The sequence below is a fragment of the Coturnix japonica genome, chromosome 2 (assembly GCF_001577835.2).
Source record: "Coturnix japonica isolate 7356 chromosome 2, Coturnix japonica 2.1, whole genome shotgun sequence".
NCBI classification, from domain to species: Eukaryota; Metazoa; Chordata; class Aves; order Galliformes; family Phasianidae; genus Coturnix; species Coturnix japonica.
The window spans coordinates 46,792,130-46,936,308 of record NC_029517.1 but is presented as its reverse complement, the minus strand read 5'-3'; the positions used below and the strand labels follow the sequence as shown (position 1 = coordinate 46,936,308).

Below are 144,179 nucleotides of genomic sequence, written 5' to 3'. Positions count from 1 at the left end.
TGTGCAAACACATAACAGTATTTGCAAATCTATTTGGAGAGCCAAATGATATGTCTGACAGGTTTGAGTCAGGTTTGACATAACGCTCATCTTCCCTAAACTGAAAGAAATTACGGATGTTCTCAACTGCACTGCTTTGAAGGAGAAAGTCACAATACCTGACAAATTTGCTTCTCTTTCAGGCAAAGAGAAATAGGACTTTTTGTTATTGGTGTTATGCAGAGAAGAGTTCAGCCTCACAAAAAAAAAAAAAAAAAAAGAATTGCCATCATATATTCAACTAACAAATCTGATCATGTCTCTTCAGTGGATTTTCATAATTTCTAGTGTAAAAAAAAAAAAAAAAAAATACATTGCCCCAGCACTGCAACTACTGAGAAGCCAATGGAAATTGACTACTCGTATCTTGAGAGAAAAAAAATAAATCAATATTAAGTCTGTTCCCATTCAAAAGAAAAAAAGGAGCAAGAACTGCTTAATTCTAGCAGAGATAAAAGAAAATGGCAGCAGTGGCTTTGCTTCTCCAGAAGATGCCTCAATCACTAGGAAACTGCATCAGAGGAAGAGGCCATGTATACATTCTTCTCTTATATCCATTTAATGCTATATCCAGGCAAGGATCAACTAATATTGAACCGTACTGTATGCTCACCTTAAAAATACAACATGTAATTAATATAGGAGACCTGACTTTCATCAGTGAGAGAGTTCATTATCATTTTTAACTACAGCTTTCCAGCTGTAAAAAGAAGTAACATAATAATGCCTTAAATCTATCAAGCAGAAAAGTATGGGTGTGAAGATGGTTTTAAAGAGCCTCCTACTACGTCTAAGAAACAGACATTTTTAAGAAGCAAGTGAAAACTGAAATCTTCACATCTAAAGGAAAAGCAACGTCAGAAAAAGACATGTATTGAATGTATCTTGATGCTAAGAAAAGCCACTTAATCTCCTGTACCTGTGGAATCACTTGAAGAATTGCTGTACATACACTTAAAAAAAATACTTGGAACAAAATGGGGAAATATCTCAAGAAAAAAGTAACAACCACAAAAAATCGAAGGCATCATTGAACAAAACAGTTAGAACTGTACGCTTCAGGTGAGGGACAGTTTTGTAGAAAGAAACCAACAGTTGTGTCATACAATAAGCTGAAGTAATTCTCATAGAAAAGGCAAGTCCAATGCTGAATTTTTAAAATTAAAAACAACAACAACAAAACTACAGTTTTGTTCACATTTTGAGAAACATTTTTAATCCCTTTTTTTCTTAAAAACAATCAAAAAAAAAAAAACAAAAAAAAACCCAAAACCAAACAACGAAAACAAACCCCAGACCACTGCTAATGGGATAGTACAAGAAAGTGCTGCCACCTTCAGTAAAAATTCCCTGCAGCATGCAGGGCATACCCGCTTTGGACCTAGACTTTATGAATCTCAACCAGCACAGTAGGGTCAAACTGTATTCTGAGAAACCCGCTAACCTCATCTGTTCACTCTCAGCCATGGACTAGCCTCCAGCTAATTAGATGCCAGTGTGAGAGTGGACCAGTGCCAGAATATGACTTGTATAATAGCTTGTCACTAAGAAAACCTGGATAGATCTCTTTTTCTGCTGCTCCTCCTACATTCCTATTGGAAGTGGAAGAACAAAGCCAGGGTGGCAATACAGGGTGGCAACCTGTCCATGACAGGAGGGCTGGAACTAGATGATGTTAAAATCCCTTCCAACCTAAGCCATTCTATGATAACAAATGAATCACCAACAGGAACTTGAAGATGGATTTCAGTGGGTCAGCACTGATTGGGACTGCTCCTTAGAATACAAGTCTAAGCTTTTAAGATAGGCTACCATAAAATAATAATCATCATCATCATAATCATGACAACCTGCATGTCTGTTAAGAATTTCCCCCCTTGCTTAGTTCATTGTTTCGTCCATAAAGAGAAGTCATCATCACTGCTTACCGAAAATGCAAAAATACAGTGCCTTAAAAGGGACATTCTCTTGATATGCTTTGTTATCATGCTATTTCCATAAAGGACACTATTGCTTAAACACATTTTCTTGCAGCACTCTATGGCTCAAATAACATTTACTAAAAATCTTTCTTTCCTTTTGGCTGTGTAAGCCGGGCTGGCTGTCATGTTCCCATTCCCATCTCAGTCCAATAAGATGCAAATACACAAGGCAGCTTCAAACCACCCATGAAAGGAAACAAACCTGTGGCAGTGAGGGCAATGATCAGGTCCACAGGAACATGGAAGAGTCAGGGGCAGGTATTTGATACCTGACCCATAAGAAGAGGCCCAGAAGAGATCCGCAGGGATACCTGAGGAGCAGCAGAGTGGGGGCCTAGCACAGTCCAAGACCAGGCACCTCACAGACAGATGCACCACGTTGCCTTTCTGAGTTTGTCCCCCAAACACTGATCTTCAGACATAGAAGTCATGCCTCTCAATATGATTAACTACAGAATAACTTATTCTGATATATGGAAAACTACTGTCTGTGTTACAGAAGACTCTTGCTACAGTCAGAAAACTGCAGTGTCTTGGTTCACACAGGTAATGCTTCACTGCCTGAGCTCTTCCATGGGCTGCTGTTCTGGCATGCAACACCTCTACCTCCTTTCTCTGATCTTGCTGTTTCTTCTTCTGTTTGTTCTATTGTTTTTTGTGCGTCTCCTCCCCTGCCTGTCTCCTTTTCCACTCCTTCTCATGTGCTTTCCAAGAGTATGCAGCATTAGCTGTTGTGCTCAGCAGCAACATACACAGGGTTTCCTGCGGAGGGAGAAGCCAGTTGTGTCTGGCACAAGGCAGACGCTGACACCTTCACACAGAGGCCACCCTTGCAGCCTTTACACTGCCTCTACCAACATCTTGACACCTACAGCCAACATAATGAAACACATTTACACTACTGCAAATAAATCAACCATGGGATCAACCATCCTTGGAAAATTTCTTCAAAGACAGTCCAGGTCAGAGCAGCAAACAGAACAGGGCACACTCCAAAGAACACTTGCAACATAATTTTTCAGGGATTCTATGTAAACATTCCAAACACATCTGTACAATTTTAGCTACTGTTGTCCCTATACATATATGACAGCCTAGAACATAAAAGACACTTACAAAAGGGAGAGTCAATAACTTTCCATTCTCCTTGGTGTTGTGCTGAGTTTGGTCTGAACCAAGTACAATTGTCATAGTATTATGCCGGATATTGTACTTAACCTAACCTCTCTAAAGCAATCTAATTGAGAATGCTAGATAGGTTAAAGACATAGGTGGTTGTTAAGCATAATAGAACCTTCGACTGAGATGCAAACTAGCAGAAATGAGCCATGAAGTGTCCTCCTTTTAAAGTTCTCTCCGAAGACAGTTGAACAAAAAAAAAAAAAAAAAAAAAAAAAAGAAAAAATGATAATCAGAAAATAACTAAGTAAAAGATGAGATCTGATACTGAGCAGACATGCCATTGTGGATTGTGCTGTGCTGAGTGATGAGGGGACTGTCTGCAGACTGAAACCAGGTTGTGAACCAGGAATTTGGTCTGTCAGGTCCATAAACAGCCTTTAGTCACACCCCATCCTGAGAAAGCTGAGAACAGCAATTAAAATTGATGGCATTTTCTGAGTGTTTGGTTTGCATGTTTTCTAAAAAAAAAACAAACAAGAATAGTGCATCATTTGTTCTCCTGGGGTTCCAGTCCTGAGGAAAATCAGATACTCGAATCTGTCAGCAGTGGTTCTTCACTCTCTAGACTGACATAGAATGAGTAAATCGAGTAAACACTGAACAGGTATCTAAACTGAATTTTTAGTTTCACTAGGCTTGTTGAGATACAACATTAAAATATGATTTTAGCAAAAGCAGATTAGTCCAGCCACTAGAGAAGGAACACTGAATGATTGCTTTGGCTCTAAGCAAATTTAATCTTTTTTCCCCATCACTTGCTCTATTTTATTTTAGCAGTAGGCAAAGACTTCATATCTGGCCATAGTTTTTCTATGCTATAGCTTTCTAAGCTATGTTTTGATAACATGCAATTAAAGTATCTTTAACTTAAAGTGCATGATTTATGTACATACATGCCAGAAAACTACCTAGAGAATTTGTTCAATTAAATAAGTATCAATAAAAAAGGTTTGTAAAAGGGTCCAAGTAACAGAGATTTACTCCGTTCCATTAACATAATACTTTGCTTTTCCTCCTCCAATGACAGATGCCAGACAATTTATTTTCCCCGAGAACAAGAATCTTAATTTAATTTTATGTTTAAATGGTCATTAATTCAAGATTTTTTCTGCTCACATAAGAGAAGTTTTACTATAATAAAAGGACCCTGCAAAAACCGAGGAACAGAATATACAGCTATGTAGATATATTAAAACAGATGACCGAAAATTGACTAGCACAGCTTTTTTTCCTGCTTTGTCTAAACATTTTTCTTCAGTCTATTTGTCTCCCTGCACAAGTCAATGATTTTATCTGGTTTTAAATTACTGCATCCTAAAAATATGCTGTGAAACTTCTGAATGCTCATTTCCTCCTAAAGCCATTTTGATTCTCAAGCAATGGAGATAGGGTACTTAAAGATGTATATACTACCACCTATATACGTTGCTTATAAACTAATAGCAAGTTAGTGATTTTCTCATTTATTATAACTTAACAGGAAAAGCAACAACACATTTATTAAGCCTATATGCTTGCACAGCTGATTTCAGCATTCAGCAGTGTCTCTAAGCACCATGTCCAGCATCTCCCAAATAAAACCATCTCAATCGTTTGTTTTGTTCTGGAAAGTCACTCCAGAATTTTCTAATTCTCCTGTAAAGAAAATGAAAAACTGCTCCAAGGTTAAGCGTTCAGATATTTAAGGGCGACAGATCACATATCTCCATTCTCATCACGCAACCAAAAGCCACAGTACATGCACTGCACAGTTAGCCTGTACCTGTGCAGAAGATCAGAAATTCTTCAGAAGTGCAGCATATGAACTACAGGTTATACTTCTAAAAAAATGGTACCTTTGAAAAGTCTGGTAGCCAGGAACAAAGCACGTGCATTGTCCCGGCAGAAAGGAACAATCCGTGAACAACTGGCTCACCACACGTACTGCAAGGCAATTATTTGGCAAGTGACAGCCATGTTATTTTGCAGATGTGTGTTTACCTTGTAGTGTTTTCTGCTTTCACTTCACTGCTATTATTATTATTATTATTATTATTATTATTATTATTATTATTATTATTATTATTATTATTATTTCTTTTAAGCATGTGGCTGCTCCTATGTTTTAAGGCTAAGGAAGCTAACTTTGCTAAGACACTTGGGTATGGCTGTGGCTCATTCCTAGTTGAAGGGAAAAGGCTATGTGCAACAGAAGCAGATGGACATTCTGGAAGTTGCCCGTCATTGCTTTTCTAAACCTGATTTTTCAGAGGTAACAAATGAGCATGTATCATAGCTGTACTCTACCTGTTTCCCTTGTACTTACTTATCCCAAGTGCAAGAAGCATGAAATAGGGAGACACATGGGAAAAAAAACAGCTCAAAACCATGGAGAAAATAGTAGACTTGTCTTCATTTCCAGCAGTCTAGGATAGGGATAGGAAAGAAGGTAGATGGCTTTGTGCACAACAGAATGAGAATATTTAAACAGAGGAAAAAAAAAAAAAAAAAAGGACTTAACTCCACATTATAGGAGGAGGATTAAGGAGAGAGGAGGTGGTCAAGTCTCTGTCTTCTGAAAGAACAAATGGGATAGTTCAGCTTAACTCTCCACGAAGAAGAGACAACTACCTGTCATTTTTATGGCCAGACATGACAAATGATCAAGCGGAGGGTGTATACAAGCTCTATTAAAGATGTCTCCTTTTCATAAAACTCCCAGACAGATTAGTTCTTTCATCACAGATGAGTGTGAACTGTGAAATCCCCAAGTCTTTACAGCTAGCTGTTGGAACATCTGTCTTACTCTTGCAAACACTTATTTAAACTCTAGGGTAAGCTTTGCAGAATCTTTCCTTCTCTCTCTCAGGTGAAGGAAATGAATTTTCCTTATTTACTGGAAAAGGACTGATACTTTCCTGTGTTCTCTTACATTGATAATTAATCAGTATCCAGTCCCTATTTGAAGAAAAAAATAGTCAAGGTCAAACTACAACTCTAAGGATGTGCTTTAAAACAAATATCTATAAACTACATAGTTGATTGGTTTCTGTCTTTACCTAACAATATTTAGCTCAAAATCAGGAGTTTTGACTGCAGTATTTAAAATTTCAAATGTTTTTCTAAAGGAGAAACTCACTTTGGAAAGTTCTCTCTAAAGGCCACAAGACGTATTTCTACTGCCAACCCCCATATAGCCTTCAATTTATACAAGAGGGTTTGTTTGTTAATTTCACAGGGCAAAGCGAATATGGGAATCTTGAAATAGAGGGGCAAAAGATAAGTATTAAAAAGGTGCTTGGCTAATGGATCTGAGGAGCTTCTGAGGTATTTTCTTATACCGTTGAAAGAAAATTGAAATTAAATTTTCATGCCTGTCTACCAACTGCAATAAATGTAAGACAACTAATGGGATTTGGGAGTTAATTTTATTTGTTTCAGAAAAAGAAGTTGCAAGCCCAACGCCCATTGGTCTATCTGCCTCAATATATACCCTCCTAACCTCATTTTCTTTGTATACTTTCAACTCAGTCATCAGTAGTATTTCCACACCTTTTTGAACAGCAAATTCCAGCAGTGTGATGAAAGAAGAAATCAAATTATTGCTATTTTTTTCCATATAAGTATAATGATGCCTAGAGAACGAGTTTCAGAGAACACCACTACCATCCTCTAGACTTCTGTAGGTCCTGTAGTCATCAACTGCCTTGCTGGAGTGTAGGCAGGGAGCCATCCTCAAGTGTGCTTGCAGGGAAAATAGCCACTGTATATATGACAGATGCACAGACTGAAGTTCTTTTTTAACTGCTCCAAACACCATCTATTCATGGTAGTAAAGAAAGCGAATAGCATACATGAATTTGCAAGAGAAGAAAAAAAGTTAAGAGAGTGAGGGAATTATCCTTTACATTAAGAAGTGGGTAGACTATGAAGAACTGCCTCTGAGACATTAACAGGTTGAAAGCTTGAGAGTTAAAATTAGCGACAAGACTGATAAAGGGCAGCTGCTGGTTGGGACTTACTACAGGTCACCTGATCAAAGGGAACCTGTTGATGAGGCCTTCCTACTCCAGCTGCAAGAGGTGTCACACTCACAGGCTCTTATCCTGATGAGAGATCTCAACCGCCCAGATATTGGCTGCAAAAACAACACAGGAAGCTGCAAAAAATGCAGGAGACTCCTGGAGTCTATTGACAATAACTTTCTGGTCTGGTTATTGGAACAGACCCACCAGAGGCGAAGCATTTAGACCTGGTGCTTGGCAGTGCAGAGGAGATAGTTTAAGAGATTAAGAGCAGCAGCAGCCTGTGGAAAAAAGGAAGCATCACTCTTATGTTCAAAGAATGAGTGAAAGGAAGACTCAGGGAACTACAAGCCAGTGAGCATCACATCTGTGCCTAGGAAGATCATGGAGTCAGTCCTCCTGGAAGAGATGTTAAGCCATACGGATGAGGAGGTGATACAAGACAGCCATCACGGTTCACCAAGTGTAGATAATGCCTAACTGAGCTAGTGGCCTTCTATGACGGAGTGTCAGCATGGACTTGTGCAAGGCCTTTGACATGGTCCCACACCACATCCCTATCCCTACAATGGAGAGATATTGATTTGAAGGCTGGTCTATTAGGCGTATAAAGAACTGGTTGGATAGTTATAGTCAGTGTTGTTGTCAGTGTCTCTATGTCTAGAGGCTGGTCATGAGTGGCGTCCTCCAGTAGTCTGTCTTGGGACCAGTGTTATCAGTAATTTTTATTAACGATTTAGACAGTGGAATTGAGTGTATCCTCAGCAGAACTGCTGAGGACACCAGACTGAGTGGTGCAGTAAATGCAATTGAAGGAAGGAAGACCATCCAAAGAGACCTGGACAAGCTCAAAAAGTGGGCACAGAAGAAATTAATGAGGTTTAATAAGACCAAGTGCAAGGTGTTGCACTTGGGTCAAAACAATCTTAGGTACAAGTACAGACTGGAAGAAGAACTCATTGGGAGTAGTCCTGCAGAGAAGGAATTAGGGTCTTGATGAACAAAAAGCTGGGCATGAGCCAGCAGTGTGCTTTTGCAACCCGAAAGGTCAGCAGTGTCCTGGGCTGCATCAAAAGGTCAAAAGAGGGGTAGCCAGCAGACCAAGGGAGGTGACTGTGCCCATCAGCTCTACTCTTGTGAAGCCCCACCTGGAGTAATGTGCCTGTTCAGACCTGGGGCCCTGAGAGCATTAAGGATGTGGAACTGTTGGAGTGGGCTGAGAGGAGGACCACAAAGATGATCAAAGGGCTGAAGCATCTCTCCTTTGAAGAAAGGCTGGAGAGTTTGGAGGGTTGGACTCTGTTCTCTAGGTGTCCCTTTCAACCTCTACGATTCTGTAATTCTCTGAGTTGGACTTATTGAGCTTGGAGAAGAAAACACTCTGGGGAGACAAAATTGCAGTCTTCCAGTACTTGGAGGGTGCTTAAAAGCAGGAGGAAGACTGACTTTTTACACAGTCTGATAGTGATGAGTCGGAATGGCTTTAAACTAAAAGAGGGGAGATTTAGCTTAGATCTTAGAATTTATTTATTTATTTATTTATTTATTTATTTATTTATTTCTAGGGGGGTGGTGAGGCACTGAGCACAGGATGTCCAAAGAAACTATGGATGTCCTATCTCTAGAGGCATTCAAGGCCAGTTAGGATGCCAGCCTGGGCAGCTTGATCTTAGTGAGAGGCAATCCTGTCCACATCAGGGGTTTGGGACTAGATGATCTTTAAGATTCCCTCCAACCAAAGGCATTCTGTGATTTAGTGACTCCTATGCAGGAAGACATTTGCAACAATGGGTTTCACTTTTTGTGAAGAAGACTGCATCCCTAAGTTCAGAGCAACTTCAGAAACAACCAGAAGCCAAGAGGTACATGACAGCTGCATGCTGAAGGCCCAGAGTATTTCCTTCCATTCACTGCTTTGGAAGAAAGATCCATCTCATGCTCTAAAGACAAGCCATAACAATCTAAAACACTGCATACTGAACAGATATACCACCTTACTTCAGGGCAAACACATTCAAAGAAGAAAAGAGGGTTACAGATGTTTGCTTACTAAAACTTTTTCTTCATTTAGCTACAATATAGTCAACCTGCTAATTGATATTCCTAACAGAGTGTCAAACAAACACATTGGATAAAAAATTCAGTTAGTATTTTTGTCACATTTGAGGCTTCCTGGCATTAGTTACTGTCTGTATATCCTGGGGCACCAACAGATGTAAGGTCTGATAAAAGCTGTTTCCTTGATTCCATGTCAAAGAATAATGATGCAGGCTTTATTCTACACTGCATTCACAAATAGCAGATCATAAAGAAACTACACACAACCAACCCTAGCCTCCTTGCCCAATAAAGCCTGAAAGTTCAAAGCCTGAAAAGGTTTTTAAGCTCCTCCACCCACCTCCCTTCTCTCACAGACTGCATAGACCTGGAAGAGCAGTTGCAAGGATGTTTGCCCTCAATGGCAGGTGGCTTTTTTTTGTTTGTTTGTTTTGACAAAGATACTGGAAGAATCCATCAGTTTCTTCGCTTCTCAAGGAGATAGTAGCAGCGTGGGAAGGAATTAGTCTAAGATAGACAGTTGCATACCACTCTGAAGTTAGTTAGCACACACATACTCTTGAAACACTGAAGATGATGGTGGTTTTTTGTTTGTTTGTTTTTAGTTTGGGCTTTTTTGTTTGTTTTTTGTAAATGTGACTGAAACAGCTAATATTACAAAAAGCCAAATAAAAAGTAAATAAAAGCACAGCAAAAATTGACTAGTTGCCACACCGTTAGAATCACAACCAAAGCCACTCCAGCTTGATAGCTGATTTCCTCAGGACTACCTTAAGATGCTAAGCAGTCAAGATAGGCATCCAGCAATGTTTATGCCTGTCAGTGATACAATTTAGGAATGCAGATTTCCTCATTGCAGATAAAATTTGGAAGGTTCTCTGAGAGTCACAATTTGGACACATAGGATGATTCTTCACATATGTGACCCAGATTGTGTTATTCTGCAGCCACTATTGACCTGTTAAAGCACAAAATACTTCAGTTTCTAACCAAGTTATACTTTTAGCCCTCTAGGGCCAACAAAACAAAAGAATGAAAAGCAAATATAATGTATCACAACTTGATGTCTAAGCCTTACACAGAACTCATCTGATATACTTTTCAATCTTCTGCTTTCAAATTCTCTCTGCTTTCCCAGCTCCCAGGGACTCCTCTTTTATTGTATGCTGTGAACATAACTGTGCTGAGCCATTTTATTATAATAAGCTCATTTTGTAACCAACCACAACAGCAACAACTGTTCATTCCAGAGCCGGCACAGAAATGCTACACCCAGGAGGCATGCTGAGCGCTGACACTTAGCTACCTAAATCAAAAGCAATAATAAGACAAAGTGTCTGCTGGAAAGATGACAAAAATCTGTCTCCCGTGATTCTGAAAGGCCCAGGACTGCAACAAACCTTACTGCCCATGACTGTAACAATAAATGAGACAGGTCTTTGCTCAAAACGTGCATGGGAACTGTTTATGACAAAGGCATCTGTGAACCTTTCATGCACTCCACACAATATCCTTTTTGCACGCCATAATTTCAGATTAAGGTACAACATAAAAAATAAGTTTTTTTCAAAATGAGAGGACAGAATGAGCCACAAAACGTGACAGAACAAAAGTAAGCAGAAAATAAAATTACTGAAAAAGAACGTGAAGAGCGCCTTGTAAGAAATCAAAATTAGCAAGGAATAGTTTCTTAACTACACCAAATGTTGGAAGTCACTAATAACTCTGGTAGGACTACTCAATGACTATGCTGTAAAACAGGAATGATGAGGCCACAGCCAAGAAGCTCCATTCACTGTCAGCGCAACAGAAGGTATTGGAGAGATTCCCACACCTTACATTTTCATTGCAACAAACTGATCTAGCTCCTCAGACCTATGCAAAGCAAATACACAAGCTATTAGACTAAACAGACAAATAAAAGTTTTGCCTCAAGAAGAATGTCCCAGGTGGCTGACACCCCCACTACCACAGAATCGTACACAGGCTACAAAACGCTCATTCTGGCCTGATAGACCCCTGTTTCCTAACCCTAGCAAATACACCTAGAAAAATTAATCAAATAAGTCTCTAGTCAGAGGAAAGTCATTTAGTCATATTCAGAATACATAATGATGAATACTATTTACAGAATGTGCAGTTCTTGTTAGTGTTTGGATTGTGAAAATTCCAACTTTTCCACTCCATTTTCAGAGCTGAAGAAACAGTTTCACTGACAAAGGGGTTAACCATTCTGAAACTAGACCACCACAGAGATTTCTGTATATCTTACTGAACCTTGTATAGGCTGATCCAGGATTGATACTGACAGCAGAGAACACAACATTAAAGCTATACAGCACTGTTAAGGAATACACCCGGTGGATCACTCAGTGTCAGTGCTACTAGACTTTACATGCTGTAACACAACTCTCCATGCCCTCCATCTTTACATTCAGGCAGACCAGTACCACACCATTTTGTCAGCAGTAAGGTAACAGATGGTGATCTGGAAATGGAGGTCATTAATAAAATCAAGTTTGCTTGATGCTTGAGCCTAGCTATCTCCTCAGAAGATCTGTGGCTATTTATCCTTTTCCACAAGCAAGAAAACTGAGGGAATACAAGCCAGCTCTACTCTCCTAACCCTAGAATTTCCTGAAACAGAAAAGCTTTGTGATGAATAAATTCTTCGATTTGCCTTCACACAACATCACTCAATGAAAGACCCTAAGAAATGTCATTAGAACAAGATAATAATATTAGACAGTTTAAGCTGTATGCAAATAATTTCTTTTTGTTCTAATATTTTATAGTAATATGTTTGTAAGTGTAACAGATTAATCATTTCACATCTTTGACAATAACAGTTTTCTCAATGTTTGTTTTCTGTTACCAACTTCAGCCTCTCTTTCCAGATTCTAGAATTTCTCAGATTACTAATTTTAACTCCAAAGCCCCATTTGCTCACATTTCATACTAGGGAAATAAGTACAGAAATGAACCTATATATTTCTTCTAAGCATCCAGGAAATTTATCTATGCCCTAATTACTCCACAAATGACATCTAGAGTCATCATTCAATGCAACTGGAATTAAAGCACTGAACAACAAATCTCTATTTCCCAATTAACTATCAAAATAATTATGTCTTTATTTTAATGAAAAGTTCTGAACATGGAATTCATGGCTTTTCCAAGACCACAGAGAAAAAGTGGCAGGGACAGAAATAAAATCCATCTTTCAGATTCCTGTTCCAGTATTATAAAAAGAAGAAACTTCTGGAAAACAAAACAAAACAAAAAACACCACAACTTACCTTTTAGAGAGCTTATTTTGACAAGGAATTTGGAAGGAATGAATAAACTTTTCTGACAAAACTCCTTCACAAAAACATTTTATTGTCGACAACATTTAAATGAACTAGAATTTTCTGAACAAATCTTTCAGCATAAAAGCAGCAGTGCATAATTGACTGTGAAGCTCCGACTTATGGAAATACTCATGGAGCATCTATTTCTCAGATGAAATTCTAAGAGCTTCAACCCAGTCAAATAAAGACCCTTCAAGACAAGTGCTACCATTGCCACCTAGTAGCTTATATATACATTATGATTATAAATGTATTTCATGCTGCAATTAAACCCTCTGGAGTTATGTGCTAAATATTTATTCAGACAGGCTCTACTCAACGTTTCATAACTAAGACTGCTCTTCGGTTAAGAAAATAAGATACCTAGGTCAAGAAAGAAAATACATTCTTTTCATATTCCTCTCTCTTCTTTTTTTTTTTAGTCATTTGGAGCTCATACCAAGTCCCTTCTCATAGCAGCCCAGGATTATCTGGACAGCCTGTGATCAGTTTCCCTCCTGAAGTGTTCCCAGCTCATTCACCTTGCCTGACCTAGTGGGTCCCACAGCATACCACATTTTGTTGTTGTTGTTTTAGCCAATTCACCCAAAGGCCAAAAGTCCACTCACCTGTCTGTCAGTCTCAGAGCAAGATCTACCTGTTGGGTCTTTTCTGACAGAGAAAAAAACAAAACAAAACAAAACAAACAAAAAAACCAAACAAACAACATTTCCAGCCAGATCTCAACAACTGAGAACCAATGGTTCAAGGGAAATTATGTTATAAACTGATTTATCAATACACATTAAATATCTTCCAAAAGATTCCTCTTACTGATAGCCACTGAAATAAATATTTCAGTTTAATCAGATCCTAAAGGTATGAAGGTAGCTATTAGATTTGTTTGACTTTCATATGGTTTGATTTGCCAAAAATAAACTAAAAATGGGGGAGGAGGGCATGTGCAAATATCCAATTATTTATATTCTATACTCCTGCAGCAGATCATCAGGTAATTTCTCCCTCCTATAGCGGATGATGAGAAGACAAATACATTCCCTTTCAGAGCTGCAAATTTCTGTAGCTCTCTCAACAGCAACAACTATCTTGACAGTTGCAGAGAAACAAGAAAAAAACAGAATGCAGTTTTACAACACAGTTAAATTGGACCCATTTATTTCAAAATGGAACTTAGCCCCAGGACACAAGAGCAATCCAGAAGTATCTCAGAGAGCAGGATAACATAACAGATAATCTCCAAGGCAAGAGAATTTTGCACAGCTCCCAGAGATCTCTACAAGGCATGACTGCTTTCCACGGTGTCCTTCCAACGATATGGAAATCATCTAAACAGAACACAAAGATGGGAATAACAGCAAATGCCTAAGTATCATATCAAGATGTTAGTGTCCAGGTCTTTTTGCCGCATGCCTCAGATCCATTTAAAAGGATCTTAACTTGAAAAGTCATTCACTTGATTCACCTCCAAAATAACCCCTACAACTCTCCTAGGTTAGTTTCCTACTTCCCTTCCAACATGACAGGCATTTTTGCAGTCATGACAGAGCTGTATATATTAGTTAAGCACAAATGTTTATAGCAAGAAGCAAGTCATCCCTTTGCTTGCATAATGAGCTATGAAAAAATGTTGGGAAGCAACAGTATTGCCAAAATATAGGTCTATTTGTGCTGTAGCTGCATTTGTTATTTCAGAGTATAAAAATCACATCAGCAAGTTTCAAAAAGCAGAAGCAGCCTTGCAGTAGGCACAAGGTAGAACTTTCCCTGCTTGTGTGCAGGTATGCTTTCAAGGAAAAGAGATTTGCTGGCAGAAAAATGGATAACAAAAAGTACAAAATCTATTTTCTTCCCAGCAGCATGCAAAGTCTAACAGAATCGGGGACAATGAACAGACTCCTGAGAACATCACAGGGCACCTTATCAGATCATGAAGCCTGCAATGGAAGCAATAGAAACTTAGGCCAACTATACTTTCTGAAGCTATGAGCAACACAGCCCACAGTCCTGACTTCCATACCACAGGTATCTGAATGGCTGTAGAAGAATAAGTAGTTCCAAAACTCTGCTGGGCACAGATCTCAGCTCCACAATCAGATATCCTTTCTCTTATTCCAAAACAAAACCAGTACCTGAAAACTTTAGGTATTTTTATGTGGCTGGGGATAGTGTTGAAAAAGATAAAGAGCTGGTCAAATATCCATATAGGAGATCAATATTATGCCTCATACAAACAACACCATTACAACTACAGAAGTTCTCCTCAGAGGCTTGCACAGCTGTGATTGGGGGCATAATATCGGAACAAGGGGTCTCATTCTTTTCTTTCCAAGGAGATTTTTGTAGGCAAAAAAGGTGACCAATTATGCTTTCTGGTTCAACATCTCTGTTAGGTTAGCACATTACCCACAGCAGAAGGAACACGGAATGCCTACAGAACTGCAAGTATTTTTAACCCTCTTTCAAAAAGCCATTACAATCTCTTCTACTATTCTCTGAAACACAGTTAATATAGCAATAAGAAAACTATCATAAAACCATAGGATAAAATACCTTAGCCTTAAGGGTTGAATTACATTTTCAGCATTTTTATTTAGAAAGAAAAACAACACTGAGTCAAACCAAAGTTACACTACGGTTTCTATAATGAGATTTCCTTAGCTCTCAAAGCAAAGGTCACCACGCTGATATTTCATGAAAGCCTGCAGCATTTAAGGCATTCTGAATATTGTAAAAATACATCTGCATTTGCACAAAAGTCTCCTCCAGAACTTCTAATGACACTGTCAGCACGAGGTGGTCAGTCAACATTTCCAAGATCTGTGCAAAGGTCAAAGCAAATAAAATATGTTGGAGAGTTGAGCCCAAGGGCACTCTCTGAAATGTAGTTTCAATCCATCAATATGTACTTTTTCTGTACTATTACCCATATAATCACCAATCCTTTTTCACCATAAACCTGTTGTTCAGAATTGTTCAAAAATGTCACTCTACTGGCCATGGATGTCAGTTACTCAAGAGTGATTTATCAAAGCATTTGGCTGAACAGGTCATCATCCAAATGGCACATAATAAAACAGAGAGCACTTGACAATACTGCTGTTACAATAGGTATGTGAATACCGGTGTTGCCAAATATGAAAGTTACCAGGCATTTCCATAACAAAATCCCATTTTCAGTTACTTGTGTCTTTGTCCAGCTGTTCAAGATGAAACTTCCATGCTAGAATTCTGCATCAGTTCTGCACCGATTTTTATTTTAACAGTAATTTTTAGCCAGAACAGCTTACCTGATGCAAGAACAGGCTAACATACAGTATGTTTTCTATCTGTTAAGAAGAATGATGAGAACATGGGCTGTGAGAAGCTAACACTCATGTTTCTGAGAAACCTTCATGAGCTTCAGTGAAGATAACTTGCGCTTATCATTTTGAAACACACACCTAGATTAGGTCAAGGGTACAGCTTTAGACGAACTGTTAGTAGTACTGTTTGTTTGTTGTTATAAGCACATAATCTGTGTTTACCAGTTAAAACAGAACCTCATGGAATCCTCCAGATTGCTGAGGTATCAAACAGGAGAAAGAATGAAAGAGATCTTTTAACAATCCACCACTAAAACAGAAGCACCATTTAGACTGACTAGTGTAGCAATTCTGGACATATTACCAATCCCAGAACATTTTTTACATACACTGGCAATCAGGAACAATCGAAGTACAAAGTTCATTACTTTACCTTTCAGAAAATAATAGGTGAATACCTCCAGAAAGCAAAGACTACACCCTAACAAACCTACAACAGCACAGGAAGTAACTAACAATCTCCAGGAGCCTGGAAGTTTTTTTTTAATCACGTGTCAGCTAGAAGTGTTAAAAGTCTACTAAAAGCACTATTCAGGCACACGTGCATTCATCTCCCAATTGCATCAACATCAACTCAGCCATTCCTCATGCAACCACACATGATGGTGATAGTGAAGACCTCAGCCACCATTGAAAATAAACAAACAAGAGGATGAGATGCAAAAAGGAGCCAACCTCATTCCACTAGAAAAACCTATAACCTAGATATTTAAAAATATTTACTTAAGCCATCTTAATGTGATGAATAGCCTCAAACAGTTTGCACACCAACAAATCAAGAGAAGCCAGTGAACTGTGGCAGCTATGAATGACTCATGCCCGAAGACAGAATTAAACACAAGCTCTGGCACTGTACAGTGTTCACACTGTCATTCACATGCTTAGAGAGCTGGTTACTTTGAGCAGAGAAGGCTTTTTATAAACAAACACTGGCACAAAGATTCACAACCAAGGAAACACACACTCCAAATACACAATAAGAACATAATTTGTTACACTTATGGAATGCAGAATAAATATGCAGCATCTTAAATAGCATGTTAAATATTGGCAGCTGGGAGGGTGCTCAAACTGGGAAGATGGTGAGTTAAACACCAAAATAAAGGCAAAGACTCCAAAAATCAAAGCAACAATCAAAAAAATCATCAGAATGCCTCTGCAGATACCAGCTCCTGAAGCTGTTTTTAAATAAGGAATTTGGACAAAAATCTTCTATCTTCCATTCCCTCTATGAAAACACCAGTGAGGTCACATTTTGGATCAACTGATTATATGTGCTTTTTCATGTCTAATAAGATCACAGTTAATTTACAGCAAAATAGCTGAGAGAAATTTCTATACCAGCAGTGAACATGCTTTAGGGTTTCCTTCTCCAGAAAAATAGAAACAACAACAAAAATAAATCTTCAGCATCTTTTTTTTTTTTCCCTGAAACCATTTTGAGTCATATTCTCTGGAGAGCAACATGCATGTCTTACACAGGCAGAGCTTTCTGTTGCTGACTTGGTTAACAGCCAGTGTCTCTCAGAGGCTGCTGAGCTGCTGCTCAAGCTGGTTTTTTTTTCACTCTCCAGAAACATGGAGAAATGTGCACTGAAGACAATACTCCACAAGAACCCACTACCTAACTGCACATCTAACTCTCATTAAAACTCCAAGGCCATGACTGTGGCAACACAAGTCAGCAAACACAAACACATAGTTATTTAAATACCAAGTACTACAATTCACACAAGTCTTCATCTACACAGACTATATATATATATATATATAATATATATTATATATAATATATATATATAATATATATTATATATATAATCTATATATATATTACATATATATATATATATACACACTAAGCTTTGCTCTACTTGTGATGTATTACTAATAGTCATGAGGGTAACCTACTGATAGGCATATACCAGAGAAGCACAGTTAGACAGGTATCCCAAGTCTCAGACATTTATCATAATTACATTCCAGCAACTTAACATAACTCAAAATGGATGTTGAAGTATGTGGGTATGCATCAAAAAAATAGTTACTCCCCACCCCCCTACCTCCTCCTTCCCATATAACACAAAGGATTTTTCATAGCTATGAAGACAGGAGAACTGTGTTAGCACCAAATGTGTTTTCTCTAAAACTGAATGGGGTTTCATAACCATCATCACTAAGTAAAAATATTAATTACAACAGGCCTGAGGCCCCCAGCACAGGAAGGACGTGGAGCTCTTGGAGCAGGTCCAGAGGAGGGCCACTAAGCTGATCAGAAGGCTGGAGCACCTCTCCTGTGAGGAAAGGTTGAGGAAACTGGGATTGTTTAGGTTGGAGAAGGGAAGGCTCCAGGGAGACCTCATTGTGGCCTTCCAATAATTGAAGGGAGCAAATAAACAGAAGGGGAAATAGCTGTTCACAAGGGTGGACAGTGATAGGACAAGGGGGAATGGCTTAAAACTAAGACAGGGGGGTTTAAGTTACTTATTAAGAGGAAGTTTTTCACACAGGGTGATGATGCACTGGAGCAGGTTGCCCAAGGGAGGTTGTGGACCCCCTGTCCCTGAAGGCATTCAGGGCCAGGCTGGATGTGGCTCTGGGCAGAGAGTGTGAGTCCACATTTCTTATAATAAGGGTCCCAGAGCTGAACATACTACCGCACAGAGGGTTCCCATAAAGACTGAGTAGAGCATGACAATGACCTCCCCTGCCCTGCTGATCACACTTATATTGATGCAGCCCAGGATACATCTGACTTATTTGAGTTGTAAGTGGATGTTGCTGGCTTCATGTCAAGTGTTTCATCCACTTGCAATTAAGTCCTCCATAGGGCTGCTCTCAACCCATTTATTCCTAGTCTGTACCTGTACACAGGTGCAGGACTTTGTACTTGGCCTTCTTAAACTTCAAGTTCACACAGGCCCATCTCTCAACCTTTCCCAGATCCCTTTGGATGGCATCTCTTCCCTCTGAAAGGACTACACCATTCAGCTTGGTGTCCCATGCAAACTTGAGGGGGCACTCAATCCCACTGTCCACAAGAAGATATTAAAAAGCACTGGTCCCAGTATGGACCCCTTGAGAAATACTCCTAATTACTGATCTCCTACCTTGATTTGAACAATTGACTGCTACTCTTTAAGTGCTGTAATTCTATTAATTCCTTGTCCACCAAACAATCCATCCATTAAGCTGAACTACTTCAACTAACTTCCAACTGGAGATTTGGAAAAAAAAAAAAAAAAAAAAAAAAAAAAAAAAGAGTGATATTATATAGCAGTGTTTTTCTTCAGAGTACAGTCTCCATTTAGAGACTATTTACATGCTTAAGAGGATATTTTAGGCTGCCGCTGGCATGAATGAACAGTCTTACCTACACTTTTAGCCAAGCATTATTTTGGGACTGCAGACTTATGTTTTTAGTACTAAAGACCTGATATTAATTCATACTAAGAAACCAGCCACCTCATTATAAAGTATTCTTCCCAGTACATAAAGTTTTCACAAGCATCTGGAAGGATAAGCTTATTTTCCCCATTTAATGCATTTCTCACAGCACAGATTTTCAACCTAGTTTGAAAAAGATAAACAACACTTACACACTGCCCCATGCAACCAGGAAATAAATAACTCTTTTCCTATTATACTTTAATATGGAACTAAAGAGTAAACAATGACCCTGGGAAAAATAAAAATACAAATCTATTTGTAAAAAGACAGCATCTCCCATTAACCGCTCTATTAGTATCACATGCCCCAGGGTATCTTTCGCTATGAATTATTATTATTTTTTTTCCAAATTCTTCCTGTAAAAGAAAAATGTTGTCCTGTGAGGATGACAGAAGTCTTGAAATAAAAACATCTTTATTAAATCCACAGCAGAGGCAAAGTAATTCTCTATCAATTTAGACATGCTGAAGGACATGGTTTAGTGGGGAAATATAGGTGATAGGTGGACAGTTGGACTGGCTGATCTTGGAGGTCTTTTCCAATGTTGGTGATTCTATAGTTCTATGAAAATGAAATGCTGATTAAGAAAACTGTCAGCAACCTGATCACGTGACAGAACAGATTATCCACAAGAGAGCAGAAAATCTTGCATTCTTTCTCAAGCTTTCTCAAATAGCCTTCCACTGAAAATATTTATCACAATTCCATTAAAGGTAACAGTCCTGTATTAACTGAACATTAAGGCAGGACTACAGTATTCCAGAGCTGCAAAAAACTAAGGCTAATTCTATAAACTCTGTTTCTTTGAACGTGTCCATTACAAGGCAGAACAACCATGTGACGCTGTAGTAAAACACATCTTTGGTTCTATAGAAATACAGAACAGCTTCCCCCAGATCTAGCCTCATGTTGCAGCCAGCAATCCCAAGTATCTGTCGACTCCTGTCATTCTGCCATGCCTCAGTAATGCCAGCAATGGAGTTCAGCTCATCTTGCTTTCTAGATTCTCAAACAGATGTGCAGACAATGGCAATCATTTTCTCTTAGCTTCTAGTCTGACACACTCACTTTACCTTTTGTGCTCTGACATTTTACCTCCATAATCTCCATCTGTTCCTCCCCAAGCTCAGCTATCCATGCCTGTCCTCTTTCTTACCAGGCTGAGAAGCATCTTTGTTTTATTAATGCTTACGTCTGACATAAATGCTCCTCAACACCTGTCTGCCTTTCTCAGCTCCTAAATTAAACAACTCTTGACTAACAGTCTGTTTCCTCTGCCAGAATTTGCACCTCGGCTGAGTAAGAATGTGTCCGAATTTGACAGGTAAAAGAAAGATGCAGCACCCTGAAGCTTTGTCATTTAAAACAAATGCAGATATATTTTAAAATTACAGGTATTCAAACACATTATTATTTCATCTGCTGCTCATTTCTTCAGCCCCAAATAGTACTTTTAATTAATGAAAAAGAAAGATACTTTAGAGGTCAGCATAAAACAGGTATAGTGATTTTTACAGCTGAGTTCGTAATGCAAAGAGTAATTGCCAATTAAAGCTGAAGGGCTTAGAAAAGTATCAGTCCTAAAGAGAATAAAATTTTGATCAAACAAGTTTAGATAAGACGTACTATGCTGGCATTATATCATCTCTTTGTTGATTAACTTTCTGCCTTTGGAAGTGTCCCATTACAGACTCCAGCTCTACAGAGTCCTTTTTCCCATGCTACTCTATTTTGTAGCAGTGCATACTAAAACATCAAGAACATCAGGCTGTAAAGGGCTATCGTAACATACATTATCATAAGTTGTATAGCTATGATAGGATAGCTTTCTAAGACACAAGAAAAATGACCAAGTTTTCTTTGATGAAGAAGCCAGTAATGCAGGGAGCAATAATGTTTCCACATGTAGTTATGGCAAATAATAGCAGTGAAAAACAGGGCAAAGAGTTCGGTTCTGTACATACAAGACACTTCCCAATACATCACTAAACATGATATCAAAGCATAAAAAAATTATACTGAAGCACTAGGCAAAGAGGCAGCAAACACTGTCCTCACATACCCTGTTAGCAGAACGTGTTATTGTACTGGTCAAAGACTGGGACTTGCCTGTTTAGTGAGTAAAATAAATAAATAACCAGTGAACTGTGTGTGACAAAATATTTTTACAACTGACAAATGGATTGGAAAAGGGGGACTGTTCACTCATCCCACAGAAGACTAAGGGACAAGCAAAATCAAATGGTTCTGAAGCCATTCCCATCAAAAGAAAGCATTATGAAGAAGCTACAGAAATCACAATCACTGCAGACAGCAAGTCAGACATTTCATAGAAATGTATGAGAACTCTGACTAGTATCATATAAAGAAAGACAGGCAAGATCTTTACAAGAATATGAAAAGCCCTACGCAGTAAAGACAAATGATCTGCAACCACTTACATTATATTCATAACACACAATCACAGAATGACTTAAGTTGGTAGGGATAGTAAAAGGCCTACCCAGTCCCAGCCCATCACTGTGGGCAGGGCTGCCCCAAACCAGCTCAGCTGCCCAGGACCCCATCCAACCTGGCCTTGAGTGCCCCCAGGAATGGGGCATCCTCAGCTTCTCTAGGCAGCTGTGCCAGCACCTCACTGCCCTCTGAGTAAAGAACTCCCTCCTAAAATCCAATCTAAATCTCTCCTCTTTTAGCTTGAGGCAGTTTCTCCCTTGTACTGTTACTAACTACCCAGGATGCTGCCCAGGATGGAAAAAAACACTGCTGCTTTTTCCATGAGTACTCAGCACCCTCAAATACTCAATGACAAAACTCAGGCGTCTCCTGGAAAATCATCCTGGTGTAAATAAGTACTTCTCTCTTGCCTGTACACCATGCCTGCGTGTTTGATATCAGCAGTAAAGGAAATATATAACTGCATAGTGTCACCTTTGACTGCAGAATGCTAGTTGCTAATATCAAGCAAAAGGTCTGAGGGATAATTAGAAGTTGCAACATTTTTATCATCCCTTTTCAAAAATTGCCAGAACATTAATATCCATTTATTTTCACTATCCTTCGAATTTTGCAACCCTAAGCCCTTGACAGTGCAGCCTATAACGTGTCCATACGCCTCTGTTAAATGCAGAAGATCCTGGATCAAAGGCTTTCAAATGTGCTTAACGTGCCGTGAGATGTGGGAAAAAGATGACACAGATGCCATAACTTGCCTCTCCCCTAACAAACTCCCAATGCATTAATCCACTATGGCCAAGCTATAACAGCGGAAGTAAATGAGTGAGGTTTCCAGAGTAAGACAGAAGCTTTTCTCATAGAAGAACAGTACAAGATATGAGAGAAGGTGATAGAGCATCCTTCCCAAACTGCAGCAGATACTGGAGCAAGCAAAAAAAACCAACAAAAAACAAGTAACTACAAAGTATATATAATCGAGTATCTCTAGCTGTCAGGGCAGGTGAGACAGTGCAAGATGAGACAGCAACAAATAGACTGGGTACACCAATCTTTTAGACAAAAAGGTCTAATAAAAGAAAGCACTCGTTTTTTTCTGCTGTGGGATTGCCACAAGAACCACTGCGTGACCAGGTATTTGCTTCTAACAACAACCTCTTTTGTAGAAAATCCTAGAACTGAAGGTACATTAACTTCTGTTATTAAACTAATCAGCAACTCCAGAATCATTTTGACCTCTTAAGCACAAGGGGCTTCTGCACATTTAAACAGATCCATGGACAAAGATAAATACCTTTTAGTCTACAATCAGTACACTCAGGAGGGTCAGCCAGACATTTTGAATTGTGGACCTACAGTGCCCCAGAACACCAGCCAGGAAATACTGGTGGGTACAAAATAAAATACTTTAAAAGGCAGCCATAAATATCTCCCTGTACCAATCCTGCGATTCTCAACTGAATAAATTCACTGAATGCTAGGTATTATTATAAATGACCTGTGTAGATGATGCTGTTGTGTTAATTACGGTATACTAGAAGCACAGACATCTGCATTAATAGCAACTCAGAGAGTTGCTAAGGCACCAGAGACCACAAAAACTAATCAGTTCACTGCTTTATCAAAGGCAATTAGCTCTGCTGAGAGGCAAGGATATTAGCTCAGAGCAATGCTGTGCTAACAACATCATATTGCTTCCAAGACCTGATGCATTATCTGCAGAGAATTCTGATGAGCTGTGTGAATATATAAACTTACCCAGGAAGCACCTGAGTACAGGCACTGCACAGTACCACAGTGTTTAGACAGATCTCTAAGGATATTCATCCTTATGACTGTAACTCCCTTCAAAGCAACCACCCACCACCTGTGCAAAGACACCAACGAGCAGAAGAATGGAGTTGGCAGTAGACAAAGAAATGGTAAGGAGCTACCAACAGTCTCCATGGGAATAATGTTTTGTTCCATATTACTTCTCCCTTAATGTCCTTACATGCATATATACACACATATGCCATCCAACGCTCAGACTGATAAATATTTAAACCCAATTTATAGATATTGGCTGCCTATCTTTGAAAGTGCTCTCAGATTTTCTCTGCACTCCATCGATTAAGAGAAAGACATGAATGTACAACTTTCTCCTCCTTTCTCCTACTAGTCAGTAGAATCATAGAATTACCAAGTTTGTAAAAGACCTCCAAGATCATCCAGCAAAACCATTCACCTATCACCAGTATTTCCCACTAACCATATCCCTCAGTAAAACTTCTAAATGCTCCTTGAACATCTCCAGGTATGGTGACTCCACCACCTCCCTGAGCAGCTCATTCCAGCACCTGACCACTCTCTCAGAGAAGCGTTTACTAATGTACAGCCTGAGTATGTGGTGCAACTTGAAGCCATTCCCTCTAGTCCTATTGCTAGTTACATGGGAGAACAACCTGAGTCAACCTCACCACAACCTCCCTCCAGGTTGCTGTAGAGAGCCATAAAAACTCCTCTGAGCCTCCTCTTCTCCAGACTGAACAATCTCGATCCCTCAGCAGCTTCTCATAAGGCCTGTGCTCCAGACCTGTCACAGCTTTGTTGACTTTCTCTGGACTCACTCCAGGGCCTCAGTGTCCAGTGAAGGACCCAAAACTGAACACAGTACTTGAGGTGCAGCTTCACCAGTGCTGAGTACAGGGGGATGAGCACTTCTTTACTCCTGCTGTCAGCACTGTTTCTAATTCCTGTTTAGCATTCAGAGACCTCAACTAGCTAGCTCTATTTCTTCTAACTATGTTTGCTAGACTGTATTAATGATGAGGCCTTTTATTGATTTACTGTAGCTTTAAATAAATAAATAAAACAGAATGAATGTACTGCCCATGAATCTTTGCCCAGAGCAGTAGAAGTTAGAATTCAGAACAAATCTAGAAAAACATTTTTTAAGAGATGGAAAGACAAATGGACAGGAAAGTGTAAAAACAAATCTTAAAGTCTACATCCTCGCTTATTCTTATTTCAAAAACAAACAAATAACTCCACATATTTACTCCAGAATAACAAGTTACAGATAATAAATTATTTCCTATAAAGTTTTTGTTTTGTTTTTTAAATTAAACTAGAAAAAGCATTTCCTTCTGTCCTCATTCTGCATTCTCCAAAGGCTGGAGGGCCAGGTGGCACTGCCTATCAGGTCAGTGGAAGGGAGCTGTAAGCATTTCTCAGCCTTTAGTAAGACATGCATGATTTGATGCCATAACTTGCTCACAAAACAGCTTTCTGAATACAGTATTAATTACCTTTTTACAACTTCAGATTTCAGTGAGAATCTCAACTTCACTTAAAATCACTGCGGTAGTGGCATGACCCACATCCCCAGGGTAGCAATTCCTTCCCAACTTTCTGAACCTCATACTCCTGCTGAACAAGCTTAGGAGAACTCGAGATAAGCCATAGAGCTGCCCTAGAGGCTTGTGAATGGCACAGATGAGGTAGAACAACAGGAACACCTGTGACTTGACTTACCAAAGTTACTAAGCTATTCTTTAATCAGCACACATACAGCAGCAGTCTGGCTTTTGATCACATCTAGCAATCAGGCAGAGACTGTTACATCCAAATCCATATTGCTCCTGGGACACTGCAGGAACACTCCAGATTGGAACTGTATTATCTGCACACGCACCAGATCAGCACTCAGATTGCATCTTGTGATGCGTATGCAGATAGGCATGTGCGTGACTCCAACCAACACCTTCTCAATGGTGCTAAGTTTAGCTTGCTCAAAATTACTACTTCTATATTCACACATTCGCAAGAGAAGTTTTTATTGCCTCCTCCTTAAAGCAATCAAAGATTACTGGCCTTCATGCTGGTAAAATAAAGGCACAAAAACATGACCCAGCTATGTCTCAGTGTTCAAAATTAAAAGGCAAGTAGGAAGAACTTGATATTGTTAAAGTCTTCTGAGTTTTAACCCAGTGTGTTGTAACTCAGTTTTTCAGATGCTGTGTTAACTGAGATTTCCGGTTTAATTACAATCAACTCTATCATTTCCAGAGACAGCAATATTCTTCATGCCAGCCTCAAAAAGACAGCTTGCATCACAGATAAACTGCTTTAGAATACACTGACAATCATATCACACCGATGATAATGCACAGCATACTTAAGGCAAGGAGTATTTTCTACCTGACCAAATACCACAAGAAAGTTGTTAAAGAAGGCAAGAGGAGTCTGCTAGCATGTTCACAGTTCCTTCAACACTGGTACAACTTCAACCATTAAACAGTTTCTTACATCCATTTCTGCACATAAATAAGATTCAAGTAAGCAGCTCTTCTGGTCTGTCCTCACACCTTCCTCTCATTTTTCTGTGACCCTCCATCTTCCCCCGTCAAATGATAAAAATCAACCAGAGAAGGTTTTTTAGGTGGGCTAAATATCAAGCAGAACATGAGGAGAAAAACTGTATGATAAGCAGTCTTACTGTCTGCCAACTTCCCACCTTATGGAGGAAAGTGTAGAAATTCATCTGAGTAATATATTTAACAGACGCTTTCACTAGCAAAAACAAAGGAATCAGCTTTTTAGTTTGTTGATGAGTTTTGTTTCCACTTTATTTTTTCCAGCTTTCAACCTTTCCCAATAGGAAACTCTACCAAACAGGGACAAGTTATGTATCAAAATTGGCAAGCATTATAACAACCAGCTTTGTGTACATCTGACTACTTAACGATGCCTATTTGCCAGTGGGCAGACAGGAAGAAGCAGAGGATAAATGATTGCTTATCTGCTGCTTATCACTCTTCCTTATCCTTCTCTGTGTGTGTTGAGGACTGCTCAGCAACTGCCCCAAACATAATGCTACTGTGGTTCCGTGAATCTCACAAATGAGGATGCACAGACAGTGTTGCATAGCAGCAGTGTCTTGCTCTCTACACTCCCACAGGCGATGAATACATCAATCCTCTAACCTACTTTGCTTTTGCTGGTCTGGCAGCTTGTCAGCTGGTGTGCTCCCAGTAGGCATTATAACAGCACAGGACTTGTTGAATAGCCAGAGAAAAATAGTCTGGGAACTCACCCAAGCCTCCTATCCCCTTGCCTCGGGGAAGACCAGCTAGATATAAACCACTCGCGACAGATTTGTCTCACCTGTTCTCATCAGTCTCCAATAAAAGACTCATGGCTTCCCTAGGCAACTAATCTAGCATCGGGCTATCTTTCTCAGTATTTTTTTTTTTTCACCTAAACCTAGAGAAACATCTCATGCCACAGTGAGATCCCTTTGTTTCTCTCTCTGTCCACCACAGACATAGAAGGAAAGAAAAGGCTATCTTCTTTTCACATACCAGTCTTCTCCACTCTAAACTGAGCAAAACCTCTCAAGTATTCTTTGCTGGTTATACTCTGGACTCTCCACATTTTTCTTTGGGCTCAGAGACCCAAACAGGTCATCACACTATACAGAAGTCTTACTAATGCTGATCTGTGAGATTATTATTCATGCAATTATGATGAGAGGTAGTAGCCTTAAGTTGCACCAGAGGAAGTTCAGGATGGATACTAGAAACCATTTATTCTCAGAAAGAGCAATGAGGCACTGGAAAAGGCTGCCCAGGGAAGGGATGGAATCACCATCTCTTGGAGGAGTTCAAAAACTGAGTGGATGTGGCACTGAAGGACATGGTTAGTGAGTATGTAAGGGTGGCTTGGCAGTTGAACATGGTGATCTTAGAGGTCTTTTCAAACCTTAATGAGTCTATGATTCATAATGTGCATCGTATCCCTCCTATTCACATGCTCAGAGACTGCAGTACCAGAGTTTAAAGCTACAAAAGAAAAAAGAAAAAAAGAAAAAAAGAAAAAAAAAAAAAAAAGAAGAAGAAGAAAGAGCATTTTCTTTTGATTTGAGTAGGCTTGGGATAACTTAGAATCACTAAATATGTCCTTGTTCCTCAGCAGCTACAAATACTGCCATCACACTGAGCATCTCAATCCAGCATTCCAGCCTGATCCCTCCCCACACTGATAGATGCGTTTCTGATGCCTCAGTTGATACTTTTAAAAATGGACAACACAGCTTTGCTGTGTAAGCTCAGTGCCAAGTCTCACGCTATTACCAGCTCTTCTCAAGATGGTCAAAATCTCAAATATTTGGGCATGAGCAGCTCCTGGATTCCAAGGCTCCCCCAGAACACATGCCACATTGAGGACAACCCAGTGAAATGGCAAGGGGACAACAAAACTCCTTAAGGACAAAGAAGAGAGCAGCAGCAGAGGAAGACTATTGTTTATTTTTAGTGCACATATTATCAGGATTATTTGCTAGGGTAATTACAGTTATGTATTGTCGGCAATAGCAGGCAGAAGCCATCAGTTTAATTGGCATCTACACGTTGTCTGAGTATTTACTGAATGGGATGCACAACATTTGCCTGCTAGGCAATATTTTTGCCCCCAGTAGTCTTAAGGGTGACTACAATTTTTAACACCTGCATACCGAAAGAGCTATTGTATGCACATGTATATGGAGTTACTTAGCTACTTAAAGAAAAAAGTGAAAGGCTGAATAAAAAATAGGAGATGGCAAAAACAAACAAACAAACAAAAAAACTCTCTTATATTAAAGATTACCTAACATTTTCCTTCTTCGTTAGGATCCCCTGAGTCCTTCTCTGCAGGCCTTGCTCTCAATGAATTCTTCCCCCAGTTTGTACTCGTATCTGGGATTGCCTCGACCCAAGTGCATCCCCATTCAAGTGGGTGGGGTCAGGTTCCTTCAGCAGTACCCACTGACACAGCAGTACCCAAGAGGCAACAGGCACAGACTGGAATGCAGAAAGTTCCATATAAAAATGAGAAAAAAACTTCTTTGAGAGTGATAGAGCCCTGGAACAAGCTGCCCAGAGAGGTGGTGGAGTCTCCTTCTCTGGAGATCTTCAAGACCTGCCTCGACCCTTTCCTGCTTAACCTACTGTGGGGAACTTGCTTTAGTAGGGGGACAGACTCAGTCTACAGAGGTTCCTTTCAACCAGTATAATCCTGTGACCGTGTGTCTGCACAGAATTATATAGATACTTCTATATTTATGCATATGTGAATGTACACACACAGGCAGATACATACATACAACATACACACAATTAAAATTTAAGTGAGCAACAGTCAGAAATAAAAGATAAGGGGTAGAAACCAACTCTGTTAGAGTTTGTAACGTCATAACATAACAAATATCAGGCCATAACTAAAGCTGATAACCAAAGCTGATAACCAAAGTGTTAATGGTAGTAAACCATTAAAAGATGCGCTTAAACTCATCGTACCAAATGGTCCAACTCCAACATAAAATCCCAAGCAAAGGGCATCGCATCAGCTTTAGCAAAACTTCCTGATTTCTGCCTGCTTGCACTGGGAATAGCTGAAGAGCGGAGTCCCCAACTGGAGGAGCCGAGCAGGAAGCACAGACTGCAGACCGCTGCTTCCTGCAGCAAGAGGGCTTAAAGAACTTGCACAGAAACAGCTCATAGTTCTTCCAGCAGCTGCTGCTGCTTATACAGCAATTAAAGAAGACTTTTTAGGGATAAAAATAGGGAAAGAACATTCTCAGGCAATGAAAGAAACACACTGCAGCAACAACACCATTTTGTTCAGCCAGAACAACCCAAAGCAGGTTAACATAAACAGTACAGTTCTGATTTTCAGATATAGGATTTGAAAGTGAACCTTCTAAATTTCAGCTAGTCTCAATTTGCTTGTACAGCAACAGCACTCGGGGGCCATTATTTGGCTTTGAGGGGAGACAAACCGTCATTATTTAAGATATGAGACAAAGCTTCACTGCACTGTAGGTACCTAAAAGCACTAAATGTGGCCAAACTGAGATATAACAGGACTAAATTGGATACAGATTTAAATTTTACATTTTTATGTTGAATCCTGCCCAACTCTAGGTAAACATTTTACAGTATGAACTCTTAAAAGAGGTTTTCAGAACCTTCCTGAAGTAAAAGATTAAGCTGCATCCTAAGTCTTAGTATTTTATTGCTTAGATCCTCATTAAACCATGTCAAGAAAAGACTTGCATTTGATTTTAACTGCAGCATGATGAACAAGCTTCTAGAAACTCAGTCATTCAAAGGCTAATTGTGATACCTTATTTGACTCAACAAAAGATGTCTCAAAGCACTCAAAAAAACTAAGCTGCCTAGGTAGGGCTTCCTACAACTTTCATGTAACAGAAAAGTAATTCATTGGATATACTTTGTACACACACTCTTCTAGCTCTTTAGGCAGTTGAAACAGTGAATACTAAAAATGGAGAAAAGGAACGGTAAATACTAATACACATCTTGCGCACCAATTTTGTCCTTTGAACTTCACCACTGACCTCTACAGAAGTGACAGTGTTCTGCTTTTAAGATAACTGTGTAAATGAAGAAAAACTGGGAAGAAGGGGGGGCAAAAAAGACTAAACTCTAACAAAGGTCAAGCTTAGTTTTAATTAGATTTCAGAAGATGCTTCTCTGTAACTGAAAAGAACTGTGCCTTAAATGTTAGTTAAAGTGGGCCTTTTAAGGTCAGTTCTCCACCTCTAGAATTAATCCTAATTTCCATCCTGTGAAAAATCATCAGGAAGAAAGTCATTTCCAAACACTTGAGTATATTTATTACTCTAATTTCCACACTAATTATGTAGATTAAGGACTAGAATAAAGCAATTTGGTACATATTCCAAGATGAGTGTTGTTATTTGCAACCTACTTCAACTGGAAGATTTATACTGGCATCTTGCCTGCAAAGTGCAGCAAACTTGCACATACAACAACAAAAAAGCAGGAAGTGGTTGCTGCCACCTTTCTAGCACAAAGGCACAGCTTATAGAAAGCACCCACCTCAGTGCACACACTCTAAAATCCAAGTCTTCCTGCAAACTTATGGCCCAGGCTTGGCCTGCCAAACGTGTGATCGTCCACTTCATCCAATGCAGCAAACAAGCAGGCAGTTTCTGACTGCTGCAAGAGGTGGGACTTGGTTGGCTGGCAAGGGATTACACATTTCACTATAATTGAAGCAGCAAAGATCTCAGAACCATCATTATTATCGCAGATGGAGAGGAAATGAAGTGATTTAGTTTATGCCTGTGGGAAAACAATAATTAATCAGCTCAATACAGGGAAGAAAAAAAAAAAAGAAAAAAAAAAAGAGGATCAAATTCAGTTTAGGTGAGATTTACTACTTAGGGTAATTACTCTTTCAAGAGCTTAAACTCTTTCAAGAGCTTAACTTCTGTACAGTGAAGCATTCAAAGGAACCTAATGGAGAATTGAGAAAGAGAAGTTCACATTTCTCCTCTAAAACTACTCAAGATGACATGAGGTCAGTGACATGCAAAAATAAAGCAAACAGTGAAATATCTTGTACATCAACAGCTTCTAACTTAGAGTCTATGAGTCTTGCCAGTGATGGACTAAGTGTAATATCCTCGCAAGTCAGCGAATAGCTAAGTAATTCATGTTAGCATAAGCAGTTGCCTCTGTGTCACTGACAACATTACACAATTGCAAGGAGGCAGGATGGACACCTTGAATACACATTGTGATTGGGGGATTTAGGCTTAAACAAATTGAGGAAATGGAATGTCACTTCAAAGCTAAACCTCAGAGGAAGCATTCCTAGGAAAAAAATATTTCTACCATACATCATGGCAGTACAGACAAGGAAAAAGCTACCAAAGGACTATAATCTGTTTGTTCCTGAATGTATTTGGAGAGAAAAAATTATTGCTCATTTAACAGACAATTCACTTTGAGAACGATCATTTGAGAAGACGTTAATCAGATCTCTTTCTAGTCACGTGCAGCTATCTAACACTTAATTCTCAATTAACACATTCTAAAAGCCAAGAGGTTCAATAGCAGCTGCACAGTTTTAAATTTGCAAGCCTCCCCCTCCTTCACTTTACAGTGTTTCAAAGTTCTGCCAGTGTCCAGTACACAAAAACACAGTGACCATCAGCAGCAACTCTCTATAAGTGATTGAAAAACAGACTGGCAGAGATTTTGAAGTCAGAAAGGGACCACTGACATCCTCTGGTCTTACCTTGTACACCTTCACATGATTAAAACCAAGATGGCTGAAGGCATTAAGTAATCCCTAATTTGAAGATATGATTGTGGAGGAATTCCATATTTCACTATAATTAAAGAAGCAGATATCTGGAGAAATTATTGCATCACAAATAAAAGCCATTCTAAACGGAAAATAAAACAACAGATGGTGAGCAAGACATTAAGAAAGCCACCTCCTTAAACCAATGGATTTCACTGGAGATTATCAAAATAAGCGGAGTGGAAAGCATGTCAAAAACTGAGGGAAACATAATAACAAATCCAGAGTAAAGACTGAAAGCAGGAACCCTGCTTCAATACAGCCTCAGCTGTGCGTGAATGCAATCTCTTGTGCATGAAATATCCCATAGCGAATTGACTAAAACAGAAGCTGACTGTAAATCCTTTCCCACCATAATCTGAAGTGTTTTAAAACTAGAGAAGAAAAAGGAAGAAGAGATCAGCTGAGAAAGCAAAATCCATTCTGATCCCCATTCAGTCACAAACACTACACACATACTGCGGATTTCCCATGCAGCCTACCTGATGGTTATTTGCTGCTACCTAGAAACAAACCTCAATTTACATGGTATCTACTTGGCTGGCCATAGACCTCCATCTACAAGCCAACCAGTTTGGGTCCCACTATTAGTGCTAACAGCTTCTGACAATATAGTTGAAATGGTGAAAATGAAAACACACAAAAACAGGCACAAAGTTAAATCCAACTAAAACCATGTCAGTAATAGACCCTGAGTATTTCATATAGTCTGTAACTATCACTCACTTGCTGAAGTACAACTTGCAAACTCCGTGTCCCTTCACTGCACTTCACACGTCAGAGGATCTTGCCCATCCTCAGCCCTGCACACAGCTTACCCTGGGTGGCAACTGCTGAACTGCTAAGCCAAGTCTGATGGGAATTTTTAATGTCAAAAAAATACCTTTTTCTTATATAACCTTCACTCATAGAAAAACGTGGAAAGAAGTCCATGCTTAAAAAGTAGTCTCAACCCTTCCCACACACCCAAAAGTCACAAAGATAAATGAATAATCCAATGGATCAGCATCCTCACTTTGTCCTTAAAGCAAACCTCTGACTGAATGTTAGCAGGAGAATGGGGTGTTGTTTGGCAGTGCACAAGTGTTGTGACATTGTACTTCAAGGACTGCTTTGTATTAGCAAGCTGAAATTCATTTCCTACTCTGCCTATATGATGTCCAGTTTTGTAACCCAAGCTTTATTAATGGAACAGGTTGGCTTTGGTCCCTGCTGCCAAAAGCAGGAGGATTTCAATGCAACATATTTTTCATTCCTGGCATTTCAGGGAGGTTAGAAGCAGACTTTTAATGTTCATCAAGGAGTGATGAATGGCATTACTCAGAGGCAGCACTGTGATATAAATTAGCCCAATCTACGATCTAGAAGCCAGGTTGTTTCAAATTAGAAATTGTGACTGTTCATATCACAGCTGTGAATGTCTTACAAGCAGGGAACTATATTCCTTTCAGCTATTTCTGATTCCATCCTTACCAGGAGGTAATGGTGAACTTCCTTAGCAACAAGTAACTGCACCTGGGGAGTAATTCAGCTCTTCCTGAGGCAGAAAGAGGGATTCACTCTATCTCACCCAGGCAACTAAAAGGCACATACATGTGAGCTATTTCCAAGTGTCTTTTTACAGCAAAAGGAGAAAAATAATAATAATAATAATAAAGAAAAAAGAAAACAACAACAAAAGCCCACACCATAAAACCTCTAAGAAGAATCACTGAATCATGTTACTTTCAAGGTAACATCAGTGATGACACTACCCAAAGACAAATAGCCTTAAAAGATTTCTTCTTGTAAATGCTGCCACTTCAGAGCATCACAGAGGTTTCCAAGGCACTTTTTCCAACTTTGCTCTAAAGATTCCACTATGATGACAGAAGCCACTCGCTCAAAGCAAGTTCTACTTAATTTATCACACTGTAAATTATTTTAGTCAGACCTTATATATACATGTATGCGTATGAAGTACATCAGAGTCCCACAGGCCAGGAGAATGAGGAAAAATAAGTATTTTTATCTGAAAACACTTAAGCAATTACTGGTACTTTTATATAGAAGTTTGACCAATTAAGGAAACTGCCATTTCATTCCTGTCACTGGACTGCATACTCTTATTCACTGGAGCACAAGTCCAATGATATTCTTGTTTCAAAGGTAAAAACTTATGCCAGTAGAGGCTTAGGTTAGATATTAGGACCATTTTCTTCTCTGAAAGAATGATAATGCATTGGAACAGGCTGCCCAGGGAGGTGGTGGATTTACCATCCCTGAAGGTGTTCAAGAAAAGGGTAGATGTGTCACTGAGGGACATGGTCTAGAGTAGTCACAGGCATGGGTTGATGGTTGGACTAGATGAACTTAGTGGTTTTTCCAACCTAAATGATTCTGTGCATTGCAAGGAAACAAAAACAAAAACCCCACCTAGTTTACTTGTACTTTGCTTTAACAATAATTTGTTTAAAAAAATTTCAAAAAGTTTCAAAACATTTCAAAACCAGTAACAGATGCAAAGAATGTGCTACATCATTACTGTGTATAATTCCTTCGAAGTATTTATTGTCCATTGTTCCTCCATAGCATATTCACTGTTCATATCACTAGATTTCCTTTAACAGCACAATCTCCTTCCTGAGCCAACCTTTAACTTAGAGTGAACAAATAAATCAAAGATGAACTATCTTGGATTTCAGAGAAGCAAAGCCAGATACTTCATGTTACCAGAGAACTTGGAGAACAAAACATTTTTAATTCCGCCACAATCTTTTAATGAGGCTAAGCAGGCTCCAGACAACTTCTGCTACATTTTCTCCACTTAAAGTATTTTATCTTTCATCTGTACCATTCCCATTCTTCAGCTAAAGAAGTCAGGAATCAAACTTTCATGATGTTTTTCAAGTATTTTTAAGATACACTGCCTGTTAGCTTCTGTACTCCGGCAACTATGTGAGAATTACTTCTCACTTTATGGAGAGAGGGCTGAAAAACATGAATTTAAATTTTGTGAATATATATATATAAAATAATAATCACAAACCTACATTAGTTGGCTATAGATTTTTGCAAGCTTGAAGTGAGAAAAATAAAATGAATTATCTAAAATTCATGCCAGATAGATGTGCAAAGTCCCCAGAGCAACCAGCTCTCCATTCCATTCTGATCTTCAAAAAAGTTGTCCCAGGACTGGGAACTGAATCTTTCCAATTGGGAAAGTTTGAAGTCCCAGTCAAGAGACCAACAGGAGAAGCAGTCTATAAACATGGTGTGTTTTAGAGGCAACACCTTGAAAAAAAAAACGATTATAGCTCTGTTCTTTGCCCATCACTCACAGACCATTTAAGAAGTTGCAGTTTAAGCTTTTATACCACCCACTGGCATAGTTCTACAACACAATGAGTATACACAACAGTTTTGCTTACAGGCTCCTCAACCAATTTGTAATTGCTACTTCAAACAGCGTGCAGCCGGACAGCGCAACTATTATAGCTGTATCTTTGATAGGTGAGAAAGATATCTTGTAGAATCAATCAGGCATAATGTTGTGGAACCGTCACACTAAGCATAATGTTGTTGTGAAGCTGTCACGCTAGAAACAAATGCTTCCCAGTTATAAGAATCAGTTAGAACAGACTGGTGAAGAATGTTTATCTCACAGATTCCCCACTCCTTGTCTATTTTTGCTTCACCACTAGGTGCAATAAGACTTCAAGAAAACAAAACCACCCATACCAGCCACAGCCCCTAACAACTGAATATTCACTATACTGATGCAGCATAGCTTTTGTTCTGATAGTGCTGTGTTTAAATAGCTAAACACAGAAGTGTGAAAAGGGCTTTGCCCTCCCAAATCTTCCTTTCTGTAATAGTGACCAGCAAGCGCTGCCTATACAAATAGTTCTCATAGTCACTACCTGTTCAGCCTGGAGAAGAGAAGGCTCAAGGGAGACACCTGAGAGTGGCCTCTCAGTATCTAAAGAGGGGCTGTAAGAAAGAAGGGTCCAGACCCTTTAGCTCAGTCTGTTGTGACAGGACAAATGGTTTCAAACTAAAGGAAGAGTGATTTCATTTGGGCATAAGGAAGAAGTTTTTTACGATAAGAGTCTCTCCTGTTGGAGAGGTTGATAAGCAGGGATTATTGCAGAAAAAGAGTCTCATTAGGTTCTAGCATACCAAAGTAATTGCATAATAAAAATCCAAGCTACGTCCATTCAAGTATTCATCTTTGGTCCGATAAAACTTATTTAGAGATTATGGTTTTTAAAACTAGTTTCCTCCTGTATTCTGCATATCTCTTGATGCTGCAGCAAAGTTGACAGAATACTTAACAGCTCCAGAAGCCCTAAAACTTTACAGCATTTAAGCAGCAGGTTTACATTGGAAATGTCTATTTGTTGTAACAATTCTGACAATAACTGCAAAGAGCTACATTGTTGAAATAGCTTCTGAAACTGGCCAACTGATTCCCCAATACACAACATCAATATCCTTTCATAAATCCGAACAGTTGGGGGATGAGGTATGAGGAAATGCAATTCAATCTCCTACCACCATTTTATTAAACAGCTTCAAAAATGAACAGTGGAACATGGCAAACAAAAACAATTAACCAGTCCACTGCTTCTGAAAAATTTAGTGTTAGAAGTAGAGACACTGCTCTCAGCGCTTCCCAGCTTTTTCCTCAATAGAAGTACTAGAATAAAGTAAGGATGGGGAGGTAAAGCATTCCCCACGCTACTGCACAAAACAAAAACAGATTTCTGGGAATTATGCTGCATATTTGAGTGCAGATGTCAGAGGTACCAAACCACTAGACAAAGTTTAGCACGGCCACTAAAGGAGAGAGCGGGAACAGAAGCATATCTTTGAAGGAGATGAATCACACAATGGAAGCTGTCTTTTATTACCATTTGCTATAAGAGATGTAACCGATGACTCCAACTTATGTGTTTAACTTTGAAAATCATCTTTCTCCAGATGAACAGACAAATGAACAGACAAAGGGGTGGCATGTCTTTTTTCTCACAGTATTCATGCTTTGTTCTGCTTCTCAGTTACACTTCAAATAATTTTGGGTGGGATCCATCTGTCTCTACCTGTTTTAAGATTCCAAGGTTGAGCAAAAGTTAAGCACGTGACCAATTAAAAAAGAGATATGCAAGCTTAAACTGTTCACCTTTAGATCCTTCATAGACAGAGAGAAAAAAATATTCAACCAGCATATTTCTTAAAACAAAGGCTATCATAATGGAAAAATGCAAAATCTCCACAGGCCTAAGAAGCAAAGACTAATTTGCCAGATACTGCTTGGCTCTGGCACATAGGAACTAGGAGTCCTTTCTAGACACATGGAGAAGAAGATAGGAATTGTGATGTGGGCATATTTTCTTATTATGGGAGAGATGTAAATATTGAAATATTTAACAGACTGTAGAAAAATCTTACACTAAAAATAACAGATGTCGGCAGCAGGAATCCTCCCTGGCTATGGAAGGTTAAATAAAACTGAATTTGGCTCAGTAGCAGATGTGGATGATGACTGAAAAAGAGCAGAGAGCAACAAATCAGGTTAAATGGAGTGGGGAATTTACACAGCTCAAATACAGGTGGGGCAGCTAGAACAGCTGGAAATTATCAGTGAAATTTTCAAAAACACTTTTGAGCAAACACAGGTTCTTCGGTCATTTGCATGCTTTTTGGGGCCTCCATGTGAAGCAGCAATTTTAGTTAGAGAGGAGGAGATGGATGGAACAAAGATGTTCCAAATCAGGTATAGCACAGGTGGTACGAAGCACAGCCTATTTTCCCTGTAGATGAGGCAGATTTTTTAAGAGAAATTTTTGAGGAATTGCTGCTGGACCTGAATTAACCCAGTGCTAGAGAGTTTTCAGTCACTGGTTATGACACGGCAACAGTACCTCAACTGGTCATAACCAGATTCTTGGAATGATGGCTGAGGACTGGTGTTCATGAAAAGGATCCATAACTTAAGACAGAAAAGTCATATATGCTGGCAGTCTGAGGGCTAGATCTGATAACTGTGAGCAAAAAGATTAGCATCCAAAGCAGAGGTGCAAGCAGGATGCAATTTGAGAAGGGACTCAGAGCAATCCCAGATCACAACACCGCTCAACATGACTTCTGACACCCTTCCCTAGGCCTGTCCTCTTCACAGTCAGGTATTCATCAGCCATGGACCAGCTCACTAAAGAATTAGCAAACCTATGATTACAGTCACATGAAAATTCACTCCCACTACCATATGTGATTTGATTTCTAGTCAAAACACGGAGATAATTTTGCACACAGTAACATCACTTGGCATCACTATTAGAAGAGAGGAAGCAAAAACTCACCAATACAATGTCAGGTAGCAGTAGGAGCCTAATGCTCTCATGGGAGGTAAGCCAAGGGTGACTCTGGTACAGGCAGCAACCATGCCGAGTGTAGTGTATTAGGCGGTAGGCGGGGTCACGGGATGTGACGGGACAGGTCCCTCCTCCTTAGTTAATATTCATGATGGGCGGGATTAGCCCCGCCCACTTTCTAGCATGTTCTATACCAAAAGTTATATAAGGGTCTGTTTGTTTTAATAAAATGCCTTTTGCCACGCACTCCCTTGTTGTGTCGGCATCTGGTCCAGCTGCGGATACCCGGGGACGAACAGACGCACGGCACCATGTAACAGCCGAGCAAGGCAGCAGGCCCAGAGCATCTCACCACAGAAGGCTGAGCCAGGTGCTAACAACAGGTTGCACCAAACAGGCTCCAACACAGCCAGGGAGCAAATCAAGTACACTACCTGACAGCCCAGCCAAAGATGAGACAAAAATAAACCAGCTGTACCTGCAACATAGCTCAGAAGAGGGGTGACTCAGCTTGGGTACATTGGGTGAAGCTCCTTGGTGGAGTCCCCAGGTGAGACTGGTTAGGAAAATTAATGACTTGTGGTACACTAAGGGCCATGACAGGGTCTTCTGCAAGAAGTTCTAATTTAATGTTTGGTTTTGTTACTCTCTACCCAGTTCTATTTTAATTAGGAATATAAATATATATATTTTTTGGTCAAGTTGAGCACTTTACTTACAGAAGTAATCTTGCGATCCTTACTCTAGCGCACGACATTTCCCATCCTATCTTCTCCTTCGTCCCACTTAGGAGAAGGGAGCAGTGGGGCAGACATTCAGCTGCTAGCCAAGGCTAACCCACCACAGAACCAAAAACCAGTCATATAACCATCCCCAAATGCTTTCTATACTTACCAGCCCCCTTCCACTGATCCTACAGTTTGTACTAAAAAAGCTAAACAGAGTTAGTTTACAGATAATGGTGAAAAAACAATGATTCTGAATTCTCATTCCATTGGAAAATGAAAATAAAGTTGAACAAATAAAATTAATATTTTAATAATAATAACTAGTTAATATAATTCAATGAATATATTAGTATAAAATGAGGCAATGGGGTAACATGTGTGAGCAAACGTCTTTTCTCTCAATCTGGAGTCCTAACTTCTCTCCTGCAAATGAGATATGCCTACTCACTAAGACAAAAAGAAAATAAAAAAGAAAATAGAGCTAGAATGACTGTCTTTTGTGAAAGGAGAAAGAAGGTGTTGCAGTGAGCTACCTTTAAATTGCCTCCTACATAAAACACTAAACCAGCAAATTGGAGAGCTGAGGTGAATGCTGAACTGAGCTGAGCCTGAAGGGATTCAAATTATTAATATTTTTTTCTTCCTCAAGGGAAAACTTAATCACTTTCTAAGCATGGTTAAATGGGGGAAAGTTTCCATCCAGGCACTCTGGGCCACAGTGCAGAGGAGAATAATTAGTCTGTTAAGTCTTGCTGAGTTTTGTTTCTTCCTCCTGTAAGAGTCACTGAAACAAACAGGAATAATCCAAAGCACAGCTTCTTTTTGCCAGCTGAAGGTCTCGATCACTACAGAAAGGCTCCCCTTGTGCTCTATCTCTTTTTAATCAAAGATTCTTGCATTCTTCGTCGTACACTAAGAAAGCAGCATGATTCAGGCTGGAAAAACAGCTTCCACTCAGCACTTCCTTGGGTATGCTTGGTTGGAAAGAACAGTTGAAACCCCTTCAGGCTGAGGAAGGAATCTATCCTGGTCACACACGCTCTCAGTATGTGTTCGAACCAATTAGGCTGTAATACAAAAGATGTGTATAGGTTGACTGTCACACTACTCCCACTGCTTTAAAAAGGATGTGGTCAAATCTGCTTCTTGTGAACGATTCTCTGTAAGCAAGCATTAGCTGAAATCTATTTAATCTGATTAAGCTCCTGGAAGTTGGAAGGATGAATGCACACTTTCTGAACCCTTATTACACTCAGGGGACATCAGTGCTAACAGATCCAGTCTGGGGAGAGCAAAGTTCAAACACAACTCCAAGTCCCTGAAACTACAACATCAATAGGGAGCTACTCACATGGAATGATGCTTGAACTCCTAGTTCTGATGGACTGCACTTGCTTTTGAAGAGGAATTGACCCTCATAATTCATGCTTCTCTAGCACTGAACTGACTGATCCTGGCCAATTTTCAAGCTGAAAAACACAGCTTCACTTCTTTGTGTGGTTTATTAACCAACCTAATTTGCAGATTTACTCAAGTATGGTGATTGTTTATCAACTTTCTTATCTGTCATGTACTCTTCTGTCTCCTAGGCAGTTTGGCTTCTAATGTTCTTTTAAAAAATGCAGTCCTCAATCAGAAATTAAATTACACCATGTGAGCATTCATGATAAGCAGTACGCCCACCTGCATGCAAGAAATCCCAGGGTTAAACAAACAGCTTCTTTACTGAAAGAAAAGAACTAACAACAAAAACTTGGCAAGGCCAGATAATAAATCAGATACTTCAGCAACAGGACTGATCCCATCCTTTTCCTCAACATCTGCAAGTTGCTGCTAGGCCAGCATTAACAGTTCTTCTGTCCTAATTATATCCTATTAACTAACCAGGCTTGAAAGAGTCTAATTGCAGGTAGGTCTGTCCCTCCACTCAGAGGAGCCACATTTTTAAGTACTCCCTATCTCAGAAGATTCAATCATAGCACTGACGCTGAGCAATAAGGCCCTTGTCTGCAGGGCCTTAGTGATGCCAGTTCTTAATAATTCCACTAAAGGCAGCAACTTCAGGTCTTCAAAGTAACCCCAGACCCCTCATGCCATCCTCTGTTTTAATAAAAGCTCCTTCACTTTAGCTTGTCAACCACAAAGAACACCTTCTTTAGGGTCCCAGGCTTTCAGGTATGCAGAACTGTCACTGACATTTAACTGAGTGCCCCTAAGTTGTGGAAGAGGTGCACTCCTTTGGTATTTCCAGCAGTTCTGAATCCCACAGCTGCATGCATCCTCTGCTTATACCCACAACACACCAGAATGAGACCAGGATGCATATCCTTCCCTCCTGCTTCCTGGTATCCTTTGAAGGAACTCACTAGCACAGGCAACAAAGGAGCCACATGCCCTCCAAGACCTCTCCCTCAGTCCTATACAGTGTTTATTCTGTTGGTGGTCAACCTTACACACATCGCAGAAGACAGTCAAGGACACTGTGTATAACATGTCTACAGGCTTGGAAAGGAATTTCATGCCACACTTCAGCATGAGGCAAGAGAGGAGAGCCTTCCTCTTAAGTATGTTTTAGAAATGACAGAGTTGTACCAACCTCATTTTCTGAATGAAATAAAGTTTTAACAGGAGTGTACCCAACTACCAGAATCCTGAAGGGAATCTGATCCACCAACTCTTTTCCTAAGGCTGCTCCTTCAGTCTGTGTTCATCTAGGAATCTCACTTGCTCTTGCTCATATTCACAACCAAGTCTCAAGACAAGTTGCTGGTGAACTAAACTTCCCTTTTTTTCACTAAGAACTGAGATGGATAAATGTTTATAGCTTTGCATTTCTTCAGTTCAGGTCATGTGTGATCAAGTCCTCACCTGTTAAGGAAGCTGTATATGGAAATCAAAGACAGTAAAAACACCTGCAGATCCTGGGTAACACAAGGCACAGAAAAACACTGTGCAGGCACTGTGATGTCAGTCATTGTATCAGCAGGGTTTACTAGCCTGAGCTAGTAATTCTCTCTCAAATCTAGACAAGCCCAGCTTGTCTGTGCCACAGACTAAACCACCTCTCTGGTTTCAAGCAAGATCTTCAGCTCATGAACAGTAAGAGACCCTTAGCTAACGTGCCAACCAAACAGCTTACCCAAAGAGAATGAAGAGCTCCCACTAGTAACAGTAGGCAAGACATTCTGGTAACTGAACAGTTAACCTGAACATTGACACACTAAAATTTGGAGTGACTTCTACATGGCTAAAGATAAATATCTAGGTTTATTGCTTTTTGTCCCTGGGATTCCTATTTAAAAATAGTAATAATAATAATAATAATTCACTATTTGGACAGCATTCAGCAGAAATTAGTCTCTTTCTTTAATTAAAATTCAACAAAATACATTCCTTACACGGGTTGGCTGTACTTCCCTAAACAGTCTCATTATCCTTCCTAACGAAGTAAATGGCACAGCTACAATTTTCAGGAACAAGTGAGTATTTTTGTTTTTACCACTAAGCCTGCCTTCACGTTTCTTTCCTAGGTTGGAATCAATGCCTGCACCAGGAAGACAACACAATTTTCCTGTAATAAGGTTAGTTATGCCTGTGATTAATAACTTTCAGCTCTTAATGACTTTCAGCATGAGGTTTCTTTTCCTCTTGCTTCCCTGCTTGAAACATTTGAATTTTTTTCTTGTTCATCTTATGTCAAAAATCACCATGTTGGTTCTTGATTAAAGCATTCAATGGTTAAGATGATATTGTTCCTTGCTAAGGTGGGACATGAGACTGCTGGCCCATTACTATATTTTTATATTCTTTTCATCTTACACCTTCTAAGAAAGAACTTCCTCATTGCAAACCTTCGTACTAGGACATTTTTGTACTAGGGCTGGTTTTCTCATTTTATCACTTGCTCATTTAGTTATTCCAAGTGCATGGTCTAATCTGCTACCTGACATGTCTCAATCCTCTATTCAAATCACTTCATAAAAGGATTCCAAGCAGACTATTCAATTAGCATGACATGACTGAAAAATAAAAAGGAAAGTTTGTGATTTAGTTATACTTCATGGCTACCTCCAGTGTATTATCTTTAGTTATGATTTCATCAGCCAATCTGTATTCAGTAATTCAAGCCAGAAATATTCGTTGGTGGTGTCATCCCTCCGTTAGTTAAATATGTATAGATACACATAATGTATTGCATTTTATGTATATGTAAGGAGGATGTAAAATAAAAAGCAAGATATCTGATCGTTGATCAAGAAGCTGTCCAAGACAAGAAGCAGCACAGCCAATTGTGAGAAATGACAATGACATAGGGAAGGGGACTTCACATCGATCAGTGTTTATTAGACAAATGAGAGTTAATTCCTCACTTTTCACTGTACTGGCTCTTTTAAATCAGCACGAATGAATCATTCAATAGTCCCTGCCCTAGCCCATGACTTAAGAGTCACTGCCTGGCTTCTGGCTACCCTTAAGAATACAAAGGACACTGCTTGCCAAAATTAAAACAGATGGGCATCATCTCACAGATTATTTCCTTTTTGCAATCAGCAGCCTCAGAAGATGTAGCGTACAGACACCCTGACCTGCTTATCACACAGACAGCTGACTTTCATCTTTCAAGGAGGTTATGATGATCTACCAGATTACACTCTGGCATCAAACTGGAATGCGAACCTTTATATCTACATGGCTTCTGGCAACACGGGTTGCAGTGGGATCACTAAGAAGAATAAAAGCACACAGAAATAAAAAAGGAGAACTAACTGAATTTCTTACAAATATCCAGCTATCATTTGAAGGTATAAATGAGAAAACTCAAAACAAAAGCAGAAAGGTTTGGTGTGAAACAAGAGGAAAAAAAATCTATTAAATGGGTTGGTTATTCAGAGAACAGATACAGTGAAAAAGTACACGTGAAATGAGGGAGAATTCATTAAATGCCTGAGACAGGCAAGTCATCAAGTCTGTACTATGTTTCTGAGGTTTTGTGTACAAGGTGGAAAAAATCTCAGTTAAAATAAAGTACTGCCAGGGCCTTTCGCCAAATACAACAAACAGTGAAGGCAACAGTGGGAAAATCACTCCTCAACAACAGGATATGTGCAAAATGTCCAGGGCATGATACCAAAAAAGCTATATGTGACCAGGAAAACCACAGGAAGTAAAACAATCTACCTTGCTAGATGGTGTTAAATGTCAGCCTTAACAGAAAGCGAGGGAGAATTGTTATCACTGAAGGACATGAGAAATAGCCTGACTCCGGCTTTCTCCCAGTACATGGACCCTATGTAGCCTATGGACGCTACCTAACCTAGTGAGTTTCTCCATTTGTCACACTAGTAATTCACAGCAAGCATGCAGAAATGCTGCTTAAGGCTTTGCAAAGATTAGGATTAGAGGGATCCAATACATATGCCAAGTCCAAACCACTGATGCTTTTACTAGAAGGGGTGTGGAACCATGCTGGGGAGTACTGAAGGTAGTGAGAAAGTACAAATGTAGAACATTACTTTGCTGATATGATAGCGGTAGCACGATGAACTTATTTCTGTATTTGTTTATTTAAAACACTTATTTGAATGTGATATGTTTGGACAAAAAACAGCTACATCACAAAAGTCAGAGAGAGGAAAGAAAAACTAATTTGAAGACTTTGTCACTCATGAGAGTGGGATTAACTACGTGTTTCTGATAATACAGAAATGTGTACCATCACACTCAACAGCCATGCACTGACTGGGACAACTCAACAGCAGTTTGGGGATGCCACAGTGTTTAATATACATTGAAGTCATTTTTTGATAGATGGTTTTCTGTCCACTTGAGCTTTGAATCCCAAAATTTTACTTAGAAGACAAAGATGGTAAAACAGTTTTTAGAAGCTCCTGCTGAACATGGGAAATAACTTTTACAGGGTGAGGGGGAAAAGTATCTCATTCTGAGCTCAGTTTCTGCAGCAACTTCAAGAAATCACAGCACAGACAAAACCTTGCTCAGAATAATCCTTGCTTTCCCTCACAACAAGGTTTTGTGATTTGTATGTTACTGACACCCTGAAGTCAGTGAGGCTTTCAGAGATGAGATGTTAATGTGTTAACACTTAGGCTACTTCTGCATCTGCTAAATGACAGAATTTGAAATACATATTTGACTTGTCCAGCTTTAATTCTCTTGTTAGAAACTTTCTCCACATTGCTGCAAAGCAAGCACAGGGAGCTCTCAGACATTGGTGGAATAACTCTGATTCTACTAATACTTGCATTCAGAGGGGAGAGGTCACTCTGTAATGATAAAAATGAGCTATCACCTAGGAAGCCAGATATGCTAGAATTAAATTAGAATTCATGCTCATCCTCTCTGGAACAATCTGATGGCTTTTCTTCTCCTTCATTAGCAGAGAGAGGTTGTGAATGTAAGTATGCAACAGTATAATTTAAACAGCAAATCTGAAGAGGAAGGAGGGTGATAAATGCAAGTAACCATTATAAAAGATGACTGTAACGAAAATGCCAGCACTGAGTCCTTTCACTCTTATGTATTTCCCTGAAGGTAAACAATACAGAAATTAACGTTGAAAGAATCTGCAGTTACAGAGGGGAAAAAAATACTTTTTGGAGTAGTTGCTCAATTTTACTCTGTCTGCACCTAAGGGAGACATGGGAAAATAACAGTAGATTTCCTCCTTTGTAAATCACTTATTTAGAAACTGGCACAGGATGCCTAGGGTAGCAGCCACAGCAATATTTAAATGCCATCTCTCTTTTTAATGAGAGCTTTTCCATAAGAAAAAAGACGCATTTCTGAACTAGGTTTTACTGTGAACTTGAGACATCTCCAGTCTCTTCCAGTGTATAGCAGGCTGCTTACTAGGAACAAAAAAAGATTGCTTTCAAATGGAGGGGAAAAAAGTCTGCAAGCAGACCTGAACATAAAATGGGGAAGACCAACAAGGAATGTATCCTTAAGAAATTCTTGAGGGTCTACTAAGGAGCCAACGTACCTGGCCTCCTCAAACATTTATCCTTGACATTGATAGGGAGCTCATATGCTCTGGCCTATGACATTTTTAAGTCTCACTGTCAGCTATGGGTTTCTCACAGGGCCATTAGAATCTGGCATGAAACTTGCTAAGCACTGCACCAAAGGCCATCCATCAGCTGTCTTATCAGCAAATGGGTCACAGAGGCTTCTCATTTTGGAAAGAAAAGAAAAAAATTGAATTTAAAATGTAATCTGCCACAAGACTTTTGAGGAAACATCTCTGATCTGCAAATCAGAACTGGAAGGATGGCCCTTAAGAGTCCTTCTTCTGCTCTACTTATTCCCTGAGAGGACAGACCTACGTCCCCATAATGTAACACTGGCATGTTCCCATCTGTCACTAATTTTCAACATTAGCAATCCAGGTTAACTAAAAGGTGACCTTCTGAGGGTTATTTGCATACACATTTCAGGTGTGAATGTGTGTCATTTTCCCCCTGGAAGAACAGCTACTTCCTTGAGAAACACCATGGATGCAATGAACTGAAACATCTACAGTAGGAGCTGAATGCTACTATTTGTATATACAGATTTTTAACATAAATAATATATCAGTGCGGTGGTGTCACCGAATAGCTACAGCCTTTTCAACTTCTTAGTACTTCTCAGACAAGAAACAGGATCATTGTCAGTATTTCACATGCAAAGAGTTATAGCTAAGCATCTGCCCAAGGTCACACACAAAGCCTGCATCAGAGCTGAGAACTGAACTCTGGGCACAAAAGTATCTTTTGTCTGTTGAGAGAAAACCCAGAACATTCATTTTTCTAACTCTCAGTGAAAAACAGGTGTTTTGCTGATGTGGATTTGATAGCCCAGTCTATGCCAGGAATTACAATAAGATTCAGATCCGAGCCAGGACAAATCATGTTCTGCCTACAGTTGTCAAGGTAACAGCAGCCTGAGGTGTTCGAGCTACAGAGAAGCTCAGTAGCTCCAAATCTCTCCCTTCAGGAAGCGCTTCTTTGCTGTTTTATGGCCACTCTGTGACATACTGACTAATCCTGCTGTGAAGAGACTAGATATGCTCAATTTGCCAAAGAATGGCAGCATAGCTTGAAAATAATTCACGGAACTTAACAACACAGCTCAAATACCTGGCATGCTGAAGCCAGGAGTTACACATCCATTTGAGCAGCGACAAAGAGGATTGAATTTTTTTGGCCAAAATAGCCCTTGGCAGGGCCCTGGGTCCCTTCTGTGTTTGCAGTGCCACAGAAGGTTTGTGAAGCTGACAGAAAAACTTACATTTTAAGGTTAGCCCTCTCTCAAGTCAAGAGGGATCAGTGACTGATTTCTCTAGAGTATTATTCAAAGGTGAAGGCAGACTAATGACATGAAGAAATCAAACAGCTAGTAATGGCACCAGGATACCAAGAACTGCAATGGCAGTACAGCTCTAATATGGTTACCAAATCTTTCAGTACTTTGAAACTGGGTGCTGTGGCCCTTAAAGTTTTACTCACCTAAAAGTCATGGGACAATTTGTTACAGTAGGAGACCTTCAGGTCATATGTTGGTAGAAGGGTCGCATCACTAGGTGGTGGCTGAGGCAGTCACTGAAACCTCCAAGGCTTTCTGTTGCACCTGGATCTCCCTGGTGCTAGTGGTACCTGCTGTGACCCATCCCTCAGCACATCTGCTCAGGAGAACCCTGCACAGGTCTGGCCCACAGCGCTGTGCTCACCTTGCAGCAGGATGAAGCAAGACCAGGGCTAACTGTGGTGTTAACAATGGGTGAGATTTAAGCTGACAATGTCTCTTTAAATTAGAACTAGTTAGTTAAACAGTGTGATAAATCTAAACATTCTTATAAATATATGAACTTCTTCACATCTGGACTATCTTAACATGACTCCCTTTGAGAGAAGGTCTTCAGGTTTCTTTACAAAGATGATACAGGAATGAAGCTGGAGCATCCAAAAGCTGGAGCACACTTTGAATCTCACTATTATGATGGAAAGGAACTGGCTTTCCAACCAGCGTAGTACATATATCTCTCCCTCTATTGCCAGTACAACGGCACTAATGCTAAAAATCAGATTCTTAAAATGGAGATACTGCAGGAGGTCAACAGGCAGACAAGCCTAAGAAACATGGATTACAATATATAGTGAGAACGTGACCGATTAGGCAAAGTTGCTAAAATAAAGTGGTTTAAATAAGCCTGAAGAGGAATTTTCTCTTTCATAGAGGGGAATACCTTTCTGCTGCTTCAGTGTTAACAAGCTCTTTCAGTTGTCTGCCACCATCGCTAGCAACAATATTATTGCATTCATCTTTTTTCCACGGTTCTTTTGAAGGGAATCAATGCCACTTCTCACAGAGGAAGAAACGGAGAGATTGGTCACGCGAGGACAGCATCAGCAATGTAAAGATAACTCAAGCACCCGGTGGCTTCGCTCAGTGTTCGGTCTGCCTGGTACATTCCACACGTGAGGAAAAAGCAAAGAAGGGGCCTGAATTGGTCAGAGGGGTCATCATTCTCTGCATCCTGTCACACAGAGCCAAAAAGCTACATTGCCTGTTATTTCTTGCCAGCTAAATACTGAGACACCATCCTTTGTTGTTTAGGCATAAACTGTTCAGGTGACAGTGCCCTTTGGCTGAGTCCTAGTGTTTTTGCATTCAGAACTTCCATTCCTGCCTAAATCTTACACACAGCTGCCTACATCAGATTGAGCGGTCTATTTTAACTTTCCAAAAATAAGAATTCACATCCTTTAAAAACACTGAAATTATTTGCACTGCCAAGGTCTTTCCCTGCCTCCTTGACATCTCTTCCTGCATTAGGATGTAGGATGAAATTCCCTGCTCTTCTGAAAGGACTGGAAACAGCTATAATATACAGGGAGAGGAAGGGGAGTTGCTTCTTGCAGCTCTAAAAGAGCGTCCTCCAACTGTCTGTTATTTGTCCTCAGAACTGTTCTTGCTCTTTGCTTCCAGTCCCCTCTGGCTTTAGCAGCACTTTGCTGGAGAGCATCCAGTCATTTACAGGAACAAAAAGTTTAAAAATAAAATAGGAGCTTTGATCAAGTAAGAAGTTCAGCGAGGAAGGAAAAAGGGAAACACAAGCAGTGACAACTCAGGCGGAAAGCGAGGCAAAAAGCAGGTTCATTATGAGCTGACAGACATTTCTGTGCCGGTTTGCAAAGCCAAAACCCACCCTGGCGCTCTTTCTACTCCCAAAATGTCCTGCACTAGCAGTGAAAAATATGTTTTATTTTCACCTCTGGCTCTCCTCCATGTGCTAGTATTACTTGCTTTTTCAATTGCAAAATGTTTTTCTTTTTTTCCACAGAAGCTTTCAACTGTACTAAACTGTGTGTGCATGCAGATTCACATCAGAATAGAAGAATCAGATCTTCAATTTCTGTTTACTGTCATTCAGTTCTCCCTCTCTCTCTGCCCATTTACTTATGTCTTATATTGCAGAAGCCATGCAAGCTGCTACTAATGGAGAGATAATTCATTATTTTTCTATTATTAAGGAGATAAGTAGGCTGATGTGAGAAGTCAGAATGCCAGCCTCAGCATGTTGGAGTGTTTGTTTGAGATGCACCCAACTTTGTATATTTTGGGTGACATACAATCATTTCTCAAAGATTCTGACCATTCTAAGCAACCTCTACGCAAACACCTCATTTATATCTGTGAGAAAAAAAACAAAAACCATCTACTCCATACATGTGGTCAGCACCATTCAAGACATTAAAATATTTCAGTGCTCAGGGCATGTCCTAAAATATAGACAGAGCAAAGACCACAGTAGCTCTGGAGAGTGCACTTCAGCCAGCAATCTGGGTACTCATACAGCCCTCAATATGTGGGGGCTGCTTAAGCCAAAAGATTTGCAAATGAGCTCTGATCACCTCATCCCGAGCCTTTTATTAGATTTATAGAAAGAAACAGTAAAATCACTGCTACATCAATTAAATGTAGAACTGAACAGGAGGAAGATTTCCCTCCAAAGAATTACAAAACTACAAGGCAGATGTGACTAATTCTTTTGCTTGATAAACTTTCAGATCATGTCTCACTACTGAAAGAAAAGCACAAACAATCCAAAACAAACACATTGGCCTGGAAAGGTCCCTGGGAGGATGCCCTTTTTTTCAGGTTCAAATGTATGATTTCACCTGTGGTGATTGTGGGAAAGCAAAATTGTGGCAAAAATATCAGTGAAAACAAATGCAGTTGGTGGAAACATGGGTTTTGAGCAATACTGTTTCCATTTTGGCAATTACCTTTATACCCAAAAGCAAAGTCTTTTTAATCCATAGGCCAATGAAATCAATGGAAGTTGCATGCCTGTTTGCTATTCTGTATTTTACAAAAACAAGGCTCAGCAAAAATGTTTATTTTTGTGGAACTATAATCTAGTGACATAGATTAATATTACTATTTTAAAATCACTGCATATGTATGTAATTATGGGTGAAGAGATCTGTTACGTCTGTAGAGTTCTGTTTTATAAAACCACAAATGATTACCAGATCATTTACTTCAGTCTGCTATGCCATAGAAACCTGTCAAGCCTGCTTCATCTTGACAACTTACATTTTGCTATGGCACATCCTCCAGCAAGGCATCACAGTCTTTACCTGCAAACTTCAAGAACCTGTCAGCTTAACCCAATAGCTAATCACTCTCCATGTTTAAAACACGTGCACTGTTTCTCTCATGAGTTTATCTGGCTTTCAGCTCCAGCCTTTGCTTCTTGTTATGCTTCCCCGTGCAAGATTAAAGGGCCTTTTCAGAATGCATCATTTTCTACTTGTAAGATCAACCTGTGAACATCACCCACCTCTGCATCTCTCTGCAGTAAAGCTAAGCAGATTGAGTTCTGGAAGTCTCCCATTGGAAGACACGTTACTGTTTCTTGGTCTTGCTTTGCATCTCTTTATGTTTTCAACACCATTCTTGAAGTGTACACAGGAGAACCACTTATGCCATAACAATCATCTGAGTAATCTTCCATACGCCAGTGAACTCCCATCTACTTTACAAGTCACAAAACCAAGACAATGAACTTGGATTAGCCCAAAGAGCAACCACTTTCATCAGGATAAGAGTACATATTTTGCTCACAGACTTAATTCTCATGTCTTACATGTAGTTAAAACTTCTGACTTTACTATAGTAGCAACCAGTTTGCAGCTAAAAACCTGTATGCCAGTTACAATATATTAAGTCCTCAAGCTGAGCAACTCTAATTCCATAACCAACAAAAGAAGAACGTACATAGGCATTAGTTTCTCACCACCTTTTTGCTACAGGCACTCACAGCTTGCACTGGTCTTCTTGGCTGCAGACCAGGAATTGCTCCTACTGCATAACAACCATACAACTCCACGGAGGGTTGATATTCAATTTTCTTTCAGCCCACTCTGTTGGATTCTTTACTCGCGGCTACGTTAATTCTTGTGCAAAATCTGAAATGGATCTTTACTTCCCTAGACGTCTACCCCCTGCATCTCTCCTGAGTACACAGAACATGGCTGAATCCTGCAGTTTAGGAAAGATTATAAAATGACTTGTTGTTTTGTACATTTTGTACATTTTTTTTTTTGTTTGTTTCATAGAAGTGCATGTAGCAGTCGTGTGAAAGACATTTATTATGTCATTAGCTACCTCTTCCCTTCAAAGTCAGAAGTTAAGAGCAAAGAATCTCATTAGCTCACTACCTATAACTCAGTGACTGGAAAAGGACCACAACACAGCTCTTCATAAGGCAGGAGAACCCAAGGCAATTCAACCTGCTGCCAAACATGACAAATATTTCCTCATGGGAATTTAGAGAAGAGAAAACACAGAGGAAAAAAATGTCACTGAAACATGCTAGTTAGCCTCTAAGAATCAAAAGAGCAGTTACAAAGATAATGTCATGACAATAATGATGTGTTAGAATGCCTTGCTTTCAGTTGAAAGTTCCCCATTAAGACTTCACTCTGGGATGTCCTGGCTTCATTTGTACCTGCCTATAGGATTTGGTATCATTTCTACTTGTCTACGGGGCTCAGTAATCATAATGCTGGATGGAACAAAACACTTTTCAGAAATAAGTTTGAAACTGTCTTCCCAAATAACTGCTTCCATCATAATGAGGAAGCCACATTCTCTTACCCAGTTTGCACTACAGGCTTAGAGAGACTTCTGCTGTGAGAACGTCTATAAAGGCATTCTCTTGGAATTTACATGAATAGGGGCTTGCATCTCATTCTCCAATAGCATCTCACTGATTTTTCTACTCTGTCAAGTAAGAGGTTTTACAGAAACACTCCAAGAGTACTTGGAACAGAAAAGAAACTTTTATGAGTTTTATTATATTCCTTTTGTAACAAACATGCCAAGTGTTCTGTGTGTAGACGCAGCTCTAGTCACCACACTACACCCTTCTAGGAAGAGAACTAACTGTTTATGATACAGTGCTTGCAAACATGCCAGTTACCAGAAACCCTGGCACTCTGAGCCAAGGATGAGACATGCCCTCTACAGGTTCTCACACATCAGCGAGAGACCCCTTTTTGTTACCATCATTTTGTTAGCTCAAGAGAGAGAAGCCTAGGACAGTTATACCAGGAAAAAGTTCCTCAATTGCCTACAACCACCGGCTATGATTATTCAAGTCCATGACTGAATAAGGGTAAGCAAGCTTCCTTTTTATGTTTACAGTTTTCAACTGCACAGTTTCAATATTCTTCAAGAAGTAACTGTTTTTTGTCCCAAAGTCACTGCAAATCAGCTCAAAATCAACAGTTTGTGCTTCAACTGAGACACAGGGACATGCTGCACAGAGAACCTCTGGTTGCCACCTACCTAGCAGTTCAAGGCTGGGTTGGGTAGGGCTTTGAGTAACCTGGTGTCCCTGGTCATGGCAGGGGTTTGGAACTAGATGACCTTTAAGATGCCTTTCAACCCCAAATATTTCATGATAGTATGATATGACAATCAGAAAAATACATTGCCTGGTAAAGATATGCATGAGTACAGCAGGTTCATTTCTCCTGTAAAATCACTGCAAATAATCTGATCCATATCTTCATTTCTTCTCATAGAATCCTTAGGAGACAGATCTCAGCACTGCAAATATATTCATCCTTCTCTCCAGAAAGTAAGATGTAATGGAAAATAAGTAAATAAATAAAAACACAAAAAATCTGCAGAATGTAAAGGAAATTTTCAAGAACTGTCACTTTTTTACCCAATTATTTTTCATCATCCCTAACTATGAGTTTGACTATCTGCCATCTTATCAGTGATCTTTATGCGGTCTGAAGTATTTTAAGGACTCCAGGAATATATGGTTGTTGTTTTGCATTTAGTTTGTCTTTTATCATTTAAGCTTGAAAACAGAGAAGTTCTACTTCAACCTAGAGGTACAATTTGCTTAGAAATGTTGCAACATGTCAAATACATAAATAGCTGCTCTCAGGCAAACACGATTTAGAAGTTGAATTCATTCTCTCACTTCCCTTCTTCAAATAAATGTAAGGACATGAGAAAAATGAACATATTTCAATGACTGACTGGAGAGCAGATCACTAAGAGTTGTTGTAATTTAACTACGAAAGCTCAAACTTAAATTTACACGCAATAATTGAGGAAGTAAACAGTATTGATTTTAGCTCAGTATCTTCTTTCCATCAAGGACAGAGAGAAGGGAGTCTTGAAACTTTCTGACTGAATCAATTCAGTGGAACTAGCCTTGAAAGACCTCATTTCCATCATGATCATATAGTGTTAGTGGGAATACTCTAAAATCAAAGCACGTTATAGAAAAAGATGGCCATATAACACATACTTATTTGTGAAAAATATATATATAACTCATGCACACGCTTCTTAATAGTCACATAGTTAATTTCAACAAAAGTATCGATAGAAACTTTCAGACAATTGATGTCTCACACGTAAAATCTGCATCTTAAAAACAATCCCTTTAATACAAATACATAGCTCTAAATACATGAGAGAATTATTTATATCTAATTATGACCTTGGGAAGAGGCCAGTAGTGTCACAGGGCATTATTTTCATGGCAGTCAAGGCTTACGGAAGAGTATGTGAGCAATTTTCTTTTTAAAAAAGAAGGACTTGCTCACCAAGGAAAATAACACAACTTCCAAGCTGAACTTCTCAGAGGCAAATCACAACTAATAGTCCCCGATCATCCTAACAATTTTAGTCTAAATAAAACCCTTCCCTAAGCCAGCGAACCAACTAATGTGCCAAGAAACGTATAAACAGCTTCCGAGTCACCCATTATGTAACAAAACAAAAAGGTGAATTTGGTAAAGGTGACAAGGAGCAGAAATTATTTAGAGTTTCTGGAAGCTTTACATAATGATTCTCGGGGAAGATTTATTTGGAAAAGACAGTCAAACTTCTTGTTAGCTCACAGTAGGAACCAAAAACTGAAAAGTAACAGAAACCAAACAGACAAGCAGCCAACTTCTTCAAGTTGAGCAAAAATCAATGGCAAGTCACACCAGGATGTTTGCAGAGACAAGTAGCAGCTCATACACTTATTAGTGAATCGCAAAGAACATTAAACCCAGCTTCCAGACAACATCGGCATTTTCTTTCTAGTTGTTATAAGTGACAAGAAGTTTTGAGACAATAAGCACGGGCTGTATTAGGGAACCAAGCAGCAAAAGGGCATGGAAAAAAAAAATGGTTTTCTGTTTTGCTCTTCTTGGTTGTGGGTTTTTTGTTTGTATTTAAATTTGACCATCATAAAAAAATCAGCACTATTCTCATGTATGTGCATACATTTGAATGTTTTGGGTTTTTTTTTACTACCTCCAAGCCAAGACTGCGACGGCAATAGTAAGACATTAAGAGTATCTCAGTGGGACGGTTTTGTAGCAGCAGATGAATACGTTAGCCAGGAAACCACTGGATAGCTCAAGTGGACAAACACACAACCAATGCAGTGACAGAACCAGTGATGTAAGCAATTAAAGTCTCTCAGCTGAAAGAGAAGCCTCTGACAGAGCACAACACAAGCCTGAATAGGAGTAACAGAATCTGCCTCATGAGTGGATGCCATTTCATTCAGCAAAAAATAAGACAGTCTGGGTTGCAAAATGTCAGGGCTCTACAGATAGTCACGACAGAAACCAGCAAGACAAAGGCAACTCACTGCAATTTGGAGTCCTCTAAGCTGCCACCAAGTCAAGTAACACCAAATATGACTTGGAGAGGGAGGAGCAGCTACAGAAACAAACTGAACCACCCTGTTGGGGTATCTCCAAGATGGTCTGGGGAATCAAGTAACAATCCAAGCTGAAAAGATAAGACAGCCCTAAGACTTAGAAAGGTCCCAAACAAGCAACAGCCAGATCTCATGAACGTGTACACAGAGAGGAGTAATGCTATTGTTGCAGAGAAGCCTACATGGAATACAAAGAAGCATGTGAGCCATGTACAGATTGAAATACGCTTATTATTTGAGGACTGATCATTACAGTTCCTGTATTATATTCATTTCAGTGTTGTATGTTAATTCCCATTATCATCACTGTTCAGGAAAGGAATCCACGGGACAGTGCTTGAAGATCCTCTCTGAAGTGACCTGGAAGCAACCGTTATATAAAACATATTCCCCAGATATATGTAGGTTGCTTCAAAAGTAATGCCTCCTGTTTATTTCCATGGAAACCACAACAGACACAAAGAGCACAATAACACTGTTTGATAGAGCAAATTCTCAGCAACAGAACCCTGTTTTTCAACATAGCCGCTTTAGCTCTTCACCAGCCATGAAGATGAGCTTTCATACCTCACTTGTAAACATTTACACCAGAGGAGGTGACCTACTGCCGCAATTGCCACTGCTGAAACACACCATCCACTGCCTCAGTGTGCTCACATCCATTGGCTGGTCACCAAAAACATTCAACAAGCATTGATGAGTATCAGCAGGAACAATTATTTCTGCATAGAAGAATTAAATGGCACATTTTTATTTCATATGCACCTCACATCAAATGCTATTTTGACAGACTGCCCCTGTGCTGCCATCTGTCACATGATAACAGAATATAATAGAATACTCGCAGGAAGGTTCAGCATATCACCAACATCCATCTCTGATGTTGTGGGCCAACATAATAAAATAGGAAGCATTACTTTCAGAGCACTTTTCCACCCTCACATCTGGATCCTTTTTCATCAATCTGTAGGCCACAGGGCATTCCCAAGGTAGCTAAGTATCATTATTCTCATTTTGGAGATGAAAACAAACAAACCTTACACAGAACATTATTTCACCAGCATCACATACCAAGGAAATGGCAGAAGTGGAAATTAAATTTGGATTGGAGGAATCTTGGGATACCAGCGCTGTGGCCATGCTGCCAACTTAAGTGCTTTAAATCATCACCAAATAACGGCAAATGGTTTTCCATCCCACATACCATAAAGCTGGATTCCATTTCCAACTGCCATAGCCCAGGCTTCCTAGGCCACTTAAAATATACTTCCAATTTTTTATTATTATTTTTATTCTTTGTTATTACTATTATTTTTCCCAGCTGCTGATATTTTCAAAGGAACAACCACTGCAACATAACAACCACAAGAATGGGTAACCATTACCCTCCTTAGTAACAGAAGAAACACAATTGCTTTGGTTGGGTTTTTCTTTATTGAGCGTTTTTTTAGCTTGGATCTGTTCTATTCTGTTCCCATGGCTATCTGTATATGTGTCAACTCTATTACAGAGATTTTGTACCTACCGGATTTTTTTCATTATAAGGTCACAGACTCAATCTGTTTCTGTGAACTCAAAGAGCAGTTCACAAACTGTCCAAGGCCTCACCCATTCTGAGCTGCTGCTGCCTTTGTATAGGTATATCAAGTGACATTTCACAGCATTCCTCAAGGCACCCAAGCCCTCCTCTTGCTCAGAAGAGGAAGGCTCAGGCACTGACTGCTCTCTGCTGCAGCTACAATCTTGGAGGCAAGGACTATCTCAAACTCCCACCTACTCCCTCCTCCATTAGCACATCCTATACATTCTGAGTTGCAGAATACAGTCGCTTTTTGATGGGTCTACAGTACCTGCCCTTCTCTCCCCAGCAGCAAGGTAGCTGGATACTTCCCTTACTGAAATACCAGAGTTTATGACATTTTTTGCTTGGGGCTCAGTACTGGCCCTAGCAGCTGATCTGAATGCAGCCAAGCATTTCTGACAATACTATCTCCTGTAGCCTGTAACTAAGAAAGCCTTTTAACCTACCACATAAAACAGAGAGCCACAAAATACAAGCTTTTTTTTCACTAAGGTGTTTTCTAGGTAATTGTCAGTTTATGCTGTTGCCTAAGATATGAAGCAGGTGCTTTTCTAACAAGATGGGCATTTACAACTACCCCAGATGCAGTCTGTAAATGATTCATGCTCAACTCTACTTTTATTTGAAGTTCTTCAACATTTCTTCTTTCCCTCTCTTTAAAACACAGAGCTGTTGAACTGATGCTGAACAGAGTCGACCACCTCCTGTCCTCCCCGCTTCCCTGAGAAATTCAGAAACCTGGAAGTTTACATTCACCATCCCGAAACTTGCTCTTCACAAAACTGAATTTCACTTCACTCGTGTATCTGCATATCACCTACATAAAAATATATATATATTACAAAGGATATAAAGCACCTGTACAAATTTTGTCTCAGAAACCGGATGGCACAATATTAAAGAACAGGAGAGAAGCTGAGAGAAGTCCATTTGTGCACCTTAAAAGCTACTGCACTTCACGGGCTTTTGTTAGCTTTGTTTCCCTCATGAGCATGATTTGTTTTAAGAAATCAAGACCAGCTCTATCTCCCTTAATCCTTGAACTGGAACAGCAGTACATATAGCATTTACATAGCTGCTAACCAGCACAGTATCTCTTAGCACCAGGCAATAATTAGTATTTCATCACTACTCAAAAACTTCTTTAATTTGCTGACTGCACCTTGGATTCCTCCCTCTCCTCAAAGCTGCTGACCCTCATTTGGAAATATAGTAATTTGTAGGTTCTATCATAACACAACGCTGATAAATTACTGTGAAAGGATCACTTATATCACTACAAGATGACAGGCAGCTTTGGGCTCAGCAGGTTGTGTTAATGGAAATCAAAGCAGCCAAGGGTAGAGGAAAGAGGTTTGAGAGTTATATGTGTAGTAATAGTTTTCAAAATATACAGCGGGGAGGGAAATAAAGCAAGAGAATATGGAGCAGGGGAAATTTTATCATTTTATCCATTCTTCACCATCCCTACTATATAATATATAGTGAGGGGGTATTTATTAATCAGCCATGAAATGTTCTCGAAGCGTCAACACTGAAAATCTCAACACAAATGTCACTATGGAGATGCAACTTCAACAACTCAAAGCTAGGAACAAAATATTTTCCTGTAAACGCACTGATTTTTACTACTTCATGTCAAAACTCTTTTAAATACAGACTCAGATTACACAGTGAATATGCTAAGAGAATGTCAGGGTCCCTATAGTGAAACAGCAGGGCTGAAGTAGTCATCGGTGAACAGTTGGTCAGGCAGCACATCACCCAGTTAGTTCCACAGTGGCAACCTGCATTAGCACACTGTGAAACATCCAGACCCCTCATTACACTGATTCAGAGAAAAGATTACAAATAAGCAGCTGCATGCACCAGCTTTATTCACCAAAATGGAGAAACGTGCAGATGTTTGATCAACACACAGATGTAATTACCACTTTATATTTTTTTCAGCTACAAATAAAGCCATGATTTTACTCCCCACAATGCTTGTGGAGACAAAAACACCATACCTACAAAACTCGTTGGACATTGCCCCCCAGCTTTTTGCTCATCCAAGAAAGATGACTATTTTGGATAACTGTACTTGATATTAAACAAAGTTTTCTGATTCATTTCACTGCAAAGAATGCATAAATCATCTGATCCTTGTTGTCCTTAGGTCTTTAGCTGTAGTGAAAGATGGCAACTAGAAACCAAAACAAATAACATACACCAGGTTGGTTCCCACCTCAGAGCACCCCTTTGTTAAAATACAGGCTGAATTCCATCCTTCCTGCAAGCATTACTGAAGTCCCAAGGTGATCATACACTTATATGGTAACAACTCCATGCCAGCTTTCTCCTACTACACAATTTCTAAGCAGCATTGCCTTCTGGCTTCATAGGGAACACTGAAAGTGCGATTTAGAAAAGTGACAGTGACTTTTAGAACAAAGTAAATCCAGCTGTTTCTTAATTTTTCCTCTTTTCTGCTGCCAAAACAAAGGTTTTGATGGAGAGTTACAACATACGATATTTATACTGTTGTGCTTTATCATGCATGCAAAAAATGTCCCTGTCTTTTCCAGAGGTGACAACTTAGGGCTCAGGCATGCAACCAAGTTACCACAGGTTAGACGAGCACTAAAAAATAGCTGGTGGGCATGCTCTAATAGCAAGGTGCAAGGTTAAGGCCACTCTGCTAAAGCAGCCTTTATTAAATCAACATCCCTTGCATTTGCCCTGGGCTAAGAGTACACAGAGAGGCATGCAGAAATGTCATAACTCAGTCCTATGCCTCAGTCCTCAGTTTTGACAGTGTGACCATCAGACAACTGCTTGTTAACTGGAGTCAGAGATCGAGGAAAAAGGCAAATATCTACAAACCTTCCACTCCCCCTCAGCAATGCCATCCAAAGGTTAATAGCAGCAGACCACTCAAAAAGACTTCTTCCTATACTGTATCAGCTACCAATTAGTTCATGTCTGCTGTCCTTTGAGTCTCTTCCATTATTTTTTGGCCAAAGACAAATAAGATGGTACAGAAACATCTGAAAATCCAATGAAAACTCTAACAGTTGTCTGTCCCATTTTGTGTGAAAGTCATAGTTTAGATTTTCATAACAATATTCTTACAAAGTCCAGAAATAAAAAATGAATCAAACTCATGCCAGCTCTGTTAGATGCTAAAGTAAAGCCTTCGAGTGACCTTTACTTTTAAATGTTAATTATGCATCAGACAAATCTTCCAAGTTCTGAATTTCTACTAAGATCAAACAAATCAATACAGATACCCTCCCTGAGAAATAACAACCTTGCTTCACAACAGTGTTACTCTGTAGACCAGACTGCATAGTAAATACTGAAATAATCCACTGGAAGAAGTTGTTTCTCCTGTACTGTTGGTCTAGGAGTTAACCAGTAATTGTACCTGATTGAGTACACTGCTCCCAGGATGAAACTGTTTGCTCACACTGAAGATCATGAGATTATTACTGTTTATCAAGTGTCAGTGAAATATAACTGTAATATATGCAGATACAATACATTTCTCCCAAGGGATTTATGGTACACTTTAGAAAGATTATAATACAGTTTGTCTCACCACAGCGAGTAATTAGATAAACTCAGTTCAGATCAGAGCTTTTTCTTAGAGTCACTATTTGTTCTGATGATGCAGAGAACAGTTTCACAAAGTTTACTTCTCTAAATAAATAAATACGTTTATTTTCCAAGGTCATCAGCAGACCCCTACCACACAAAAGCTTTTAGAATAAAGAAGAATATTAAATATATAGGAGAGCTGGAAACTCCTAGCTTATTTAAACTACTACAATAGTATATTTGAATTCATTATTTCTTCCAAATCATCTAATTTCAAGCTAAAGACGGGACTTGTAGCAATTTCTTTACATTAAAATACTTCAATTTGAAAACATTCAAAGTCTGTTTATTTGGTAATATAGTGCTTTTTTTATTCCAAGATGTTGGTTTCCCTGGCAGCACTGTTCTGTTCAGGAAAAACATACTGCAACTGCATACACCAAAGGTAGCCATCGGTTAAGGTTATAAGCACATGATTATACTGGCTGGTAGTGCATGTTAAACAAAATTCTTATGATAACTCTTATGACATCACCTGTACATGTTTTAATTTATTGAAGTCTGCTCATATTTCTCAAATATGCACTGTTGATGCAAAATTACACTTGTTTGAACTAACCTTCACACTAATCATATCCCAGTCCTACATTTGCTTTCAAATATCTCACTTAACTATTCATATTTAATGTCTAATCTATTTTATTTTAGTACAGTCTTCCCCAATACTTTTTTTTTTTTAAAGCTACTATTCCAGTCTGGTTTGAAAAGAAAGGTAGTCTTTGGTGACTTTTTGGGTTCTTAATAGGAAGGCATTCCTTCTTATCAATCACTACATTCCAGAATACCAAATTTAACTCCTCCTTCACTTGATTACACAGTCAGAATTACCAAAATGAATATAGAAAATTTAGAGTCCTGAAACTGCTGCAGAGTTTGCTTTAGGCTGTTGTTTAAAGACAAAATTATATTCAGGTCACCTCTCCTGCAGTCAGCAGCCACTACAGTGGTATTCACTAAAACTGCCTGGACTGGCATCGCTACTGTTCCCTTGGCTTACAAAAACATTTGTCTGACAGAACCATCATAAAGACACACAAAGTGCAACAGCCCCAGAATAATCCTTACAATCTTCCTTACCAGAAAGGATTTTTCAGAGAAGAAAAAAAATGTCTATTTTAACTTCCTACTTTCTGAAACGAGAATACTACAAAGCAACATACTTCCACATTCCATTTTTGTCTATTGCTGAAGATAACCCAGAATTCGTATTGTAATCTAGTAAGCCCTAAAACATGCCAGCAATGCATTCTGTTTGCTGGGTTTTTTCAGTTGGTTTTCATTTTCCTCTGAACTGAGAGCTTACCAACTCTATCTTCCTAAAAGGAACAACCCCAAACCTCTCATAGGAAATTCTCCCATAGATTTCTTAACTGATTTTGCTTTTTCCTAAGAGAAATGAAAATTCTTAACCAACATTTCAGTTAACTGATGAGGAGTATACAAGTGCAAATTACTGGTTTGATATGCATACTCTGTCACATATTCAGTTCTATGACTACAGCCCCGATGAAGAGTCCCTCTCTGGCTTTCCTCTAGCTCCCCTATAAGTACTGAAGTGCCTTTACAGGATCTCCACAGAGCCTTCTCCAGGCTGAAAAACCTCAACTCTCTCCAGCCCTCTGATGGCAAGTTAAACTGAAAGCTCCTACAAAAATTAGTTGCATACCCTTGTTTTCTTCCCTCTCATTCTCTTCCAGTAGGCAGGCAGGTATTCTCTGAGCACTACCCATAGGATAGCTCTGGTAAAGATGTGTTTTACATCCATTTTCCCAAATGCTTAAGGAAGTTTGCTTGGTGGTACTAGGGAAATACCATTTGGCTTAAAACTAAAAGCTTAGCACTCTGTCCTAGAATCAGGTTTATGACAGAGGCCAGCAGGAAATTACCCTTTTCTTACAAATCAGACAATTAAGAGGGTTGCATCCATCCTCTTTTTAACCCACTTAACACATCTGTTAAGTATTTGAGCCTTGTACCTGAACGGATTCAGCTCTTTTCTACCTCAACAAGGTAGATTTCTTTCCTGCTCACTGCTTCCTCCATCCTCTATCAAAGGGAATGCAGCTTCCTTTCTCAAATGAACCCACCTGTAGTAAATCAGTAAGAGCAAGCAGCAGTATGTAGCACTTTCTTTATTTTAAACTGCCACCAGAGCAGGATCTTCCTTCCACACAGAAGGAGAGTAAACTGAACTCGCATCCTAGATAAATATTTAAACCAATGGGATAGCATACAAGAGAAAAAGAAAACAAACATATAACTGATATTGGCTGCCCTTCCCACTAAAATGGCTCTCTTGGGCCAATCGCCCAAATACAGACCGTATAACTGGAATAATACGAGTATAGTTACATATAGTTAGAAAAATACAAGTATAATTGTAAATAGATAGCCAGAGGTTATTTAAGGAAAAGACTCACCAACTCTGAGACTTTCAGTCAAGATGGATAACATTGAGGCTTGCCACCAGAACTCCACAAAGGAGCAGTCTCCAGAAAGAGATCCTGCCTTAGTGGTGGTCAGCCCTTAAATCTAGGGGAGGCTCCACCCCTTCCAGGAACACAGCTAAATTACCTTCACCTGTGCTCCCACAGCTGACTCGTCATTTGCCACAGATGGTTAATCAGAAGTTTAATCTGTGATCAACTGTTTCCTTTACACAGACACACAGAGTAATCCTGCTTCAAGTACATACACTTTACAGAGAGAATCCAAGGAACAATACCGAGTTACAGACTTGGAAGAGCTCAGGTGCACATCTGCTTGTTACTGAGCTGCATGTGTCTGCCACGCCATTTGGCTTCTAGACTCATCTAAGAACAAATCTGGAGAAATACATAAGTATTAAAACCATCATCTCCTACAAATCTTAGATGCCTCTTAAAATTATCTCAACAGTGAAACCAGGCATAAAAATCCTAATTCCCCTTCCAGATCTGACCTTTAGTCCACACCTCTGTTCTGTGTCTCTGTTCGAATCAAGACCAATGCACAGTTAACAACCTCCCTGGCCTGTCAGTATCTTATGCATGTCAGCAAAGAAAAGGGTCACCTGCAAAGAAAGAAAGAAATGAAAAATAAAAGATAGTTAAAACAATCAATGGGTTGGAATGAGAACCCAGAATTTCAAGAATCTGTTATGACTCTGAGGAAACCCCTCTGTGGCAGCACCATCAGAACCACTAGCAAAGTCGTGATGATGTTTTAAGAAGGAAAAGACAAATACAAACTGCAGCAGGCAACAACAGATGTTCAATAATTCACAGCCATCGTGAACATTACACCGTCCTTGAGGTGTTATTTGGGTGTCCACCGTGCCACAAAACAACACCAGCCCAGATCCGGGATGGCAATGTCTGCTTCCAGATGCTGCTCTCCCCTCAGGGCCCACAGCAACAAGGCCAAGGAAAAAACATGGTGGTCAGGGCGGAGAAGGCAAGGCAGGCCCTTATTGTCTCTCCACTGATGGCCTCAGCCCTCCTGCAACACATAGCATTGCCTTGGTCTCTCATTTGCTGGCCCTGCCCAGTTAATTCAGGTGGCAGAACCTGATGGGAGGTCCTTGCCAGCCTGCCCTGGTCCCTTCAGCTGGTGTGTTGCTGGGTTTCTCAGCCTTTAGGGATTATGAGAGAAACAATTGTTTTAAAGACAAAAATTATAATAAGTCTTGGTCCAAATACAAGCAAAGAGTTCACGAAAAGAGTCAGCATCTTCTGCAAAGCAGCACCAGCACCTCTGTATTACTTAATTGTGATAAGGATAAATCAGCCAGTAACAGTTTACCCTGTTCTTCTGAACTAGATTTCACAGGGAGAAAAAACAAAGCCAAAAGTCAGTTCCAGTAGGACTTTCTCACACATTAGGTAAATTAATAAATTAATAGATTATGTTGGCAAAGCTACGAGGTCGTTCCTGTTCACCTTATGGCACTAGGTTAGACTACTCCTTCACTAATGGGCATTTTATACCTGGAGGAGAGGTGGACACTACATGTCATTCCAGAAAATATAGTGACTCTGGGAGGAAATGAGGGAGCTCCTAAGCATGCCAGAAAACTTGACAGCAGTTTCCAGAACTGCAAGTGACAAATGTTCCTGTTAAGGAAGATCAGGGCATGGCATCACTTTCTTAAAAACAAGACAAAAAAAGCAGAATGTTTTTCACTCGACATCACAGATACTTATTTGGAAAACATAAAAGTAAACAAGCTAACATCAAAGTAAAGCCACACAAAGCTGAAAAATATATCTTGCTTCAGCATGACTCATGAACCCATTTCTACTCCTAAATCCTCAGTAAAAGGCCTTTTTGCAACCACCATTTTTATGTTACAATAAAAAGATACAATAAAGGACAAAGACCAGTAGTACCATGCAAGGAGCTGTCATGAAATTAAAGGTGCTGATCTCACAGTTCCCGAGACAGTGGGCAGTTTTTAAGGTTTGCAGGCAACTACAGATGCTTTTAAGTATATGAGGAGGTTTAACTGAACAAAATTAGTTTTCAGCAAATATTCCCCGCACTGGAGCATTGACAGAATTTTGTGCTAAAGTGATTGCTCTGGCTTCTCTTTTCCATCCTATGTCAGAGAAGCTGTATGTAATTTTCATTCAGAAACCCAGTTGCCTAGGACACAGATTTTAGTTCCTCTGTGATAATGGATATCTTCGTCAGTGTGACTTTTGCATTTGTTAATTACTGTTAAAATATGTGCCATAATTACAGTCCAAATTTATTTAGAAATAAAGTCCAGCCCTCTGATATTGCCATTTTTATACTATTAGAAGACTCTTTGTTTTTTACATTTAATTCGTTTCCCCTTAGAATATTATCAGGCTACTACCAACAGCTTCCCTCCCCCTTTTTCATTTTTGCTAATCTCCAAAGATAGTGTTTTTTAATCACACGTTAGAAGGAAAATTTGTCAAGCCTGAATCATTCATTTCCTTTGCTTCAGAACCTTTTCTACCTAAGAAACAAACTTCCTTTTCAATGCATAATCCTCAGGTCTAGCTCAATTTTCTCAATTCTCCTGTTAGTGTCAGAGACACACACCCAATACTCTCATCTCTACGCATTCAAAGATCACATCATCCAACACCACCTGAAACACAAACCCTTAAACAAAGAGGCAGTGGTCTCCAAATATAATCCTCATTCACATACAGAAACCTGAATGTATATCACCTTGCATTTGGAAGAGATAACAGAGCTATTTTATTTTGCCTTCAAACGTTCTGATAGACCAAGATCCATTTTCAAAGGAACATACTGCAATGCTTTGTGAGCATTCTCACAATTTCTACAGACACTTGACTCTCAATTGTATTAACAACTTCTTAATCTTGATGTTATTTTGTCAGCTCTTACAAGAATCTATCAGGTCAACAAAAATCTTTACAGTCAATCAAAATGGAAGTATTTCCTGAGACAAGACTTCTCACGTGCATGACAGTTCAGACAAGAGGAATACCCTTTAATCAAATGGTCATTTCAGTTTAGCCAATAATATCTTGCTTGTATTTCATTTAATACAATCATTTACAATCAGTCCACTAGAAAAGATAGAATATAACTGTAGAAATAAGCTGATTTGTCCTGGAAGAAAAATGCAACTTTTCCCTGTGGCCATGCCTATGTTGGATTTTTCCCATCTGGAAGAACTTAAGCATCCTTTCTTCAAATATTTGTTCCTAAGAGATGAAGAAAGCAATGGCATTTGAAACTGCACAGGCAACCCCAATATTCTTGTGATGGTACTAAGAGAAATTTCCATTTAGCTACTTTATAAATACAAGACAGCTCATTCTGACCCCCAAGTTAAATATACTGGAAGTTTCAGTTGCTACAGGACACTCACTTCCTCTCACAAGAGAGCAGAAATGCTTTGAAGGCATGATTTTTTGCTGCCTGCGTGTCAGGGGAGATGGCAAGCAGAGAGGTAAAATTCACTGCTATCTCTGTAGCTTTATTAGGAATCCATAAGCATCAGGTTCACCATTCCTCAGATAAATACGGCTAGAAAAACATACAAGACCTCATCAATTTGCAATAATTGGTAATAATCTGAAGAGAAAATTCAAGCTATTTCACCCTCGAGAAAAACATTTATTTAATATAAATCTCCTCAAAGAAATAAATCGTCTTCATAGCAAACAGGTGGCTCCTGGTTGGGATGTATGGAAAAATGGGAGAAGAATAAACCACAGCAATGACAGCAATCATACAGCAGTGGCAGGAGGTATCTATAGGTAGTACTTTATAAAGAAAGTAAAAGATAGTAAGTAAAAGATAAGTAGATAGAGATAGATAAAAGATAGAAAGTAAAAGAAAAGATAATGAAACAAAAGCCTTAAGTCAGTGCAGCCAAAGCAAAACGAGAGTCTTCCTAAAACTTGTCAGACAACTTCATTGGAAAGATGCATATCAACCATACATATTCAGATACATATTCAGAACTTCAGGGAACTGCATCCTCAAATATTTGAGGCCCTCACGATGCAAATAATGGCAGTGTTACATTTTCAAAGGTCATCTTGTGCAAAGAAACAAAGAACCAGTTGCTGTGACATGCAGCATGAACTTCCTTGTGAATTTATGTAGAAATGTGGTTTACACGGAGTTCGTTCTGATTGGATGGAGGCAGAGAGCTGTTAACTTCTGACACAAAGCTAGGTCAAAGGAATTAAACATCCTTCAATCAAAGAGAAGAATAAACTTCATATTTAATATGCAAGTTCAATTCTTTTTATAAGGGATGTTAGTATTGCGTTACATATTTCAGTCACCAGTGGTTTTTCGAACTGCTTTCATTCTTCGTACACTCTTCTTTATTATCATTCACTGAGTGCTTGGATTTATTTCAACCAGACATAAATACTTGAGTCTCTGGGGTATTTTTTTCTCAGAATGATAATTGCTATTTTTACGAGCGGTAAAGCCAAAAGACTGCAATCACATTGTGAACAAGGGACTTTAAAGTTCTCAAGATGGAAAAATAATCTCACCAACTATTAGCTTTCAGTGCTGTTCAATTGAAAAACAAAATGTAACTGCACTGTGTGTATCACTGAAGTCTTCTAAAGAGGTAAGGGTGAAAACAGTTGAAAGTAATCTTTGGAAAAATTTACCAACATTCAGTAAAGCTTGTTTAGTAAAGCAATTGCATGGTTTGGCCTCACTCAGCAGGAAGATATAATTTGTATGCCATTAGTCAACTTCAAAAGAGCTTTGGGGCATAGGTTAGAAACCAACTGTGTGGTAAAAGCAACTCATCCAGCTTTAGTTCCCATTAACCTATCTGCTGTAGGTGTCCCTGTTCATTGCAGGAGAGTTGGACTAGAAGACCTTTAAGGGTCCCCTCCATCTCAAACCATTCTATGAATCTCTAAGGGAAAACAGATTCATCTTTGCTAGTAGCAACCAGCTGCTTGCCACTGATTTCCTGCCACTTTTCAATTAAAAGCTATCAGTTTAAACTCTTGGACAGAGAAGCTCTTATTCCTTCTTCCCCAGCAACTAATGTTCAATGCTAACCAAACTGCAACAAGTAGAACTGAGGAGACAATGGAGGTGGTAAAGCCCTCTGAGGCTCACGGATATTCAATGCGTGTCTTCCTCAAGTGTGTAAGGGGAGTTGTAACAAACACTGTGTAGGCAAAGCTGACTCTGTTCTGAAGTTAAAAGACCGATTAAAAAAATAAAGGCAACCAGTGCAGGCCAAATTAACTACAGTATAAATAGCTTTACCAAAGAATCTTTACTGGCATTAACAATCCAATTGAACTCTGCAAGGAATACATCTGTAGTTTGAAAACAATGAGAGCTTCTTAGAATGAAACCATTACATTTTAAATGATTTCTCTGGTCAAGCTCAAAATACATTGATAACATATTTATTTCAGCACTGTTTCAGCTTTTCTATCTACCTGATCATTCTTTCATATTGTCTAGCCTCCCACACCGTACTGTTAGCGAGTTATATTGCGCTTACAGCTCCTGACGCACACTGAGGGAATAGCTGAGACTGAGCAAATAGGTCCCTTGACTGGTGCTAAACTATTCTGCTGTGGGTTCTGAGCATGAGAAAAATTGGTCATTTGCTCTCAATCTGTGCACTAAAACTATTTAAAAAAATAGAGGAAGAAAAGAGCGAAAACAAAGGATTTCTTTCAGAAGTGCATTAGCTTTGCATGGTGGGCTACAGGTTTGCACATACATTTGTCTTGGTTCCAACTTAAAGAATTCCAAGCATCTTGGAAGCCCTTGTTTTCAAACTTAATAAAGGAACATTAAAAAAAATCATTATTACATTGCTAGCAAAAATTGCCCAAAATCCCTGCCCACACTTGCTGAAATAATGTTTGATTCCTTCAGAGAATTAAATATCATTCATCTCTCTTTAAAGAGACACTAGCTAAAATGGGCTGTGCTATATGAGTTACTTGAGGGCAACAAGTCTGGCCACAAAACAGTGATAGGGCTGAGAGTGGAACATCAGCCATACCTCTTTCTAAACAAAGCAAGCAGTCATGTGAAAAGGATTTGCTTTTGCTTTACAGTCAATAGAATGAGCTAAAATCATGCTTAGACACCAACAATCATTTCCATTTCACAGAGTAAGCCATAATGAAAGTAACTTGAATTACCATCAGCTGCCGAATGCAAGCTTTCAAAGGGTCTGGGCACATGGTCACGCCATTGCAGGCAGCCAAGCCAACCAGAGTTACTGCAGAGGCACACGCCTCACAGTGGGAAAAGTTGAGAAGAAATGGAAGTGTGGAAGTGAAGGAAGTGGTGCTCAGTGATCCACTGCCATATCTGCACTTCATCTGAAACAAGCCTCAGATTTCACTAGACTTTTGTGGACCAGAGACCCCATCATCAAAATCCAACTCATTTGTCTCCAGTAGTATTTTATTTCAAAATATATTAAACATTTTGTGCTTACAAAGGACTGCAGTGTGAACACAGTATTAAGTTAAAAGCCTCTTATACCCGCTACAAAAACAAAAAACCCTTTATTAGGAGGAGGACTGGTGCATACAATCAAAATTAATGAAATAAATACCTCTGCAGTCTATACGAATACTTCTCAACCTTAAACCACATTCTCTGTTCCGCCACCAGTGGACAAAGAGATTACTTTTCTAATACTACACATGCAAAAACAGGCACTGTACCAAAACCAACTATGGTAACATTAGTCGTGAACATAGTTCCATTCTGAAATTGTGTCACACGTACACTTACAGACAAATTTGAGTCGACAGAAGTTATTGCTCCAAATCCCCCACAAATTCCGCTTAGAAATGCACACGTTAGAACAACCTGCGCTCTGTAACGCAACAGATCTGCTTCTAGATTGCAGTAGGATCTAGCCAGTCTTTGCACACAAGGTCACAAGTTTCTTTGGATTTGGTTTGGTGAAATTTACCAAAGAGAAAAAACAAAACTTCCCTACTCTTCTGACCAAAAAATCAGATACTAGTTAACTAATGTATAGGTAAGCATTTTGTATAAGTAAAGAAAGCTTATGTCCAGCCATCACTGAAACATAGTCTTTAATTTTAAAGGTAACAATCAGAACAACTTGTCTGCTTGCAGAACATACCAGCGACAACAGTGGAAACTGAATACACTGAACTAGCCAGCCAGACAGTTACAAACAACACAAAGTTGTTGGTATTTTTTACTGATACTTCCTCACAGAGCATCAGCCTGCGGCTACAACTGGCAGAAAGGAAGCCAAAAGTTTGGACAATGTTTTTCCAAGAGCACGGTCTGGATGACAGTTCTTAAGCTTAATGAAATTCTGTTCCATGACTACTTTTTAGCTTTGTGATGCCTCTTACACTTAATCCACAGCAAACCATGAGAAATAAGTACGAATTAGGTTTCTCATTTAAAGCTGAGAGACAAAAAAGCGAGGGCAGGAAAATAAATCCTTATTTTTACTCTAAAATCACCATGCTGAAAATCTTTCAGATATGTATGTGGATGCTTGAGCACTCAAGCTGCATTTACTAGCTAGCAAATGCATCCTGCTGCAAGTAAATATGCCCTGCTTCTGACTCAACCTAGTTAAAAAAAAAAACCTTCAATTCAGTAAAACACCAATTACATTTGTTTGAGCTCATCCACATGCAGAGCGCAATAAAGATATTTTCACTCAGAGGGTGGTGACACACTGGAACAGGTTGCCCAAGGAGGCCGTGGGTTGCCCCATCCCTGGATGCATTTGAGGCCAGGCTGGATGTGGCTCTGGGCAGCCTGGTCTGGTGGTTGGCGACCCTGCACATAGCAGGGGGTTGAAACAAGATGATCGTTGTGGTCCTTTTCAACCCAGGCCATGCCATGATGCACTTACTTGCCAACCAGCAATTCCTTCCTGAATTGGACATACTATTTCAGTATGTGGATATGCAAAGCACGCCTTTCAGGGAATCTACCCCAAAACAGCATGAGCACAAATTCTTCCAGGACCAGTGATTTCTTAGCAATGGCTTACCAGATGGAAGCGCAGTCTTTCCCATCTTCACATTAACTGCAGCAAAACAGTTCTAGTCATCCCACCAATATCTGCTTGGCTCCCCTCCAACTTCCTTTAAGTAAACATTAATTCTAGAAAATGGTGCTCATTTCCACTACAGACAGGCACTATTTTGTTCAAGGTATCTTAAAAAAAAACAAAAAAATAAATTTCTGTTGAAGTCTGAATACGAGAAACATTGCTTGTATTTATATAATGGTGCATATAAACATATATATTTTCAAAGTTCTCACGGAATCCCAGAATATGATCAAGAATTCTGGCACTGCTTCTGGTTTCAAAATATCAAGCTCATTTTCCACATTCCAATTTTCATTTATTTATTTTAATTTCCAATTTTCTCATTTAAAAGCCATTTTGGAGATTTTGACAATAAAGCACCACGGGCTTTTAATAAAAAGGACAGATAAACAGCTACAGGTTAAAGATCAAACTTCCATGAGGTTTGTTATTAGGTAAATTTAGTTTTGTAGAAGTGTAAACTAGAAATAAGAAGGGAATGGATTTGCCAAATCATGCATCACCAAAAAGGGTGAGACATAAATAGTACTACAACCTTGGAAATACAAGCCCAAACAGAACTTATAAAGATGATCTCCATACGTGGTTAAGAGACTCCAGGTTTCGACGAAGAGTATTTAATTGGCAAAGAAAACAGCTGTGTTTCTAGAATGCTACCTCCATTACGAAAACTACTGAAGGCTAACTCCAATTCCAACAGCTTTCAGCACCTTCTGAAGAAAGCCTGGCTGTTTCCAGCAGTGATTTACATAAAGGTAGCACTACATATATTGAGAAAATTAAGCTGATACAACAGAAACACAATGTCTGAATAAAAGCAGTCGTGGAAGCATATTCTACTGCCAATGCAAAACCATGGCATCTCTGTAGAATGTATTTGTCCCATCTTTTACACAGGTCCACAGGGAAGGCAACACCCTGTACAGATTTCTGCCACTAGCATTTGGCATTAGTAATTCAGTTCTGCTAATGTTTTAAAGGGGTGCTGAGCTTTTGTATTTTCAGGCTTTCTAAAAAACACTGAACATTACAGCCAAACACCAATTTCGGAAGTTACACTGATACCCACTAAGTTTAATACTGGAAACAGCACCCCATCTTCCATTCACAATCAATGCTCTTTTTGGTGTTTTATTCCAATTTTGGATTTCCTAATTCAATAACCACCAACAGAACACATGACAGTACGTCTTCCTCCCCAAAGTCTGGAAACAAATCCAAACATTCCTTGAAATCAGTCAAGCTACAAGGTACCTCAGCTGAAACAAACCTGTATATTAGTGTGCATACAAAGATCAGGCTTATCTCAATTATTAGACAGATGGCTATCAATTTGATTTCTAAAACGGGTATACTGTATGTATGTATTGCATATTGTATGACTAGAATAATAAACTTTATTTTTTGTGTCGCTTTTTTTTTTAAACAGTGTTTCAAAATAAGCCATTACTGCTCCCAACTGGTCACAGCGCGCAGCCATCAGTGCACAGCGCTGAAAGTCACTGTCTTGTAGTACAGCTGGCAAAACGAGCGTGTGCTGGATTCTCATCCTTTGCAACTTGCTGTGTTGTGCTCAATTAAGCCAGTACCTACAGTGACCTGAAGCTAACAAGCTGGGCTGTAAATGGACACACATGAACTTCTGCAGGTGCTGCTGCAGTACAGTTACGTTCAGCTGAGGTAAAGGAAGAAGAAAAAGGGCTAACTTTGGCTCTGTGCAAAAGCAGTTAAGCAATTATCACTAACCCCTTGACACTATGCTTACTTGCAATGAGCCTGATTAGCTAGGAGAGAGCAATAATAAACATTACCATTGTACTTTGCAATACCATGACACAGTACCACCTAGATTTATTACTACAAGCATTCCCTTCTGAACTCTAAATCATTGTCTTTGTTCTGAGTTGAATACTAAGTATACCAAAGACATATAAGTACCTGCGCCTGAAATGGCTGCTCACAGTAAAGCTAAGGACCATCAGCTTCTCACCTACAAGCATTAAGAGACTGTCACCACTAAGGTATGCATTTTAACATACATATATATATATACATATTTAATTATGGCAGAATTCAGTGAATATTTCATATCCTAAGAAGGTTTCATTGGAGAATGTGTTTTTCCATTTGCTCTTCTTTTTGGCAGCACACCGTTGCTGTATCACTGAGCCACGCAACTTATTTCTAAATCAGACATGGCACATAGCACGAGGCCCTTAAGCTATATTTCCTGAGAAAGGCTATACTACAGAAAGTTCTCCTTGGCAAGTCCTTGCTGAATTTGAAACAGGAAGCATCAAGTAGGAAGATATATTTCAAAGGGGGACAAGCTAAGAGACTACGTGAGAATTTAATTCTCCTTACAAAATGATTTCTCTTCAAACTGGGAAAGGAACATTTCAAAACTGCAATGCACGTTCCCAGCTGATTTCACTAATTTGCTGTTATTGAAGATAACTGTCTGAAATACAGTTTTAATCTTGGTAATGGAGACTCTTCTTTGCTCTAAGGCAGTCACACAAGCAGGGAGGGAGAAGAGGAAAACATAAGAACAAGCAGACCAAAGGATGCCTTGTGATGACTCTCTAAAATGACTCTGTTACCTTAGGATTCAAAAAGATTCAAAGAGATAACTGGGATAAAAAATGTTGGCAATTTAAACGTCGTGACCAGTGAGCAAAGAGGAGCAACAGAAAACCAGAAATACATTAAATATGCATCTTTCTTGCTAGTAATCTTTAAATGCTGACTAGATGAAGTTAGAATGTAAAGAAAGTATTTCAGTGCAAAATTCTTTAGAATAAAAATAACAAGAATAAAGAAGTTTCCCAGGTATCATGGTGGTCTCATTTAAGTTGGTTAGAATGCTGCAGGAATATTTAGGGGCAGCCTCAGGTTGTCATTTTCCTGCTTTTTATTGACAATTACAATTGTCAATTGTAATTGTCAATAAAAAGCAGGAATTTTGTAATTTGACAATTACAAAAATGGGTCTTATTAAAGATGAAGTGATTCACAAACCTGAGGAAATTAAAACATGGGATGGTTATGTAATTCAAGCAATACACTCTTCACGTTAAGTTAGTTGGAATTGCTCTGCAGGTCTCTCAGAATTTCAAATATCAAATAGGATGTTTCTGTACTTTGAAGAACAACCAAATCACCAGTCAAACCACTAAATCAAGCCTGAGCCTGTCCTCCAAACACATACCTGAAAACCTGCAAGCCCCACACCAGTATATGTGAAGCCCCACATTCTGGAGTAACATTTCATCACTAAAACCACAGCAGTTAAGTTAGAGAATTAAGTTGTGCATCGACGGTTGCATTACGGTAAACAGTATACGCAAGGCATGCCTGAATTCTGCATAAACCTTGTCAATCAAACCGAAATAAATTCAAGGTAAGTTATCAGAAACTGAAAGGTGGTTCTTTGGTTACGCATGTGCAACTGCTACTTTGTATGAAGGGCCCCAGTGTATTAGTGGAAGCTTTGACCAAAAAAACACTTCGCCTTTGCAAAGGTATAAAGATCCATTGTGTCAAAATATTTCAGCCAACAATACAGAAGGCCTTAAGTGTCACCAAACTTGCAGTTTCGGCAGAATTACATATGAAAGAAAAACACTGAAGTAGTTTGTTTCTGTGACCGAGGCAATACACCATTTCAGGAATTTAAAAACTCTGCATAAATCACTACGATATTTGGCCAGAGGCTGACAAAGAGAAAAATAAAAGCAGCAACCAAAAAAAACCCAACTCTACAACAAAACAAAATCTCTACTCTTTCCCTTTTCTCTTTTGAAATAAACTCATATTTGTTTGAAAAATAAATGCTATTTGGTCACAGCATTTGAAAACTGACATAAAACAATCCTACTCAAGTTCTTCTTATTATTGGAAGTAGATGTGATAACTGTACATTACCTTAGGTTTAAAGTATTTAAGGCCTTTAAGCAAAATTAGTTGATACTGTGACTTCACCGGACAGTGACTAGACATCAGAATATCATCAGATTTCACCAGAAACAAGGGTAAGATTTAAACTATTTAAACACGTTCTAAATGACAAAAACTCACATTCCTCAATTTGTATATCAATTAATTTTAGGAAAATGCTAGAAGAACTTGTCTTCAACAACATTAAATTTCAGTGTTTATAAAGGGATAAAAAAACCTCTGACCTTCAAAGGAGCAGCAAACAATTGTATTTAATCTTCATTTCACAATGAGTGGTTTACATCTCTGTTGCCATCAGATTAACAGAGAATAAACATTTTGGACTTAGCTTTCTTTAAAAATACTACAAATTAGAATGACAAATAACCCAATAAATGAAAGCTAAGTAAGTCATTTCAGCAGATAACAACTCCAGTGGATATATCTGTCCACTCAGACATTCTTTTTAAGAAGACAGAAGAGTCTACAAAGGTGGCTGTGGAACTGTGTGCTAGTTAGCAAAGCCATGGGAAGTTGATGTTCTCTCTCAAAGAGGCAAAGTGCACAGTAATATAAGGCCAGCAGATGCTTGAGGAGTGGTGTCTCCTAACACTCAAACTATGCATCCCTGTGAACTGCCCCCAGCAGAGCTGCAGAGGGACAGTAGGCCATGGCTGTTGGGAACTCGAGAAAGACCACGTGATTCTCTCATCTTGAACAGGTGCAGCATAGCTCCTTCATCATTCAGCAGCCATTTTTGTCTCCTCAGGACTTTCTCTAGCTGACCTGCAAAAAGATAAAATCCATTGAGTGACTTCAAATGTCTCATGCCCTGTGAATTAAACAAGAAAAAACATTCTGTGTATAATGCCAGAAGCTCTATGTACAGTGTATGCAGGAAAGCCTAGGAACATAACAACCACAAGTAAGAGACTACAGACAGGTTCATAAGTGTTTTTTTTTCCTAAATTACCCATATGAAAGATGACAACATTATTCATGTGAATGAAGAAAAGTATTATTGCTCACAAGCATATAATCTCTAAGATATACGTATAATGAGCTAACCTATGTAATTAAACAAGACAGAAGAGACATTACAATGCCTACCGTCGTTAATAATTTTACAACATGATTTCCAACACTAATTAAATATTCAATTAGGAATTTATTCATCCCATCCCTTAACTGTACAGTTTAAAAATACATTTCTATATTCCACATTTGGTAACTTCAATAAAGAGATTAGTCAAGACCATACTTTTAATGGAATAATGGCATGCTTTGTAGTATTATACAGTCACGCAAAGTGCAGTATTTGCAGACAGGCCTCTTTTTCAGACCAATAAACGTTATCTGGTGTCCATGAATAATAGTTATAAACAGGGAAACAGGGATGATCAGTTATCTTCTAGCACAGCGGCAGCACATGTAATATAAGATACAAAGCTGTTATTAATGAATTCTCTAAAGGAGCCTCCTGTAAGAAGCTAAGAGATACTAAACAAACATTTCAAGTTTACTTATTTTACAGTAAATATTTTTCTAGAATAAAAGCTGAATATTCTCTGAATATTTCCATACATGTGTAGGTGTGCAGATGCACACACAACCACAGACTCATACTTACATTCTCTACACCTATGCGGTCATACACAGATCCACTTGAAAACTGCAATATGTAACGTGAGACATTATCAATGCTTACCGGTAAATCTGTAGTGGACACGTTGCTTGTGATGGAGTGGGCACTGAATTTGTTGGACTAACCAACATGGCACTATATATGTTGGAGGCAACCACAAGTATACAAAGTAGAATTGGTCCTATGATGGCTCCTTCCAGTCCCAGGTAATATGCTCCTCCAGCTACTGCAAGACCCGTCAGGTAAGGATGACCACCCCTGGAATTACAGCACAAGCAGAATAAAGTTAAAGCAAGAACAACAAACAACAATACCACTGATTATGAAATGCAGATTAATCACACAGTCTCGTTAAGCTTATAAAGTGATAGATACCCATATTCAGACTAAACTGCTGTTTGAATGACTGCAGAAATGTCTTAAGTTGCATCTTGTACAACATTTACACAACATATCAAACAATATTTTATAGCACATAATAGTAATAGTAGTCATGATAGCTGATTTCTAGAGAACTGCTGGAAACATATGGAATAACTAGGGCTAGAAGTGACCTTCAAAGACAGTCTAGTTCCATCCCATCTCCCATGGGCAGAGACACCTTCCACTACTAGATCATGCTACCCTGGCACCACCCAGTCTGATTTTGAACACCTCCAGGGATCTGAAGGAGTTAACACTAAAAATATTTCCATTCTGAAAATGGAAAGATGATTCCTTATGAAGACTATTCATGCTTCCTGGTCAAGAACTCTTTCATTTCAAGAGAGCTAGCAGTATTTACTAAGAGCATTCCTCAGGAGAGACGTTAATTTACACAATGATCAGAATATTTAGCCTTTTGAACAAAAGGTAGGATACATCATTTATGAATCACAGAATGGTTTGGGTTGGAAGGGATCTTAACAATCATCTGTTTCCAAACTACCATCATAAGCAGGGTTGCTACCCACAAGATCAGGCACTGGACCTGGTTGCCCAGGGCCTCATCCAACCTGGCCTCAAACATCTTTGAGGATGGGGCATTCACAGCTTCTCTGTTCAACCTGTTTCAGCATCTCACCAACCTCTGAGTGAAAATTTTCGCCTTAATATCTAATCTGTATTTCCCCCTTCCTAGTTGAAAACCACTTCCTCTTGTCCTATCACTGTCTATCCACATAAAAAGTTAGTCTCCCACCTGTTTATAAGCTCCCTTCAATTACTAAAAAGCCACAGTTTAGTCTCCCCGGAGCCTTTTCTAACAAACCCAGCCCTCTCAGTCTTTTCCTCATAGGAGAGGTGCTCCAACCCTCTGACAATGTTTGTGGCCCTCCTCTGGACCCTCTCCAATAGTTCCAGATCCTTTCTGTACTGGGGGTCCAAGACCTGGATACAGTTCTCCAGATGGGGCTCATGAGGGCAGAGTGGGACAATCATCTCCCTCACCCTGCTGGTCATCCTTCTTGTGATGCAGTCCAGAACACAGTTGGCTTTCAAAGCTGCAAGCACATACTGCTGGCTCATCTTCAACTTTTCATTGCTTGCAAACAGCAGCATTCAGAGCATTCATGTTTATGAAATTATATGAGAAAGCCTATAGTTGAAACTGAACACCCATTTTTTAGAAAGCTGCCCTAAATTCTGAGTGCAATGCATTGAAAATACTAACCAGTCATTTCAGAACTTCAGCAGTTTCTGCCAGGTTTCTAACAGTCTTGACTTCTACCCAGCTCCCACACTGGCAATCCTAATATGCATTACAACTGCATGCAGGATAAGATCATGAAATCATAGAATCTGAGCCTGGAGGGACCTTTAAAGGTCATCTAGCCCAACTTGCCTGCAATGAGCAGGGACACACATATAGCTAGATCAAGTTGCTCAGAGCTCCGTCCAGTGTGACCTTGCATGTCTCTATGGACCAGGCATCCATACCTCCTTGGGAAACCTGTCCCAGTGCTTCACTACCCTTACTGTAATAAACTTCTTTATAACCAGTCTAAATCTCCTCTGTTTTAATTTGAAACCATTTCCCATTATCTTACCACAACAGATCCTCCTTAACAATCTACCCCTTTCTTTCTTATAGGCCCCCCTTTAGATACTAAAAGGTCGCTATCAGGTCTTAAAAAGTGACTTATTACATCATACGCACTTATTCATCATGTCTTACTTAGATCATATTTAACATTCTGGAAGGGTCAAGTGGATCACTTTTTGAGAAGACAGGATCAGCCTTAAGGTTTTATACTTCTCCAAAAGAAGACACACGATTAGCTTATAAATCTTTAAAAACATGCATCACTTTCAAGTTTTTTTCTGGCTACTTTGCCAATTCAGACCACATATCACCTGATGAAGTAGGACTGCAATATATATTTAATGCAGTTGGAAAATCTTGCATAACGTAATTATAGTGATTTCAAATAGAATTAACCCAATTTGCAAGACAGTGGATTTATGCAATGGTAAAAATACAATTTTTCTCCGCTGTTAGAAAATCTATTCTTGCCACATATATTTTCTGAATGGTGAACAGAGCCTGCAACCCTACAGTCAAAAATTTATTTCAATAAGTAGAAGAATTATTGGCTAGTTAAATAACTACTGGCCTTAAATTTATCTGCGATTTGCTGGTGAAAACAAATGTAATTTGATTATACTTCACCTGTTAGCTTTAACTCCTGAAAAATAATCATTGCTACAGTCTATGAAAGATTCTTACCATTGATCTTTATCATGAGGTTCTCTGTTTAGTTTAACCACAGTTAAAGTCACAGGTCAAAAGAAAATAAAATCAAACAGTGCTGAACTCAAACATCTAATGTTCTTATTCTGCATTAATTTACTACAACACAAACTAATGCAAATGTTTTCCAGCACATAACCGTATCAACAAATCTTTACACAGTGGTATAGTGGCACAACATGAAAGCTGGCCTCAAAATAATCCTCCAACAAAGAGCGTGTTTACTTGGAATAGCTTTACCAGCCAAAGCAGTTGATTTTGCTGAATGAGAACAAGCTCAAGACATCTGAAATGACAAATTTAACAGAAAAGAGGCCTGCGACAGTAATGGCACTTAGGACAGTTCTACTGTGAGATAGTACCACTGCATGTCCTTCTGTGCTTCAAGGCACTGCCCTGCAGCTTCATAGAAGTAAGTTTAAAGGTATCACTGTTAAACATTTTTACAGTAAGTAAACTTGAAAAGTTGTCAGTATACTTACCCTGATATATCTGAATAAATGGCTGTATCTACAAAATAGGTTGGCAGCAGGTGAAAAACCAAGAGCAAAATGGCTTTGCATCCCTCTCCTTGCACAAGCCACAAGTCTAGGACTGCAGGGATGGCTGCCCAGTACGTCCCCAGAAACGGAACCGCTCCAAGGATTGCTGCTAATGCTAAAGCACACAGAAGCAGGGGTGAGAAGAAGACCAGAGAAACATATTTCACAAAAAATTCTGACTTTTGCCATACCAGTAGTTTCACTTCTATCAGTTGTTGTAAATAAGATACTGAAAAGACAGCACATAAGGCTCTTGTTGTTTTATAACAGTGATTAAGGAAAAAAAGAACTGCATTTAAGAAAATGTAACTATTCCCATGCAGAAAAGCCTTACCAGCTGTCAGTCACAGTTACTTCCAATTAAGAAGAAATTAAAGTTATACCAATCATTCACATTTCAAGCTTTTATGTAACCACAGAAATAATAAATGTGCACAAGAAAGTATAAAAACAGAAGTTCTCAGTGAAGCACTGTAGCTTACCAGAGGCAACCATTACAATGTAGGTTGTACTGTGAGAAACCAAGCATGCATAAAACCCCTGACTTCACATATTTATGTCTGCATTTATTTGTGCATGCATACAAGTCTCTACCAGACATACTGCCTTCTGCTTAAACAAATGCTCCTTGGAATCTCAAACAACTTAGTACTGCTGTCACTCTAAGTTAATCCAATATGAAAGAGTATCGTAGAGAAAAAAAGTTTAATTTTTTCTTCCTTTTTAGCCTCATTAGCCAGACTACAAAACAAGACTTTGCAAGTAACTAAAACAAAAGTGACGATTATGTAAGTATGTGCAACAACAACCAACATCTTTAGGGGAGATGGAATTTGTGATACAGCTATTGGCTGTGTTTGTTGTTTTGTTTTCGGTCAAAAGGGTCCCCCTTTTTGTTGCCTTGTACATGAAGGTACAATTGGTTTGTTGTTTTGAGGGGGGTTTTTAAGGGGATTAGAGGGAAAAAGGGAACAGAGAATATTTTCAGCCATTTCCATAGCTAAAATTTGAGGAGTAACAGAAAATCAGGAGCTGGTAATGCTGTCAGGAAACTGCACTGAAAATAGAAAGCGTGCCTCTATTGAGCATTTCCATGACACCATGACATCCTGCATTTAGGCATCACCCCCATCACCTGCAAACTATGGAAAGATTTGGACTGAAGAGTAAGGAAAAAAACTACAACCAGCAAAAGAAACAGTAAAATGCTGTGAAGACAGAAAAAAGCACAGTTAAGAGATAAGACAGCAATCAGTGACTGATTAATTTGATCTATGGTAGTTTAAAATGCATGTGGGGGAGTCAATCAACGATCAGAATCTCTACAGAAGCCTTACATATCACACAAAAGCATTAAACTTGTCACGGTACTTCCTACATCTGTTTGAATAAGCAACAAGAAATAAAAGTTACGTACTGAATGGAGAACAATGATAAAACTTTGGAACAGCTACTCAGTGATTTCCTACCATATACTGAGCCCACTGACTTGACTGTCATGATTAAAAAAAGCAATAAATAAAAACCCAACGCAATCCTGCAGTCAGAAACTATATTAAGGCATTTGCACAAATCGATAACATTAAGGTTGCATACACAACTCCAATTCTGATAGTTGCCAGTTTCTGATATAACGCTCAATAAAAATAACTTCAGGACTAATCCTGTCAGCAACATTTAATCCTACTGCTCCTGTACAATAAAATTATATAATGCTACGCATAAATAGATTACAATTGTTCCAATTCTTACCAGATGGTATGAAGACGATGTTAATCCCAAATATAGTGTGAGTCAGCCAAGTGTAGAGTCCATAGAACCCCGCCATTTTGAGGGAAGCATCAAACACACCTCTAAAACAATCACAGAAACTCAAATGTTATTTGGTAGTACGATTCTGGGAACGATTAAGGTATCTTTATGTGTATCTTTAACTGTAAGGCGCTTTGATAAACCGCGAAGCCATTAGTGCCATAAATCACACAACTCAAAACGTATACCTTAGGATTGTCCTATGAGAAGGACAAACATTCATCATATTTATCACTCATGTCATCTACAGGAGAAAACAAACAAAAAAACAGCACACCAGACAGACTGTTTTTTTACTACACAGCGGGTTCCTGGGACAAATTCCTTGAATGAAGTTGTTCAGAAATCAGAGCACATTCTCTAGAAAAAAAAGTAATCTTTTATCTATGAGAAACAGTACAGTTCTATTTATGAGCTACTTTTTCTTTGTCCTTTTTCATTTCTACCTCTCAATTCATTTTCTTTATCTTCTTATATTCCTATACCTGCTCACTCTCACTGAAATAAAACCAAGGGCCCAGATGTGAAACAGGCTGCTTAAGCTTTGTCTTTCCTACACGTTTACACAGTTTTCTGCATGAAAATAACTGAGTGCTTTGCATTTACTACTGGTCATGAGCCTTGGTATCTTTATATTCCTATATTTTAGCCCGCCTATTACATCACACTACTGAAAAGAAAATAAAAAGCCTTGCAATGCTATTAATTCCTGGTATACTTTTATCCAACTTGCTGGCCACAAAATGAAGTATTCTGCAGCGACTCGGCACGGACTCAGATGTGAACGATCCAAATCGTTTATTACAAGTTCTCACATCCCTTATATACCTTCAAAGTTTTATTTCTAACTTTCCCATCCGCCCTTACAACTTTCCCAAACACTTACATGTCAACAAAGCATTCTACAAAACACTTTCAACTGTCCATGCAGGCACATAACCAATCAGAGCTGTGAGACTCTTCTTCTCCTTGCAGAGGTGCCTTCCCTGGTTCCCATGCTGTTTATCTTGTCCACAGCTGCTGCTCTGAACAGCTTTTCTTGTATCCCCACAATTCCCCCTTTTTTGTTTATTGACAAGCTACTACCATACTATAAAATAATAATACTAATTATATTAATACCTAACATTATAACTCAATCAAGGCCTCGATTGACTATACTCTAAAAGTGAAAAAAGGACAAGTCAAATACAACATAACACATTAACTGTTTAAACCCACTAAAAGAAACAACATGTTTGTACTGCAACCTAAGTTTCTGCACTGAAAATAAATCCATGAGGGTCCCATTGTGTTAATCCGTAACTGATCAGGAAAAGGCTTCAATTTTTATATACTCTGATATATTGATTTTTAATGACCACTAAAATTTGTGCAGTAAATGCTTTTAAGATGTTCATAACCATGCTCTACCAACTGAGTTATCTGGGCTAATAATTGATTAATGATCGCACAATTTAATGGAATAGCATGTCAAATAGAACCAATTTTAGAGGACAAATGTACTAGAGTATCACTAAGGGCATTGATTACTTATTGACCCTTGAGAAACAGCAAGCCGTGTTGGTGGTGGATGTGACAGGTAGTGCAGCAGGGCGTCCCTCGCTTCAAGGTGCACCTTTCCTCTCTCACCCATCACAGATTCTCTCCTGCATTAAGGGTCTGAAGGATTTCTTCCAGTTGTACACCACATCCGCATGGCCAGTGCGTGATATAGAGCCCAAGTGGAACACCTGCTTGGAAACCAGATAAAACCATCAACTTTAGTTCTATTAGCGTGCATTTTGTCTAAAATGATGCCGTGGTTATATTTTCAGATCCCAATTAATTGGATGTAAAAGAGGTATCCGTTCTATGATACAGGGTCATCTCTTTGCCTGGGATTCCTTTCCAGGTTTTGTCTTGCAAATTAAAAAAGCTACTTAATCGGCTAATAACATCATAACCAAACAGTACTAAAACATTAAAAGAGCTATTCCTGTACATTCTAGCATTGATTAGATCAATATCCTGTTTAATACACATTGATCTATTCTAAAATAGAAGAAGCACACACCAACATCCTAGCTAAATGCCATTAAAATATAAATCTTGGACTGCATTCACCATTATGTGCTGTGGAAAATACGTTAAGAAGATGAGTATCTACTGTTACAGTGTCGATATTTTTAGACGGCAAATTCAGGAACGTGAGTACATCTGTCTGACACAGTTGAAGAGGTGCTGTTGCCACATGATTTGTCGAGTTCTAGCAAGAGCTATCAGTCCAAATTATGTAGGACTGATATTCAGTCATAACACGGTGGATTGCAAGGAGAGACGGATCATTCTTAACACAGGTTTTCCAATGTGAGGGCTCTAGCGTGTCACTGTCATTGAACCAAAGATTGTATTAAAGGCTGACTGGACTCTGATGGTCTCACTGACTCCCTTAGTCTTCACTGCCTCATAAGGCAGAGATATCCAACGGGACCTGATTAGGAAAAGTCTGCAAACGGTCAGCATCACCCCTTAATATTGTTTCTGTTTTGCCATTGCTCTTAAGATCACGTACGGCTGTAGGAAATTTGTCATTCCTGCTCCTTTCAAGTATCACATTTCAGGAGGAAATGCGTCCGATTCTCTTTCTGGATTCTTATGACCGGTGTCACAACGATCCTGGTTTCGGATCGTCCGTGTTCTTTAACACGTTACACGCCGGCTGCACAGGGCGCAGCAAGGCGCATGGACGTTGGGGGAGGAGGGCAGAAAGCGCGCGACGAGCGTCGTAGGCGGAGCGAAGGCGAGCGCCGTCAGCAGGGAGGGGTGGGGGGGGGGGGGGGGGGGGGGGGGGGGGGGGGGGGGGGGGGGGGGGGGGGGGGGGGGGGGGGGGGTGGGGGGGGGGGGGGGGGGGGGTGTGGCGGCAAACGCGCGGCGAACGTCGGGGGAGGAGCGAGGCGGCGAGCTCGCGAAGGGGCGGCCGCGGCCCCTCGTCTCCCCGAATCGGGAGGGGTTCGTGAAGCCGCCAGATCGGGAATCAGGCACGGGCCGTGCTTCCCGCAGCGAGAGGCACGGCGGGTTGGGACGGAGGGCGAGGGACATGGGCGGAATAAATTCTTTCCCGTCGTGAATTGCTTATTCCATTATCCGGCTGCCAACGGGCAACAGCTTAGCAGCTTTCTGTCTTTAGCGAGAGAAGCCTCGTTAGAGTTTTGAGCCGATTTTGTCCCAAGTTCTCCATCGAGAGATGAACGTCAGTTTTTGGAAATGCAGGGACATTATTTGGTTTAATCCATTTAAGAAGAGTAGGCTAATGCTTTAGTAGACACCAGTCTACCTGATACCTTACACATCTGACCCATACTTCGAGATTTCACTTCTGCTCTTCGTTAGTGAGCTCCCCATATTCTCTTCTGCAGAACGTGCGGGTGCGCGACAAACAGTCTCTCAAGTTCCAGTCGGGCGACCGCTCCGGACCGGCTCGCTCAAGCGCGGTTGATTTGCTCCACGTTCGATGGGCGCATTTGCACGCGACTCGCCGGAACTCAGATGGAACGAGATCCAAATCGTTATTACAAGTTCTCACATCCCTTACTATTAACTTACACAAGCTTGTTATTTCTTCTCAACTTTCACCATCTGCCCTTACAACATTTCAAACATTTACATGTCAACAAAGATTTCTACAACAACACTTTTCAACTGTCCATGGCAGCACATAACCAATTCAGGAGTGTGGAACTCTTCTTCTTGCAGAGGTGTCCTTGAGTCCCATTTTGCTAGTTTATCAGTGCTGCACACTGGCTGCTCTGAACAGCTTTTCTTGTATTCCCACACATGTGGACATAAAATAACAAACAGACAGCTGTACTTAATTAGAACAAATATTTGGACTATATAAAAAGGAAATACAAGAAAAGACGTGTCATTTATTTTTATTCTTTGCTTATAGGACCATATTTCAGAGCACTCAATATTGTGGTACGAGTGAGTCAAAACTCTCAGCAGATAAAAACTGCTATCTATCCCACTGGGATAATCAGATTACAATTACTGCCAGCTTGGCTCTACAAACACACAGAAACAAAACAGCACCTCTTCTGGATTTATAGATCATACCTTTTTTTATTATTTTATTTTATTTTATTCTCCAGTAACTCAATTGAAAGTTTCCTTTCCTCCATTAGTTTTTTGAGAAATCTCTTATGCCCAGTTTTAGATTGGGAAATTATTTCATTAAAGCAGATTCACTTTTAGATCTGTTCCCATCCCTCGACATACACCGTAAGTAGAGCTTATTTCAGTAAGATCCTTTTAATGACAAAACAGATTTGTGCAAGAGATATTCCTGTTACTAAGGAACACAGAACGCATGCAGAAATTCAGTCAAAACATAACCAGTTAACAGTTGGCTTTGAAAAATCACTCTGAAAGACATTATTAACGTTGCAGTAAAATAAACACATTTTAGCTTTTCTAAGCATTAGCATAACATGCTGGAAGATTATTGTTTTCTGTGGGAATTGTATCACCATTTCATTTTCTTCATCATTACTGCTTTGATGCCGCAATAAATAAGCCAGGTGCTTTTTAAACAGTTACTTTTTCCTGACTTCTGATCACTTTAGATGTTAAGAAATAGAAGCTTAAAAACCATTAAGACTCTACTTTGGCTATCCAGATACACAGGTACTCTTCATATCAAATCTCCATTTGGCTTTTTGGCAAATTTCAATTAAGAATGTGATTACTTCTGGACCGAAATACTTCGTTTATTTTAGGAATGTCTGAGATTTTAAGAAAATTTATATAGTTAATGAAAAATCTGATCAAATTTGAAGCATACTCACGACAAATGAAGAAAATGAAGCAAATAATGATAACCCTTCTCAAATTGAAAACAGTGCTCATCTTCCTAGTAGTACAAACCAAAATTCTACAAACAAGTATTTCAAGACGTCACTCAAAATACTGATCTGGGTTTTAGATTGCTTTACGATGTAATTTAGGCCCCACCAAAATTGAAAGCTGCAGTAACTTTAAGCCACAGCCATACCCGTGTGCATGCACTCATGTGAAAGTATCGCACACACTAAATTGCACTGAGGCCGTGACAACATGCAACTTAGTAATGTGCAATATCTCCACCAGAGCAAGCAGAATGGGAGCTTCAGGGAAGAAGGGTATGGTGCATTCAGGAAGAGAACGACATGCTGCTCAGGGAAAGGAAAATGGTTCAGGCAAAGGTGTGCATGCTACTACTTAGGAGACCTGTGAATTGGAGTTACTACTTCATCCATTCAGAAAAAAAAAAAATAATAAAAACCCAGACAGAAGCAACACCTCCCTCATTCAGGGCTGAAGTCTGAAGGACATAATTTTACTGTTTACATGGTGAGGTGGGTGACTTACAAACTAACTTCATTTTATAGAAGCTTTTTGAGGAAAGTAAGTCTTGCCATCTGTTATGTGCAGGCCATTTCCTCTAAGCCTCAACACACTTCACTGTCAAATATTGGAAACAAAAATCTCTAAATCCAATAAACTGGCCTTATTGGTTCTCACATTTATAAAGCAAATCATGTTGCCTAACTCCTGACTCCAGGGCTGTTCCTGTGCCTGATGGGGCGGCCTTTTTCTTCGGCAAGCCAAATGGCATGGAGCTACCATCCTGGGAAAAAGGCCCTCAGCCCCTCCAACCAAATTCCTCCTCACACAAAGGGCATCTTTCAGGCCAGCCAGCACCACTCCCACCATCACAGTGGACATCACAGAGTCTTCCTAATGTCACAGTAGTCACCGCTACCCCACCCTTTGTTCCAGATCCTATAAAAACCCTGTGCCTGTCCCACTGCTCACTGAGCTTCCAGAGCCGCTGGCAATTGCCAATGATAACTGGAATGAAAAGGGCTTATGGCAGCCACCCCCCACTTTCACGTGGGAATGAAGAGAAGTGGTTCCTTGAACCAAAAAGAGGGAGGACGCCCACAATGGAGGAGGAGGAGAAAGAGTGCACAAAGCCGTCAATAAACAGCCAGTGTTGTGACCACTGCTGTTGAGCCCATGGAGGTGTATCCACCTCCAGATGAAGAACCAATGGAAGTGAATTGAGCTCCAGATAAAAAAGCAATACGGGTGAATCCACCTCCAAATCAGCTGACCTGACGCAATACCAGCACGCCAGGGCTCCATTTGGTGTGCTCACAGCAGCATCATTAAAAGGTTCGGCTGCCCACCACTACACCATCTGAGTGTAGCCTCCAGACCAATTATCTGGGCCATCCATTCACACCTTGCAGGCTTGCCTGCAGGACAGCCTCCTTCCGCACACATCTCTCATGAAGAGGCAGCATCTCTTCTGCATGGATACCCAAGAAAGCAGACAAATGTGAATCTGGCTTGCTTTTAGCAGCTCCAACAGTGACAGGAGGCCTCCCTCAGAGGACACTATAAAGCCCTGGCTCCTAGATGCAGGGGTGTCTCAGCCTGAAGACAAGAAGGCTACCCAGCAGGTGCTTGAAGAAAAAGACATGACACAAAGGCACTCCTTGCGCCCAAAGAGTAGCTTTTGTCTCTGGAAAGCAAAATTGCATAGAGAAACCATCCGCAGGAAAGGGACACTCAGACTTTCTAACCCTCTTCCTCCTTCCACACAAAGGGCTTCTTTCAAACCACAAAACACCACTCCCAACACAGTTTCATCTTGCCATGCATGGAGGTCACTATCACAAAGAAGAAGAAGAGAGTTTGAGGCCTTCAATAAACAGCCAGTGTTGTGACCACTGCTGTGGAGCCCATGGAGGTGTATCCACCTCCAGATGAAGAACCAATGGAAGTGAATTGAGCTCCAGATAAAAAAGCAATACGGGTGAATCCACCTCCAAAACAGCTGACCTGACACAATACCAGCACGCCAGGGCTCCATTTGGTGTGCTCACAGCAGCATCATTAAAAGGTTCAGCTGCCCACCACTACACCATCTGAGTGTAGCCTCCAGACCAATTATCTGGGCCATCCATTCACACCTTGCAGGCTTGCCTGCAGGACAGCCTCCTCCCACACACATCTCTCATGAAGAGGCAGCATCTCTTCTGCATGGATTCCCAAGAAGGCAGACAAATGTGAATCTGGCTTGCTTTTGGCAGGTGCACTTGGGAGACAGGAGGGCCCCACAGAAGGCCACCAGAAGCCTTGGGTCCTGGAGTTGGGGGTGTCTCAGCCTGAGGATTACAAGGCTATTCCGTGGGTGCTTGAAGACATGGCAACACTTCTTGTGCAGGCACATAAAGAACAGCAGCAGATCAATATAAGAACTAAGAGAAAACTGTTTCTCTGGAGAAGCAGAGGACTTCAAGTCTGCTAGGAGGAAGTGCTAGAGTGCAGCATTAAGATCTGTTCAAGATGATTCATTAGGAGTTCTTTCCAAGACCAGGTAATGATAAACAGAACAGAAAATATGCTCTCCTCTCTTACTTGGTACTTTCATAACTGCACCTGGACTCCTGCATCTCCTTTTGGTCTCCTCAGTACAGGAAATATATTGATGCATGTGGTGTGAGGACCTTCCAGATGGTGAAAGGCTGGGGTACGTGGCGTACAGGGCATGCTGAAGGAACACTTTCGGGCAGCATGATGATGAGGCTTAGGAGAGGACCTGATTGCTGACTACAGCTGACTACTTGAGAGACTGCAGAGAATAGGAAGCCTGAGTCTTCTCATAGGTGCTCTCTGGTATAAGGATGAGTGGTACCAGGCCCATGCTGGTATGGCAGATGAAGATTCCAAGCTAAATAAAAGGAAAAAAATGTAACCATGAGGTTGCTCAAATACACAATAAATACCCAGAGAGGCTGTAGAGAATCTGTCCTTGAAGGTGTTCCAACTGTACTGAACAAGACCTCAAGCAGTCTGCTTCAACTGGGGTTGCTTTGAGCAGGAGCCTGGATCAGAGACCTCTAAGAGTCTCTCCAAAAGTGCTTCTGTTATTCTTAGAACGGCAGTTATCCTGCCTCCCTCATATTGGAAGGAAAGCCCGTAGCCTTGCAAAATGTGGCCCTACCACTGACCTGAGGCATATCACTAGCAGCAACTGGCCTGCAGGTAGACTTTATCCTGCTGATTATGAGGCAGTGTTTGTCTCACCTTGTAGTCCCCCTCTGTCCATACCTCATGCTAGACACTGTTGTAAACTGCATCGCTAGCCATTAAGTCAGTAAATTACATTCACTTCTTCTTTAAGAACTTCTTTACAGTGAGGGTGACGGAGCACTGGAACAGGCTGCCCAGGGGGGTGGTGGAGTCTCCTTCTCTGGAGATATTCAGGACCCGCCTGGACACCTACCTGTGCAACGTGGTGTAGGGAACCTGCTCTGGCAGGGGGGTTGGACTCAATATCTGGAGGTCCCTTCCAACCCCTACAATTCTGTGATTCTGTGATCTCTCCTCATCCCACCCAGACAGTTAAGTCAACTTTTTAGGCTAGGCCTTGATATGACCTATGCTTGGCAAATCCCTGGTTGCACCCATCACCTGACATGTGCTCCTGGCATTTTGCCTCCCTTCTGTCTGGGATGAATAGATTTCCTACTGGAAGAAGAAAGAGCATTTTATCTCCCAGACTTCCTCTAACTTCACAACTTCTGCAAAACTCCTAGAGCTGCATCTTTTTGTCCTTCTACCACTTCTACTAAAGCAGGAATTTACTGCTTGAGGCATTGTGACAGAAACAGTCAGATTCATTGTCCGACTGAAAACAGGCAGGAAAGCTGCTCTTATTGAAATGCTACTCAGTTCAATCTGTGTGAATGGACAATTATCACTGTTTTTGCAAATTCATTGTCAAAACAATTACAAAAGTATTTCTAAAATCTACAGGTACTTAACAGAATGATGAAATCACAATGCAAATCTGAAGAGACAAACTGCCACGAAAAAGATCTTGGTCTGACCAGGTGTTTGTTAAGCAACAGCTCAAAGCTGAGTAATGGCTCAAGCTGTAGAAATTATTTCCTGATTGCCCACCTCTTCTCTAACCTTAGATTGGAGACAGACAGGAAAGGACATAAAGCGAAAGAATTTCCAGGAGTATCTCTGCTCCCCCACAGTAAACTAGCTACATGCATTTCTACCTTGGTGCGTATGCTATGCCCTGCTGGACAGTGATGGAGCTGAAGAGTTGCTGATTTTTGATCTCATCTTCCTATATTTTTAGTCAAACAAACAAGTATTTTGAAACTGTATTTGAATTTGTGCAATGTTATCAGAGCCTAACGATGAAAGCAACTACAAAGTTTTAATTGTTTGGTAAATCATAATACAAATGCAGCCCCTTGCTCCCATCCAACCACCAAGCATTACATAGACATTTGCATGCCTTTTCTACATGAGTTGAATAAGCCACGACTAGGATCCTACACCTCTACCAACAACTAGTCTTCAAAACTAAGAAAGGATAGCGGCTACATTCTAACAAAAGAAAAGACCACCAGTGGCAGCTGTTTTTCACATGGCAAACAAATCAGTCCTGAAAAAGGACTTCAGAGTTTTGGAGGATGAATCTGACTCTGTAATTGTAAATTCTGCATGCATCAACACAGAAAATTGCTGGGTATAACCTTCATCTACATATTGAACATAACACATTAAGTACCGAGTAGAATACAAGCTAATCTAGAAGAATTAGGAAAAATAATTTGGTAAAAATAAGCAAAAGAGATGAAAAACCAAAATTCTCAGAAGCTCTTCAAATATATTAAGTATCAAGCACAGCCCACTCCAAATGAAAAAATATGAGCGACTGATTCAAGCTATGCTAATGAACACACAGACTTAGCACCCTCTCATTTTTTAAAAATAAAAACATATGATAAGTAGTTTCATATCCCATATTCTACATACCTCACCTTTTCCCCATCACATTATCAATTACTGATGTACACTCTTTCCTGTTCCTTTTTTTTTTTCTTCTGCTTCTCTAACATTATTTTCTTTCTTTTCACCAGTTCTTAGCACTGGCGTATATCCTCGGCCATCTGTATAACAGGCCCATAACCTTAAATCCCCTTTAACACAATCTTCTTTGCAGAATACCCTTGCCTAGGGAAGTTATCATCTATTTTTTGACACTGTTCCCATCCACCCAGAGATGCAGTAAAGGGAACAATTTTGTGAGACAAAGCTTGAGTTCATAAATCTGCTGACACCTTCCAGAAGAACTGAGATGTTAACCACATGACCACTGAAAACTCAACAGCAGTTTCTCAAGAGAACGGCTAATAATTTTTTGGCAGAACTGTGACTTGTCTCTTTCCATGGATGTCTCTCCAAAAGTAATGCCTCCTATTTATTTCCACTGAAACTACAACAAAGAGCACACTAACAGTATTTGCTGGAGCAAATTCTTAGTTACAAAGCACTATTTTTCAGCACTGTCACAGAGCATCCTTCTGAGTGACAAACAAGAGCCTGCATGCATGCCATACTCATAAAAATCTGCATGTCCATCTGGAATATGGTTTGTCTTTCAGCAGTCACCACTGCTGAAACACTCTACCACCTCACTGTGCTCACATTCACTGTACGGTTTCCATCAGTGTTCAGCAAGTGTTGATGAATGTCAATGGGCACAATATTTTATACATGGAGGAATTCAATGACGCATCTTTGCTTCATATATACTTCCATGTCAGACACCATTCTGCCAGACTGTCCCTCTGATGCTGTCTGTCACACAGCAACAAAATATAATGGAATACTGGTGGGAAGGTTCAACCTCTATTGTCATATTGCCAACATCAGACATTGTGGGCCAACATCATAAAACAGAAGGCGTTACTTTTGGAGCAGCCCCCACACCTGGACTGCTCCTTCACTTCAAACTGCTACAGCACTATCACTGTTCAGCATCTTATATGATCTAAATGTCTAATTGCACAGCATACCCAGAAATAGCTTAATTCCAGTAACAAAAAACAACACTTACTTGTGTGGTACATAGAATCATAGGATTGGAAGAATCATAGGAAGGTTGGAAAAGACCTTAAAGATCATCAAGTCCAACCACAACCTAACCAAACTACCCTAACAACCCTCTGCTAAATAATGTCCCTGAGCATCACATCCACACAGTTTTTAAACACATCTAGGGATGGTGACTCAACTACCTCCCTGAGGAGCTTATTCCAGTGCTCAACCACCCTTCCTGTGAAGCTTTTCCTGATACCCAACCCAAACTTACCCTGGCACAACTTGACACAGAGAGTTTAACGTATCAACTATTTAAAGTCTATTCATGTTTTCTATATACAACACTATAAGATATAGTTGCATAAATCTTAAAACAGAGACTGTTGGCTTTGTCCCATCCACCAATGTTTTGAAAAATGGAGCTATGATATAATAAATGGATTTACATAAAGTATTTATGCTACTAATGTTGGAGTTTCATGCTGTTAATAGGCGAAGAGTGGCAATTTCACTCATCTCTGATGAATAGAAAACACTACTGTATCAACTTCAAAATTGCTTTCTTGTATAATCTCCCTGAAGAACATATATATATATATATATATATATACACACACACACACACATATATATTTATGTATTTATGTATTTTTTTTTCACAGTAGTTTATAGTTATTTCAAATGGTAGTAATGCAAGAAGAGTAACTAAGCGCTCCACAGGTACAGCAGATTAGTGTTTCAAGTGAGATAAGAATAACGCTCCCCACTTTTCCGCTTTCTTGTAGTCTCGTAGACAAAGTGGAGAAGTCTTGAGAGGAGATTATGAAGCAGGTTTCTCTCAGACACAAAAGAAATGGAAAATGCACACCAGGAGCCAATCTAACACACTCCAGCTGCAAATGGATACTTAGTCCTCAAGATCAGACTAAAAATAGTCCCAAGTCACTCACTCCAAAATGAGCACTGATGCCAAGTCCTCTATTTCAACTGTTTTACTGTATGAATCTGCACTAGCTGTTAATACCAACATGGTTGCTGACACTATGTTCACTGATGAGTCTGGCCTTTGATGAGTGGATTAGTTTGCTTTATAAAATACTAGCATTCACTACAGTATCAACCTCTACATTTTTGTTTCAAGTAAATCCAATGAAATGGCTCTTAACAATCAAGGTGGGAAAAATCCATTAATTCTAGATTCTTGAAAATAAAGGAGATCAGTAACTCATGCCTTCGAAAAATGAGCTGATGTAAGAACTAAGTATTTGCAGTTGAACACATTTGTTGGTTTTTTTTTTTTTTTCTTAAAGAATTATCCAGAAAGGGCAACAGATCAGTAACATACCTTATTGCTTCCTCCACAGATTGGCCAACTATATTTGAAGAAGGACCTGGCTGAGATAAAGGAGTCAGGCTTATCACCCATTTCACTGGCTTGTAGTACTCATCACTGGAACTCAATAGGTAGAACAGTGTGGTCAGGAAAATCACCTGCAAAACAAATAGGAGTTGTTAACTGAAAGACAATAAATAGTTATAGAATTACAATACGCAGATATTCATCAGATCACTGAACTTGACTGAGAAGGTATGAACTACTATTCCACAAGCTTGGAACACAAAGATCTAGAAGAGTAATTCCCATCCCTGCTCCACAAGAGACTTAACTAAACAGTGAACATCTTTTAGCCCTTTTCAACCTCTTCACAAAGTCAAAGTCTAGATCAAACAACTAGATGTTGATCTATGTTGATCAACTATCTAGATTGTTTTTCCAGAAAAAACCTATTTAGCACATCAGAATGTTACTAAACAGTATCAAACTAACAAACAAAACCAAATAAACTGAGTTGCTTGGGGAGTTACTGTATGGCTGGTTACTGGATATAAACTAACCAAAAACCCATAAATAGAAAATCTTAAGTTTTTGTTGGGCTGACTGAGTATCCCCTCCTATGAGTTTGAAAATTAATTTCGGCAGAAGCCATGGCAGTTGTACTGTTCCAATTTAAAGACCAAACTACCCCATGAGATCATATTAGTCCTTGGTATCTTGCAGTTCACTATGTTTTACTTATTTTCCGGTCAGTGGGCTCAGCAACTTCTTCAGCTGAAGAAAACAAAAATATAACCAGCTTGAAATAGAAAATCTCAAGCAAAGTAAATTTATTCTACTATATGTCATTGGTAAAGTATGCCTCATATTTGCTTTATCTTCAAGCCTTACTTCTTTTGTCTGTCTTCTCAAGATTTAAAAAACAAAAACAAAAAAAAAAACAAAAAAAAACCCCACAACAACAAAACCCCTCACTTTTCTTATTTTCAGCCTACTGGTATGTTGGAATAAATAACATCTTAATCTTCTCATAAACCAAATTGTCTGCCCTACAGAATTCTCTTAACTTTCAAGCATTTTACTCAGTCTGCAGACACCTCATGCCTTTTTTCCGCATTCTCTTTGAACACGTTCAGTAAAAATAAAATGCAAATGCTATAACATGCAGAGTTAAGTTTCTAGCCTCAACAAATCCGTCCATTTATCATCTCTGTTCCTAATTCATTTCTACTCAGTTAAATGTTACTGTTTTTTCCCCCTCACCACAGCCTTTAACTTGGAAGCTGCGTTGAACTGTTCACCCAATATGACCCCTTTCCAAAACATCACGTACAGACTTCATCTTCCCAAGTGTTTAACTTTGGCCTTGAGTGATAAATCAATCTATCAATGAAAGCAAGTCACCGTTTCAGCCCGCTTGATCAGCATACTGTTAACATTCATTTTGAGATCATAAAAAACAAACTAAATCAGGCTTTGATTTAGTGGGAAATAACCAGTCATCAGTAACAACATCAGCTTTCAAGTAAAACCTAAAACCTGAATCATGTTTTAGCATCCTCTGTAGTGATGTAAACATTGTTTTTCTCCTTGGTAAGACCTGCCATTTCTCCTGAACTACTACAGTGTTTTCTTATATAGTTACAAAATTCCCCATCCTGAAGTAGGTCTCCAGACTTTGTTTCGTCTTCCTTTAGGTGGGACCTGACTACAAATCCTCTTTGCAGTGAAACTTTCAGTAGAAAAAGCTGCGTATTTCTACATGAACAATTTCCCCTCATCTTGACACTCACAAAAAGTAAGCTGATAAATGGCTCAATTAAATCTTCTTTTATTAGTACACATACAGTTAAATTCTTAGAGCGCTATCCCTTGAATGGCTTAGTGCAGTGAGGGAGCGAGGAAATTAACAGCAACAATCAAAGCTTGATTATCTGTGATATGAGAAGAAAACCTGATTTAATGCAGGCAATGAACCAGAGCTGGCGATCAGTTAAAGTGTCAACAAGCACAGCACCAGTACTGACAGGAAAAGTTATTCTTAGTGTCCACATAAGAAACCTGCATCCTTAAGGAGCAATGAATCGCCAATATAGACACACCCACTTCAACTGCAGACACCAAAGAAGGCACCTGGGATGAATAGCAGGGGAATAAAATAGTATTAAAGCAGACTAAAAGCTAAAAAGATAGGAAACCTAATTCAAGTCTTGTTAAGACAAGATGCATGTAAAAGCACCATGCAAAACAAAATTAATTTTAGAGCAGTTACGTTTTGGGAAATTAATGTATTTGCTTTAGCACAGAAATGCAGAAACAAGAAGGAGCAGCCACAGTATATAATTTGACATAAGCAACTTGCTGACTTTTCTTAAAACAGTTTCAATAGTACATTCAGCAGCAAAATTCTATGTCCCTCCTCTATCTCTACAGGCATTTGAATATTTTCAGATCTCCTTGACAGGGTACCTAATATTTTAGATATTGCCTAAATTTTCTAACCAGAAATTCAAGATCTTGCTGACGACTCCGAGAAAGAAGTCACAGAAGATAATAAGCTCTTTCCATTGATAGTTGACAGATCACACATTCTTGCTTTTTATCTTACAGCCCTCAAGTTCTGAAACTTCAAATACTATGATCTGAGGGTGAATAAAATGAATTCAATGAGAATGTATTGGCGAACAGCATATGCTGAAAATGGTAATTGAACATTCCCACATTTATCAAGAAACACACAGCGTAATTGCTTCTGTGCTGTCTCCAGAGACTCGGGAAGTATTTCTGTAATTGTCTTTCACACTCAGTTTTCTGTCCAAAGGCTTCTTTTTTTGTTATTATTAAGAAGCATCAGAAATTCATGTATTCCCTGCAGGAATGCAGATACCTATCTGCCCAATGGAGTCCTCTTCCAATCTTTAACAGTTTTTGTACACCCAACCACATGCATATACATTATACACACACACACCAGGGCTTTGGCTAATTACACCGTGGAGCCAGCTTTAAGAAATATGGTCTTCTTGGAGCAGATAAGGTTCTTCTTTCATAGATGGGGAAGGCCATCCTTGATAAGAAGCTTTCCAATTTAGTCATGAAGGCTTTAAACCTTCATGAGGTTCATGAAGTTGCTGGGGAAAGGGATCCTCACCCATTCTACTTGAATATAACTTGAATATAGGAAGTTCGTATTAACATGCAGAAGAACTTCTTTACACTAAGGGTAACAGAACACTGGAACAGGTTACCCAGAATCATAGCCTCCTTCTATGGAGATATTCAAGGTATCTACCGGCACAACCTATTGTAGGGTGCCTGCTTTAGCAGGGGGGTTGGACTTGATCTCTTAAGAACCCTTCCAACCCCTGGTGGGGGGAGTACTACCATCTGCAATTGGTAGTAACCAACACGGTTTCACCCATGGCAAATATTGCCTGACAGACTTTGTGGCCTTTTACAATGGAGTTACAGAGTCAGTGGATAAAGGTAAAACAACCAACATCATCTAACTGGACTTTCACAAAGCGTTTGACACTGTCCTGCAAGACATTCTGGTCACGAAATTGGAGAAAAATGGATTTGATGGATGGACCACTCACTGATTAAGGAACTGGATGGATGTCACACCCAGAGAGTTGCAGTCAACAGCTCAGTGTCGAGGTAGAGACTAGTGATGAGTGGCATCCCTTAGAGATCAGTGATGGGACTAGTATAACATTTTTGTAGGCAACATAGACAGTGGGATCAAGTATACCCTCAGCAAGTTCACAGATGACACCAACCTGAGTGGTGCGGTTGACATGCTGGAGGGAAGGGACACATACAGAGGGACCCAGACAGATTTGAGAGGTGGGCCCAGGCCAGTTTCATGAAGTTCAACAAGGCCAGGTGCAAGGTGCAATACCAAACACAAACACAAGCTGAACAGTGAATAGCTTTGAGAGCAGCCCTGAGGAGGATTTAGGAGTACTGGCTGATGAAAGACTCAGTATGAGCTGTTAGCGTGTGCTTGCAGCCCAGCAAGCTAACCATATCCTGGACTGCATCACAAGAAGGGGATTTGGCCCCTCTGCTTTTGTGAGGCCCCACCTGGAGAACTGCATCCAGTTCTGGGCCCTCAATGCAAGCTATTGGAGAGGGTAAATTTAGACTAGATTCTAGGACAAAACTATTTACTGTGTGGGTGGTGAGACATTGGAACAGGTTGCTCAGACGCACTGCGGATATCCTCTGCCTGATCTAGGGGGACATGTCCCTGCTTATAGAACGGGGGGTTGGAACTAGAGGGTCTTAAAGGTCCCTTCCAATCCAGATCATTCTGTGATGATATGCTCATGTGTGCAGATAGGAACTTGAACTCAAAACAGAAGTGAAATATAAGTGACGTTCCTGTAAAGAATGCTCAGTTTTCAAATGTCTGTTAAGAACCTGAATATCCTCCCATTGGACTGTAGATGGATAAGCTACACATAGAAGCTGCTCTGTACTGAATGTTTTGAAAGAAGACATATTCTCAATTCAGAGACTGCAAAACAGTTTAAGTTACACTAATAAGTACATTAAAGGCTGAAAAACCTTGTTAGCTAAATTTTCACAAAGCAGAGGGCCACAAATGATCTCTTTTCTCCAGTGACAGCAACAGGACTTGAGAGGACAGCATGGAGCTGTGTCACAGGTGGGTCAGGCTGGGGGTTAGGAAAAGATTCACCAGAGGGTGGTCATACACTAAAACAGGTTTTCCAGGGCAGTGGTCATGGTCCCAATCTGCTGGAGGTCAAGTAACATTTTGACAGCACTCTCAGGCACAAGGTTTGTTTTTTGGGTGGTCCTGTGTGGAGTTAGGAGTTGGATTTGATGATCCTTGTGAGTCCCTTCCAACTCAGGATGTTCTGTGATTCAATGACCCCTTTATACCCTGACACATTCTGTACAGTTAGGATAATAAAAAATAATAATAAAAAAATCCAAGAGTGTAGGACTAACATATTTGGGTGGGGCTAGCTCTATACAAAAAGTTTAAGTACGCTGTTATCAACTCTGGCTGAGAGTTTGGCTAACACACAGCTCATGCTAAGGCCTGATGTATGCTGGGGGTCAAAGTCAAAGTCACACAGTGGCAGGGTTGATGGCCAAGGGCTAACAGTCACTATTATCACCTGCAGCTTGCTGCCTCCTCAGCCATAATCCTCACACACTGCTGTCTGGCAGTTTCCTCAGAAACAGCTAAACCATGGTAATGGACCGAACTTCCAAACCAGAAGGTAGAATACATCAACTGAGACAAAAAGTTGCTGAAGCAGAATCAACAGCAGCTGGACTGCCAAGGCCTTCATACTACATGGTGTGACAGAGGGGACACCTGCACCATGACAGGGGAGGAAGGATGACCACACAGTGCTGGCTAGTTAACTATATTGTCCACAGACATGTGTCACTAGCTACAGTAAATTTGAGTTTTAAGTTGCAATGTACGAAGCTGAAAATTTGTGAATTAGAAACCTCATGAGTTAAGTGAGGAATCAGTGGAATCACATGTTAAGACTAGTCCATACATAGGGGATGGCATGTTTATTTCTGAATAAGCTCACAAAATGAAGCTTATTTTACAGATTATGTTGTCTAGTAAATGTCAGAGATCCAAAAAGGACCGTTACTTAGATTCAGCCCAAAACACAAGTAGAGGAAACTGAGTAGCCTTTAGGGTATCCAGTCTTTAAAGGAGCTCCAAGGCACCAAGTATCTCAACAAGCTCTGCTAAGCTGACTGCACAGCACCCCAGTAAGTGGCAAGACCCTGATGACAAACAAAAAGACAGGACCATGGCATCAAAGAGCAACATGTAATGAATCTCATATAAGCCACCGGACAGCTAAAGTTAAATTTTGTTTCTGAGCACTGAGTGCATTAAGACAATCTGCAATTTGAATCTGTCCTTTGTCTCAGATACTGTTTCCAATGTGTCATCACAGGTGAAGCTGTAAACTAAGGAAGAAATGAAACTGTGCCATGGAATCTTGCTGTTTTCCTCACTAACTAAAGAAAAGGTAATTAAAAGACAACAAAACTCAATTGCAGTGATTTTCTTCAGTTTCAGACAGTCATTAAATTAAGACTTGCTGCTATTTGTTCTTTCTTAAATATTGAAGAGAACTCACACAACTACCTTGAAATACCGTTAAACATTACTTTGATTTTACAGCTTTGTTTAGAAAGACTTCCTCCCCTGAACAAGCATCAATGAGGGTAGTAAAGTTAAACTGGCAAAACATCTATTTCTCTAACAAATGTTTTTCAGTGTTGAACTAGTAACTAAGACACTGATTTCAGCGAAGCCTCCAAGATTCGTATGCATTTAGTTAAAACAGGAAGAAGTCCTATGTCAGAGTTGTTAATATCACACACTGTCTGAGATCAAGATGTTCATAAGCTTTCAGCAAAGTTCCAGTCAGCACATTTTTTCCACTCTTCTAAAGGCATTAGTTTGTTTAAGGGTATGCTTACAAGAATATGCCATAAGATTTCAGCAGTTATTTTGGGTATCACAAGTTACAGCTCAGTATCTACATGGCCAGAAACAAGGAGTTTTCAATGAATAGGATGATGGGAAGACTGCCAGCTCCTCAACATGGAAATTACAGCGTGGATTTTGGGCTCCTTTGCCTAGGATATCCCCTGAATGACTGATCTGAAAGTTGCAACAACTCAAGTTGGTAATGTTAGAGAATGTTTTCATGCTTATGTTTGATTTTCAATGTTACAGAACGCGCAATTAAATTCCTCCTGTAAAACCAATCATGTGAACATGCAGCATACTACTTACCACTGAAAGCACAAAATTAAGAAGAGCTGTCCCACTATGGAAAAGGATTGTCACCAAAGTTGTAACTGTAGTGAACAAGAGGCTCACATTCCGACTCATCACTATCCACAGAGACTCTAGGATCTAGAAAAGGAGGAGGAACAAATGCAAAAGTCAATCACCAGATTGTATTAGTTAAAACACAGAACTGCATTCAGAGTCATTCTCCATCAAGGTACATGCTCAAAAAATAAAATCATACATTTAAAAAATAAAATAAAAATAAAAATATAATAATAATAATAATAATTATTAATCAATAATCATTTTAATAATTATTATTATTAAAATTAAATAATAATTAAAATAATTTAAATATTTAAAATAATTAAAATTAATTTAATTTAAAATAATTAAAATTTAAATTAAATTTAAAAATTTAATTTAATTTAAATTAAAAAAATTAAAATAATTAAAATATTTTAAAATAAAAATAATTAAAATAATTAATAATAATTAATAAATTATTATTATTATTATTATTATTATTATTATTATTATTATTATTATTAATCAATAATCTTCCCTTTCCCCTAAATTGCAACAGGTAACAAAGACAAGCTGCTACGTAGATATTTACAAAGTTTTTGGTAATTCTTCTTTCAGCGCTCTAAGTAACTTCATCATGTAAAACTGCACAAAATCTAGATGACGTGACAGTGTTTACTGTGATCTCTGTCAGCACCAATCAAAAGCAGATCTCATCTCAGGAGTGAAAACTCATCTCTTCAAAAGCAGAAATGCTAAAGCACAAAGAACATCACAAAGTAGAAAGGAAGCTGAAGGCAGCTTCAAATCAAGTGATACAATTACTACTTTAATATGTTTGTTTTAAATGTTGCATGTAACTAAGTTGCATAATATTCATTATGTCTGTAGACTAAAGGAGACGATTTTGCACAAGGATGCAAAAAACTAGTCAAGTAGTTGCGGGAAACAAATCAATGCAGGACAACCTATTAAGCCCTGTAGTGGCTTGGGAAACTGACTGCTTATTAATTACAGATAGCACAGAGTAGTTTTCAGATGCGCCTTTAAATAAAGAATACCCAGTATAGCCAAATTAGTTTATGTCTGGATGCAGATGCAACAAGCTAATTAAGGCAATAACACTTCAGGAACCAGATATCTGGAGGAGGCTGGGAGAATTTCTTTGAAGGTATTAAGTTCCTCAGCATAGGCTGTAGCTGGGTAACAGTTTCCCTACAAATTTTAGGCTAAGGAGTTGATAACGTGGAGTAAACAACTGCAGTTGGTTCAAGTGCAGCTATCAGGTGGTTCAATCAATTCTGAGAACATTTCTCCTATGAGAACTTCCTTGTTACATGGAGTCACTCATCAGAACTGCTGAGCTAAGATATCACAAGCATTTGAAGTATGCACAAATAGTGCCTCTCAGTGATCTTCAGCATCACTTATGAAAGCAAGGGCACTTTCTGGGACTAGTATTCAGCTGCAGAGTAAGTTCCTCCTAACATAAACTCACAATTACCTATTTCAAGATGTCTCAGGAGAAAACAGACATTGCAGACACTAGACATCACTGAATACGACATCAAAAAACACTCAAATACTCAACTAACTGTCACAAAATCACAAGGCAAATTCTTGCATTTAGCTGACAGTGATGTTTGATTCCTAGACCTCCCTTACTAAAAGGAATGCATGGGAGTGGAATCATTATGGAGAATAGACTGTTAGCCATATGCTTATGTAATTACTTGAAGAAATTCCCAGGGACAGAAAATAACATTATGAGAGACCATTATAGTTCAGAACATTATGAGAGAACATTATAGTTCAAAACTAAGTGTCCAAAGTTGGGTATCAGTCCAACTTGATTTGGAATATACATTTATCAGTCTCTGCTAAAGGAACAAATAGAGAAACCTGAGCTAAAGCTTATTGTGTATGTCTTAGTGGAAGGTCTTCTGTCTTCCTGTATGAGAAATCTTTGAATGAGAAAACAACTACTGGTAGAATGATGAATGCTCTTGTGGAAGAAGTACGAAGATCAATTTAAGGAGACATGAGCAATTTCTCATAGAACATCAAGGGAGTCTTAAGTGATCATTCACAGATTTGGTCAGCAGCAATTTTCTTTTTCAAGGTTTCAAATATTACAGAAATGGAGTAAGAGGTACAAATGGAAAAACAGGCAACTGAGAAAGGAATTAAGAAGGTTTAATTTCCAAAAAGTGAAAACTAATAGCCCAGGCACACTTACATATTTCATTCACCAGAAAAACCACCTCAAGATACAGCATGAGGTCAAAAATTTGAGGCAGACGTGAGGACCCACCCCAGTTCACTCCCTAGACTGAGAACAGGACAGAACAAATCTACCCTGGAAATACATCACTGGAAAAACAGTTCAGTAACACTACAGCTTCTACTGAATGCTGGAAAAATTCAAAGAGGAAATGCATCAAGGCTGCTAACACCAAAGCTATTAAAAAAGGAAAATGATTATTTAGAAAAGCTTATCTTTATACTAAATCTTGATGCAATTTACATGTTTATATGGCAAATTGCTTCAAAATGATAAGATCTACCTACATCAAACTAAAGCTACTAGAGTTACTATAACAAATGGCACATTTTGAGGGAAGTATAGAACTCTTCTGTTCTTTATCTGATAATGATAGTTCAGCTCCTGAATTGGTGCATATTGTTACAGAAAAAATGAATGCCACTAATTCCTCTGCACAGGTATACCAGTGATTTAATTATATGCTTTCAACTATAATGTCAAAGTTTCTTCCAATATGGAAGTGAAAAGCAGATACTCCTCTTTCTCAAGAAGAACGCTTGCTATTATTTCCTCAAATAGGAAAGAGTTTATGTGCTTATAATTGCAAGATGACATGGTCTAACAGCTGTGTTTTAAAAGAACATAGAGTGACCTGCAGACTATTCTGAAATATTTCAGAAAATGGTGGGACTAGCAAGAACAATTCTGTGGCAAATTCTAACCACCATTTATGTATAGGTACATGCAAGTAGTATAAAATTATTCATTTTAAAAGTGAAGGAAGTTTCTCTATAGCTGCATATTCTTTACAGTTACCTCTTTCAATAGGCAGTGTTTAGAAACAATGTTTGTTGAAGCAGTTTTAGGAATTTACAACTTGCTGTATGCTTAAGAATTACAGGTAAACATTGATTTTAAACATCCAAAAGCAGAAACATCCTACAGCTTCAATTATAGCCAAGACATTTAAAAACCCCTCCAGCCTGCAAAGCGTAACCAAAACCAAGAGGAAACAAACAAAAAACCCTACAAAACAACAAAATCCACAAAAGTGTAAGAAACCCCCCCCCAAAAAACACCAAAAGTAATCCCTCCAAACTGTCCTCCAAAAAAATCCCACATCATTTAAACGACTGATCCTTTCCAGTTGAGCATGCTGTTCTATAAACTCATCTGTCCTTTTCAAAGTGCCAAGAGAAAGACTGTCACCCTCTCACAAAGCATAAATCTGGGAAGTAGTAAGCTTCTGTTGTATCTAAGGATAAGTGAAGCAACTTGCTAACAAGTACCAGACCTAAGTTAGAACTGTGATTATTTTTTTTATCATAGCCAAGCCTTGATGGCCTGGACAAATATACATCAGATCTTTATTGATTTTCATTTGAAACAATGGGATTAATATTTATGCATTAGATTGTTTATGAGCTAGCCAGTAAAAAATGCTACCCAGTAAGAAGTGAAATTAGGATCTAGCATTATACACTAATGCTGACCGGTTTACAATCTGTCATGAAAGATCTACATGTATGGAGAAAAAGGACAGGCGATTCCCCAGAGATGGCAAATAATGAGTTCATGGACATAAACAGGAAAGCAAGCCAACTGCTGGCATTTTTCCTGTACTTCTAAAACCAGATTTCAAGACAACGTAAAGCATTTTTAATATTGATCTACCTCAAACTTAAATATTTATTCCCTTTCCACTATTTCTCCATTGTTTTAGCCTACTTAGACTACTGTGCTCAGAAACCATGTGCGTGCATCAATGTAGCAATGAAGTAAAGGAAATAGCTAGCACCTATTGTGTAGTTCTGTTTCATTGACTCTTTCTTACCTAGAAGCAAAACTGATTTTAAATGATAATTTGCTACACATTTTTGCAGTGTCCCCTCAATCACACACAGTCAACTTTGAGAAAGAATTAAGCACATTATCTGTATTAGCTGAAAAGGTTTCATTACAGTAGAAAGTTCCTCTCAACTTCTTGACTCACTTTTTATTTTTTTAAATAATAGAAACTGTAACCATTTAAACAGTAGTTGAAGGAAAACAAGGCACAGACAACCTCCAGCCAAGACTAAGAATTGCCTCAAGGCAAAGAATAGCTTAAACTGCATCCACAAAAGATTCAAGTTAGGTATAATTAACACTTTTTCAAAATGTAAAAATATTAATCTTCAGATATTTCTTGATAATGACAATAGTTCAGGTCAAAGATGAACTGTGCCAGGGACTGACTGCATGTTACATGCTTCAGACTCAACATCATTTGTGAGACAAATGTAGTTGCTTCCATTCTTTTTGCTTTCAATGCTTTTCCTCTTCATAAGGTGAAAAGGTCCAGTGCATTAATTCAGAGACTCATACAGTGTAAAATATTAATTTCATTCTCCACAGAACTTTCATAAAAGAGTAATAAAGTTGCTATCAACCAAATGAATCATAATTTCAAGGGAAAAAAAAAGTCTATTCAACACACGTATCTACATACGCATTTTACATATATGTGTGTGCATGTCACAACCTCCTGGTCAACATATTTAATTTATAATGACCTCCAAAAAACAGAAAAGTAAACTACAGAATATAAAGAATTTAAACCAGCTTGCAGATGACACAGGCAATCCTACAACAGTCTCAGTCAGGAAAAAGTTTGAAGCTCATATCACAGAACCACAGAATCATATGAGTTGATCTCCAGATGTCCCTTCCAAGTCCAACCCCTATGCTTGAAAGCAAGATCCCTACAGTAGGTGGAGCAGGAAGATGTCTGGGCAGGTACTGAATAACTCCAGAGAAGGAGATATCAATGAAAATGCTGAAATCCACAGATTTCTCATCTCAACTGGTTCTCTTTGTAATATGAATACATCCAAAGGAGACTTAAAATTATTATACATGCAATTATAAATACCACAGTGTTTCCATATACCTGCATGCCATATCCTTAGCAAGAGCACTAGAAATTAAAATGAGACTAATTTGGTAAAAAAAAAAAAAAGAGCAAACAATACATACCGAAAGAAATGTTTCAATATTATCATGAACAAACGAAGCAACATCTTGCCAGTCCAGAATATCACCAAGCCAGCTGTTCTGACGGTTTATGTGCCATTTGTGTCCTTTGTGTCTTCCAGAATGCGTTACATTCTTAAAGAGAGAGACAAAGATATAAAGATGCCATATATTTGAATAACCAAAACACACATGAAAAGTCAAAGATTAAGGTCTTCTTAGAATCTGTCCTACATGTGCCTAAACAGGTCTGCTTTAACTGGCATCTTCAAAAATAACTGGAAGCAAGGAAGTATTTTTCTGTACAACTGGAAAACTAAAAGCTGACAAAAAGCTATAGTTAATTATCTGATGTAATTACAGTTATATATTGTACTAATGCATCTCAGTTAAACATTAGAGTGACAGCTTGACAAAGATGATGGTATCTATTTTGCTCTTTAGGAAAGCACAGAACAGGGAGGCAGCAATTGCAATTACTGCCTACATAATTTGCTGATAGCAACATAACTTCATCCAGTGCAATCCAAAAAGAATAAAAAAAGAAGCCACAAAAAGAAATATTTATCTCACAATCAGTGTTTTCCATTGGCAACATTCACTCATTCAAAAGCTAAAAACTAAACCAGAAGCCTGTAGGATTTCTTTTGACTACACAGTTTTGTAACTCTAAAACAATGAGATAACAGGAACTGACCATAATAGTCATAATCACAGTAAATAGTTGCTTAGGTAGCTACACCTGAATTATCAAGTAGCTTGTGAGCAGCAGAACCAAACAAAAAACCTCACAACTGAATGGGCTAAAAGGAGAGGTTCTCCTTGAAGATGACACTTTAATTGCAGTGTTGCCATCATCTTCCAAGTGATTTATTATTCCATTATTCTATTTCATTGAGTACATATGCTCAATAGCAATTAATCTTTTACAGCATCACTAGAACTTTTTAAAATATACACCATTTGCTATCTGCTGATCTTTTCTCAAAGTGGAAGTTAATGACTGAATCCACATTTTGTTGGCAATTCCTCCACAATTCTATAGCTTTCATGTGAAAATATTACCTTACAGCCTAGAACAACACTATGCAGGCCTTAAAATAAAGCATAACTATGCTTGTACAACTGGAGAGCTTGAAAGATTCACTGAGAGACCATAAGATATGGTACAGATGTCTTGCATGCTGGAATATCATATGGTTTACTAGTTTTCAGTTATTCTGAAAGGTTCCACAAGGTAACTGCAGTATTACAGGAGGAAATAGCCAGGTGGAAATTACCCAAGTTTTACTTGTAAATGGATGTGGGACATGAAAGAAGGGACAAGATTACAAATCAACTCTGGGGCAGTTACCCGTAGCCCACAGATGAGTGACAGCCCATCATGCCCCTGCTGACTTAGGGTCTCTAACAAGCAACTAGTAACTCAAGAGTAAAAAACCTAAGGCTGTAAGTAGCAAGCATCAATGTGCTCTTGCAGGTCTTTATGATCGTTTGAATGCTAGGGAAGCAACTTGCCACTCTACTACAGCATCTACAAGATCAAAACCTCACAGTGTCCCCTCAAATAACAATCCACAGGAACGAAATAATATAATGCAATTCAGAGATTCAACACACTGAAGCATCAACGTAACTCTGTAGCACATGCCCAACTGACCTACACAGTGCTGACCCACTGGTAACAACACCAAAAGCAATAGCACTAGGCCAAATATACAACACTGACTACTTCTATATGCTTTCTTCCAGCAAAATTTCTTGTAACATGGAACAGCTTAGGTAGGAAGAGACTTTAAAGCCTATTTGGTTGCAATCCCACTAGATCAGGTTGCCTAGGGCCCCCATCTATCCTGGCCTTCAATGCTATCGAGGACGGGCATCCACAGCCTCTCTGGGCAACTGTGCCGGTGCCTCATCGCCCTCTAAGTAAAAAACTTCCCCCTACTATCTAACCTAAACCTTCCCTGTTTTAGCCATTCCCTCTTGTCCTATCACTGTCTGCCCATGTAAAAAGAAAATAATAAAATCAGCCCCCTCCTGTTTATATGCTCCCATCAAGCAGTGGAATACCACAATGAGATCTCCCTGAAGCCTTCTCTTTTTGAAGCTAAACAAGCCCAGTTCTTTCAACCACTTTTCACAGAAGAGGTACTCCAGCCCTCCAGTCATCTCTGTAACCCCTCTCAGAACCCATGCCAACAGCTCTACATGCTTCTTGTATGGAGGCCTAGACACAGTATTCCAGGTAAGGTATCACAAAGGCAAAGCAGAAGGGGACAGTCATGGCCCTTGCCCTGCTGGCCACCACTCTTTTGACACAGCCCAAGTGACAGCTGGCTTTCCAGACTGTGAGCACACACTACTGGCTCATGTCCTTTCACACCAGCCACCTCCTTTGCTGTATGATTTTGCTGCTTCTGCCAGCATCTGCCCATTCTTCCCTACATTAAGTAGGGAAGAGACTGGGAATGAAAGAGCAGCTTTCTACTTCCAGTTCTTTTGTAGGCATAGTTTTCTCTTTCATTTCGCTATTTCAGTCGCGTCACAGCTAACTAATTGCTTTCTTCTTCATTTACAGGAAGCAGCATTGACAGCACAAAGATTTATTTTTTATAAACTTTTCAAGACTCAGCGTGCAGAACCCATTATTGGAATTCACAAAAAAAAAAAAAAAAAGCATTTATAGAATAACTTTTTTCATAACAAATTAATGTCAAGAGAAGTTACACAAATCACACAGAATACCAGCTTTTTCCCAACCCCTCAATTTAACAAGAATTCAAAAGAAAGCTCTGAACTAGGAGAGACTAAATATAAACAATGAACAAAGAATTCATTAAATTGCAGGCATAAAAGCACACTGGAGAACAGAATTCTGGACATGCTAAACCTTATGCACTTGGGATTTTGCTTTGTTTCTTCGTAAAATCAATTTTGTATCATTACGGCATTTACTCAGCAGTTCAAGCTTCTTGCTAATCTTACAAACATATATTTAGCATAATTATCTGAAAACAGTAAGTGATAGTTTATATATTTTAAACAAGCTACCCACCTTCACAAACCAGGAATGATAAAGCCTGTCCCAAAGCTCCAGCACTTGTTTTTCAATCACAGCGGTGTTGTTCACTTTCTCTCCTAAAATTTTATGAAGCTGAAACATATACAACTCTTATTACAAAGGACAGAAGGTAGCTGATATCTACTGACAAACTCAAAGGTAGACAAATCGCACAGAATTATCAGTAAAGTCATAATCCAAACCCAAATAACTAGAAGACCTATGTATCAGTATGAAATATACTCTTCAAATTGATATGGTTCAAAACAAAGATTTTTTTTATCTGATAAAACATTCTGCTATACTAAGCTGAATATTTCTTTCTCCACTGAAAAACTAATGCTGTCTCTGAAACGCTTAATCCAACATCCCTGATTTTATTCTGAGTAAACATTTCAAATTATGTGAGATGCTTGCTATCTTGGCAAGTCCTCCTGAAAGATGTTAATTTATAAATAAATTCATAACATATAAATTTACCACTTGTGGTCCATGTAGAAATTAGAATTCAGGTGGTTAAAAAAAAAAAAAAAAAGCACATTTTCTAAAACTGGACCGTTAAAATCAAATGAAAAAATTAGTCATCTTTATTTGATGTATTTTCACTGGCGGTCTTACTAAAATGATGATAGATTTTTCAGCTCTTATAAACAGATAGTCCTCTAAGCAGAAAATCTATTGAAATCACTCCCACCCTCTCCTTCACTCACAGACTGAAATTGGAGAGAACAGATCTGCTAAGAAAACAGTTAATCACATGAAAAATACGGTCACTGAGAAAAACATTTATATTTCATTTTTACTTACATCCAAAATATTATTGGAAAAAAAAAAATACAAGGGAACTGTTTCTCACCTTGTGCGTAATCCATTCTCGGCCATATTGATACACGTTATTTGCTGCTGAGTTGAGCGCCTTCTGAAACACCTGGGCTTCTGGAAGCCAGCTGTTGTATTTCATTATTTTATTTTTTTTTAAAGAAGAAAACAAAGTTATCTACTACATATTTTACCCATTCCATTACACCTGAAACATACTACCAACAAACATAAAGAAACAACAAAAAATAGCTAAGAATAAATGAACATATTACAGCTAGAGTACTTTGTTCCTATATGTCAAAGATAATTTTATGTTAAGCAGAGCACAATTCAACACAGCATATGGCATTGCACTTGTAATTCACTACAGTACCTGAAACCTTAGTTCAACTGCTAACTCAACATTATCAAGAGAGCCTTATTCATATTACGTCCTTCTTCTTTCTCTACTGCTGTAGTTTTCTGAAAATACGACATGAAGCAGTCTTTTCTAGTTACAAAGACATCTTTCTCAATTACGAGCTGAATGCAAATTGTTAGTTAATGTGGCTTCTCTGCGTAAGCAACAGGATGAATTAATAGGCCAGAGCACCACTTATTTCTATGGCTCTACCAAGTCATCTGCTGACAAATATCTCCATGTCGCTTTCATGTCTCATCACAAATCATGACATGATTCATGCCACTTTCAAACAGCAGACCTTTTGAGCTGCCAACATTTCAACAACTGTGAATACAGGACATACGTTCCCTGATTTTTTTTTCTACATCTTCATTCAATAAATAAAGTTAAAGCCCTTCAAATAAAAATAAATAAATAAAATAAAATAAATAAATTTATAAAAGAACAAAAAACATTTGGGAATTAAAAACTGCTGCATTTCTTAACTCAATATGGGAGCCTTCCTGTGCGTGTAACTCTTCTGAAATGTTCACTGGAATTTGAAGACATTTCAGTAACTGATTTCTAAACATAACCTAAGTACTAAGTATCAAGCTCTGAAATCTAAGCATGTTAGATTTGACAGAAGGTATACTTATTCCTAATGAATTAAAATATGGTGTTTTGAATGCTTCAAATTTGGAGGCAAAAACTGCAAGTAAACATCCTAAATAAAATTCTGCTAATTACTCAGCAAATACTCCAGAATTCTCAGTTCGTGAATAAACTCAGGACGTTCAAACTTCCATTTTCATTACTCCTACTGATTTTCATCCCATGGCCAAATAGGAAGGCTAAATGATACAACAGACGTCACAAAGGAATAAACAAATGCATTTAAGTGGTCTCTCTTGACCAAAATTACTTCAGTTTTGCTCAAACACATTGTTACAGCATTTATCAACAATACCATTTTAGTTCTATTTCTGAAAGCTCCCTTTGCTCCTATAATACAGTACATAGTTTCTTTCAATCTTATTAAACCACTGTCACTTCTCTTGAGAAGGTGCCCTTGACAAATGTCAACAATTCTCATCTAGGAGACAATTTTTTTTCCCCATGAAGCACTCTGACTTACTTTCACTCAAGGTCTGTTTAGCTGAAGCAGAACAAAAGCAAATCTGAATAATATTCCTTTATTACCTTTTCCCACTGTGTTGTTAACACAATCAGTTTGCTCACACTGCACTCTTATTATTCATCTATGTTCATTTATTTTGTAATATTCTCCCTTCCATAATATTTACCTTGTTTTAGTTGTAATCATTACGTATGTTGTATCTAGAGTCTTCCCAGTGTACATAATATCTGCTCTAAATAGGAATATCCTTTACTAAATGATTCATACCAAACTTTTACCATCCATCATTCTTTCTATCCCTGAACTCTTTTGGCTTGATCCAGAAACATTTATTTCAAATTCAGCTCTGTCAAAGGCATTCTGTAGTCAGCTCTCTATACGGAAAATATAATTCAGCTTTCAGCTCACAGTCTTTTAGTGTATTCTTCATCATTACTTTTCTTTTCCAAGTAAAAGCAGAAGAAATATTGACCACTACTCTCTGCATTATCTAAGTTTTTTTCCTCCAAAATTGTAACTACAGAAGCTTATGCAGCTGTCCTTTCTCCAAAGCTCACAGTTTTCACATGAGATACCACATGCCGCTCCTGCAGAATATAATGGATAAACACTGCTACTCCTCGACACATCAGCTTTTACACCCGCCTGCAACAGTCACTCCCATTTCTGTTCACCTAGGGAATTCTAAAGCCAAAACAAAAAACAAGCCCCAAAAAGACAACAAAACAAAAAAAAAGAAAGAAAGAAAGAAAGAAAGAAACCCTCCCCCCGAAAAAGAAACAAAGAACAGAGCAACCAAACTATCTGTAAGAGCACCTGGAAGCTTGTTCATCCACCCTATACTATTTCGCTTAACTTCAGCATTCTTACTTTGCCCATTCTGGGTGACTGGCTACCGTCTCATTGATCAAGCTGCTCGTGACTTGAATCATATGAACGCTCTCTTGATGTACCTAAATTAAACAGAGAGAAGAAATGTCATGTAATGCAAAACAGAACTCTACCTACATTGAGAGACTTTCTTTTGGACTGGGTGAAGCTGGGCTGGTGCCCAGTTTTTTGACAGATTGAAAGAACAATTCTTACAACTCAGAAGACCCACTGTGAACAGCAAAGTAGCATTAACCCAGAAAAGAAATCAATGTAATAAACGATAGGCTGTTCTGACAGTTTTGGTCATGCACTGTTTAATTAACAATGGCAAATGGAAACTTAAGCCTCATCTCATCAATTGGAAAAAAAAATAATAGCTGGGGAAATTATAGTGAAATAATATCTAACTAGAGCTGTGCTGTCAAAGAAGTACTAAAACACAAAACATTTAAGTTTCAGATATAACTTTCCAAGGTGTGGATCAAAGAACCGTAAAAATTAATGAATGCTCAATTCTAATATGATGAAACACACTAAGAAGTGCCTCACCAAATTAATTCTTCAATAAGAACGTAAGACACTATATATAAAAACCTTAAGCGTTTCTTTTCTGACTGTAAGAAAGCTTTAGGTTGGAACGTTTGCACAACTTTTAAAGCCTTCAATTTTAAATACTCAATATTATGTAACTTTACATTTTGGAGGAATGAGACTGACATCAGAATCAATCTGCTGTTTGTTCCACAGCTCTATTCACAACCCATTCAGTCTCCACTGGCTGTGCCAAATAAGAATACAGCTCCATAAAAAAAAAAGGGGGGGGGGGAAGGAGAGAAATAAAGGCAAAAGCAAAACAGAACAAAACAAAAAATATGGGTGACCTCTTCTGGCGAAAATACAGAAAATCAACTACGATTCAAAAATCAATTGCAATGAGCATCTGAATCTCAGCACATTTAAACTCTGAATGGGGATACTATGAGGTTATTACAGGCGATATCACAAGCAAATAGACAAATACACCTTAAGCATTTCGCAAACAGTTTTGATGCAAGTTGAATTAAAGAAAAAATAGAAAATTCCAAGAAACTTCACTACTGACATGAAAGCTGTAACCAGATGCAAAACAGAACTGTTACATTAATACATAAGGTATCAACTGCGCTACTAGAATAAATTTCAAATCCCCAAATGTCTATAGATTGGTAACGTTGTGTACAAACATACAAATGAATACATACACATTTATCCTCAAAAATCTCAGGATGGTAATAAATTCGACTACAGAACATTTAGTTCCTAAATACTTCAAAAGGTTCTTTAAGCAGCACAATTTTGCATTAAGTATCAGTAACTTTCATTCAGCTTTTAAACATGAGTTCTGTGACAACATTCTTCAGCGCACTGTACCTTTGCAGTGAGGAGCAGGGCTAGCAGAAGGGTTCCTATCACTAGCAAAAATATTATGAAAATGCTGATTATTTTATCTAGCATTTTCTCCAACCACACGATCATCTGCGTAGAAAAAAAAAAAGAAAAAATCATGACATATAAATCGATCTCTAATGAAAGCAATGTTAGATGCTAACTGACGGCACTGTTATCTCTGCTTACAACTGAAGTGCAAAATTAGGCTCTAATCAAACAGCACTAATGCCCAAGCTTTGAGATGGACAATTAACAAGCAATGTTAGCATGATAGTATGACATGTGGTTTTGCAAACATTTACACGTTACCACAAGACACAGCAAGCTCTCTGCAAAGCAAATAATAATTCAACATTTACTTAGCAGACCTAGAGAGGCTAGCATTCATTTCAACTACCAGCCTAGAAACTGACTTTGTTTCCTGTCTTTCACCAACCTGGAAACTTACAAGATTCTATTTGGACTATTAACTTCTATTGGAAGTTAACAGGGCATGCTGTTAAGTATGACCATGACTTTGGGACTCAAATAGCTAGTAGCCATCTAAATGGCTACCAAGATAGCCTTAAACATTTGGTTATATGCAGAGTTGCTCATCACCCTCTGAACTGAAGCTGAAGGCTTTCTAAATGACCGAATTTCTGGCCAATTGTTCTGCACTGCATATTTTCACCTAATTTGAATCTGGAAAGGATTTTCAGTATTATACATGAATCAGCTAAAACTACTCATACAGGGAACAGGTGTGTTTGTTGTTCTGTTGGTTTATGGAAAGGCACATTCTGTGTATGTCCACAGGAAACAATGGTACCACTTAAGATTAGAGAAATTTTGCTGATGTTATTAAAAACATGAAAACTGCTCAACTACATGACCATTCACAGTGCAAGCTGAGCTTTCTCATACATCAGAAGACTGCCTACGCTAAAAGTTGAGAAAGCTCATGCAGGTATGACCAAGCACATTTGTCTAGCTTCCATATAGATAAAGTGCCAAGTTTTGTTTTTATTCCATCTGCCATTAAAAAAAATACAATTGCAAAACTTGAGCTTTAGGAGAACTAAGGTTAATGACAATATGCAGGAGAAGAAAGTATTTCTAAGTGAGTACATGTTACATAGCCAGAGATTAGGATGATAACTCTTTGCATTGAAGTCCTCCCAAACTACTGAGCTTACTGATGGTTTACAATTGTAAACCACCTCTTTCCTCACTATTTGCCCTATACATAGGAATATACTATACTATACATAGGAAACCAACAACCAATAAGTAACTACTATGGACTGCTGCATGTCTGATTATTGAACAGCTTAACACAGAAATTATATCTCCTGCTTGAAAAGGAATAGCTCATTCTGTAACATTTAAGCAGTTAATACACATAAGGCTTTGAGAGAAAAAAGAAGAATGTTTTTACAACCAATTCCTTGTTTGATCTGAATCACAATAAAGATTATGTTCAGCATTTTAGAACTGCTGTTTTAAATACTGAGAAGAAAAAAAGCTGCAAGAAAGCAAAATCCTTTTAACAAAATCTAATGCTGAGCCAGAAAGTTTCTATGGCAAGATCTACATGACCTGCAGAAAGGAATTCTGTAGAATTGGAAGAAATTTGCAAAACCTTGGATGTTTCTAACATTTTCCCCTATGGCTGAAATATCTCTGCCATCAGAAATGCCTTATGCTGGGGGGAGGTTACCTGCCTATAGCAATAATGCAGCTTTCAGAAGCATTCTGACTAATCTCTACTTGGGGCTGTTAACTCTTTGGAAGCAAGACAGAAAACAGGATTTGCTGTGCCCTTCCACACTCCACATTCAGCTAAGAATTAAGCAGGAGAAGCAAAAAGAAGCCCATTTTGAAGCCAGAAACTGTCCCTGAAAAACAATGGACAGCCAGAGAAGGGAAAATTTATGGCATGGGTTTTAAACTGAAGCTATGGAAGAAGACAGTAGAGCTTCCCTTGCTATTTCTTAGTGAAAGTAAGAACTAATTCTTATTTACTTTCTCAGTAAGAGACAAAATCGACTCACTACTTAGTCTTATATTTAGAAGTAGAACCTGTCTCACTGCTACCATCAATAGCTGTGTGAGAATACCCAACGGGAAGAATCTCAACCAGCAGCAGAGGCTGCATGTTTTAGGTGCTCTACCACCATAGCAACTACTGGAAGAAGAAAAAGCTAAAAATCATGATGAGGACTCTCTGAACGTCACCAGCAAGGATCTTTTCTTGATGCTTCTCACTGCAGGTTGGAATCTGGCTATAAGGCCTTTGAAATACAGCTGCAACACATGTGAAGCCTCAATTGCCTTTAATCTAATTAGCAAAGTAATGGCAGTGCTGATGCTGCACTAGCACAGGCAGCAACCTCAGCCATACAAGCCCACTTTGTGTTTATTTTCTTGGGCAGGTAGCCTGTGCAATCTACACAGCAGCCAAGTGCAGTATTCCTATGGGTACCTCAACCACATCTCTCACCACAGCCTTAAGAAGATCAACATTATACAACTGGTACAAACAAATCAGAAGAGATATTGAATTGGATTCAGTATCCTCATAATAAAAGCAGATGCAGTACATTTACTTAGGGTTATATTTAGTCTGCCTCTTTTAATTTGTTTGCTGTTAAGATTCCTTCCCTTCATCTAAATTTACCCACAATACTTCAGTAAGAAGCACTCACCCTGGCACACTCACGTTAAATAATTCATTGGTACTAGCTTGGTACTGCATGTAAGTTAGAATGCTAAATCCCTGTGTACTTGTACTTACCACTACATCAGGCCATCCCTTTACATCTCTTCTGTAAATCGTAGACATGCACACAAATACGAACACACTGACTAAGCGCTAGTCAGCAGCCAGGTCATAAAGTACCAAATTCAGTTCTGAGCTTCTTCATCTAAAAATTAGTTAACAACAAGAAGCTGATGCTGCCACAACATCCAAAATTATGCAAAGCTAAGGAAAGCCAGGCTCCTAAGCTACAGAAGGTCACACTTTTAAAACCAAACTGAAAGGTTAAAAGGTTGGGATAGACTGACCACAAAAAGCTATCTTCAGTTTTCAAGGTTTTAAAGGAAAAGGCATCACCTTTCAAAGAAAAATTTTTTAAAGAATTTATCTCAAGGTAGAAATAAATTTCTAAACTAAGTTGCACTCTTTCAAAATACCTCTCAAATATCTTTAAGTACTCCCTCCTTACAACTTTCATACTACAATACAAATCCCGTTAAACTGAGCTGCAAGAAGACTTCTCATCATGTTTAGCATTCAGGAATCATGCTATCTAAACAGGTTATAAAATAAGATCCATCACTTATGAATTCATATTTTTGTGCCCTCAAACCACACAGCCACCAGAACATCTTTTTAAACCATTTTATGAACCGTATTTCACACACAGTGATGAACACCTGGATACCTGTTCCATTTTCATTAGATGCACGTGAAATTAGCAACAGGGGCAATTTCTTTCTAAATAATATTTCACCCACTATCAGGGCTTTTTTTTCATACCTGTTTAGACAACAGACTTGATAACATTTTTCCCTTAGTTCCATTAATGTTCATTATCATCTTATTAATAAGATTTGGTGAGAATAAGGGGAAGCGTAACACAACTTACACTATGCTGAAATGAATCACATAAATGGCTAAGACAGTACTGGAGAAAAATCTAGATATGCCCACATCAACATCAACAACATTTGATAACTCTAAAGATTCCTGCCAGGTACAATGTCACAGAACAAATCACGCTAACCCAGTAGAACCTATTTTCCACTTTGGGCCGTATCTGCTACATTAAACACAATTACACATTGTTCTTGTTTGCTAAAGAAAAATTCAATCAGCTCTTTAACAGCTGTTACAAGAGGAAGAAAAAAAAAGCTGAGGTTTATCACCAGCAGCTCCAGCATGTCATCACTTCAGCCTCTGTCATCTCTGTGATTCTCAGTGGATTATCAGGAACTTACATAGGATTCCCAAACATACTTTCCTGCAGAGTAGCAGAAAAGAGAAAGGCCCAGAGGAAGTAACTTCGTAAGCGACCGCAATGTCCTGTATCACAAGTCTCCTCCATTCTTTGCCTTTTGTAGAGCATAACTTTTAAATTTAAGGAGGAAAAAAAAAGCCCTCAAGAACCTGCTATAGTTCTTGTTTTGCTTTTTTTCTTTACCTTGACTATAATGCTATTATTACTTGCTCATAATGCACAGAAGTCAACACTATATGCAACAAGACTTTCAGGTTTTCTTTCTATAAAAATAGGAAGCCAAACAATAGTTTCAAAATCACCTCCTAGGATCTACTTAATCCTCTTCTAAGAAGCTGTATCCATAGGTTTTTGACCAATAATTCACTTCTCTAATACAAAAAAAAACCCAAAAAACGCACCAATAACCCAGAGTTCAAAGTGAAAGCAACTGAATTATTTTTTTTACAGCATATCACTGTCTTTAAAAAATTGATCCATATGGCTGAGTCAAAGCGAGTACAATCCAGAGACAAAAGCAGTTGAGACTGAGCTTTCACTGGTGACTCACTGAACTTAGCAGCTCACCTCAAGTGTGAAAACAAACCAATCACTTAACCAAATTGTTATGAAGGGTTATGGTTGTACCTGTTTACTTATCAGAAACCACCTGGAGAGTGGAAACATTGCAAAACCAGGAAATAAAAGCACAACTTTAAAGCAGCCAAATGATATTCAAAGGCAGAAGAAAATTTGAAGTTTGCCCTTTTTGTGGACAATTCTAACTGAATCATAAAACAAGCAACTCTATCCTCTTATTTATGAGCACAAATCCTAGCTCAATGATTAAATACTTGCAATTAAACATACTGAATTCATTGTAATTACTTGCAGCATCACTCCTCATCTGTCATCCAGCAGCATCAGCTACCCACACTCCTTTAATTGTTTAAAAGAACCTTGTGTAGGGTTGTGCAAGTGCCTTTCATGGCCTACGCGCTCTACTATTCTGCTCTATTTGTTTTCAGCATCGCTCACAACAAAGGTATTTCAGCTGTCCTTCCCAACATCTAAGGCAGACCTATGGCTTCTACTTCAGTTGCTATTGAATAGCATTGATAGGTGGTTGATCAAAGATGAAAGCTGTTTATAAACCAAGAAAGCACTTTGATTAGCCCTGTAGTTCTGAAGTGATAAGTAAGGACAAAAGTTGCTGCTGAGAGCACAACCCATTTCTACATATAGCACTTAATTTTTTTCCTCTCCCTCTCAAGTTTTCATACGTTTTATCACATCCTAAATTTTCCTTGCCAAAACTCTAGGGTTCTTCAGATATACACATCCAACAATGGTGCTGCCCAGGTTTCAGACATATCACCACATTGAGTTTTTCAGACTTCAGTCACACCTGAGGCCAAACACAGACTAACTCAGTTTCAACTTCTCTTGGGTTGATGGCTCTCTGAACAGCTACAGTCCACTAGGACTGATTAAGATGAACCACATCAACTGAGGAGTATATTTCATATAAAACACATGACATACTCTTAAAACCCAGATACACACTATTATTTTAGCTATACCAATATTTGCGGGTTGTGTTTTGATGTGGTTTTTTTTTTCTACCTAGCAATCACTTCTCTTCAGAGTGTCATTGGATTCAACAGTTTTCATTTTCAGTACTCTCATTTCACTTGTTCTACACTATCACTGAATATACAGGCCAATTGGACACTTCAAAGTGAGACATTAATAGCACAGACCAAAACCACGAAATGCACTGTGTGCAAGCATCCATGTTCCTAGATTCAAGACTGCACTTCAAGCCCTAACCCTCACCACTCCCACATTAATTCATATAACTGATGCTTCCCCTGAGCAGATAACAGATGTCTTAGTCAGGGAACTAACTATTTTGTCAAGCACAAAAGTGAAGGGTAGGAGGAGATCAACCATTTTGAAATACAAGTGCTACTAAATCAAACTACCACTTGAAAAGCTAATGCAATATTCCGCTGTACAAAACGTGTAACTATATGCATTTATTTTAGCGGAAGACAAGAGATCAGGTAGAATTATATGACCTTCCGTAGCTTATGTCAAGAGCTGGAAAAGAAACAATCGGGAGAGAAAACTAAGAAGCAAAGCATGTTAAGGAGTGTTCATGCTGCGAAAAACCTCCCCAACACCGCAGAATCAATTAGTTGGAATCACAATTTTGCTGTTTATTTACCTTCTTATTAAGCCAGTGCCACAGCTTGTCAGTGGCAGAGGGAGATGGAAGAAGAGGGGAAAAAAGACAAGAACACAGTGGAAAATTATTGAAAAATGCAGTAATAGAGGGAAGGGAAAGCAATGAGAGGCAGGCAGTCACCCACAGAATGGAAATGAAATTGTTTCAGACACAAAATTAACTTGTAATAGGAAGAAAAGAGCGTAAAAACTTCAACAGTAAACTATAGGTTCTTGCATTTAACGTGATTTTTTTTTAAACAAAAGGAGATATAACAAGTAAAAACAAACAAGGACATTAACAGAGCAATCAGCTTAACCAGGTCATTTTTCTGAGTGCTAACATTTCACATTCCAGTATAGGATTTGCACCCCAACAAGGACACATTACTGAAACAACAAAACTTAACATGAAATACTTAATGATTGCATTTATATTCCCATCCTGGCAGTTTTATTTGTTATAACAGCAGACATAATAGGAATGTTCAGAAATATTTTTTAGTTCCACATTCATATTATTACAACAGTCACATTTAATGTCTCAACATGGAAAGAAATCTGACATACACACAAAAACACAGACCATTTTCTCTCCTGTATAACTGTGTTATTCTAATTAGTTTTTATCTTTTACTAATGCTCACATAAAGGACTTAAGTACACTTGCTGAAGGTCTAGCTTCTATAGGGCCATGCTCTTAACTCTTGCTATTAGCAGTCAGCAGCATAACAACAGGGAAAAGCTTTAATGCTGTTACTCTTCTGTGTGAGAAGTTAAGATGAAATAAGTTAAGTTTGGTCCTCCTTGAACACAAGAAAGCCTATTAAACTCTTAATTAATCTAGGGTGAGATTTCAACAAGTGCCCGAACTCATATTAGATCCCAATGAAAACAAAACTTAACATTTCTAATTAAAAAAAGAAAAGAACAAAAACAAAGAAAACACCACTCAGTGTTGATTAATTTTTTTATCAGAAGCAAGATTTACAAGGAAACATAAACACCAGGAAATCTGAACATAGAAGACATCACAAAGCACGCAGTTTTTCTGTGTAGTTGTATGGCGTTAGCATGCTTGTGGAAAGCAGAACAGTAGTGGAAAAAGGGACGGCAAAGCTTCAAACTGACATTGTACAATTTCCTTCTATTTTCCTTCTTCGCCTATGGCATAATGTATAACAAAGGTTAGAGCCCCAGTGTCAGCCTGAGCTTTTAGCAGAATGTGAAATTCTGGCACTTTTACATAATTCCTGCCTCCTGTAATTAAATGATAAACACAATAACCAAGAAATAACATCACATGCTAAAAATAACAATCATTTTATTAATTAACATTTAAGAGAAAATCTGGGGACTCTACTTGCTTATTATCTTACCAATATCGATATTTAAGTTGTTCTATAAATAGGATCATTATACATTTAAAAATAGATTAAGCTATTAAACTGACATTCTGCTAATTCAAAAGAAATAAGGCTACAGCAGCTTTTCCGGTTAATTAATGGAAAATTTATGCACTCTTAGACATATGAAACTAATCCCTAGAATAGCTTTTTATTCAAAGTCCAAACACCCTGTTGCAGACCCCCTATTATAAAATTCTAGTACAGTCTATCTAAAGCACTATGCAATAACCATGTGACTTGCTGAAGTCTATCAGAAAGGATGCACACAATATATCAAGAATAGAGTAGTGTGCGCAGATCCTCTGATTACACCAAACTACCTGGAGAATTCACTGAAGCAAAGCTACAGTCACCAAGTTAAAAGACAAAAGGTGTTGTTTGTTGGGTGTCTTTTTAATTTTATCAGACTGCAGCAAGCTATTAGCTCTTGACTCTTTGTGGTCAATGGAGTGGAATCCAGTTGGCAGCTGGTCACAAGCAGCATCCCCCAGGGCTCAGTGCTAGGGCCTATTCTGTTTAACATCTTCATTGATGATCTGGATGAGGGGATTGAGTGCACCCTCAGTAAGTTCACAGATGACACCAAGTTGGAAGGGAGTGTTGATCTGCCTGAGGGGAGAAGGGCACTACAGAGGGATCTGGATAGACCTGATCAATGGGCCAAGGAGAACGGCACGAGTTTCAATAGCATCAAGTGTCAGGTCCTGCATTTTGGTCACAACAACCCCAGGCAACCCTACAGGCTTGAGGAGGTGTGTCTGGAAAGTGGCCTGATGGAAAGGGACCTTGGTGTGCTGATGGACAGTCAGTTGAATATGAGCCAGCAGTGTGCCCAGGCGACCAAGAGGGCCATTGGCATCCTGGCTTGTATCAGGAATAGTGCAGTAAGCAGGACTAGGGAAGTCATCCTGCCCCTGTACTTGACATTGGTGAGATCTCACCTTGAGCACTGTGTTCAGTTTTGGGCACCTCAGTACAAAAAGGACATGGAGGTACTGGAGCAGGTCCAGAGAAGGGCAACAAGGCTTGTGAAGGGCTTGGAAAATCAGTCCTACAAGGAGAGGCTGAGGGAGCTGGGACTGTTTTGTCTGGGGAAAAGGAGGCTGAGGGGAGACCTTATTGCTCTCTTCCAGTATCTGAAAGGCGCTTACAGTGAGAGTGGAGTGAGTCACTCCTCACTGGTGACAAGTGACAGGACGAGGGGAAATGGCCTCAAGCTGTGCCAAGGTAAGTTTAGGTTGGATGTTAGGAAACACTTCTTTACAGAAAGCATAGTTAAACACTGCAATAGGCTCCCCAGGGAGGTGGTTGAGTCACTGCCCCTGGATGTGTTTAAGAGAAGTTTGGATGTGGTGCTCAGAGATACGATTTTGCAGAGAGTTGTTAGAGTTAGGGTACTATGGTTAGGCTGTGGTTGGATTTGATGATCTTCGAGGTCTTTTTCAACCTGAGTAGTTCTATGACTGTTGATGAGAGCATGCACCATTCTGAGTTGTAAAGCGAACAGACAGATGACAGATGTGTTTGAATCGCTGAGTCCATCAGCTCCAGGGGCCAAATCTACAACTATAGACTAATGAATACAGTAATGAATACAGCTATTATTACTAATAGCCCATATGTAAACCAGACCTGTATGTATGAGCACATCCTGACCTATTATTTAGAATGAAAATGAAAAGCAACGCCCAATTTATCTTTGATAAGATCTCTTCAGTTCAAATTTGTCTGCACTTCCAATAAGATAACCAGGAGCTAATGAGCAAAGAACAGCATGTCTTTTTTTTAGTTATTATTAAAAAGAGTTATTTTAGTTAAAAAATGGATATGACCTTATTAGCATTGCTTCCCAAATTATTGGGATAAGATGCATTCTTGACCCTACGTGGCACAAAATAACCATATCCAGTAGAACTCAAAAGATTAAGAAAGCATTAGTGTGACAGACAGTGGAAGCCCACACAACTCCAGTAATCCATGAAACAAGTGAATTACTGCAGGCACAAACAGGATAATACAATCATGCAGAATATCAAAAACATTTCTTCTAATGGCTAAAAGAGCTTGGATGGTTTTAACACACAGCACAGACACAGGAGTATGACTGTTAGATAAAAAACAGGGGAGGGAAGATGAAGAAATGTATTTTGCCCAAACTGTTCGTTTGCTTAGACAAGAACAAAATGAGTATAAACTGACCTTTAATACATTTAAGCTGAAGAGTGGGAGGTTCTGGTGCACATTAGGACAAAAACCCTACCTTTTTCAGGGAAAAAGAGGCTTAATAGAATTAGGAAACATCCTTTATCATGTAGTTCTGTGATACGAGAACACTAAACAACACAAGAAATACAACACATACACTATTCTGTCCAGACAGTCTAACTTTCAAAACAGAAGCTTTTACTAAAAATCTTTGTACACTGTAAACTTTTTTCCTCCTTAACACATTTCCCCACTGTCTTCTGAAAACCCCAGCAACTTGTTCATAGCTATATTCTGAAAAGGCTTTTCTTTTTCAATTTATTCCTCAATTAACTCAGTAGAACTGTTACTTATTTCCTACACCCATTAAATCTTCTGTTGACCTTTGGCATCCATTTACACACTATGTCTGAGCTCCAATACCTCCTTTTATTGTAGGAATTCAGAGGTATTATCTGCAGGTATCTGCCCAGGTGCAAATGCTTTAACAAATTTACTTACATGGTGCAGACCTGACATTACTGAAAATCTGAGGTAACAGCTTTTTTCTAAAGCAAGAATAATTCAACAGAACTGGTACAGAAAGTACATTCTTAAAAACTGGCAAAGCTATTACAAACAAAATCATTCATCAGATCCAGTGAAAACTCACAGTTATGAAAGGAAAAGCCTTCATAAATTTTATGGAGCTTTCTGACCCCGCAATTCGCAATGCACATGGAGGTGCAATTTTGAAGGGGATGAAGGAAGTGAGAGGATCACAGAAGTCTTACTCTACAGGTCTTTCCATCATATTTCATCTTCTAGAAAAGAAAGCTTCTATTCTTTACCATGCCACCTTGTTCAACAACTACTTGTCCATATAGTATGTACAAATGCATTCAAGCTAGCTCAGACCCTTAAGTCTGCACAACAGAAGAAGTAACATTTCATCTTTCACATCCGAGCTCATTACGTTTAACTTCAAAAATCTTTGCAACCAAGACGACTGAACTTTAAGATGTTTGCAGGACTCAGATAAGGAATCCTCTAAAAATAACTCAAATTTATAAGTGACTTCTGTCAGGTTCTGCATACATTGAACGAAAGTTAAAAGTGTACTTCAGTGTGAGCAGTGACAGAAGAGATGAGATCTAAATTGCACTATAATACAGATACACTTCTACATGACAGACATTTCTATTAGTGACAGACACTTATTTTGGAGTTAAGGCACCTCAGCAAACAGTTAACACAGAACAAAACAGACTGTTTTAGTTGCTTAATAAAGTAAGCAGAAATACCTTACTGTCAAGCTTCAGCATGACTCTTCCAAGCCCTCTGATGGGACGCGGAGCAAGAGCTTCTTGACGTTCTTTCACAAAGTTTTCAACAAGTTGCCACCAACTTTTGCAACGTTTTGCCATGAAACTTAAAACTCCAAAATGAACCACAAGTTTCTTTAGTGCCCAAACTGCAACCACAAGAAGGAAATGAAAGGATTAGTGATTTTCAGAGGAGCACCACAAAACTATGCCAGTATGAATGACCTATGAAAAAAAATGAAGTTTTATTTCTCATTAGAAATCACTTTCAGAATTTTGAGGTGATTTTGCTACTGATCTCCTCATTCACTTTACAGACACTGAATTCAAACCGCACAAGAAAAGAGCGCAGTGCATGGGCACTTCTGAGGTACCTAAGATTTCAGCAAGGCCTAAGATAAGCAGGTGCCAATCCGCGATTCCAGTACAGTGGGTTTATCATATGCTCATGCACACAGCACAAATATCACACTCAGAACTTATTAGTACGTTACACGTAAAAGAAGTTCTTCACTCATTCCTTGAGTTTTAGGCCTTCTATTCTGCTAAATCTACATCTTTTATCAAGGGACTGAGAGCAGATCACAAAGCGAGTATATAAACCTTCAACTGAAATACAACTACTGACAGCTTTTGCTATTAAACATTTAAAACATCATCTTAAGATCAGCTCTGTTTCTTGGGCTTGAATATCATCACAAAAAGCTTCAGAAAAATCTATGCTGCTCCTCAAAACCAGATAAAAGAAACAGATCACAGAATGGTTTGGTTTGAAAGGGACCTCTAAGATAGTGTAGCTCCAGCCCCTCTCCTGTAGGCAGGGACACCTCCGTCTAGACCATGTTGCTCAATGCCCCATCCAACCTGGCCTTCGATGCTTCCAGAGAGGGGGCATTTACAACCTCTCCGGGCAACCTCCTCCAGTGTCTCATCATCCTCACAGTTAGGGATTTTTTCCTAATAACTTGTCTAAATCTATTCTCTGCCAGCTTAAAGCCATTTTTCCTTGTCCTGTCACTACCTGCCCTTATAAAAAGTCCCTCCTGAGCTTTCTCATAGGTCCCCAACAGGTACTGGCAGGCTGCTATAAGGTTCCATCACAGCCTTTTCTTCTCCAGGCTGAAAAACCCGAGCTCTCTCAGCCTGTCCTTTTAGGAGAGGTGCTCCAGCCCTCTGATCATATTCATGGCGCTCCTCTGGACCCACTCCAACATGACGAACAACTCTTAACATCCTGATATTTTGGCCGAATTCTTTTTTATTCGGCCTTTGTACTACAACTGATATTATTAGAGTTTCAGTGAAAGCATGAGACTCACTAAAAACTTTACACGATCCCATATATCATATTTACTGAAATACTTGATACTGAACTCCCCATTACTAGATTCAAATACAGTTTTAAAAAGGTTTTTTTTCCCCCTCCAAATGAGATACGTCACTTACTGCCAGACTCCCATACTATAACAATCCTCCCGTCCTGCAAAATGCTCATAATGCTTCTACTTGGAGATACCCAAAATTACTTCCATGGCCCCAAAGGCAAACTTTTAAAACCCAGGGTGCATTTATCAAGGTCCCACAAAAGCCTATTGTTTTAAAGCAACTCGGGTATATAAAGAGCTCGCTCAACAATTCACTGAGATTCGGTTTGCTTGCCTCTGGCACCATCATGTGGCAAACACAGGATTTAGTCTTTTAAATAATCTAGTAAGCTTTCTTATAGAGACATCAGGTAAACAAACAGGAAAGAAGTGTCAACGCCAGCCTACAGCACCTAACTTGTAGGTTGAAGATTTATATGGCAGAATGCCACTGATGGTAAATGCACTGACAGCAAAACAGGGAGAGTTTGCATTTCACAAGAAGCGACCAACACATTTGAAATGGAATTCTAAACTTTTGCTATTATTTAAACACAAACATTTAAACAGCATCTTCTAAAGTAACTGACTGTACGCTCTCTGCAAACATGATATCAAGTCATTCAATAGTCAATTACATGGCTGAAGTTATATCAGGATAAAGAGTCAGGAGTGAAATATATATTTGACAGAACAAACAAGTGAAAGATCTTAAAGCAAGACAATACCAGGTCAACATCACTGAACATCACTATACTGCCTTCCCATACCATTTTTGTTGTGATTGATTTACATTCATTGTCCATGGCTAAGAAAAAGCACTTACTGCCCCGGTATTCCTCCTAAGACAACAGGTCACAAACATTCTCAACATTTCCATTTTGGCTTGAGCTTATTGCTCAGGTAGCTGATTTAAACTTAGGGACAACCAACCACTGTTTTCATCCTAACTGCAGAATTACTGTGTCCATTCTTCCCTCCCACCCAAGCAGTTATTTCCAACGATTACATCATTCTTGATGTTTTCAGGAGACTGGAAAGCCTATAATGTCATTGTGTCCCAGGTAGCAGAGTGGCCTCCAAGGAAAGAAACCAGGAAAGTCTGAGATGGTTCCAGCCAGCTCCTCAATGGGCCCACAACAGAACACAGCTGAGCCCATCAGCCACTCATGCTGCCTCCATGAAAGTGTTTTTAAGAAAGAGCAGAAAATGCTAGAGAGGGAGAGGGGGAAGAAAATAGAAGAGAACAGGGAGGCAGTGACCAAACAGAGAGGAGGAAGAAACAAAAAGGCCAGAGGAGCAGAAGAGTCCCATAAGGGAGCACGTGCACCCAGAGGAACCTCAGTGCTAAAGTACATGCCTCCCCAGGGGCAACACAGCCTACGGATAAGCCCACACTGAAGAACAGGGAAAGAGTAAGCAGCTTTAGGATACTTTTGCTGCTTGTTGGAGCCCACCCACAGAACTTGGAAAAGGGGTAAACAGTATTAGATACATTTAAAAAAATGGTGGAAATTAGTGCTTAGAGAAAAGCCAGAAGAAATCTGGCAACTCGCTTTGTTTACAGCAAGCCAGACCTATTTCTACAGTTCCTATCTTCCCTATCTACCCCTCCAAGAAAGACTACTAGAGTGGCATTCAGCTTTTAAATTGCTTCCTCAGACAGCTATCAAATATTCAGTTCTTTCTTGATATGTAGCAGAACAGATGCACAGACATCAAGTGACAAAGCCAATTAGCCTGAGAGCTAGAATTAGAATCAAATTTATCTTGTGATTCGTTCACAGAACCTAGCAACATATTTTTAGTGGAAATTAAAACAGATGTGTGAGTTGTACTCCAACGGTGAATAACAGTGAAAATGTTTTCTATCAATATGTACAGAAACATGAAAGACAAGACATCAAGAGGAAGAAAAACAAAAAGTACTCCACACTGAAAGCATTCTTACAATCTAAGGTGTGGCACTAAATTATTCCAGGTAATGTACATAGTAACGACAGTCAACAGACAAAGCAATTCTACAATGATAGTTGTCCACTACTCAGTAACAAGACAGCCCACATTTAATCCTATTTGAAACTACAGTTCATAGAAAACACTGATGTTTTTGAACTCTGAACACTTGAAAATAGAAAGTCATTAAAAGGCTTTAAACTTAAAAACACTCTATAAGCCTATAGACCTTTTCTTTTACTTCACCTTACACAAAGTCAACAACTATCCAAAGTCATCATTTTAAAAACCATGTATAGTAATTGTATTACTACCTGCAAAAGGCACTGGCAATAGCTGCACAATCCACAAATTTAGCCAGATCTGGACAATAACAATTGCCCACACAAGTGTAACGAAGTAAACATCACTTGTTTTCTTTTTTTTAAGAAAAGAACCAATCTCAGGTCTTTGTCTGTTCCCAGAAGAGGATGCAGAGGAGGGGAAAGATGAAGCTTGTGGAGGTGGAGCACCTTCTGTCGCACCTAAAACAAACAAAAGCAAAGAAGTGGAAGTTATCACATTAATCTTGACTGCAGAACAGAACATTGCTCCCTACAGCCAACTTATCCTGTTGTTGCCTTTTTCAATTCTTTGTAATTTCACTAAGTGACAGGGACAGCCTTGACAGTGATCTGTGTCTTGAAAAGCCAGAATGGGGCTGCAATAAGCTTTCCCCCATCACGCAACACCATGCTAGGCAGTATGGGGAGGAACAGAGAAGAGATGTGTGCCCCGGTGGCACAAGTTGTAGGAATACCGTGTTGCAACACTGGAGGCCCTGGGTTCAAATCCCCCTGTGGCGCAAGTGGTAGAAGTGCCGCTCTGCTACACAGAGGCTCAAATCCCGGGGAGTTGGACTCGATGATCTCTAAGGTCCCTTCCAATCTGCACGAGACTATGAGCCTCTAAGAGCACTCTTATTGCCATGCATTAATTGAGAGCTAAATGTACTTTCGCAAATAACCACAAAACTCTAGAAACCCCTGGAAAGCAGAATTTTTTGCCTTAAATATTTTGAAGTACTCAGAAAGAAACTCATTTTTTCTCAGAACTCATTTAAGCAGAAAAGCACATAAGTCAAAGAGGATGCTTATATCTTAGTACACTTTTTTGAATGCTCACATTATAAACACAGCACTCACTGTGATCCTGATTTGTCTAATGCAAGCACAGGTTAGTAGATAACAAACGCTGTCATTCATTTATAAACCAGGTAAAGATGAAGTTCAATTTGAAAATAAAGGTGAGGTGAAAGGTTAAGAACGAAGATGTTTAAGAATAAACAACAAATAGTAACTTCAGGTAAAAATACTATACCCAAATTAAAGTTCTTGTAAATGGAACAACCTCTTTCTGAGAACACCAGTATCAGCTTTTACTGCACCTCCATGCTTGGACACTTCAGGCAAAATGGGCAAGTTTCCCATACAACATTATATAAAAAACATTTACTGCCATGAAGGAAGAATGGGGATATAAGAAAACCTGAACAGCTCACAGCAGATAAGCAAAGAAAACTGGATTTGTTTCACATCAACAGCAATCACTTCCCCCCACGAAGAAAAACTGCTTTAGAAACTGTATTACAATATGCTGCACACATTTAAAATTAAACCACCACCACCACCAACAAAAAAACCTCCACACACTCCACACATGCAATTCACACCCCGCACACCTGATAAATGCTCTTCTGTGGTTTTAGAAATCTGCACTGGTCTTCCTACAAGAAAGGGGAACTACTTTTAAAGCTTATAAGCACTTTGCACACTTGCTAATACCACAGAACAGATGTACTGATTCAACTAACTGACAGACACTGGAAGATAACAGAAACATCAGCTGGTTGAAGGTAACTTATCTGGTGTATATTCCTAAAGGGGTTATAGGAGGCAGTCTGAAAGAAGGAGCTCAGCAAGCAGCCAAACACAGCAGGTGGCTCAGGTGGAGCACTTCTTAGCAAATCAGCTCATGTTTCTAACAGGTGAAGGCCAGCTCTCTCATATATCAACTACACTTTGGATAAAAAGAACCAAGGTATAATTCGTCACAAGGAGAAAGGAATTTACCTGTAAACAGAAGCTCTCCTAAAAAGACAGGCAATGTGTTACTGTTATAAGAATCACACAATGACCCGGGTTGGAAGGGACCTCAAGGATCATGAAGCTCCAACCCCCCTGCCTGGCAGGGCCACCAAACTTCCATGTTTACTAGATCAGGTTGCCCAGGGCCCCATCCAACCTGGCCTTGAACACCTCCAGGGATGGGGCATCCACAATGTCCTTGGGCAGCCTGTTCCAGTACCTCACCACATATAGAAATAGAGGCCTATCTTTACCCTATACCATGAAATTTAAAGAAGGGAAAAAAAGAACAAATGGATCAAGCTTATAATGCACTAAAGAAAGCAGCGCGTTCACAATTGAGAATTCTCCCCATCTATACAACTTGAGTCAACACCTTTTTTTTTTTTTCTTTTTTTCCAGAATTGTCATAATAAAAGTAAGAAGTAACTTGACAACAAGCAGAAACTCAAAGGGAAGACAATTCTAAAAGCCAAAATAAAAACAACGGAATCTAATTCAGAGAAGCCCTTGTCTCAAGATGAAAGTTATCTGATACTTTCTGCCCCAAAAGCACTTAGTACTGTCACTTTTATGAAAGAAGAAAAGAATATTACCCCTTCCAGCAACGAAAAGTGTGCTGGAATGTATTTTTTCTATAAAGAAAACTAAATAACAGCAACAATAACGCTGAATAGTACGAATTACAGTTTATCACTTAGTCTATGAACACATCACTTACTCTATGAACATAAGCAGACTACACAGAATGCAAAACACAGGTAGGAATAAGATGACAGGAAAAGAAAGAAGGCAGGGGAAATAAAAAAAAAAAAAAAAAAGGCTACAAAATTGGAAATCCTAAGATACAATAACTTTTCCAGAATACAGTTCTAAATTCTTTAAGCAAAACTGTACTGACACTGCCAACAACCTCATAGTATTCTTCCCATGCCAAACACATAGACTTCTTAGCGTCAGAACAGCCATTCAGGTGACTATATCATAGATTCACAGAAAGGCCTGGGTTAAAAAGGACCACAATGATCATCCCGTTTCAACCCCCTGCTATGCACAGGGTCGTCAACCAGCAGATCAGGCTGCCCAGAGCCACATCCAGCTTGGCCTTGAATGCCTCCAGAGATGTGAGCATCTACAACCTCTTTGGGAAACCTGTTCCAGTGCATCACCACCCTCTGGGTGGAAATGCTTCCTCCTAATCTCTAACCTAAACCACCTCGTCTTAGTTTAAAACCATTCCCCCTTGTCCCATCACCATCCACCCAGGCAAACAGCCATTCCTCCTCCTGTCTATGTGCTCCCTTCAAGTACTGGAAAGCCACAATGAGGTCTCCATGGAACCTTCGCTTCTGCGGGCTAAATAAGACCACTTCCCACAACCTTTCTTCCCAGGAGAGGTGCTCCAGCTCTCTGATCAACTTAGTGACCATCCTCTGGACCCATTCCAAGAAATTAAAACTAATGTGTAAGTTAAAAAAAGAAAAACAAAAACAATGAAGAAAACCATAACCATTTACACTACAGAACTGCGGGAGACTGCCTCTTAACCATATGTTCAAAGTCCAGGCAAAAAGTGCCTTCCAGAATTAAATATAAGAAAGAGCAATAAAAGAAAGCTGCCACACAATGCTCCATTCTGAAATTTCAGGATATGCCCATGGTATTCTGTATTTATTTTCATGATAGTCTTGCACAATGTAGAAATGAGGATGATAGAAGAGTAAGTTGTCTACAGTCATCCTTTTCATATTTAAAAAAACAAGTTTGTTTTCAAGTACAGTTTACACTGACATTAAAATCTGCAAGTGTTTGTTTCAACAAAACATTTTTGAAGAGATCAACTGTTTTTTTTATCCAACTGCTGAAGTAACTTTATAGTTTCCCAACAGCCACTCTTTAGACACTTTTAACACAGCGTGCTCAAGGGATTCTCTCTTGCACACTCAGTGTTTCCTCCTCTTCACAATTCCCTCATTACAGAAGATACAAAGAACATCCTGTCTTCAAGTAGACCACTCAGTCACAGTCAATTTCAAGTAGATGCTTTGGAAGTTTGTATTCTGTCAAGCCGAATGACCTGTTTCACAGGAAATTGATGAAACCTTCCAATTGTCAGGTCTCTATAATAGCTTATTTTTCAAGTATCCCACACCATTCCACAAAGGCCTACTCAGAAAAATGATGGTAAAGCTCAAATACAGTGATGGATATCTGAACATCCTCTTGGCAAGATTTTGAAGCCATTTCTTATATAGGCTTCTGTTGTGGCAAGTGAAATATCACGACTCCAGCTACATTATCAAGTAAACTCACTAAAGGAAAGACACATTCATCATGCCAGCCAAAAAAGAAAGCAAAGTTTTTTTGTTACTTTTGTAAAGAAATTTTATTCCTGTCTGTCTGTACCTGCTCCAGTTATATCTTGTAGCAGACAAGAAATCAAAAAGAACAGTAAACAAAGTAAATAAAATAATAAAGATGAGGAAAAAATGCCCTCACTTTGAAAATAGCATCTGCTATTTAGGTTTTTCTAGATGGACAGACAGACACACACTATAATCTGAAAGCTGGTTTTTATATATTTCCTTCTTAGCATTTTCTTCAAAACAGATAAATCACTTTGATAAAGTACAAATGTGCTATTTGGTTAGGAATGAAAAACAGAGGACCTATTTTGAAATTTGTTCTTTATTCCCTCCAATTTCATGCCGTCAGAGCAAATTTAAATGTCTTACAGAGAATTCAGTCACCTGAGGGTTGTGAGGAACGTTCATTACTGGATTCATCTTCTGTCACGGAAATTGCCATGGCAATTGTTGAAGCAGCAATGGAAATCATCTGACCAGGAAGCTCTGCCCCTGTAAAATATATATGTATGTAATTTAAAAACAAAACAAAAACGTCTTAATATGCTTTATGCATTTCTTGATATCCACTGAAGTTGTCAAGTAAAACAAATTATATGGATAGATACTGGTAGTTTTTAACATGTCTTATCTATAGTCAATGTTATCAAACACAAATGAGCGCTATTAATTTTAGTACTACAATACAACTGGAAGCAAGACACAAAGCAATTATTTACACTTCCCTTGCTAGTGAGCTGATACTGACAAAGTCATTTGAAGTTACTGACAGTTCAGTTAATCTAAAAATCAGCAGATAGTCAATTTTACTAACCAAGATGATGACGAGGTTCAGGAAAACAGCAAAACAGGACAGAAATTTCCTAAAGTAGCCATATAACTATTACTAGATAGGAACAGATGACGTTTATTTATATCCAAAATTGATTTGCAACTGGAGAAAATCATTTTAAGTCTAAACACAAACAGTAAAACATACATTAACCAGAAACGATTAGAAAGGGTAAGCTTGCTGGATGGAGTTGTCTCAATTTCTCTCACTGTACAGCAACAATAATGTAAAGATGGTAATGGTACAAGAGAGGTGGTAATAAATATCCAAAAGGTTATCTACAGGAAAAACTCACCCATATAGAAGCCTTCAGTCTGCTGGGAAACACTGAAGCAATCTCCACCAAGGAGCAATCTCCAAGACATGCTGCCTTAGTGGTGGTCAGCCCTTAAATGAGGTCTAGAGGAGGCGGAGTCAAGCTCCACCCCTTCCAGGAGCACAGCTAAATTACTCTCACCTGTGCTCCCACAGCTGACCAGACACTTGCCTCAGCTGATTAATCAGAGGTTCAGGCTGTGATTACCAGTTTCCCATACACTCACACACAACATTACAGGAGCTACTAAATCCATACTGATCCTTCCTTTCTAAATTAGCATTTGATTCCCTATTTCCTGGGCTTTCTTTATTCTTGAGGCTACATACAGGATTCACAAACGTTTAATTATAGAAATATATGCTAAACTGTAGTTACAGGTGCTTGATAATGAGTCACTGCTTTGCCACAAAAAGGAAACTATGCATTTCAAAGATTTTCTGTAGAGAACTGGAGATTCACTTCAGCACACATAAACCACTTTTATTTCAAAGTACTAAAATCTTCCAGTAAATTCTTCCAATTCACATGATACTGAATTCACAGCAATACAATCCCGATTCTTGACTTCACAGATCCTCTGCCTCCATTACGAAAGAAACAGAGAACCATTTCTTACCAGAAGACTCCTCTCCATTCTGCTGTTCATGCAACATGCCTACAGTCATCAGAACAACTATAACCAGGAACACAGGAATTCTCCAGGAACCTGCCACAGAAGCTGAAAAATATGATATTTTAGACAACCACAAAAATTAAGAGTATTAATAATCACTGTACTTAAGAAAATCAAGGTAAGCGCTCCACTACCAAAGAAAAATCTAGGCAGAAACTAAGTGTCATAAAACTAATATGATTCCTGCATTCCCATGGAGGAATAGGAAAAGCAGGTGAGCAAGTTTCTCTATTAATAAGCCAAGCTATTACCATTTCTAATGTCACTGATGACCCTAAACTATGCTAATAAAGTTACATTAAGATACACATGAGGTAAAAGCTTTTTAGAAATCAGAGGCAAGCTAAATTCCCTTTCCTAAAAATTTTTTTTAAATATGGATTTATTTTAGATCTCTAGAATGGTTATCAAGCAGTGCCTTCCTGGGTTTCAACATTTCATGTAGTATTTCCAGAAAATACGTGACTACAAAACATAAAGTAATGCAAAATCACTATCTGCAGCTACAGACTTCAGCAAAGAACGCCTATGTGCTCATCACAATACCTGAAAATTGCTGTTGAAGCAAAGTAAATCACGAAATATATTCTGAAATCCTTCACCATTATAGCCTTTTATTATTTGCATAACACTGTCACCATAAAATCATGTGATAATGTAATCCGATATTATTAAATATGTAAAACCAATTACTATAGTCATACTTTCTACTATAATCTTATATTTGCATTACAGATTACACAGACTACTGATAAATTTATTTGCTACCGTTGAAATAGACTTGCTTAATGACTGCTGACACAGATGGGCTTTCTTGCTCCTAGTACTACTATTAAATGTATTCTACATACAGACACACTAGAAATATAACTTGTTACTCACCTAAGTGAAAGAGCAGCATGATCCACACAGGGACAGAAACTGCTTTCAGGTAGCGCTCGGTGCTTACATTCCACTTGAATGAAACCATCAACAGGTAACCAACTACCAATGTCCATATCTGCAAGAAAAAAGGCACATAGTTATGTACACATACAGAGTACAGTTTTAACCGCATGCACACACACCCCTAGTTGGTCTAGTGAAAAGTTTGATGTCAGGTTCCAATTCCGAAACACGGGCTTCTTAAAGAAGGATCAAGCACAGGACTTCGGCCTGCATGCAAGAGGAGTGTGCAAAGCTGGTGTGAAGTGTAAGGAGATAAGGCCACACATGCCTTTGGCCTGACATCAGTAAAATCTGAATGTGAGGAGGAAGACACTCTTTGCTTCACAGAAACCCTTTAGGAGGTTACCCAGCAGAGTCCAAGCACCTACTCTGGAACTACCAGGGAAAGATCTGTGTCTAAATGACATAGGGCCAGCAGCAGCACCAGTGGGGCTTTAAGGGGACAAAGAGCCAGCAGAGCACCAGCTAGTCCACCATAGCACAACTTGCCTGTTTCTGTGCTCCAGCTCAAAGAAATAATGAAATAATGGGTCTTTATACCAAAGACCATCATTAAGAAGGACAATAAAAACAACAATGCTGCTCCCCAGCAGCTTTCACGCACAAAAGTCATGACTTTAAAATAACTTGTCACATGGAATTTTATCAAAACTCATTCAACTGAAGCCATAAAATGCTTCTGAAGTAACAAATCAAGTACCATCATTCTGGTTATGCTGCTTGTAAAAAGCAGGTATAAATCTCTTTATCAGGTTAATGACAAGAGAGAATTCTATAATTAATCTTGAAACGAAGACTTTAAGCTTGAAAATGTAAAAAAGAAGAAAGCAGAAACCATAAAATTTTGCAGGAAATAGATGATACACAGTAGAAGAGGTGAAATACGAATGATTAAAACCTATAAAGCCTCAATCTATTTAATAAGAATACATCTCATATGTATGAGGTATTTCTGCCCCAAATTCAACATTCTGACTCCCTATCCACAACCAGTTGAGAAAACCTTTGAATTCCCATTCATAAATTCATAAATCCCAACAAAGCTTGAACAGAGCTGCTATTAACTGCATTTGCTGAATCAGGCTTCACTGCCAAAGCTAAGAATGCACTGGCAAAGATAGAGAACAAGCAATTAGGCAGAACAGCAGAACACAGTGAAAGAGCATTCACCTCTATTCTGCTTTATGGCATGGAAGAGGCAGAGCCCCAGTGAAGGGGACAGCTCCAGCCAGCAAAGACTAAAGCCTAAAACTTATTACAAGTCCTAGGCACTAAGATTTAAAATAAATAAGAAATCAGCATTGGCCCACAGCAGCGTGATAAAGGCAATATAGGTTTCTAATCAAATTCATCCAGAAGTCATATTACAGCACAACTGCAAGAGAGAACTCAGTTCCAAGACAACGACCTCTCTTCAAAAGGGCTGACAATAGCAGGACACGGGGAAATGGTTTTAAGTTAAAAGAGGGAAGATTTAGGTTGGATGTTAGGGGGAAGTTCTTCACTAGGAGAGTGGTTAGGCCCTGGAACAGGCTGCCCAGGGAGGTTGTGGATGCCCTGTCCTTGGAGGTGTTCAAGGCCAGGTTGGACGGGGCCCTGGGCAACCTGATCTAGTAAATGTGTATGTTTGGTGGCCCTGCCAGGCAGGGGGGTTGGAACTACATGATCCTTGAGGTCCCTTCCAACCCGGGTCATTCCGTGATTCTGTGTGATTCTGTAATGCACTTTTCCTTAACATCAGCCATACATCTGTGTGATGCATATTCCACTGGAGACCATTTTTAACTTTCAGTGAGAAATTACCTGCAATGGACACTGTAAGTTCAATCAATTAGACTTTCCAATGAAAAATAAACCAAGAGTGGGAGCCTCTGGTTAACAGCCAACAAACTAAAACATGCTCCATTGCCTTTAGCCATGCACGTAGCTGAACTAAGCTAGTGCATGTGGGTTTTGCTGTTGAATATTTACTCCTGTTCTGTTCATCAGTGCTCATTTCTAAAAGCTCAGCAAATGACCCAAGCAGAAGCATCCTTAATTTCTATCGATTAGAGAGAAAGAGATTAGTTTTGAATAAATGAGTCATTATGTTTTCGAAATCAAACAGTAACAACCCCCCAACGCCTGTAAATGAACTGTGAGGCCTTCTGGCTGGTTCAAGAGGTTTCACCTCAATGATACAGTGATCATCTCACCACCAGTTCACCTTACAGCAAAGCACCTCTCAAAACTCAGTAGTGCTTCCCTATGCTGCAAGGGATGCACTGAATGGGATCCGGGGTAGACGCCTTCTAACAATTCACGGCTGAAAGCAGCTGACAGAGCGAATTAACTTACATTGACAAAGACCAGGATTTTATCCCTTCCTAACTTGGCAACAGTTTGTTTCTGATTTCTGGAATTTTCTGTTTATTTAACCCTTTAAGTGACTGTTACATAATTTTCCCCCTTTTCCTTCCCTGAATGGTCTCTAAACATTTTGGCTATAAGAATAATAACGGCCTCTTTCTTATTACATGGCCACTGCAACAACTGTCTCCATGGAAATGAAGAATAAAGGATACTGTCCTTTCACTGAAATTAAGTTTAGCAGTGGATACACAAGCCATGCTAACCCGCAATGCACACAGATGTGATTTATGCAAGTACAGTTAACCAGGTAACACACACTATACAGATACTGCAAAACACATCAGCTGCTGTTAACCATTTATTAAACAGAAGTCAGTCACAGATGCCTTTCACCATCTACTCTACATTTTAAATGCTTATTCAATCTCAATATTTACACATATTAACAACCCCCCTATATGAGCTCTCTCTTACTCCTCAACTCTTTACAATGAACTCCACTTTTTATTTCCACAGCGCATTCTTGACAGCAGCAGGTTAATCTTTAAGACTTTACGACTGAGTTCACTTAATACTTTACTGTTAGCAAAAGCAGTGCTTCCCTTCTCTCCTACTGATGGCGATGTAGGAGAGTATCACCTCTCCTACACATCATACGATTATCACTTGCTTTCAAAATCAAATCACAGATCAACAGGACAGGGGGATGTTTCCAAGCAAGCTGTCTCAAGCGTATACATACCTAGGTCTCATACAAATCCCTATAAGAAAAGGGTATTTCATCAGTTTAGGATTTGGCAATCAGCAGCAGCCATCCCACACGTATGGAGCCTTCTCAGGCACTCCATGCTTGTTTTGCAAGCTTTAAAGCAGCGTTACGCCAGATGATGCCAGCTGACAAAGAGATCTTGAGACATGATTTCTAACCTCTCCGTCCTCACTAGCAAAGGAACGAGCGATGGCAAAAGCTGAGCAGAAAAGTACGTTCTTAAGAACTGAATCCACGAAAGGCCTTACACTCACGACTAAACGCCAACTCTTTGCCATGACAAACATGTTTCCTTTATCTAATCGAAAAAGTTTTTCTAAACGAGAAAATAGATAACAAGGTAAGCGAGGAATTGCAGACCCATCATTTTTATCCCAGTTTTCAGAATCAAAAATTAATTTTACAATGCTCTTCTGTTTCTTCCACAGTACACAAGACCTCACAACATGCAGAGTAAGCAGAAAGAAAGCAAAACAGACCTTCAGTTCAGAGGGAGTTTTTGTCCAGCAGACACAAAGACCACAAAACATAACCAAACCAAATTCCTACACAGGGAATGCTACCAACCACTTAAGAGCAAACTCATCCTCCCCTTCGCTAAGGAAACCTTCGTTACTGAGAATTCCAATTGACAGGAGTGAAAATGAGCTCCAAACTTCTGCAGCACACAACCCCGACCATCAGTTTTTATGACATGATTCCCTATTCATTGTTCTGAAGAAACAAAACTCTGAATACTTCAACAACGTCAAACGCACAGGTCAGTTCTGTGTTATTTCAGAGCCTTAGAATAAGATTTAACAGCAGTGTTTGCACTCACATGCAAACTTCTCAGGCTAGGGGACTCAAAGGTGCATTGGATGATGTTTAATGTCCCTTTCAAACCAAACCATTCTACGATAACAATGGATATTTTAAATACTACCTAAGCAAGTAAGTGACATTGTGATTTCTTCAAATAAAGTGCAAGCGATTGTACACCTGAATTATTCCTTGTACTACCCTCATGGGAATAGAAACCTGCAGCAGTTCTGCTTCTAGAACCCCCAGTTACAACATATAACCATTTAAATGCCTCAGATTTTAACATGCCATGACTGCTAAACCAGATGAAGCAGAAGCCTGGTGCTCAGCAAGATTCCAGCTCTCTGAAGCCACTCAATTAGGAACTTACAATTGGAATTCTAAGTCAGGCAGGAACTGACCTTCAAAATCAATACCGTCACGCACGAGTTAAAAGCATTTTCTGAGTCTTCTGCAACATTTCCTGTGCCGTGAATGTAAGGAAATCCATTAGACTCAGATACAGAAACCTGCAGCGATGGGTGCTAACACTTCCCTCCTACAGTTCACGTTTCCTATTTCAATGGGAAAACTACTTACGAGAATCTTTGTTTAAAAAAAAGCTATTCAGGAATTGAATTTCTTCTCCAGAGAGTGTTTCATGATGCCACTTTAACCAGAGATGGATCTTTAATTTACCTTAACTTCTTCCTCTTGTTTTATTCCACAGAGCACAGCTGACGTTTTAGTGGTCAGTTCTATACCAACACTCCTTTCAGAAGTGGAAAAAAACAAACAATATCATGTTCAAATAATAAATAGCAAAAAATATCCATCTTTACACGGCATTCATCATTAGGCTCAAGATTTGCGTCACGTTTAATCCTCGAGTTGCACTTCATGCACGTAAATCTAAACAGACTAATATGCCTTTTCGGAATAGCTGAGACCTGGAGGGTTCTCCCAGAGCTGAGGTGGGTGTGGAAGGGAAAAGGTGGAAAACACTACAAACAACCTAGTCTTTTCCTGCCTCTCTCCATCCTGTTTTAAATAGGACACGTGGTTTCTACAAAATCATCTCTACCAAGTTGTGACTTGGTAATATAGACTTGGTAAATATAGACGCTTTCTCTTCTCCACGAGTGATCCCCAACAGCACTACAGAAGCAGAACGTTATAGATGCCTGCATCTCCAAACATTTGTCAGGTAGCACATTTGAGTATTTCAGACTGCAAGGGATGCCTTAAGGACTGCTGACACCTAGTGCCAGCACAATGGTGTTAGCCCTGGTGGATGTCTTTGATAGCTCCCTGAAAAGGAGAATTATACAGTTGACAGGCTAAGACATAGAGCACCTTTTTAGGCAATACTCCATCCAATGTACTGGTCACAGAAAACTGTATTTCCAGATTTGCCCAATGCTGCAGCTAAGAAAGGACCAATTCAGTCCTGTTACTGCATGCTACCAGCATAAAACGAGCCATACCTCATACATTCAGATATAGCTCAGCTGACAGTTTCAGAGACCTACAGTTCATGCTATAGACATGTTTCTGAATCTCATCAATAACTTACAACAAAACACGGATGAAAGATCAGCCATAGGTGAAAGATCTTGACAGCCCCATAACCAAATTCACTCTGGAGAATCCTGCCTTTTATTACCACATCGGATTGAATTTACTCAGAAGATGAACTGCAGAGTCGGTGTAGAATGTCCGTATAATTCATTTCATCTGCTGGGACGTTTACAGAAAACAAACCATTTCCTAAATAAACATCAGCATTTGACTCCTAGAGAATAAATAAATAAACAAACAGAACCACCTGTATGGTGCTGCAACTGTAGAACATCACCATAAAGTAACTTGAATTGCTGACATAAAGCAGAAAAAAGTCCTGTACCTTCATCTAGAGCTGGACACAAGATCCCTCTTACAAAACTACAGAGGACACAACAGTCCAAGATTAGTCTTTAAACACGAGAACCTGGAGAACAACTACACTGACATTGGTATAGCATATAAACAGGTATGAACACATGCTCTAAGTAACAGGCCCAGCAGTCTCATAACTGGAGAGTCTACTAACAAATGTATAGAAGATACCTGGCTGAGCAGAGGAAAATCACAGAAGGGAGTGCCGAGGTTCTTTCTTGTAGTGTCTCAAGAAGATAATTGGGCAGCGTCACACCTCCATAAACAGTGACTCCAGCACCTCCCCGGGCAGCTTATCCCAATGCCTCACCACTCTTTCAGCAAATGAATGTTTCCTACTTGCCCAACTTGAACCTCCTCTGGCGCAACTTCAAGCCATCACCTTGAGTCCTAGCACAAGCTCACTTAGCCGGCTACAGGTTTGCTTAAGGAAGACCAACCTTAGCTCTTCTGATATTAGCCCCGCATCCCAAGGCTTGGGATGAGAGGCTTATTAGCCTCCCAAGGAACTTGAGGCTCTAAGTTCTGGGAACTTACTTTCTTCTTCCCAATTAGAATCTTACGGTATTTCGTTGAACAGAAAGGTCGCTTTAGAAACACCATTACAAAGCAGAAGAATCAGACTCAGCTGAACAAACCTGCGGTGAGCAAGTACAGCCATGGGGTAGTGCACTTCAGCCACAGTTACTTAACATCTCCTGGTAGCCTTCTACACACCAGAGTGATTAACCAAGTCCAAATAAGGGACTGGACTTAGCCAAGCCACGCAGCCTAGCAACAACACATCTACATTAGACGTTCGCCAATCCACAGGGAAGTCTGAAGCTTAGCAAGGTAATGGCACAGCAACTAACCCAAACTTCCAGTCAGTACCGACGAGTCACGCTTGTGTCCCCCAACAGCTTTGCTGCAGGTAAATAGAAACGCTGATAACTTGTCTGCTTGTAAAAAGAGAATGCCAAGCTGTCCTGCCTACTCAGTCTTAACCGTACAAGTATGTGAGAACTAAACGCATCTCCCCGACACTTCCCAGCACACGACGACCCTTCAGAGCAGAAAGCCACTCACATCTCTATCATTTTCACACACCCTCCATCCCATCCATTCTACAGCAGAAACACACAGGGAGTATAACATCTCAAACCACCCTGCGGGACACCCGGGAGCACACAGCCTCGTAGCGCTCCCACCGCCCGCCTTACGGTCCGCGCAACAAGTGAGATGGCGCCGGGCCTCGCCCAGCCCCTCTGCCGCCCCTTCCTCCCTCCGTCCCCGCACTCACCCACTGGCTGCTGAAGTAGTCCAGCCCCTGGCAGATGAAGCGGGCGGCCTGTGCCAGCAGCACCTGCACGCCCAGCGAGCTGCCCAGGCAGTACAGCCCGTAGAGCAGCGGCCCTCCGGCGCCCAGCAGCAGCAGGAGCCGCCGCCTCCGCAGCACCTGCTCGCCCAGCGCCTCCACGCCGTAGTTGGCGAAGCAGAGGGGCAGCAGCAGCGCGGCCAGCAGCACGGGCGTGCGGGAGCGCTGCAGGCGGCACAACCAGCGGCGGCCCAGCGCCGTCAGCGAGCTCTTGAAGGGGTGCAGGAAGGTGCCGCACAGCACGGCCCACAGCAGCGGCCGCAGGAAGGCCTCCAGGATGAAGTAGACCAGCACGGCGGCCCCGCAGCACAGCCCCGCGAACAGCAGCGCGCCCGTGTTGTAGAAGGCCTGCTTGATCGGCTTCTCCAGCCGCGGCAGCGACATCCCCGCCGCTCCGGCCGGGCCGCCCAGCGGCAACCGCGGTACGGCCGCAGGCGCGCCCTCCGCCCCGCCGGGGGAGCCGCCCGGCCGCCGCCCCTCCGCCGCAGGGACCGCCGCGGACTCTCCGCCGTCAGCCATGGCGCCCGCCCCAAGGCTCCGCTCCGGCCGCCGGTGCCAGGGGGCGAGGCCGCCGCGGGAGGCGAAGGGCGCGGCGAGGCGGCGGGGCCTCTAGTGCCGCCGCGCGGCTCCGGGCCCGGGCGGGGAAGGGAGTTGGCGGCGGGGAAGGGTGCCGGGAAATGTAGTTTTCCTCCGGCGGAGCCCGCGGCCGCGCCCCTCCGAAACGCGGCCTGACGGAGGGGAGGGCGGGAGCACCGCGTCTCTGCCTTCGCTATTGGGAAATCGCTGAGCGAGAGCCCAACTTGCCCGGCTCCGCCGCTGCTGTTACTGAAGGGTCAGATGGAGGAGCGAAGTGCAGCCCAGCACACCTGGGTCGGCAGCTTGTCCTCGGCCTATGCCCTGCAGCCCCTTGGTAGCACCATTAAGTTTCCCATTCCCAGCATTGCACTCTTTGGGAGCAGCTAATGCTCCACAGTGCAGCGTCATTGCAAAGGTGGACAGCAAGACAGGTCAGAGCAACTGAAGAACTGTTCTTGCTTGAGCACACCCTAACAGCAGGTTGTTTCACAGGGAAACATCCGTACTTTTACTGAACCTTAATCTCACTAGAAGTAGTAGTTCTGGTGGGATATTTAGACCTGACATTTGTGATACTGTGCTGTGCATCATTTTATTTATTTGTGAACAATATAAGGAAGAATTATCTCCCTGCATCAGTTGTACATACAGGAGGTGCCAGCCAGTGTTGTAAAGGCAGTCTGAATGCCTCTAATGCTGTGATC

At 39.4% G+C, this 144,179-nt stretch overlaps 1 protein-coding gene across 5 annotated transcripts; it reads right to left on the bottom strand.

Annotated features, from left to right (window-relative positions):
* Positions 1-69,518: 69,518 nt before the first annotated feature.
* TMEM245 (transmembrane protein 245) lies at positions 69,519-143,433 on the bottom strand. 5 transcript variants are annotated; one of them, XM_015854299.1, is made up of 18 exons: positions 142,825-143,433; positions 135,635-135,752; positions 134,696-134,797; positions 133,313-133,420; positions 128,751-128,960; positions 125,096-125,265; positions 120,200-120,223; positions 113,963-114,067; positions 112,550-112,632; positions 110,191-110,281; positions 109,329-109,427; positions 106,274-106,405; positions 100,963-101,085; positions 94,152-94,297; positions 81,803-81,903; positions 79,991-80,165; positions 76,841-77,035; positions 69,519-75,918 (listed from the first exon to the last, which is right to left on the bottom strand). In XM_015854299.1, exons 1-18 carry the CDS (start codon positions 143,416-143,418, stop codon positions 75,873-75,875), a joined length of 2,622 nt encoding a protein of 873 aa, XP_015709785.1. In that variant the 5' UTR covers positions 143,419-143,433; the 3' UTR covers positions 69,519-75,872. The 5 variants fall into 5 exon arrangements, with proteins under 5 accessions (XP_015709785.1, XP_015709786.1, XP_015709787.1 ...); XM_015854300.1 differs by lacking the exon at positions 120,200-120,223; XM_015854301.2 differs by lacking the exons at positions 69,519-75,918; positions 76,841-77,035; positions 79,991-80,165; positions 81,803-81,903 and adding an exon at positions 83,472-83,598.
* Positions 143,434-144,179: the final 746 nt, after the last annotated feature.

Coding starts and splice junctions, on each gene's coding strand:
- TMEM245 (XM_015854299.1), bottom strand. CDS start 143,418: ATGGCTGACGGCGGAGAGTCCGCGGCGGTCCCTGCGGCGGAGGGGCGG. Junction 101,086..106,273: donor ATATTGAAACATTTCTTTCG/GTATGTATTGTT, acceptor CTCCTTTTCTAG/ATCCTAGAGTCTCTGTGGAT. Junction 75,919..76,840: donor TGTCCACTACAGATTTACCG/GTAAGCATTGAT, acceptor ATCTTTTTGCAG/GTCAGCTAGAGAAAGTCCTG.